Source organism: Thamnophis sirtalis, unplaced genomic scaffold (assembly GCF_051295495.1).
Source record: "Thamnophis sirtalis isolate CommonGarterSnake01/CBP01778 unplaced genomic scaffold, rThaSir2_p1.2 scaffold_7, whole genome shotgun sequence".
In the NCBI taxonomy this organism is placed as follows: domain Eukaryota; kingdom Metazoa; phylum Chordata; class Lepidosauria; order Squamata; family Natricidae; genus Thamnophis; species Thamnophis sirtalis.
This window is the reverse complement of record NW_028261387.1, coordinates 52,988,672-53,118,907: the sequence shown is the minus strand read 5'-3', so window position 1 is coordinate 53,118,907 and position 130,236 is coordinate 52,988,672. Positions and strand designations below refer to the sequence as shown.

Here is a 130,236-nt window from a genome sequence, read left to right as displayed (position 1 = left end):
GCTCGTCACAAGAGACCATCCAGACAGAAACCCAATATATATATATATATGTGTGTGTGTGTGTGTGTGTGTGTGTGTGTGTGTGTGTTATATTTTTGCTGATAAATAAATAAAGCATACCAGGGGTTGTGACACTATATAGATAGATAGATAGATAGATAGATAGATAGATAGATAGATAGATAGATATGATAGAATATATATATATATATATATATATATATATATATATATATATATATATATATATATATATATATATATATATATATATATATATATATATATATATATATATATATGAGAGAGAGAGAGAGAGAGAGATGGTTAGATAGATGGTGTTTATATATATAAACACCATCTATCTAACCATCTCTCTATCTCTCTATCTCTCTCTCTCTCTCTCTATCTCTCATCTCTCATCTCTATCTATCTATCTATCTATCTATCTATCTATCTATCTATCTATCTATCTATCTATCTATCTATCTATCTATCTATCTATCTATCTATCTCTCATCTCTCATCTCTATCTATCTATCTATCTATCTATCTATCTATCTATCTATCTATCTATCTATCTATCTATCTATCTATCTATCTATCTATCTATCTATCTCTTTTCATTATGGTGCTGTTTTGCTTCTTTTCCATAATACCGGCTACATAGACTATGTCATATACTGTCATTATGGGTGGTTATTTTTCTAAAAAAAAATGAAACCCCACAAATTTGGAAAGATTTCTATAGAATTCTTTAGCCTTGATATAACCACTAAATATTTTTCTTTTATTTATATGTTTCTGATATGACCAGGTGGAATATAGGGTAGATACAACAGAGTCACTAGGTTAAATGGGTTAATGTGCATTGAATAACTTAAAATGGTTTATAAAAGGCTCCCTTGATTCTGCAATGTTCTTAGAGTCAGTAGTTGCCTCTCTGATCCTAAATACTGTATATTCCTAACTAAGGTGGAGATTTTTCTAGGCTAGGAATCTGATCCTCAAACCTGTCTTTCAATCTATATCTCCCCAGTTCCTCTATTAGCATTTGGTTAGTAGAGGATGTCAGTGGCTAATCCTTTCATCACTGAAACACCTCGATGCTTCTGACATGGAAGTAGTAGTACTACCAGTTCCCTCCTCGTGCTCCTATAAACAGGGAAAAGATATCCTGCTTTGGCTGGTATTTCTGACATCCATCATTCAGAAAATTATATTGGGATCTTTTTGCTGGCTTCAGGTTACCCTTCTTTGGTTTCAACTTTGTGGAGTTCAAACATTATGCTGAGTCACCTGTGATTTGTATGGTTTTGGGTTAGTATATTGGGTAAACCCTGGCCCCTGTAATTAGCAAAATATACGAGTGAAGGAATAAGTAAGAATTGGAAGAAACATGGCCAAATAGATTTGGAAAGATAATCTGTGACATGCTGTCATCATCTAGAGTTACTGGAAGAATCCTGTGATTTCACCTCAGAGTAGGGCCTAAGAAGACTGGATCAACTTACATGAGTTACAATGATTTATTGCATCTCCAACAGCAATTACATTCCTGTAGTCAGTTTCATATTTTATTCTGCAGTGTTCTCACAGTTCCCATGCGACATTCTGCCCTTTCAAGTCTTCTCAACCAAAGGGCAAAATAGTACAGAGTGTACATGGAAGCTGAAGGAAAAGGAGGCAAAACAACGTTTAGAATTGGAAAATGTACTGAAAGGTGGGAGGGAGATGCAGCTGTGGCTGGTTAGATTGGAAAAGACACACAAGTTACCCTGCCTGCTTAGCTCCCTCAGTGATAACTAGTCCCAGTGATTTTAGAAGTGGGCAAGAATTTCTCCCCAATTCATCTCCAATGTAATAAATTCTATTTATTACAGTATTTCTCCCCTCTCTGACAATTGTGTCAACTGGAGACAGGATGATTTTAGAGTGCCCTTCCCTCAAGAGACCCTTGGTGTTGCAGTTTCTTATTCTGTGGCTGTTTACATTAAGCAGCCTAGAGTAATATAACAGAACCACCTTCTCTTTGGGTATGCTTCATTCCCAGGGCTGCTTCCTGAACCTTTAGAAACAGTTGGTGTCTTTAATTTACTTTTCCTTTCTGTTTTGTTCTTGCACCTTATCTTCAGAAATGTAGCTTTTTAGTGAACAATCAACAAGATTAGAAGACACAGAGAATCCAAAACTTTTTGGACTCTTACTGACAGGACAAAGTGAGCAATTGTATTTTCCTTCCATTCTTCTTGCTCCAGCATTTGGGGCAGATTTCCAATGGAAGCAATTCATTTGATTCTAAATTCTATCACTCCTTGTGCAAATTAGAGTATTCCCCATCTACTGTGTTATATTTGTGATGTTTCTTGTTTACACCGCAGAGAGAAAATGCCTGCAGATATTTTGCTCTTTATGGAGTACAATTTGGAGGTACTTTTCCTCACCCCATTATTCTTAACGCTCCTTTTTGACCTTGACCCCTAAAGAAATAACTCCCTAAAATCCTCATTTCTAAACCAGGAACCATCAGACTGAATATTGTATTAAATGGCAAACAGCTTGTAGACGTGTTAAACAAATAGAATAAATAAATAAAGTGTTGGATGTTTCATCCACTTGCGTGCTCATTAAGAGGTGCAGCAAAAATATATTTCATTGCTCAAAGAAGGTTTATTGTTTCCACTATGCTAGTAAACTAGAAAGCATGTGATTGGTTTTGGCAATGGTGCAAGGAAGTGGTGAAATATTTCATAATGTTAATTAGTTCAAATAGCAGAGGTGGTAAGTGGGGCAACTTGATGAATGCCTTTAAGTGTACCAATCAGATATTAGCAAACAATCAAGAAAATAGCTCAAGACTATTGGAATAATAGGTCAAATCCTTGCCATATTTGATGGTGGAATGAAAAGGAAGAAGGACTTATCCAAGAGCAGATTATACGTCAGTTATGATACAATCAAAAAGGCAAGACTTGTTTTGATGTTTATCCATGACCTTGCTGTCATTCAAATCCTAGCACAATGTTCTCAAAGACAAAGGGATTCATTGAATTCCTGAAATCAGGAAGTGTCTGGTGGCATCTTGTTCCACCAAAACATTTATTAAAATGCATTAGCTTCTGTCAGCTATTGCTTACTTAAATTCATTTAAGTAAGCAATATGGCTGCCTATCTTGACCAGTATAACTCTGGGCAGCATGCAACAACCAACTAAAAATCTGGTTAGGCACCCCGAAAACTTTCTAAGAGCTTGAGATCAAAAAGTCTCCAACAACATAAAGCAACACATGTATATGTGCTTGGCTTCCATTCCATTCCCAAGATTTTTTTTTGGGGGGGGGGGAAATCAAGTCTTCAAGGCTTTCTGGAAAGCCAGCCGTATCAGGGCCATCCAGCATTTCAGGGGAGAGGCTGTTCTAGAAGCCAGCTGTCACAAAAAAGAAGATAAGCTGCTTGGATCCTGGCAGGTGACATTGCTTCTTGCCATTTGACTGGGATTGTATTTTATTGAGAGAGGCCATAGCAGAGTTTCTCAATAAGAAACGTGGACCTCAACTTCCAGAATTCCCCAGCTGGGCTATACAATTTCTCTGAAATCTTTCAATAAGAGATTAGACTGCCATTTGTCAGAAATGGTGTAGGCAGGCCTGTCAAACTCCAGGCGCTGGGCTGGATGCTTCATGCGCTGCTTCATGCCAGTGAAGGGGAAAAAAGTCCTGATACATCACGTGACGCTGCTGTGAAGACCTGAGTTTATCACAGGTGATATATCACAGGAATAGACATTAAAAAAATCTATGCAACATTAAAAAAAGACAACCCAATATATAACTTTCTTATTTCCCATTCAAAATATTCATGGCTCAAAAAGCTACAGTATAGATCTGTGGTGCACTATTGTTATTGCAGCATTACTTGTTATATCTGGGTTTTCAAATTTGGCAATTTTAATGTGATCCAGACATCTTAAAATTGTTCAAGTTTGAAAAACACTGATATGTATGTCATTCGTTATTTATATGCCTGATTTTTCTCCTTTTGGTGAGCAAGTAAGGATCAGAAGTGATGTGTTCCCTCGTGGTTCTTGCCTATATTGGCTCCTCCTTTCTCTGGTTGCCTTCCAAGCTTCTTGAAATAGTTGTTTAACTTTCCCTTATGTCTTCAACATATTGTCACTCAATGTGGGCAATTTCATGCAGCTTCAGAGATTCACCAGCTTAGCATAAGGCAGCCGAGGTTCCTCTGAATTTGCTGAATTCCCCTGTGGTTAGGAATTCTGGAGCAGAAATTCTATAGAGGGAGTCAACCTCCCAAATCTCATAGAAGTTCAAATGCCGTCTGCTGCTTTAAATCTTCAGTATTGCAAATGCTAACCAAAGAACTGCTGTTCTGTCCCCCCCCCCCTCTCTGCCTCCATCATTTTTAAAAGCATAGTTTAGTATACTCTGCGGTACAGCTTGAAAATAGAATTTTCTTTGCAGACAACACAAAGAGACAATAGCTCAGCATGAATCTTTTATGGCGGATTTAAAAAAGCCCATCAATGATATAAGAATTTGGGAAGCAATTAGCATTGGTGTTTTTTTTCATGATCGACTGAAATATAGGAGAGGTGAGTCTATAGGAGAATTGTCATTTAGTGCAAATTTAACTGGCCAACATATACAGTATATGAAAAAGCAAAGTGCTTTGTAATACCAGAAGTAGTAGCACATTGATGTGTATAGATAGGCAGATGAAGTTAGAATGTAGCTGTTCACTTCTGATATCTCCTGACTGCATAGATATTGATCAATCTATGTAGTCCAGAGATATCAGAAGTCTGCAGAAACTCAGCAGCATATAGTCCTTTGCTTGCAGCCAAACTCTTAGAAATTGTTAGCTCTTGACTGACTTCAAAAAGCTAAGACTGGACTTTTAGTATTTGGACAAGAAGCCACTAGGAAATACCTGGTCAGAGGAAGATAGAAGTAAATTGGTTACATATCTTTGCCACGAAAACCACAATAATGTGTCCATGAAGTCATCAAGAGTCCAACTGGATTCAAAAAAGGCTTTAGGAATAAATGACGATTAGTATTTTGTAGTATAGTTGGTCTGCTTGCTTTAAACAATACTGTATTAACAATTCCATTTTAAATGTCACAGAGAAAAGGTGTCACATTAGCATATGGCTGATATTTTTAAAATAACCCAGCCTGTTCCAGTTTCTTTAGTATGTGTCATATGGTTGGGTACATGTCTTATAATGTTCCAGATTTGGTTTTAGAAAAGCCACAATTGTGCCTACAATGAGGTGGGGTTTTAAGTAGGTACAGTAATGGCCAAAATTGTGGAAACCTTTTGGGAAAAGTGTACAGTATTTTTGAGGTTCGATGGCTAATAACACCACTTTTTTTTAATAGTACCATAACATTATATATCCTCTGTCCAGGTAACATGGGTTTTAGCCCAGTTTAGTCTTTCAATTTTTGTTTGAGAGATAAAAGTGGCTTTTCTGGTGGAATTCTAGATTTTAGTCCAAATTCCTGAAGTCTGCACTGAACAGTCCTTGCACTCAACTTCACATTGCATTGCACCATTTCATCTTGTATACTACCCAGATGATTTTCTTCTGTCAGGTAGGCACAGTTTCTTAATTCTGCTATCATCATTTGCTGTTGTGCACTTTTTCCTACCTTTACCAGTGTGGTTTTGTAGTGACTGAATCTCCTTATACCTCTTCAAAAACTTAGAACTACCACTTTGGTTAAGTTTCTACCAATTTTTTCTTCTAATTTCTTTATAACTGTAGCCTTGTTCACTTAATAATATTATTTTATATCACTTTCTGGGTGATCAGTCAACTCTTTGCACCATTACTTTAATTTTATTACAAGCTCACTAAATGAAAGAACACAAAAAAACCCAACCAACTTGATAGCCATCACATAAGAAAGTAATAAATGTCCTCCTCTCAGCTTCAGTACATGACATCAGTAACTGAATCCTACTGTGATCTGATTGGTTCATTGCCAAAACAAGATGACACCTGATTGACTCTCTAAACACTCATGTTCATTGGCTATAATCAGATGAAGGAAAGCTTGAATGAACCAATCAACCTAAGCAAATTGTGTCTCCTTTTTTGGTAATTTGGCTATATTTTTTCATAGAATACAGATAATTGAAGAAACTTTGTTGCATTACATTCTTGATTAAATTTTCTATAATTTTATGGTACTACTTCAAACAAAAGTGGTGTTATTAGCCATCAAACCTGAAAAATACACTTTTCCCAAAAGCTTTCCATAATTTTGGCCACTACTGTAACCAAAGCCATGGTGTATCTGCAGAAATGGCTTAGAAAAGGCTAAAGCAGATGTCTCTAAGGCTGGTACATCAAAGGAGAGATGGAGACACTTCACTGATATTTCACTCTCCTGCAGATGAAGGAGAACCCTATGCAGGATCCAGTTGGTGGAACTGGGGCTTTAAAGTTAAAGTTAATGGTTGCACGAATTGGGTATGTCTAGATTAATGAAGAGAAGAACTAGGGTGATATTATAGCAGTCTTTCAATTTTTGAGGGGCTGTCAGACAAAAGGATCATCTTATTCTCCAAAGCATCTGAAGCAACAGGTAGAAACTGTTATTAGGGAGAGATCCAGCCTAGGATTAAGGAGAAATTTCCTGACAATGAGAACAATTAATCAGTGGAAGTTGTGGAATCAGCCTCCAGAAGTTGTGTGTGTTTTATCATTGGAGGTTTTAAAGAAGAGATTGGACAGCCATTTGTTTGACATGGTATATGGTTTCCTGCCCAAGCAGGGGGTTGGGACTATAAAACCTCCAAGGTACCTTCCAACTCTGTTATTCTGTATTCCCTACAGATGGACAGAAGGACAGAGTCAAATTCCTGTATTAATTCATTTTGTGAGGCATTTCCTTCACTGGAAAGTCAAAACCATAGCTGGAAGAAAATATGATTGAAAGAACAGGTTTGGGTGGGAAAAGGTGCCTGGGAAGGAGGACTTAGCTTGCTTCTACTGTGTTTTCATTTCAAAATTTAAACCACTGAATCCCATTGCATAGGAACCTAGATTGGATCCCCTCCCACCATCCCATCTGCTTGAAACATCTGGATGGGTACTGAACTTACATTTCCTGCTTCTTAGAACTGATTCATTTATTTTTCAAGGGCACGTGTGCATGGTGTGAGTGTGTGTGAGTGTATGTATGGAAGAGAGAGATGTCTGTTTAATATAATGGGATTTGACTGCATTTAATAGAGATCTCAGCAGAAAGCCAGATGCTTATGTGCAATATAACTTGATTATGTTTCTGTAGCTATTTTTTTTCACAGGTAATACAGAAAAAGCAACATGAAAAGAAGGAAGGAAGGACAGATGAAAGGAAGGAATAAAGGAAGGAAGGAAGGAGGGAGGGAGGGAGGAATGAATCTGAAGAGTCCTGGACACAGTTCCCAGCACTGGGACAGTCTCTGATGAAAAGAAATGTGGTATCCCAGGAGGATGTCATTTATTATTATTGTATCAAGTTAATTGGTGATATTATTATCTTACAGATTATATTGTTTTTTGTTATGTGTTATAGGTAAACTGCTTAGATTTGCCTAATTATAATAAAGCAACATAAATATTTCAGCAACAAACATCTAAACAATTAAATACGTTCATAAGGGGACAGAATTTGAAAAATATTTTCAGAGAATAGAATGGCTTATGGTATTTTAATCCAATAAAATATACTGTATTGTATTTCAAATTGCAATCAGTGCTAGAAAGATACAATGATATTTTTAGTATCTTTTCTGAACGCAGTCTGAATAATGACCTGGATTATACTGATTGCAATTGCTGAGGTTTAACAACTTGATTTGACTTTCTTTTATTTTAAGAAGTCATCAATCTATTTTGGGAGACATATCCTTAACCACCAAAGCTGTTGGTCTATGCAAATTTCTTTTGTCTGTCACCTAGACGACAATAACTGACAACCTTTTCCATCTTGTTCATTAAGAGATGATAAAGCATTTAATTATCCTATAGCATTTCCAGAAAAGTTCCCAGCTCCTATCAATATCAGCTCAAGGAAATAAAGATATATGTTGTTCTTACAGTAGCTGATTTATTTTTAAAAATATGATCAATCATCAGCAAGTTTTCACATACTATCCTTTACTGGATTTTTACCTCTTGCAATTTCTATAACATGCATATTGATTGCATTTAGTAATAAGATGTTACTGCTGCTATTTAGACCCTTTTTAATGCTAATTATAGGATTCATAATTCATAGGATATCCAAATGAATTTTGAGGCTTTTTAAAATGTTCTTTATTGCCATATTACTTCCATGACTCTGAATCAGTGTTGAATTCTGGCAACAGCTCTGGCAAGTTTTCTTGGCACAGTTTTTCAGAAGTGGCGTTTACTCATAGGATGTGAGGGAGTGACTGGCCCAAGGTCACTCAACTGGTTTTGTGCTTAAGGCAGGACTAGAACTCACCACCACCTGGCTTTTTATCACTGTACAAAGAAGTATAATTTATTGCTATAGAGAAAAGAACATTGTGAGTCCTTCATGCTCTCCGAGTTTTGTTATTCACCTGCAGACTTTTCATTACCTGATTAGGTAAAATCATCAGTACTAGTGAGTGAGGGTTTATTGCTTGTTTATATACAATAGCTTGCCCTGTCATTCTTTGGGTGTGTCTTTTTGTGTGTGGTTTTCTCCTTGCAAGCTTAATTTTCTGCTTATTTATCCAGTGTTAATTCCTGCTTACCTGGTTGCTGGTTGCTGGAAACAATGTGAATTGTTTTTTTTATTAAATACATTTAATAATAAAATTTAATTTAGGTTATGAAACTCATCGCAGTTGGGCAAAAAAGTCCTTAGCAAGTTAGGATGGTCCTTATACAAAACACTTTCAAAACCTGGTCAGGTCTTTGAATTACATACTAGGAACTTCCCAATTATAAAATCAAAATTAGTACCAGATTTTAAAGGTAAAGAAAAAAAGTAATACCCCAATAGCAATAGCACTTAGACTTATATACCACTTTACAGTGCTTTACAGCCCTCTCTAAGCAATTTACAGAGTCAGCATATTGCCAAACAATCTGGGTCCTCATTTTACCAACCTCAGAAGGTTGGAAGGCTGAGTCAACCTTGAGCCTGGTGAGGTTCGATCTGCCAAATTGCAAGCAGCTAGCAGAAGTAGCCTCCAGTACTGCATTCTAATCACTGTGCCACCATGGCTCCAATATTTGTAGTCCCTTTTTTTATTCCCAGTATTTGTCCAGGTGAAATCTAGAAGGAAGTCTTGATTATTTGGATAGCTCAGAAGCTTTTATTGACTTGAGAATTTGGGTGTTGACCGGGAAGGGTTACACTGAGGTTTCTATTTTCCTCAAATCTCTTATGTAATTGTGACCAAAAAGGAGCCTCCTCATGAATCACTGCAAAGTATTCATATGACTATATTCTGTGGTAGGTGTAATTCAGAGTCTAAGCTGAAGTGCTAAGCTATCTACATGCAGGGAAAATTATGATAAAAGGGCTTTTCTAAACAATGAAAGTTTTATACCCTTTGGAGTTGGAACATGTTATTTCTGAGGTAATCTCTAACCACCTTATCCATCGGCTGCAACCCATTTTAGGCCAGTGTTTCACAACCTGGTGTGAACCAGACCTACACATATAAAGTTCAAATTAGGTATTTTATTGTTCATTGGCAATAACACAGGAATCTCCCAGACTGGCAGCTCTTGGCTGGAAAAGACTAGATAAGGCTCAAAGGCATTGGGGTGGGGGCAGATCAGACCTTGCCCTCTTGTGTTTACACAGAAAGTCCGACTATTTCCCCTCTTCAGCCTTCCTCTCACTGAGACAGTTGCTCTCCAACAGCCGGAGAATTTTAAGTTGTGTGGTATTTTGCCTCTCAGAATTCCTCAACCAACATGGCCACTGCTAGGAATTCTAATAGTTGAAATCCATGCATCTCAAACTGGTTGGGGTTGAGAAACATTGTTTTAGGAGTGTCATTTCCTTTTCAAAATGTCATTGAATGGAAGTTCAGTAATTCCATACACATCAGTGGTGGGTTTCAAATTTTTTTAGAACCTCTTCTGTAGGTGTGGCCTGCTTTGTGGGAGTGGCTTGCTGGCCATGTGACTGGGTGGGAGTGGCTTGCCAGCCATATGACTGAGTGGGAATGGGCTTGGAAGTAATGTGACTGGGTGGGCATGGCCAACTTGTAAAATGTGGTGAAACTCACTTAACAATGCTCTTGCTTAGCAACCAAAATGTTGGCTCAGAAACTTCTGCATTTAAAGCATGCAAGTCTTAAAGCTGTCAAGTTACAAGTCCCTTGCACTCCTAACCTTTTAGAAAAAAAACCGCAGGGGTGTTCAAACTTGACAGCTTTAAGACTTGTGGACTTCAACTCCCAGAATTCCTCCTCCAGTCATGTTGGCTCAGGAATGCTGGCATTGAAATGTGCAAGTCTTAAAGCTGTCAAGTTACAAGACCCTTGCACCCCTAACCCTTTAGAAAAAAAAACCCAAGGATGTTCAAACTTGACAACTTTAAGACTTTAAAGTTTATATAGGACTCTTAGAGGCAGGCGGGGCGATTGGTGAGCCAGCCAATCAGTGAGCAGTGGGTGGGGCAAGTGTGGTGTGGGCGGGCGGGGTGATTGGTGAACCAGCCAATCAGTGATCAGCGGGCGGGGCAAGCGTGGTGTGGACAGGTGGGGTAGGGAGCTGGTTCTAAACGGCACAGTAGATTTGTGGAACCTCTTCTATAGAAGAAGTTAGAACTGGCAGGAACCCACCCCTGATATACACCTATAAAGAATGTAGAGCTTACCTTGGGAAAAGAAGAAATGACCCCCCAGGGAGAAAATTGGAGAAGAGAAAATACAGAGATTGAAGAAAGTGTGAGGAAAAATTACAAAATTTTTTTTTAATTTTATTTCGTATAAGGTGGAATACTGTATAAAGAAAGTTTGACAGGCTTTCAAGAGTTTGTTAATAATAAATCAAAAAATAAAGTAACTTTCATGGAATCCCTGCAGTGTCTGTTTCTTGACCTGGTCTACCTCAAAGGGCTGGACCTTCTACTCAATCTCAGTTTAAAACAGCCCAACTGACAAGAAACACCACATAACCCCCACATTTTGGTTAGTTTGCTCATTTAATCAACTGCACACTGCTCAATCCCATAGTACTCTTAGAGGTTGACAATGTTATATAGCATACAAATCGAATAAACCAATAAACCAGATATTGTTCATGGTAGGTAAAAAATGAAAATCCAATAAAAGATAAATTTGTTTTGCAAATTTACAAAACAAACAAAACCTCCTGCCAGTTCTATTCCTGAATCTATTTTATCTATTCTATCAACTCTATTGTAAATCGTTCGTAATATGTCTGAGGTTAATTTTTTTCATCTTGTGATATATTTTTAACAATATCTTTCTGTGTTTTGTATGGGGAAAAAGGGCATTTCTGAGAAAAACAATGGATAATATTTCAGTTTCCTAAGATTCTTCTAGAGCAGAGTTCTCACCTTTCAACTATTCTTTTGATAATCATTCAGTTACAACAACACTGAAAAAGTGACTTACAGCCAGTCCTCACAATTATGCTGTTGCAGCAACTTCAAAATCATGTACCATATTTTTCGGCATATAAGACGCACCTTTTTCCCACAAAAAAGAGGGTGAAAATCTGGGTGTGTCTTATACACTGAATACAGCATTTTTGGCCTCCTGAAACCCCACCCCCTTTGCAAAAATGGTTGTGCATAGCCTTTAGGAGGCTTCCAGAGTGCTCCTGAAATTGAAATTTAATGAATTTATATGCCGCCCAATCCCAAAGGACTCCGGGCAGCTTACAGAATACAATTCTAAAAAAAAAAAAAAAAAAAAAAAAAAATAGAGAAAAGAAACAGATTAAAAAGCTCCTGGGGGCTAGGGAGCGCAAAATTGAGTAAAAAATGGGTCGTTTTTTGCTCATTTTTTTCCCCCACAACCCCCAGGAGCACTCTAGAAGCCTCCTAAAGGCTATGCATGCCCTTTTTTTGACAAAAAAACCGGGCCTGTTTTCATGAAAAATGGGGCATTTTGGGGAGGTCTGCAGAGTGCAAAACCTTTTTTTTTTTAAAATTGCCTCTTCAAAATCTTGGTGCATCTTATACTCCTGTGTGTCTTGGACTCTGAAAAATACTGTAATCAAAATGTGGGTGCTTGGCAATTGGCACATATGTACAATGGTTACAGCAGCTTAGGGTCATTTGCAGCCATCCCAGCCAGCTTCTGACAAGCAAATGGGGGAAATTGTATTCACTTAAAGACCACATGATTCACTTAACAACTGCAACCATTTGCTTAACTATAGCAAAAAGGTCATAAAATCAGGTGTGAGTCACTTAACTGTTTTGCTTAGCAGTAGAAATTCTGGCCTAATTTTAAGTCAAGAACTACCTGTGTTGAAAATGATCATTCTTGATTAACAACGCATCAAAGGGAACCTACAGTGAGAAAGTGTTGAGATAATTCATCAAAAGTTTCAGTTCTACCTGTGATTTAGTTGAGGATAAAGGAAAATCATACATATATTAATTAGTTTAATTAATTAGCCAAGATATATTGAGTATGCAATTGGGGACACTTGGTGAATGGGTAATGTTAAAATTGTAATAATCATTGTTAGTTCATTTTGCATCTTTTTCCTCTCATTTACTGTTATCTTTCTTCTTCCCAGGCCATAATATGTCCAGCTTAGGGTAACAGAGGATGCAGCAGATAATGCAAATTCTTGGCCAGAATTTATTTTGCTATAATAAATGTAGCAGAAGATTCCCTCCCCCCCTTTTCCTGCATCAGATTACCAAAGGCATCCCTCTGGGAAATGTAGCAATAATATTAGAAGTGTTAATTAACAGGCACAAAGACTTCTCTTTTTATAAAATGAAGTGTACATGCATACATATGCATTAGGTTTGTGGGAGGCACTTCAATTCAATGAAGAGCTTCAATTAAACCTGTCAAGATATTTCACCTCACTGAAGCATTGAAGGGAAGCTGATGCAACTCAGTCAGTCATCTTGCTGTACAATTGGAGATACTATACAAAGGAGCAAATGCTCCCATGTTTCAAATACTGATCATGAATTTTCTAACAATGTTGTACAATCTATAATTCTGTCCTTCTAGTTGCAGAAAATTAAGCAAGTCTGAAAGTTATATCAAAACGTTAGGTGGTTGATTCCTGTATACAACCCTTAATATTGCAGATTGCAGATTAACAGAGTTGGGAGGGACCTTGTAGGTCATCTAGTCCAACTCCCACCCAAGCAGGAAACCCTACACCAGAGATGGCTAACCTTTTTGCTGCTGCGTGCTAAAAGCGTGCATGCACACCCACCCACCCACAATGCAATGCATGTGTGAGCCCCCTACCCCTGTGCATGTGTGTACGACCTTCTGCACTCCCCCCGCACCCATGCATGCATGCACAAGCCCCTGCATGCACCCCCACATGTGCTCGTGACCCCCATGCATGCATGTATGACACGCCCATGCACCCTGCCCCTGTTCTCACTGTCAGAAAATTTCTCCTTATTTCCAAGTTGAATCTCTCCTTGTTCAGTTTCCATCCATTATTCCTTGCCTGGCCTTCAGGTGCTTTGGAAAATAGCTTGACCCCCTGCTCAAGGGCTGAGGTGGCGCAGTGGTTAAAGTGCAGCACTGCAGTTCAGCAGTTTGGCTGTTCAAATCCCACCAGGCTCAAGGTTGACTCAGCCTTCCATCCTTCTGAGGTGGGTAAAATGAGGACCCAGATTGTTGTTGGGGGCAATATGCTGACTCTGTAAACCGCTTAGAGAGGGCTGAAAGCCCTATGAAGCGGTATATAAGCCTAACTATTGCTAACTATTGCTATTGCTCTCTGTGGCAGCCCCTCAAATATTGGAACACTGCTATCATGTCTCCCCTGGTCCTTCTCTTCACTAGACTAGCCATGTAACCGTTCTTCATATGTTTTATCTTTCTTTCTTTCTGCCTAATTTGTCTTTCTGTTACAATGATGAAAAGCAGGTAGGTTTTTCAACATATCAGATGGCATTAGAAGGAGACTGGGGAATGTGATTGGTGCTGTGAAACAGAAGATTGTTTTAGCAGAGAACATGCTGCTAAGAAGCAAACAGCTGTTGCTTATCTCCATATTAACATGTCAAGTATCATCTGTGCTAACTCCGTATTAACTATGTCAAACTGATATGTTTGTAAGTAGAGTCCATGTGGATAAAGATGGCATATCCTTAAAGGAACTGAGGAAATATAATCTGGTTTGGTTCAGAAAAGTTAGTTCCACATGAAAATTTTGGCTATTTTTTTTTAAAAAACCTAAAAAATTAAGGTAGAAATGAGGCAACACAAAGCTACCTTGAATATACACCGGCATTTTATTTCCAGACCTCTACTGGGTCAGTATATATTTCACATGTAATTGCCACCTGTAGAGCCAGTTTTGGCTAATGATTAAGACACCAGACTAGAAACTAGGAGATGTGAGTTTTAGTCTCACCTTAACCACAGAACAACACTTACTCAGCTCCAAGAAGCAGGCAATAGTAAACCATTTCTAAAAAATCTTGTCAATAAAACTGCAAGGATTTGTCCAATCAATCACCAGAACTCAACATTGACTTGAAGGAAGCAAACAAACAAATGCAAACAAAACAAAAGTTCCAAATGCTTTAGTTATAGAGGGAGTACACAGGTCATAAGGTGTATTTCAGATTCCTTAAATAAAGTTTTGTGACTGCATATATAGATGTAGAGGCTTTAATATAAAAAGATTGGGGTGAGGTAAAAATACTGTTATGAGTATAAATTTTGATAAAGATTTACACTGTTGAAATGATACTCCTATTATCTGGATAAGCTTTGCTGAAAATGATTATTTGCCTAAGAAGCAAGCAAGGAAATTATGAATCTAACCTCTTCATGCTATCATCTTTTTTTTTTGCTCTAAAATAAAATTCACTTGCAATTATTTCACCAGATACTTGGATAGATATTGTATACAGAATTAACTGCAAGATGCATGCCTGGACTGTTGTAGATAGCTGGCAGCCATTCACCAACCTCTAGTTGAAGTTCAAAAATAGTATATTTTGGGTGGCTCTAGATCTGTTTTGAATCTCCTTTGGCCAATCCCTATGATAACTAGGTATTTTAAGTTTAAATAGCTTCCTGGGCCATGTGTACAGGACACTATTATTAAAATAACTTAATTATAAATCATCTTCCTGTGTGCTCAGCTCAGTTATGCAATCAAGATCAATTAGTTTGTCCTGCTGATCAAATGACCATGTCACACTGTACAGCTTTTTCCGATTTAGCTCTTACTTCCTAGAATTGACTCTGTGTTCAATTGCATCTAGAGTCTAATCTCCTAAAAGTTAAAAAGGCCCTTTGCTCAGGATCTTATGAAGCTGGAAGAATTTTATCGTTACTCAATATAGTTGTATGTTACTATTTGTGCTGGTTAGGAATGTCTTATATAGATTATTATATTATATTATAGTTTATAGTATAGATTATATTATAATCTTTATATTATAATACAGAGATTACTATGTTTCAGGAGGACGTGGTGGCTAAGATGCTGAGCTTGTTGATCAGTAAGGTTGGCACTTTGGTGGTGTGAAACTCTAGTGCCGTGTAACTGAGTGAGCTCCCATTACTTGTTCCAGCTTCTACCAACCTAGCAATTTGAAAGCATGTAAAAATGCAAGTAGAAAAATGGGAACCGCCTTTGGTGGGAAAGTAACAGCGTTCTGTGCACCTTCAGTGTTTAGTTATGCCAGCCACATGACCACGGAGACATCTTCGGACAGCGCTGGCTCTTCGGCTTTGAAATGGAGATGAGCACTGTCCCTAGTCGGGAACGACTAGCACATATGTGGGAGGGGAACCTTTACCTTATGTTGCTTTATTGCAGTTATTACTTTACATTGTGTTTCATAAAATTGTTTTGCCTATTCTATGCTTAGATATAAGTGCACATTAAGTAAAAATCACAACTACCATATTTTTCAGAGTATAAGACGCACCTTTTTCCCTCAAAAAAGAAGCTGAAAATCTGGGTGCATCTTATACACTGAAAACAGCATTTTTTTGTCTCCTGAAACCCCACCTCCTTCACCAAAATGGTCGTGCATAGCCTTTAGGAGCCTTGCAGAGTGCTCCTGGGGACTGGGGAAGGTAGAAATGAGTGAAAACAGGCCACTTTTTGCTCAATTTCCCCCCCCCCCCCCAGCTCCCAGGAACACTCTATAAACCTCCTAAAAACTATGCATGCAGAAAACGGGCTTTTTTTTTGCTTGTTTTGCCCCCTCCAGCCCCAAGAGCATTCTACAAGCCTTCTAAAGGCTATGCATGCCCCCCCTTTCTTTTTACAAAAATGGGCCATTTTGGGGAGGTCTGCAGAGTGGAAAAACTATTTAAAAATTTACCTCTTCAAAATCTTGGTGCGTCTTCTACTCCAGCGCATCTTATACTCCAAAAAATACGGTACTGTTAGCTTATCTCCAGAAAGCTTGTTCTTGAAGATTTTGTTCATTAACATAACATTTTCATCTGAATTAAAGTGCTGGTGGTACAGGTAGTCTTCAAGTTACAACCAGTTGCTGAATGATTGTGTCAGCCTCATCGTCCGTGATGTCCAAGGCTGCCACATGGGTATGCTGGGTTCCTATCATCATCTGGCTAATCTGGCTAATCTTCGTTGCCCCTGGACTGCTGGCCCCTCACTGGAGCCTCACCTGTCTCTCGGTTTGGGTTGGCATTGGATCTCAGCCAAACAGCTGAGGCGATGGCTGCTATTATCACTTAGTACCGGTGTGATAAAGAAGCATTTAAACCAGGATTAGTGTTTTGTTTTTTTTATTGTTTCATTGGAACCCTGACAGATTGTTCCAAGTTACGACAGATCTCCAAAAGGAGCTGATGATCATGTTCTGAAGGGCACCTCCCCTCTGGTCATGTGACTGCATTTTGGTTACTTGGTAACTGGCCTGCATTTATGGCCATTGGAATTGGCCCATGGTTGTGTCACAGTAATTAATGCTTTTACTAGATCACCATGTTATTCCCTTAATGAGAAAGGTTATAAAATTGGACATGGTCAAGTGTTGACTCACTTAACAACTGGCATGACCTAAACCCATAATTTCACGCTAAATTACCATCATAAATCAAGGACTACCCTTCTGACTTCCTGTTTTAATAGATGCTACGTTGTTTTGAATAACTCTCAGTTATAGATATAAGTAAACATATTTATACTTCCCAAAACTTTACACAAAGATTAATTCTTCCTGAGTTTGGGGTGTGCTGCTCTGAGTTAAGTGGGGGTAAGCATTATACCAAGCAGTACCTTATAAATGTTCTCTTTGAAATAGAGATCATAATGGTCCCTTGACAATCGATAATATTGTCTTAATACTGTTTTTCCAGAGTTAATATGGTTGTGTACAACAAGTGCAATAAAAGCTGAAATGTAGAAAACATAAAACTATGTAAATTTAGAACTTTTTGTATAAGATTATATTAAAACACATTAAGATTTTATGCAATTTCAAGAAAATTCCAAGGGGAGCTATTTTCCACACAGGTGATTCCAATTAAAAACAAACAAAGAAACTCTTTTTCATATCCTACTAAGGAAGCCACTATGTATTGGCATGCATTTTTCATATTTATTGGTGTACTGTAAGGAAACTAGTTCTTTGGCTTGTATTCTAAGGTAGAAGTATGAATCTCAGTGGCCTGAGTAGTGAAAATTCTCATGGGTTTAGATACTATTGAATATAATACAAACCAATAACAACCCCCACCCACATTCAAATTATTGTAAGATAATCAAGCATATGAAAGTTGAGCTAAAATTGTCCTTGGAATGCTTACCAAAGCTTGTGGACTGCCTGGCCAAATCTCTCTCACACACACATCACAGCATTAAGATCAGGAAGAGAGCACTACTGAAGATGTCCCTGCTACCATGGATTAATTTATTTGCCACATGAGAACTGGTCTTATCCTGGATTTGCATGAAGTGCATTTGCTTGGAAGTTGTGAGTAACCAAGTTTATGGCCAAGATGCATCTCTTTAACAGGACCACAATTTAATTTTAAAAAGTCCTGATGGCACAGTGGCTAAAATGCAGTATTGCAGGCAAACTCTGCCCACAGCCTGGAGTTCAATCCTGATGGGGCTCAAGCCTTCCATGCTTCCGAGGTCAGTAAAATGAGGACAAAGACAATAAACAAATAATGCTTACATTGTAAACAGCCCAAACAGTGCTGTAAAGCACTATGGGGCAGTATATAAGCCTAAATGCTATTATTAATGCATATTTTAATTTATCCTTTTTTAATATACGTAGCTCACACTGAATTTATTGTCGTATTTGTGTTTTAACTGTGAGCCACCTTGAGTGTTCTTTATATTCGCAAAGAATATAGATGGGCTTGCAGCATCTTTGATTCAGTCTGAAAAATACTTTAAATAGTGCAGTAGCATGAAGGTAATGTGCCTCTGTAATTCCTTAAAAGCAAACATATCTTTCCCAAGGATTGTGTTATTGCCCTTCAGAGCTATTGTGCAATCTCAAAAGACAATTCAGTTGGTTCAGAAGGAATGAAAGTACTCCAGAGCAGGTGGAATTGGAAGGCAGCATCTGGACTTCACACATAGCCCTGATGTGGATCTATCGAACTACATTCTGGGACAATCCTCTCTGAATCCTTCAAGCAGGTAAGCAAGAACCATCTTACAACCAACAGGTTCTGGGTTTAGAAATGCCCCTGGAAAATTAAAACATATTTAAGGAATTGAAGGCACATTCCTCTCACGGCTGTAAAAAGGCCATCATGGACTTTGTCCATTTTAGAGGGAAAACATGTTGTTTTGTTCTCCATTATTCTCTTCAAGGTTAAACCTTTATTTTACCAGTAGACTTCTGCCTGCCACCTCCCCCCATATCTATGTCACAAGCTCAGCTCGAGCTTTAACACAAGAACTGTTCTGGCTTTGAGGTTCTGGTCACAGATCTCCCAAGCAGAATCCTTCCAGCTCCTTTAAAATTTAAACAAACCTGCTGCCAAGTTTCCAACCAGCAGGGATTCTCTAAGGGGCAAATTCTCCTCCCAGGCATCCAATAAGAAATAATATAAAGCTTTACATGCAAACAGACCACAGCAATTTATTTTACTGCTTGCACTAGGAAAACGATCATCATACAGATAGTATTACCCAGGTAGAAGAATAACCTTAAAACAACACTAAGGAATTGAACTCAATGGAACGTATCTTCTAGTGTCCTGTGGTGGAGGTTGCTCAGAGCTAGCAGCTCAGTCCTTTGGTACACAGAATAAAAGCCTCTGCAGCATTTATGTAAATTCCTGCCTCAGTAAAGTAGGCTTGTCACTCGTCAATTTTTGTGAATGCACAGTCACTTGCTGTTTCTTCAGCAACAATTCTGTCTGCTGCACCTTCTGGCTTTAGCCTTTGGTTTCTGAAATGGAAGTTACTGGATAATATAGGACCTTTGTGAGATTGGAAAAGATGGGGGCGAAGAGTAAAAAAAAATCAATGTGAGATCCCCAATTTCTCCCTTCTCATTGCATACCAGTGAATTATATTTTCCTTCTGTTTTCCCCCCTCCCATTCAATGGTCCCTCAATAGCCCAAAGTAGGGGATTCTACAGGAAAGCACAAAACATTGGGCCAGAAGCTCCCCTGAATTCAGCAAAAGGTGTGTTACTTTTTGAGTTGAAAGTTGTGGGTTTCAAGATTTCTTAATCAAAATAGAATACCCTACATTTGACAGCATTACATTTGGCAATATGCATGGCTGCAGGGCCTTCTGATTCAGGGTTGGCTGGATGGGATGGTGGTGAACATTTATAATGCATGGAACTGCTTTTTCTCCAGCCTAGGCTTGAAACAGGAAAACTAATCACAGTCTTGAAAGTGACCTGCACTACTTTCTATGAGGGGAGCAATACTATTGACTGTGATGCTCATTGTAAAAAGTAGTTGGAGATGGGCAGCAGTTTCCCTATCAATTACATTCCTTTGTCCTGCCTTGATGGAAGGAAAGCATGTGGATGGATGCTGTTTAGCATTAGACTGTATGTTTTCATTCACATCTCTATACATTTTAACAGTTTCCTTTCAGAGTTTTCATTGCTCTCTTTCCTCCATGCGTCCTAATTTTCTTTATTTATATCAAGCTGTCTAATACACATTCTTGTCATTTCCTTTAATCTATATATTTAATGTCTCCAAGGATCTTATTTATTCTGTGTCTAACTTATTCTGGTTATGGCCAATGCAACCACAACCCCACTCCTCGAATTTAAGTTCCTTGCCATTTTGTACCAAACTTTAATCTTATTTCTCAACTCTAATTCAATCTTCTGGTTGCAGAAGGATCATAAAATGCAATAATATATTAGTTTGAAATTCATTCTCAGATACAGCCACCACAGGGAGTTTGCCTTTTGGAAAAGTTGGCTGAAGATACAAAGTAGATCCCTTCAAAAGTTAAGAGATAGCACAATCCAGACAATCAATTAACATGAAAAAGTAAACATGTGCCCTCTAGATAGGATTTGCATCTGTAAGGTGAGAGAATTCTGCTCAGATGATTAAAATCTCTGAATGACTGAATTTTGGATGGTGACTCCCATCTGACAATATAAGCAAGACTACAACTCAGTGAAAAAATTTAGTGCGGGTATGTTGAAGCATAGCAAAAGATTACTCTGAACATCTCTCTGTCCTGATCATGCTTGAGGTTTTGCTTGCAATAGTGTTATTCCCTTTGATTCTCTATTGGAAAGCTGTTGATACTAAACCATTGGGTCAAACTTGAAGCCAAACCTGTTTTGCAAACAATTATTTGTCACATTTCATTTTCTATGTATGATTCATACTGTGAAAGCTGCATCCTTGTTACAACATGTATAGCTCATGAATATATTTTTTTCTAATAGAAGTGTAAACTTGGCATCTAGAACAATGATCCTTGCTTTAAATTGTAATCTGCTTCAGATTTTTATAAATTGTTGCAAACCATGTTTTACTTAGTAAAACATTACTGGGGTTCACATCAGAGGTGGTATTCAGCAGGTTCTGACCACTTCTGGAGAACGGGTAAATACCACCTCTGACTGGTCCTGCCCATCTATTCTCTGCCTCCCAAGTCCCAGCTGATTGGGAGGAAATGGGGATTTTGCAGTAACCTTCCCCTGGAGTAGGATGGGAATGGAAATTTTACAGTATCCTTCTCCTGCCATGTCCACCAAGCCTTGCCCACCAAGTCATACCACATCCACCAAGCCACGCCCACAGAACCTGTAGTAAATTTTTTTGAATCCCACCATTGGTTCACACAATTTGCTAAACCCCAAATGAACCAACCACTGACTTAATGTGACACTCTGTATCAAACACTCCCACTGAATTTGTCTTCAATGTAAAAGATATTTCAGTGAGAGGAATGTAAAGGGGTGGTTTAAGAGATTTATTATAAAACATAAGAGGTAACTAAAATTTAATGGGTTTCCTAAGATTTGGCTGAATTCTGTCCTACATTTCAATAAAACCTTGAATTAAATCTGAATGAGTCTTAAAAGGAATGAATAAGCTGTCTTATATGGAATCAGGTCATTAAGTTATTGCATGGATTAACAATAACTCAGCATTATTTCAATCAAGAGTTTTTCCCAGCCATTTTTGAAGTTCTGAGAATCTGAGACCTTTCAAATGTAACACATGCATTTTATCATGAACAGTAGCCTTCCCCAAATGAGATCAAGCACTTTATCAAGAAGACAGAAATTGGATTAAACAGTTGTAGAAAACTGTATGAATTAAATTTATCCGTGTGCCCATGCCTGATTATCTGATTCCTGTATTTAAAAGGTTGTGCTATTTACTCAGTCTAAGCCTCCCAAAGTTGCCATATTATGGAGATGGGCAGCATATAAATTTATTAAACAAACACATAATAAATAAAGGAACTAAATGATCACTGCAATGCTGCAGTTTCTTACTAGAACACTTATTAGATCACTAGTTATACTGAACTCAGTAAAACTCCAGGATATGCTTTCTTGCCGAAAACCAAGTATTTTTAGACGATTGTGTCTATGGAATACTGCAATGATTTTTATAAAACATAAAATTGAACTTTGTGATATTTTTGGAAAGCTCCTATTCCTCCAATTTTTTTATGTACCTATTTTATTTGTTACTCTATAGCAGTGATGGTGAACCTTTTTCTTATGTTGTGCCAAAATTGCCAGCGGCTTTCCTGAAGCCTGGGGAGGATAAAAAATGGCCCAAGAGGAAGTTCGGGAATGAACTACCGGTTGGCCCCCTGGTGCCATTTTTTCACCCTCCCCAGCCTCCAAAGCCTTGGAAGGACAAAAATGGCCTCCCCTGGGCCTCCAAAAAATCAGCTGGCATGCCACCAAATATGGCTCCCTATGCCACCATAGGTTGGCCATCATGGCTGTATAGATCATCACTTGTGCTCTGTAGAATTCCACTGATCAATGTGTTGTTTTCAAAAGCTGATTCAATGTTGTTTACATATACAATTAGCAAACTTAAGTACTGTTGCCACAATTATTCTTGAATTTTCTAATTTTAACCATTCAGACCAATCATACAAAAATCATTTTGTAGCAACTTTGCTCTGTTAGTTGTCACTCTGCTTCTGTGACTGCAGTATTTAGCTCTAAAATATTAAAAAGCAGGCTTTAATATTTAATAGCGATCTGGCTGACTTTCTAAATCATACATCAAGCAACCCAGCTTACAAATATCAATTCTAAAATGAATACTAGAAAGAAAAAAAATGTCAGGCACTTCAACCAGCAGAAAATGCTGTTTCATTCTTTTTCTAAGTTTTGTTTTACATTTGGTAAGTTTTCATTAACCAAAACAATATAATAATAATAATAATAATAATAATAATAATAATAATAATAATAATAAACATTCTGATAATATAAATATTCTGATTCTACAAAAAAACCACCCTACTTGAAACAGCTTATATCTTCCGACATTCACTTAACAGTTCCTAGGTCCTTAGTTAGGACTCGAGCTATTGAGCTACCAACCAGCCCCAAAGGCTGTAAATCTCACCGAAGATTAACCAAATAATAACAATAACAATAACAATAATAATAATAATAATAATAATAATTTATTTAAGAGAGAGAGAGAAAGAGAGGGAGAGATCACTATCACTTTATTGATGAAGTATTTTCCATAACTATACAAAGGTTTGAACAACATTGGAGTTACATAAAGCGATTATCTTAAAAGGAGTTTCATCCCACGAAAAAGGGAATCAAGCTTTCTAAATGAAAATCAAAACACACTAGCAACTGATATTGTATCTTTCTATCTTTCAAAACAAAATCTCTGTTCTTAATAGCCCCTTATTTTGCAAACTTCATTTTCAGTAGTACTTTTGCAAGGTAAGCTTGAATAAAGTAATAAACACAACAATCCATGCTGTAGGCAAAGAAGCTCTCAAACTACCAGTTATAAAACATTGTTTGGAGGCACACATTCAGGCAAGCATGAATGCTACCTTTATCCTTGTCACCCTTTCAGTTTATTTAAAAACTTTCTCTTAGAAAATCAGTACTGCTTTACCTGGCAAAAGTTTGATAAAATAATCACCTTTACACTTGTCTTTTATTTGTACAATAATATCAAGTTTCCATATATTATCAGTATTTTCAAGATGAGTCATGCCCAAACCTTTTTATAGGAATGTATACATTGCCGAGTTGAATACATGAACTTGACAACCACTACGTTTAGAAATGGGCAATAAATAATATGGATTTTTTTTTTACTGCAAGATGACATCAAGCAGGAGACAAGCTTAGGTTTGGGGTACATTCCACACATTGCCTAGAACACAGGATGCAAGGCTGATACAGATGCAGCCACTCAGGTTTTGATTTTCCATTAGCAGACTCCATTAGGTTTTTTTAATCCTGTTTTCATCAAAAGGACCACAGTATGATACACAAATTTTGCCTGGGTTAGTAGAGTCACACTCTAACCCCATTGTACCTGAAAAAGAAATAGTTTTAGGCTAGGGAGCTGAAATGACCCAATGGAGGCCAATTACTTTGCCCTGGGCAATCAGACTGTTTTAGGACAGGACCTTGAAAACTCCACATGGCTTTGAATCTGGTGTCAGCTGATAAGGAATTACCTTGCTGAAATCATGTACTGCACCTCAGCCTGCTTGCACGCTCTCCCCTTGTGTTAGATTTTCAGTAAATAAGTGAGCAGGTTTTTTTTTTAAAGAACCACCAACAAGCTTCAAGGTCACATTTTAATTTTGTTTTTTAAAGTGAGGGCAAGAATCTGACCAAGGAAAGGAAGAATATCAGATATTTCAGAAAAATATGGAGAAGGCAACTTTTTACTTGCTGAAGTCTCCTCAAGTTTCATGATTTAGGAATACAGGGTCAACACTCACAGAATTAGATAATTTTAAATACTGGATTTAGTGATATAAAAAAGAGTTCTGGCTATTGCTTAATTACTGGTAGATGTAATAAAGCAGTCTTGCTACACTTGAGGGCTTTTCTGGTCATGCTGAGTGGGAGCTGAGCATCTCTCCCAGAGACGGTAGCAGGTTCTGACCAGTTCTGGAGAATGGGTAGTGGAAATTTTGAGTAGTTCAGAGAACCAGTAAATAACTCCTCTGACTGGCTCTGCCCCCATCTATTCTCTGCCTCCCGAGTCCCAGCTGATCGGGAAGAAATTGAGATTTTGCAGTATCCTTCCCTTGCCACGCCCACCAAGCCATACCCACAGAACCAGTAGTAAAAAAATTTGAATCCCACCACTGATCTCTCCCCAAATCCATCACTGGATGTTACAGACAGTAATCAAAAATGAAAAAAGCAAAAGTTATTGCTTGAAGATACTGGGGTTGCCTTGCAAACTCAGTTTCATATTTGGGGTAATGCCTGTGATATTGGTACTACTTAGGTGGCAGTACCAATACCATAATGAAAGAGCAACTTTTTAAAAAGAGCAGACTGGATATTGCTTCCCTTGAACCAGTACAAGATAAGCAGGACAGCCCTTTGATTTCTGGAAGCCTTATGAAAAAGAACAGAAACATGGACTAAATTTAAGAAGTGTGATTGGATTTGAAAATGAAAGGGATATTGGAAAAGAAATGTTGCAATTGTAAACATTAAATGTACAAGTTAGACATTTAAAATCAAATAAATGGGCAGGTATCTGCAAAGCCTACCAGTTTGTGGATGAAGATAAAAGATGGAATTGGAATTACAATGGTATCTTGGTACTCATCGTGAATTGGTTCCAGAGGTGTGATGAGTACCAAAAACGACGAGTACCAAATATTTTTTTCCATGTAGCCATGTATGTAGCCAACACCAACAAGTTCTAGCTTGTGCATTGAGTACCAAAGAAACAATGAATACTGAACAAAATTTTCATGTTAAGACTGCATCAAGTAGAAAATTTGATAGGTTTGAAAGCAGTTGGATGACTCATTTGGTTGGCAATCAACTACCTAATTAGTTAGGATTTATTTCCACAAGACATGCCCAGAATGATTCTCTAGATTTACTTTCTGTATCTATTTCCTCTTTAGCATTAAAATATGACTAAAAATGTGTGTAAGAAAGGTGTGTTTTCTATTTTTATGTATGAAAAGGCAAATGTTGTCTTGGAAACAGACTTATCTGAAGTTTATTGCAAACAGAGAATGTGCTAGTGCAATTTTCCTCAAATTGGGGAATTCCATATGTTAAGCTTCGATTCTCATCCTTGTGTTGACTAGAAATACTGGGTGTTGTAGACCAACACATCTGGAAGGAATAATCTGGGGGAATAATCATACAATGATGAAGACAGGTAATTGTACAGGTCAGATCCCAAGTACATTATAAAAGCATTATCATTCTGATACTAGTTCATATTTCAAACCCATGTCCATCCAATTCAAAATTACTCTAATTTAAATGGGATGTACTTGCTGATCAGGGACTACAGAAATATAGCCTAAATCATTTATATGTTGTTTTCTGCAACACGGGAATGGACAATGTAAAACATAGTTCCGTGTATAACCATATGTTGGATTTTGGTCTGCAGAATATTACAAGTGCATGGGATGATTCTGATGGGCCAATTCCCAAGTAAACAGGTGCATAGAAGGGGTAGGGGATTGATGGCACTCTAGATGTTGCTAAGCAAATTCTTTTTACTGCCCTTGTGGTCAAGGATGGTACAAATCATGTTTCAGCAACTTCTGGTAGGTAGCTGATTTCTCACTCCATTATCAAATTACATGAGAATGTAAAAAATGTTTTGAGTAATAATAACAGGATCTGTCTATTTGGAAGATTTATTTCTTTGTAAGGAAGAATTCAATAGGAAAATTACTAGTGGAAACAATATTGTCTTGATGTACATCATGAACAAGGTAGGGCAATTGTGCAACAACAAATCAACCAAACAATTCTAATTAAAGTTTCACTGTGTTTAGTGACTGGCTAATTGGATTAATTTGTATACCACATTTTTTAAGAATAATTAGAGCAGCCAAGGTAGAAGGACTCCAATCATAGGCAAAACTGAAAATGTGAATCTTAAAATAGGCAAAACTGAAAATGTGAGCCTCTTTCCCCCCTGAAGTCTTTCTGGTTTGCAAGTTTGCAAGACCTAAAGGAAAGGGCAGTGTGCATGTGGTCCAGCAGAAAGACATCATCAGAAATTCCATCTGCCAAGTCACATGAGTGAGCAGATACAGGGGAATAATTATTTAAACTGCATAAATCAGAACACCAAATATTTGCTGATAGTATCACTTGGCTGAATAGAAAATATATGTACTGAAATTTGCTAGAACAAAAGGGTAATCTCAAGCAGACATTAGTAACTAGGAAAGGTCTAATAAACTGCCAGGTCATTCTGGTAATTTCTTCATGAAACCACCAAGGCTGCTCAATGAAAGAACAAGGAACAAAGGAACAAAGGAACAAATTTCAGCTTCTGAGAAACTTTGGATAATGCCTCACTCTAAGACCCATAGGAAAAATCTTTTCAGGAGGAATGAAGTACTTCAAGCCCAACTAGCTTTGGAAGAAAAATGACCACATTCTTTGCTAGATGGTGCACTATTATAGATCCAGGTTTGCTTTCCAGGAGTTGCTTCAGCAGATCCTGCAGAACTGTCAAATGGTTTTTTAAACTGTTTTTCATTAACAACACCCGCCCCCAACTCTTTAAAAGAGAATTGCTGAAGCAACAAATACAGAAACATATTTCTTTCTATTTAAAACAGACTCTATACTACAAGCAAAACTGAGCTCAGTCTATTGATTGTGTTCTTCCATTTGTTTTTGCCAATAAAATGATTATCTAATGTTTCTAAAATGAAAAGAAAAAAATGGTACAAGGCCTAAACAATGTTTCCTCTACACTGTTTAAACAAGATGTGTAATTGTCACGTTTGCAGAAATATGTCACAAGCATTCCTGTTTTAAGTTAGGCTGCTAGCTTTTTGGATAGCAGGGCCTATATGTTTTAAAACAAGTGACAAGGTGAACCTTTCTCCACATGTGATCCAAATAAGGAATATATTTGGTTCATGTGTTTAGTGAGATGGTAACTATAACTTTGTATTTCTCAATTGAATATAAAGTCTTGCTGAAGATTTTTGCCCTGGGATTATGTAGATTCTACAGTGTCTTCAGTGAGCAAGGTTAGGAATTTAAACAGCATAGGTCACTGGGGTTTTTTGTTCATTTGAAAGTCCTAGTGAAGGAGAATGATGGAAAGTTCAGTGAATTTGCTGGTGTGCATGGATAAAGAATTCCATGGGTCAAGGTTAAGTTTGCTTTCACAGCTTCAACTAAGCAAACACTGGTGCTTTGACCAAGTCCCAACAATCCTGTTCCCAAAAGCATTTAACTAGAACTTTTAAAAAGCATTTAACTAGAACTTTTAGCATATTGTGATCACACAAAAAGGGAGTTAATTAACACAATCAAGTAACCTCATGGAGATTACATTTAATCAAAAACAGATCTAGATTTATATAGAGTAAACTAATTCCACCCTGTCAGTTGGATCAGGAAAACACCAACATTCTCTTAATTATTTTATTTTGCCAATCTAGTTTTCCAAAAACAAAGGAGAACAAAACAAAACGATCTGGTGAGGAAGAGTAGTTGATCAAGGAAGCCTCTCCATTACAGAACCCATTGCTCCAACTGGCAGTCCAGAATACACTTCACAAGTGGATTGACTCTAGAGCCTCAGCCACCACTACTGTTGTGCTTTTGATCATTGGGAAGAAGTCAGTGATGGGTGAAATCATGATCAGAGAATCTCTCTCTACTCTGAATAAGTTTAAACTGCCAGCACTAGATGAACTGTATCCTAGGTCACTGATGAAACTAGGATGTGTTCTGGCCATATTCTAATAGTCTAACTTTGAGAAATCTGGAAAACTGGTGAAATGCCACCTGACTAGAGAGCAAATGTTGCCTTTACCCTAACTTCAAGAAGGGCAAAGAGAAAGAAATGATATACTTGTCTATCATTGATATCTGGGTCAAATCCGGAACAGATCATACATGTTACTCTCTAAACTTCTTACACATGCTAGGATTATGAGACATCACCATGAATTTGAATCTTCATCAGAATGAAAAAGTATGAATCTTTATCATCTTAATTTTACCTCATTTTAAAAAATTGTGTACCCTCTTTAATGAATTGTGGGAAAGCTGCTGAAATACCTTTACAAAACACCTGATGTGAATAACAACAAGTAAAGTGTGGCAGAATATCAATTAACTGTTGATAGCCGGAGTGAAAATTGTACTTAAGGAGTATTCCAATTTGATAGAACTATCAAGTGGGTTAGGCTGCCACAACTATAAGCCTTGAAATATTCAAGATTTTCATCAATGGCTTAGATAAAACAGACAGGCTTCTAATACCTTACAAGACAGAAATAATGGATGAAATGGCCTAAAATGTCTTTCCCAATTTTATAATTCTTCACGTTAGATGTTTTGGCTCAGGGGATCATGGGATACTAGACACTTTCTGAAGGAATTGGACTCCTCATTGCCTCATGCATTGTGAATACCAGGAAACAGCAGTGCAAAACTCTGCAAACCCTGCAATCATGCAGGATAATTGCTAACAAAAACTATCCTTGATTTATGCATACATGCAGCTCTAATTTAATGCCTTAATTCACATCACAGCTCAGTTGTATGTTTCTGCAATTACATGCATCCAGAAAGGAGATGAATGGAAAGCCTGCAGTTCCCCCCCCCCCCCAAAGATGTATTTTTCTGGACATGTTATTAGATTCTGATCATGCAATTCTCTTCACCATAGTGACTATTAGCAAAAGCTAAATCTGTTCCCAAGTAATTTTGATGTAATTGACTGCAATTTTTTGTTAAACCCTCAGGTGAAAAGAGGTATAAAATTAAATTCAATAAGATTCACAACTGTGTTAAATCTGAGAATATATTGACCGAATGCTATAACAGTGGAAGGATAAGGAAATATATGAGTTTAAATAACTATAGTACAATGCCATTGTGTACTGAAGGAAGTCCTGTTGTCTTCAAAATTGTTATAAGTGTGTTAATAGAGGAAGCAAATGTTAAAATGTACACTAAGAAAACATTTGGCACTGTAATCTATTTTAAGTAATCTTAATGCCAAGGAAGGGGAAACATGCACCAATAGAATCTGACACAAAGATAGAGCCATTTGATCAAAACAGGAAGGAATGGGAAATAAATACTCCATTGGATGCCACCTCATATAATTGTTTTAATCTGGCCTTTGTAAGAATTTTATAATTTTAATAACTGAGTATGAATCTCCTTCCTCTCTTATCCTTCCCAACCCATTTTCTATGCTGTGATTACCGTACAAGGTTGCAGCAAGCCCTGTCTTGTTTTACTGTGCTGCTGGCAGCTTTTCTGGCTAACAAGCAGGGCAAAAAAAGCTATGAATAAATAATGATTGTAAACAGGCAATGATTATCTAATGTTTCATCCTAGGAATAGTAACACACCAAACTGCTATGGTATTTAGGCATAGTAATTTCCATATGTCAGTCTAGGTGCAAAATATTAGCATGTGATTAAATGCTTTACTGAATCCATTTCTTATGCAAACGTTTTGTCTAAAAAAAAAAAGCTCCAGGTAAATGTCTTAACTTTTGCCAGCAAAATCCAGTACTCAAATTACTGCTTTCCTCTCAATACTTATCAAACATTCTTTTGTATGGAACTCTAAAAAGTGAATGTGACACTGGGTAAACAGTTATAGTTATGGTTTTAATTGGTCAAAGTATTTATTCCAGGATATATCAAATAACTGTTAATATACTCTAATATGCTGGCTCAGAAAAAAAAACATTAAGTTCTACTTCATTTGTATAATGCGAAGGAAAAAGCTGGTAAAGATGTATTTCATGATTCATTTAACAATTAATTGCAGAATTACATGCAAGAGAGATTTCTGAAGAATGTGAAAGAAAAAAAAAAGACATTTCTTTCCTTGCTGATTTCTGAAATTTTATCATATAAAATGGAAAGCTTTCTAACTTCATGATGCTCATCCCAATAACCCGGCTCCTTCATTCAAGATGAAATTAGGCTTATTCCAGTGGTGGGTTGCAGGCGGTATGCCCTGCTACGGGCATACCCGACCCTGCCTGGAGCACCGGGTACCGTTCCGGTATGGTGCGCCGGAGGGCCCACCCGCCCGCTCTAGCTCCCTGTCATTTAAACCCTCTGGTGCTTCCGTGCATGCACATGGCGCATACAGCACCTGTGTGATGCTCCGTCGAGCAGCTGGAGTGTTGCGGAAGCTTGCGGAGGTGTTGCTGGCAGGTATGACACATGCATGCACTGCACGTGTGTGCACATGCACCGTACGCATCCATGTGGGCAACGCTGGGCCCGTTCCAACCATACTGATTGGAATGGGATCCGGAACCCACCACTGGTTTATTCCACAACCACACAGTTGTTTATGGTGTTCCTATTCCCTCTCAAAGCTGACAGGAAATATGCCATCTAAATCTTGCTGCCCACACAGAATACCTTCATCACATGTCCAAAATGTATTTATGCTGCCTCTCCAGTTTAAAGGCATCTCATTCTAAGATTCATGAATGGTGGTTTCTTTGGCTGAAATTCCAGTCCAGTTGGGGATATCTCCAGTTGACATGTACTATGTTGCCCCCTCTTCCTCCCTCTCTCCACCCCTTCCCATTCTTCTGCTGACTGACTGTACTTTGCTATTTTTATTCTTTGAAAGTGGGGGTCATCTAGTCAGCCTAATAACCTTTATATAGCAGAGGTGGATTCCTACCGGTTCGCACCAGTTCGGTAGAACCGGTTCGTCAAATCTACCGAACTGGTTAGAAGAGGTTCCACCAGTGGACCTGGAAAGCAGGCCACACCTACAGAAGAGGTTCCAAAATTTTTGAAACCCACCACTGGTATATAGCAACAAAGAACCATAGTCTGATTTCCAGATCTGGTAGCTGAGATTCAACCGGTGGGTAAGAGTGGCATCTGAGGAAGGACTTAGTCATTCCAAATGGTGTGACAGCTGAAACTTATCCTAAGAATAGATGTAAACAGAGGGAGAAAAGCCCCAGGACTTCCTTGGAACAGCCGCCATTGGGAAAAGAATTGTCAATCATACAGGCTACAGAAGCACAAGAAACCAGTCTATTTTCACCTCCATTTTAAGTGAAAAGATGAGATGATCAGAGATGGGCTAGTCAATTTCAGGGTCTTTCACTCCCAAGATTAACCAGCTGACCAAACCATTAAAAAAAACCAACCTGGCAGTGAAAGCCAGAGATCTGTGTTTCCTTCGTGCCCAGATAGGACTGAAGAAACAGGCAGAATCCACTGGGGCCTTGAGAATGCTGGCATAGTACAGGCAACTGCTGTGGCATAGACTGTAGAAGCTGTGGCCTAGAGGTGGAGCGCTTGCCTCACAATCAGGAGGTTGTGAGTTCAATCGTAGGTAGAGGCAGATGTAGGGTCTGCTGTTTCGGCAGGGGGTTGGACTACATGACCCACAAAGTCCCTTCCAAGTCTGTTTGGATGCAGCATCTATATTAGCAAAAATAGCCTTGCGGAATATAGCTGTCAGCTGTGGAAAACCACTGAGATAACACGAGAGGGAATGATTACTGGGCAGGGAGGCTGGGTGGATTTGCTCTTAAGTCCCAAGCAAGCTCTTCAGCTTGACAGTTTTCTTTTGGTTTTTAGTAACATAATTGGCATGCCAGAGCACAACTACCTTGCTGCTCTGTAGATCCTGGGGAGGGAGACCTTGTCTGTTGATATGATGTTTCAAATATTTTTTCTAGGAGCCGAGGTGGCGCAGTGGTTAGGGTGCAGTACTGCAGGCCACTTCAGCTGACTGTTATCTGCAGTTCAGCGGTTCTAATCTCACCGGCTCAAGGTTGACTCAGCCTTCCATCCTTCCGAGGTGGGTGAAATGAGGACCCAGATTGTGGGGGCGATATGCTGACTCTGTAAACCGCTTAGAGAGGGCTGAAAGCCCTATGAAGCGGTATATAAGTCTAACTGCTATTGCTATTGCTATTTTCTTTTAATTTTAATTATATGCAAGATATTTCCTGAAACTTCCAAAATCATGTAACCAGGCGTGGGCTTCAAAACTTTTAGCAAGAGGTTCTCTGCCCATCCAGTTGCTGGATGGGCGTGGCTGTGGTGGGCGTGGCCTAGCTGGCCTCCTGCATCATGGCAGGGGGACGGGAGTTTTTGCCCTCCATGGGCTCCGAGCCTTCATGAGAGTGAAAATGGCCTCCCCATGATCCGAAGGCTCTTCCCAAACTTCCGGTAGGCCCATTTTTTGCCTTCCCGAACCTCTGTGCGTGCCCTGCACTTACCTGCATCCAAAACAGGCTGCATGGGGACTCCTGAAAGGGGTAGGGTGGGCGGGGCCAGCCAGGAGTGGGATTTGGGGGGATTCCCTGAATTGCACAGAATCTTAGCTAGAGGTTCTCCCAAACCTGAGAACCCCCAGCAACCTACTCCTCCATGTAACTGAGCGATAATGAGACTATCTAATTTATCTTAGAATAGCCAAACGGAGAAAAATTGGGCCATTAAAGCCTAGTATTGGAAGGAATTAAAATAATACTGACTGGTTCAGCGACAGCAATGAATGAAACAGAACCCACGTGATCAAATATTGTCAGCTTCTTCTGTGATGGAATGGGAAGAAATTTCTTTCAGGAATTAAGACTCCCTGAGGACTTAGTGTTAGGAAATAGCCCTGCAGGGAAACAAGAGCTAGAGCCATGATGGCTAAAAATAAGCAGTGGATTAAGGGGAATCAAAAAGAAAACCTGATGAACAGATTTGTGATAAATTGATAGAAGATATAAACAAGATATTATCCATAAAATGCATTTCCTAGTGTTGAGAAACTGAATAGAAAAGGAATGCTGCATACATAAGTTAAGAGCTGATGAAGCGAAAGGAATAAAGTGAGAAGTGGCCTGGGAAGCAGAGACCTGATTTTAAAAATGGGCATTTTGGAAGCAGTACCCAAGTGGGGAATTATGGGGGAGAAAGTGGTAAAACACAAAACAACATTTAAGAGAAATGATTGTGTGTTATTGGCAGGAAGGAAATAGACAAGGGAGCTTTGATGGCTAAAGCCTGGGGTTGCAAGGGATCTGCTGGCATTATAGGTTCTCAGTGGATTAGATGTATAGAAATTGCAAAGAAAGGGAAGTGGGTCAGTTATAGTTTCTTTTGTCACCAGGGTATTATGGCTGAGTGAGGAAGCAAGCACACTAATGATAAGAGAAGAAAGGCTGAAAGTCACATAATAGTTTAAGTAGCTAGGCAGTTCTTTACTACAAGTATTCAGACCATTGCGAATTCATTGCTGATTAGATCAATCTATTTCTGTGCAACACCTTTTCTTAAGAAAATCTAGATATATTTTATCTTTGATTTACAAAAGGGAATCATTGATCATCAAAACATTTTCAAAGTGAAAGATCAATGTCTTTTCCTTCATTCCCATCAGAATTGGATCTCATACAGAGCAGAGGTGGTATTCAGCAGGTTCTGACCAGTTTTGGAGAACCGGTAGCGGAAATTCTGAGTAGTTCAGTGAACCAGTAAATACTACCTCTGACTTCCCCTGCCCCATATATTCTCTGCCTACTGAGTTCTGGCTGATTGGGAGGAAATGGGGATTTTGCAGTAACCTTCCCCTGGAGTGGGGAGGGAATGGAGATTTTACAGTATCTTTCCCCTGCCATGCCCATCAAGCCATGCCACACCCACCAAGCTTCATGTTCACAGTAAAATTTTTGAATCCCACCACTGATACAGAGGTTGGTGGCTCTAATTTGGTGCTTCTTCTGGAATCTGTTACCCAAGTGGATTCTTCCTTACTTTTTCCTTCAAAATGAAGAAACAAAAAACAAAAAGAGAACAACAAATTTTGAATGATTACTGCACAAATGGCAAATGGCCACTCAATTAAACCTTTTCATTGAACAGCTGTTAAAACTAAAGCATTGAAGAATAATTTTCTAGAGGAGAGATGGGAAATCATGATGGGCATACTGCAATCTCAGGAGCATGTAGCAACAAAATATCTATCTTGTCAGTGTGGAAATCATAAACAATAGATTTATCAAAAGGTAATTTTATTTCGACACCACTTTTTGACCCCTCCATCATTGCTTGTTTCCATTCTGGATTCTTCTGAGCCGATGGGCACAAGTTCAAATAAAGCATTGTGCTGAAGGCAATGAGAGCTGCTATTTTCTAAAAATGCTTGTGGGGCCCTGAGGCTAATATTCATTTTGCCATATGCCCATTTTCAGCTGAACTCAGTTTTAATTAAAATATTATAAAACGCAAAGATAAGGAACTTGCTGGGGAGGGGGAAGTATCGGGGAGAGGTCTTGCGCACAATGGTATTAATAGGAACCAGGTTACCCACTGCTTTTCTTTAGGCTATGCAGAAGAAATACTATAATCTTGAGGCGCATCACACAGATACCTGAACTGATTACACAATCTGCTACTTTGGGTGCTTTGAAACAAGGCTTTTATTGTGCAATTGCCCTGGCTCATTCATGAGGAGGAATATACCTAGAAAATGTTGTATTCCACTTGGAAACACTTGGTGTTTATTCACAAATTCTTTCATCCTTTTTCTATTAGGAAAAAAAAAGAAAAAGAAAGGTTTTGGTAATGCTAGCTACTCTCAGTCTCAAAGCACTCTGATTTACTCATAAAAATGTTTCTAGTTAGGTTTTATTGCACATTCACTTTGCATCTTCACTTATAACTTAGGTTTTTGCATGTGTTTGACCAAAAATTAATGTCCTTGTATCACATCCTTTCCCATCATTTCTTACAACTTTTGTTTTAACATATAACATTCATTAAGAAAGTGGAACAGTTGCATAACATCTTTTGAGTGGTAGGAGAAATTGGTTTCAAGCTTTTTCATTCCAGTTCTACCATCCCTCTAGTGAATTGGCTGACCTCAGGAATAAAAATAGATCAGCAGCCCTTACTTCCCATAGATTTAAGGGGATTCATCTGAAGTGCTACACATACTTACTAGGGAATAGGTTTGCTAGCATAATAATATTGAGAAAAGCATAAATGCACATAGGAGTGTAGAATTTTTTTGTTTGCACTAGGGTCACAAAGGACATGGCAAGTTTACCAAGGATGCTTTGTAACTTTAAAGCATGTTTCTGTAGTGACAGGAACAAATAATAAAGAACATCTGTATCTTCATATAGCAACCATACTGAGACGATTCAGTACAGGAATACAGAAATATAAAGGGCAAAAAAAAATCAAGGTTTTTTTTTCAGTTTTAGAGTCAACCTAGTTAAAGATTCAAGTACTGTCTAATCCTTTTTATGAATTGATTTCAGCTTTTGTATATGCTTCTTTCAAACTGATGCTCACTACCTATGCTGAAATACAATTTTCATATGTACCTGGCTTCTGGAAACATATCTAGAGAACATGACTGATTTAAGTCAGGGTCTGCTAGTTGAAATCTTGTGAGTAAACTTAAACTTAGTATATGCTTTGTTATGTCTAAATAATAAGGGCCTAAGAAAATCTATCAACACACATTCCTTCCTTATGCCATCCTTTCTCCTGAATGTTGTTACCTTTTAGAATTCAGAACATTTCTTTAAAAAAAAAATATAGCAAAGGTAACTCAAAGAAAACTGATTTTTAAATTGTTATTGTAGTTGCCCTTGTTAAACCTTCATGTTTCTTTTTTTCAGTGCAAAGGCAGAGGGAGAGGGATTTGCATAAAAACCAGTGCTTTCCACTGTTACTTCATACTGATCATATACGAAAGACATCATAGAAATCATCTCATGATGTGGAAAATAATGGAATTCAAAACATTGGTTATGATAAGACATTGGAGAAGCAAAGCTGATGTGGATTCCACGACTGGATTGCTTCCATGTAGAACAGCAGCCTCACTGTTTCAGAGGCCACTCACCATCTGATTCAGATTCTTGCCCAGGTGGTATATTCCAATTGCTGTATGAGGAATGGGAGCTTGTCAAGGCTTTACAATGTCTCTCTTTTCCTTTCTCACTGGAGAAAGAGGTGGGATTTTGAGAAACAGCTACACTGCATGCCTGAGATTGCAAGACAGCTCTTATACAGTAGATGCCACCCCTTATTTTTCTGGGATGGACTATCTGGGATCCAGTGGTCCTCTCTCTTCTCAGTGCTTCCATCTTCTCAGTGTTTGGATGAATGAACAAAGAGGCTTAAAATATGCTTTGCCGCCTATTCTTTCCTCGAGCTGTAGAAGTAGGGAAGGAGAAAAATTAGATGATCGAAGGACCATGGACAAAATCTGTGACTTGGAAGATGAGATTAAAAGGAGATTTCATCCTGATTCCTTCCTCTACTTTATACATGTAATATATTATAACATACATTTTATCATTGATATTATTGATGTATCCATAGTACCAATCATAAAATCATCACAAAAGTTTGCTTTCTTATTTGAGGCCTTGTTTGACTGCAGCTCAAACTTCAAAATTTTGTGGAAATCCTTTAAAAAGTGTCACTTTCAAATGCAAAGAATACTACAAGGCATATAAAGTACTTATGCTGGATATGATTAGAAAAAACACCACTAGTTTGTTTGTTTGTGTCCCCAAAAGTATGTGGGAAGAATGTTTAGTTCCTGTCTCTGGCTCCTGAAAATAGGCATGGCTTCTGGCAAAATATTGTCAAATCTTACCTTCCAGTTAGGGATGGATTCCGGCTGCTGCTACTGCCGGTTTGCTCAGGGATGCACTGGGTGTGCGCTTGATGCATGCTATGCACACATGCAAAGTGCTAAAAAATTGATGCGCACACGCAGAAGCAAAAAACAAGATGGTGCCACCTATGGCGCTGCCGAGAGAACCAGTTCGGGGGTGTCACAGGCCGAGTTACTACTTACTCGGCTGAACCAGTCTGAACTGGTAGGACCCCACCTCCAGTTTGATTTATCTTGCTATGGCAGCTGAGTCTGCTGAAAGTTAAACTACAGCAATATTTGGAGGGCCAGAAATTTCTCACTTTCACATACACCACCTTCTGGGATTGCTTATATTCATTTACCTGGGTTTTATGAGCTATCATGTGCTATGACTATCTCACCTGTGAATCATCATATATAACTAGCAAGGTATATAGATGGGAAACACATGCTCTTTTTTTTTTTTTTAGAACAACAGTACAGACCACCATCTCTATGTCATGAGACCTGATCCTTAGAACATATTTGGATAGCTGACTGCTATGAACTAGTGCTTTCCACTGTTCCAATCAGAAAAATATAGAAAACAAGAGATTTCTGCAGAACCTTTCGTCAAACTGTTTTCCAGAAGAAGTTGGTACCTACCAACATGCTGGAAACTTGAGCCTCGGCAGCCAGGGTCCTTTTGAAGTTGTATTTCCTTCAAAGAAAAGATGGAGGCAGCTAGAAAAGGGAAGGAAATGGAAACAGAAGTCACGGATTGGATCTCTCAGAGGTCACTTGCCATTCTGTGTGCGCGACCCAATTGATTGCAGTGGATGGATGTCTATAAGTAAGGACAGCTGTAGAAAATTTATTAGTGTTCCTGGTATCCACTGGATGCTATTTATGTTTTCAAAGATCTGCTAGTACCATTTTACTCACTCTTGAAAAATGGAATTTTTATTTTATTTTATTTCTCCCACTTCTGCCTTTTAAAATATTTTACACATTTATTTTAAATGCTTGGATTCTGGCTTTGTGAGACTAAAATTCAGATCTATTCTCAGTGACAGTGAGAAGCAGAACATCTACAGACAATAAAATGCAGCTGTGCTGCACAGGAAGCCATATCTTAGTTCCTGTTAGGGAAGTATAGGTAGTCCTTGACTTACAACCACCATTGAGCCCAAATTTGTGTTAAGCGAGACATTTGTTAAGTGAGTTTTGCCCCATTTTACAACCTTTCTTGCCACAGTTGTTAAGTGAATCATTGCAGCTGATAAACTAGTAACCCGGTTGTTAAGTGAATCTGGCCTCTGCATTGACTTTGTTTGTGACAAGGTCACAAAAGAGGATCCATGACCCCTGGGACACAGCAATGGCCATAAATATGAATCCGTTGCCAAGCATCTGAATTTTGATCATATGATAATGGAGATGCTGCAAAGGTTATAACTGTGAAAAATGGCCTTAGGATGCTTTTTTCCAATGCTGTTGTAACTTTGAACAGTCACCAAATGAACTGCTGTAAGTTGGGGACTTCCTGTATGATACTTTTAAAACTTTACTGTGACTAATGGCTTGAAATAAAAGGTGCTTTGAAAGGATCAGGGAAAGGGCTTACATTTAATACAAAACAATTGTCTTCATTCATACTTTGGAACTATCATTAAGTCATTTTATGTCACAATGTTCCCATTGTATGCTTACTCTCAGGAAGGAGGTGGACTCGTTCATCTAAGATCATAAAGTAGGGATGTCGCAGAGCTGATTCAGCAGAAATACGTTGTTTGGCTTCATACTTGAGGGGGAAAAAAAGACTTGAGTCCACATTTGTACAGTGATTTTAAACATTGTTCCCAGATGCTGATTCATTGTTAGTAGTTTTTTAAATAATTGAATCATAAATGATTGGTTGAACAGCCCGCTGTCAGATGCAAACTATTACTAGAAAACATAAAACGAAGCGTTATTTTGCAAACAATACAATTTTTCCTAATGTCCTTTGGATATTAGTGGAGGTGTTGTACAAGTTGGACCATTTGTTTTAAGTCTGTCAAACCTATGACTCCCAAATTCTTCCGGAAAATTGCATCCTGTCTGGTTTCTTCAGTCTGCAGTCATGCAAAACAACTGTACCTTAGAAAATGTATGTTTTTATTTTAGTTTTGGCTCAGTACAGGGAAGTCAAGCAATTACTGCAGAGCCAAACAACATTGCCTACAAAAGCCAGAACAGGACAAAAGAATCTTGGCAGCAGACACAGAATAGAACAACACAATAATCAACAAATCTGAAACTTGGTAGCATCATAGATCAGACTTACCATGGAGAGACATTTATGCCTGTTCACTGGAATGATTAGACATTTTATGTTTCTTTGAAGAAATCTTTTTTATTTAAAATAAACCAGCTATTTCTGTTTTTCTGAAACTGCCAATCTTATCGCTTGAGTTGTTTGTTTCCTGACCAATTATAGTGGCATTAGTGGTTCTGATGGGAGCTCCAAACTGTATCCCCCAGTTCCACTGGGATTATTAAACTCATTTCATCTCTTATAATATCTGTGAAACAGGGCTAGTTGACTAGGATCCAGAAGTGCTGTGGAGTGCAACCTTGAAACTTGATGGTTAAAGTAGCATCATTCTGGATAAACCTCATTCTACCCCATCTTTGCCACAGCATGTAGTAATAGCAATTATTTTGATCTGAACTTGCCAGCCGTGTCATTTTTACTCACGCTGTATCTGCCTGAAAGCTAAAGTAAAACTACTATACCCACATGGCAAAGTGGATAAATGAATTATGTTCCCAATGGACTCAGCCCAAATATCGGTCTTATAATGCTGTATGCCAGGCCTGTTCTGAGTTGCATACTGTGGTACTTGTGCATTTGAGAGTCACTACTATGAATAAATGATTCAATTCAAAGTAGTTTATGGCTGTTGGATTACTCAAATGTACCATTTCCAAGCTGAAACAGATGTATGCTCCACTTGAGAATTGAAATATCTTCTGAGCACTAGGCAATGCTAGCTTGGTTTCAAATGGCTTTGTAGCCTAATATACCTATTGATTTTTTAAAAAAACATAGGATACCTCTTTAACAGTTCAGATTAAATTCCTCCAGGACAGTTTGCCATCTGTCAATAGATATCTACCCAGTCTTGTAATACTGACTCTGATAGTTACTCATGAAGGGGATCACAATCTCTCTGAAAGAGTTGATTCATGAGTTCTCCAGGACTCTCAGATCCTGCTTAAACAGCAGGCAGGAGATGTGGGCAGGGGAGCTGTTGCCCAACTTTGGCTGGTGTGCTAGTTAGTCATTGATGATGATCACTCACACCATGACCACCATTGTAGTAGTAGTAGGAGTATGGCTACACGCGCCATGTAGAGTTGCCTTTGGAGATGATCCAAAGCTGCAGCTCACTGGTATGAAATGTAGTGGTTTTTGATGGGACAATCCTGTCAGGCCAGAATAATGCCTCTTTTGAAGTGGCTGCATTAGCTGACAGCTGGCTTTCAGGTGCAATTGATGCACTGGTCAATATTTTAAAGCCCCTCATGATGCAGCATTGGGATAAATCAGGCAATGCTTTACTGCACGGGTGTCAAATTTGCCACGTCACATTGCCATCATATGACATTTTGTGACTTTTTTCCCTTCGTGGAGCTAGGGTGGCATGGCCTACACATGAGACATGGCCCACCAGTTTGACACCCCTGAGAATCAAATCTGCCCATCTATTTGGTCACAGTGTTGCAGGTTTCTCCCTTGTAAATTTCATAGGGCATGAGCTAGATGCCAGGCTTTCTCAGTGATGGTCTTCCTTCTTGAAATACCCTTTTTTCATACAGATAAAAGAGGACTCTAACCAGACGTGGTATTCTACCAGTTTGGACTGTTCGCTGCCCACCCTGGCTGTATTTCATCCTATTTAGGGATGCTTTTTGAGCAAAGCGCATGCACGAAAGGCTGGGCGCATATGTGGACACACGGGGGCACACATATTTGCAAACCGGTAGGGAAGGTCAGTGAAAATCACCCATGACTCCAACCTTGTTGGAACTCCATAAACAGATCAAAGCAATTTTATTTCAAGGCAAGTTTGGCCCTTAGATTAATCTGCTTGCCTCTGTGATGTAACATATTTTTTACTAGTATTTTTATTTCAGTTCAGTTCAGTTCAGTTTATTATATTTATATGCTGCCCTTTCCCCCCGAAGGGGACTCAGGGCGGCTCACAACTCAAACCAGGGAAGGGGGATACAGACAAAAAATTTAAAAAACAAAGCATAACAATGCATAATTTAAAACACACAACAGTCATACCATTCGAGACGGAGGCAACAGCTCTTTAGCCCCAGGCCTGTCGGAACAGCCAGGTTTTAAGGGCTTTGCGGAAGGCCTGGAGGGTGGTGAGGGTTCGAATCTCCACGGGGAGTTCGTTCCAGAGGGTCGGAGCAGCCACAGAGAAGGCTCTCCTCCGGGTAGTCGCCAGTCAACACTGGCCGGCGGATGGAATTCAGAGGAGGCCTAATCTGTGGGATCTAATCGGTCTAGTGGAGGTAATTGGCAGCAGGCGGTCTCTCAAGTACCCAGGTCCAATAACATGAAGGGCTTTATAAGTGACGACTAGCGCCTTGAAGCGTATCCGGAGACCAATAGGCAGCCAGTGCAGCTCGCGGAGAATAGGTGTTACGTGGGTGGATATATTTTTCCTTTTTTTGTATCCCACACAAGCTACATTAGAAATGGGATGGACTATAAATATTGTAATAAATATTTATCAAGTGGGAACTAGCCATCAGCTGTTTTTCTCTTTTAACACTTTTAGGTGCAACTTTAAACCTCCATAAAGATCTAGAAACCAATCAAACTGAACTGGCCACAGCTTCCTACAATTCAGTTTAAAACTGCCTAAATTCAGAATTTGGAGTTTAGCACTCTATGGTTCTTTCTCAACCCTTTCCCCCTTTCTACACATGCATTCCCATACCCCCAAATACACTCTGATTAATATTTAGCCTGAGAGAATTTTTCAACTGATATTTATAAAATATTTTCTTTAATTGCTCAACATGGCTTCCTTTGCATAAATAATGAAATATAAAGACCTAGATATGGAATCATTACCATACCCAGTGCATTTTAAATGGATGTTTTTGTCTTCTTCAATGTGAAACAAGAACATTTAGAAACAGTGATTCAGAGAAGATCATTCAAATGTCAGGAAGAAGGAAAGGCTGAGAATGCAGCAAGAAGATGCAGTTTTGTGAAAATTACTCAGGAAAATCAAGGAAATGTTTAGAATTCACTAGAAAAATCAAGCAAATAAATTTCTTAAATGATCGGTAACCTGATTTAGGATTTGAAATAGCGCTGTTATTGTTTACTTTGAAACAAAACTGTCATCAATTTGCCTTGTGCAACATGCGTTCTTCCTTTAAACAATGGTACTTACTCATACTTCAGAAACAAGATGATAAAATAAAATCATATTGAGACAAAGGTTATTTGGTCAAAGTGAGGCGAGGCCAACACTATCCATACTATTTTCAGCACCAATTTATAGAACTTAGCACTAAGAATCTTAGCGTCTTTCACTTACAGCAGTGATGGATAATCTTTTCCCCATTGCCTGCCAAATGCGGGAGGGGGAGGAGCGCAGGGGGTTGTGCGTTTGTGTGCCCACACCCATAATGCTATGCGCCCAACCCCCATCATGCACATGCGTGATTGCTTCCCTCCCCTATATTTTTGGTGCATTTTGCGCCCTCCCCAGGCTCTAGAGGCTTTCTAGGAGCCTCGGGAGGGTGAAAACAGCATCCCCCGCTGCCCCGGAGGCCCTCTGGAGACTTCAGGAGGCTTTCCTAAAACCTCTGGAGGGCGGAAAATGGCCCTAGGGGCAATCTGGAAGTTCGGGAACAGACTTCCGGGTTTCCCTTAGAGTTGTTTTTCACCCTCCTGAAGGCTTTAGAAGGTTAAAAACAACAGAAAAAGAAGGCCGAAGTCAGCTGGCCAGTGCGTGCATGTGCCCTGGAGCTGACAGGGCAACGCTTCACGTGCCCTAACAAATGGCTCCGCCCTAACAAATTCCCAGGGAGGAAACCAAAGATACTGACTCCCTTCAGCACATGGGAAGTAGGGGTGAAGTATCTGAGGGTTGGGATGTGGCATTTCTGATATTAGGCTTAGCAGGCAAAGTCACCTACCAGGAGAAAATTTGTCAAAAGATCAATTCCTTCTGTGTCCAGCCTGCAAGAGAAGAAAGCATTGTTACATTTGAGAGACTCTTCAAGCAGCTGGCTCTTACTGCAGGACAAACACCTGAACAGGTGACTCCAGCTCGTGATTAAAAGGGCCAGTTTCAAAGAAAAATGACCCAGATCAATTTCTCCAAAGTTTGGATTCTGGATGGCCCCGTTAGGTGCTGATGGTGGAAACCGTAGTCCAATATGCCAGGAGGATAGCAGACTGCAGAAGCTACTTAAAAATATTATTATTTTTTTTGGCAATTTGAGTTCTTTCTTAAGTTAGAGATGACACAGTGCAGTAAAAAAGCCTAGCCTTTACCTTTGCAGTTTGAAATTCAAAGCACTACTGCCATCTAGTGGCAGCTCCAGAAAAGAAAGTCCCTCATTTCCCCAATCTTGGGGACAATAAGAATGAAATATGTTGCATTGGGACAGAGAAAAATCATCTGTGTTTACTGAGGGCAGTGCAGAAAATCAACCACATTTTACAAGAGTTCTTTATATCATCATTTATTCTCGGTGTTGCTTTCTTTTGTTATTTCTAAGAGGACTGCTGATATTTTGCCCCTCGCAGTACTTGCAAACAACAGCTTTGATCCATAATAAATTGGCCCCTCCTTGATTCTGCCTCTACCTGGGTGCATGATTGATCAAGGGTTGGGCTCGATATTGTGTGAACTGGTAAGCTTTGAACTCTTCATTGGATGTGATGCCTGGCCAAGATTCTTCTGTAGGAGTTCCTGCAAGTAAAAAAAAAAAGGATCGGATTAACATTTTTTCTAGATTTACATGCAGATTGGCATGAGATGTTCTATATCTACCTATCATGGGATTTAGATCCCTGAAAATTTCAAATAATAAAACCAAAACTAAGAAATTCCTATGTAGGGTAGGGCAATGTAGAAATTCAGGGAAAGCAGAACACAATGTTTATTCAACCTTGGCACTTGAAGATGTGCTGGATTCCACACACCTTCATGTAACCAAGGTTGAAAAATACTGCATTCAATTGGCAACACTAAATATGTGCTAGATTAGCACAGGTTGATAATGACTAATGGTTAACATTTAATAGTAATGGTTATGGATATGGATTTACCATTTCTACCATCCTGAGATCCTTTCAGTAAGAAATACCACACAATGAGTCTGACAAATTGTGCCCCCACTCCAAATTTATCCATCATTTTGCTATGGCACCTGCCTTCTTTGAAAAGAAGAATAGAACTCGTTTCCTATAACTCCTGCAGTCCATGTTTTCTTATTCCAATACTTACAGTTTTTATCTCTGTTTTATTTCTGTGGCAACAATTGCTTATATAATAATATTATGCAATAATATTCATGATTTTCTGAGAACACAAAGCATGAATATGGAGTTAATTACACAAGTGTACCTCTTTGGTAAAATAAAACCTGAAGGCAATCATTTGGGTTGTCTTGCTATAGCACTGTTTCTTGGGCAGAGTTCCATATGCTCTATCCTTCCCCTGCTCTTTTATATATTGTCATTTAAAAAAAAACATATTGCATTATCTTCTGTTCAATTCAGAAACATAATGAAGAAGACTCACCCAACATTCTGAATATTAAATTAAGTTCTTCTTTCACAGTGGATCCTGGGAACATTGGACGTCCTGTGACCATTTCATAGTGTATGCAACCCACGCCCCTAAAAGGAGAAGTCTTATGAAGTCGAATGGAGCAATGTGCTGCCTCTTAGGTTGCCTTGTCTACCTCTGATTAATTCAGACTCTGAAAAGGATGCTGAATCCTGAATGACCCCAGAAGATCAGGCAAGAGTGATTGCTTTTCATATTGAATTGCTAACCAGACAAGAAAGGTTTCAAGGAGCATGAAGGAATGAGTTGCAAAAATCTAATTTCTTCCACCCTCTGTAACATCCTTCCCCTGAGAGTTTCATTCTGCTAAGTGGGTACTTGCAAACTGCACTGCCATCTTATTTAGAAGATGGTCTGTAACATTATAAAAGCTTTGCTTTCAGCATGCTGTGGAATTTGGAAAAAGCGTGTATTGAGGTTAGCCAAACTACAATTTCCTAATTTTAAAAGGAACTCTAGGAAGAACAATCATTTCTACCCATGCACAGACATTAGGGCTTACCACATGTCTATGGGAGTGGAATATTCTGTAGATCCTAGTAGGACATCAGGAGGTCGGTACCATAATGTGACCACTTCATTGGAATATGTCTTCGTTGGGACAGACTTGGCTCTGGCTAGACCTGAGGATAAAATAAATGCCAGTGAGATTCAGCTACAGCTATTAATTAAGACTTATATTAAACCCATATTTGTTTTAGATAAAACAAACCTGTTTTTACAAAGAAACTCAATGCTTAGAACAGTGGTGGACATCACAGTTCTGCATGAGCCATTTAGTTTGATTGATTCACTTAGAGAACTAAGTTCATTAAATTCAATGGCACTTGTTCTCAGTAATAAAACAACTACAAGATGCTTCTGAAAAAAAAAAAGGTTCGTACAATCTCATAACTTGGATAAAAGTCCAGTTCACTTGTAAATGATATACAGGAAAATATTAGAGAAAAATGGGGGAAGTTTCTTGAGATGTGTGACCCTAATATTAAAAGTATCCATCAAAACATCATGGCTTGGGACCAAGTTATCTGAGGGACCGTCTCTTGCCGGCCACATCTACCCGACCCATCAGAACAGGGAGGGCAGGCAATGTTGCGGGTCCCATCCCTGAGGGAGATACACCTGGTGGGACCCAGAAGGAGGACCTTCTCTGTGGTGGCTCCCTCTTTCTGGAACATCATCCCCCCCCCCGAGATTAGAATGGCCCCACTCTAATACTCCTTGAAGACCTGGTTCTGCCAGCAGGCCTGGGGAACCCAGTGTGAGATGGAGCCCATTAAATGACTTGTGTGATCTGCTGTCGCCAGGGCAGGGGGTGGGTGGGAGGTGGTTTTGTTATATTGTACTATATTAATTTATTTGATTCTTTTGCTTAGTTTTTATTGTTTTAAATGTGGTTTTATATTCTGTAAGCTGCCTTGAGTCGCCATGGGCGAATATGCAGCAATATAAATAAAATAAAATAAATATAAATAAATAAATAAATCTGTTCTGAAGGCCAACACATAAAATCCCCCCCCAAAAAACCTTAGGGAACCCATGGGGATCCTGCTAGGTGGTAGTGTGATATTAGCTAATTATTATTTCCTATGTTCTTTGCTTTTCCATGCTTTTTTGGGGGGGTTGTGTTCAGTATTTTAAGATTGGCTATGTTGTTTTAATTGTCGCTGCGTTTGTATGCTGCCCAGAGTCACATTATGTGAGATGGATGGTCATATTAATTTGCCAAATAAATAAATGTCATTACTCTGAAAGCCAAGGACATGGTCTCGTTCACCAACTTACCAAAGTCGGCAAGTTTTAGTTCTCCTTTTCCATTAATAAGCAGATTCTGTGGCTTGAGATCTCTGTGTAGGATCTTATGCTGATGGCAGTAGGACAAACCACGAAGCAGCTGGAACATGAAAATCTTGAAGCAAGAGAAGATCAGAGAAGAAATAATTGGTAACATTCACAGTTTGTTTTTAGGAAACACAGATTTCTGAACCAGATGCCTTCCAGATATGCTAATGACCAAGTGTTGGGAATTATGGAAAGAATAATCCAATATATTTCCAGGACATTAAATAGAGAAAGCATGCACAATTCTCTCATATGTTTATTTTCCAAGAGAAGCCTTTGCAAAGGCCAATCTTTCTATCCATCTGTCTGTCTACTCACCTTCACATTGTACATGCTCATCAGATTCCCACAGTTATCTAGGTACTGTTTCAGGTCGCTGTCCTGCAAAGATAAGCATATCCCGAGGGCATAACTTGCTATGAGGAATGAGATGCCCACAATTTCTTCAGTATTAGAAAATCAAATTATGTTTCCCAGGACTTCAGAAGAACAAGATATGTTTACAATTAATTATTACCTCCAACAAAACATAGATTATATTAAGGCTTATTATACAACTCTGAACAATGCAATCTTTTCAGATATTTTTGCATCGTGTAAAATGAATATGCAGGCACAAGTAACTGTTACAGGAGATACAAAGCTAGCAAACATACGCAATACAGATGCTATTTAAATGTTTCCTGATAAGCACATCTGTTTCAGAAAATTCAAGTTTTCCCAAATGTTTTGGTTTTTTTTATAAAAGGTTTTTTATTTTTCAACATACAAACATTTCATCTTAAACAGTGTGTCATCTGGATACAAATATCTCTGCACAACAGCTCTACAAATCATTCACATAAATATTAATTCTCTAATCTCAAAACCTAATCTTAAAACCTCCACCCCAACAACCCAAACTAGGCATGCAGGCCCCTTACTTTTCTCAACTTCCTCCAGATCCACTACTACAGACCTTAAATGCAAACTACTTAACGCAAGAAGCCTCACAAACAAAATGCCTGAAATCCTCCTTTTACTAAAATTGTAGTATATTAAACAATTGAACATTATTAACCTATTCATTTTCCTCTTAACAAAAAAATTTTTCCCAACCCTAAACCATATTTTGCTAATGCTAAGAAAATGTCATTTCTTTCTGCTTTCTCTTATGAACACATAATTTGCAATTACTATTTAGGGCAACTCTATTCACCTTTTCTAAAAGGCTTGGCAAATGCAATAGGACTGAGTATATACTACAGTTGCAAGAAAAAGTATGTGAACCCCTTGGGATTATGTGGAGTTTTGCATGAATTGGTCATAAAATGTGCTCTGAACTTCATCTAAGTCACAATAATAGAAAAACACAGTCTGCTGAACGTAATACTACATAAACATTAGATGTTGCCATGGTTTAATTGAACATAACATGTAAACATTCACAGTGCAGGGAGGAAAAAGTATGTGAACCATTGGACTTAATAACTGGTTGACCCTCCTTTGGTAGCAATAACCTCAACCAAATGTTTCCTGCAGACCTGCACAACGATCTGGAGTAATTTTGGACCACTCCTCTTCACAAAACTGTTCCAGTGTAGCAATATTCTTGGGATGTCTGGTGTGAATCGCTCTCTTAAGGTCATGCCACAGCATTTCAATCGGGTTGAGATCAGGACTCTGCCTGGGCCACTCCAGAAAGCATATTCTGTGCTGTTGAAGCCATTTTTTTGTTGAATTACTTGTATGTTTTGGGTCATTGTCCTGTTGCATCACCCATCCTCTGCGGAGCTTCAGTTGGCAGACAGATAGTTGTACGTTTTCCTGCAAAATGTCTTGATAAACCCTGGAATTCATTGTCCTATCAATGACAACAATCCGTCCAGGCCCTGAGGCAGCAAAGCAGCCCCAAACCATGATGCTCCTTCTGCCATGTTTTAATGTGGGGATGAGGTTTTGATGTTGGTGTGCTGTGCCTTTTTTTCCTCCAGACATAGTGTTGTGTGTTTTTCCCAAACAACTCAATTTTGGTTACATCTGTCCACAGTATATTTTGCCAGTAGTGCTGTGGAACATCCAGGTGCTCTTTTGCAAACTTCAAATGTGCTGCAATATTTTTTTGGGACAGCAATGGTTTCCTCCGTGGTGTCCTCCCATGTACTCCATTCTTGTTTAATGTTTTCCTTATTGTAGATATGTCAACAAAAATGTTAGCATGTGCCAGAGATTTCTGTAGGTCTTTAGCTGACACTCTAGGATTCTTCTTTACCTCATGAAGTATTCTGTGCTGTGCTCTTGCAGTCATTTTTACAGGACAACCACGCCTAGGGAGAGTAGCAACAGTGCTAAACTTTCTCTATTTGTACACAGTCTGTCTTACCATGGACACATAAACATCAAGGCTTTTGGAGATACTTTTGTAACCCTTTCCAGCTTCATGCAAGTCATCAATTCTTGATCGTAGGTCATCTGAGAGCTCTTTTCTGCAAGGCATGGTTCACATTAGACAGTGCTTCTTGCAACCAGTAAACCCAAAACAGGTGTGTTTTTTTAAAGGGCAGGACAGCTGTCAGCAACATATCCAATATCATCACACTGATTGGAGTCAAGGTTGGCTTACTCCTGGCTCCAATTAGCTCTTGGAGAAGTCATTAGGCTAGGGGCTCACATACATTTTCCTCCCTGCACTGTGAATGTTTACATGTTATGTTCAATTAAACCATGGCAACATCTAATGTTTGTGTAGTATTATTTTCAGCAGACTGTGTTTTTCTATTGTTGTGACTTAGATGAAGTTCAGAGCACATTTTATGCCCAATTCATGCAAAACTCCACGCAATCCCAAGGGATTCACATACTTTTTCTTGCAACTGTATGACTGTTGCTATCTGTGCTACCTGGAGTACAATTAAACAATGTCTGAGAACAATAAGTGAACATTCTCCAGAGAACATTTTCTAATGGATGCTATTGATTAAAAGAAAACCAAGAACCTCATTATCACTCAGAACGTTACTGATGTACTCCAGGCAAGCTATCATGCAAGGTGCCTTAGCCAGGTATTATTTCTCTTAGAATGAGATCTGTAGACTTACCAGATATTCAAAAACAAGAGTGAGGGAGCATTTTGTGTGAATGATATCGTGGAGAGTCACAATGTTGGCATGCTTTAGATTCTTCAGTAAGGAAACTGTAAGACAAAGCATAGCCATATCAATCACACATCATCTGAAGGAGCTGTGAGTTGGAATCACAGGCTCATCCAGACAGATCGGTTGGACTACCAGTTACATAATTCCCAGGAAACTTGAGGACAAAGTATGGGACATGTAAACTAAGGCACCTGGAAGAAAAATGTTAGTGAAAATTGACAACATATGAATTCTTAGGAATGGATCTAGAAAAATAGTTGGTATATATTGCTAACAGGGGTCTGGAAACCCCAAGCCTGCATCTTACCTTCCCGTATAGCAGTGCAAGGTGCCCCTTCTTCATGTTCCAACCTGATCTCCTTCAGCGCTACGAGATTCTTGGTGAGTTTGCTGCGTCCTTTAAATACAGTAGCGTAAGTGCCCTGGGAAACAAAAGTAGCAAAAAGTGCAATATATTTTACATCTTTCTCTTTCTCATTCTGGGCCTCCTTAACTTAATTCACTCCTTAAACTTTTAAAAATTTGGATTAAAAAAAATTCTCCACTGTCACCATTTGCCAAACAAATTCCACAGAAAGGCTGGATCTAATTTATTATTGTTGGATTCCCCCCCCCCCACACATTTAAAAAAAAATATTTGGTCAACTCAAAGTGGCAAACATATCTAATACTCCTTCCTGTCTTATTTTCCCACAACAAAGATCCTGTGAAGTAGGATGGGCTGAGAGGAAGTGACTGGCCCAAGTTCACTCAGCCATCTTTCTTTTTTAAAGGGGGCCTAGAACTCACAGGCTCCTAGTTTCTAGACCAGACCACAAAACCAATTTTGCTATTTTTTTCGTCCTGTCCATTCTAATATAGAAAGTACACTTAATTTAGGAAGCATACTCTGAATGGACACGATGAGTGGCAGAGGTCAAAATCTTTGTGTCATCTGGTGATAAGCATGCCATGTGAACTGCAACTTGGACTATAAAAGGAATAAATGCCAAAAGGCATGAATAAAACGAAAAATATGTTATATAAAATATAACGGAATGGATGTAATAAATTCTAATGATATGCTCTAAGGCCGGGGTCTCCAACTTTAGCCACTTGAAGACTAGTGGACTTCAATTCCCAGAATTCCTCAGCCAGCAAAGCTGGCTGAGGAATTCTGGGAGCTGAAGTCCACAAGTCTTCAAGTAGCCAAGGTTGGAGACCCCTGCTCTAAGGCACCCAACAGTATTTTTTTTAGTGCACATAAATTCTATAGTGTTTAAATTCAGCTCAGAATTAGAGAGATTTTAAACATTTGAGCTCCTATATTTCAAATGCCAGTCTCCCAAAGAAGATTGCAAAAGTGAAAATTATCACAAAAATACAATAGGAGCTTGAAAAAGATGATGCATGGGACTGATCGTTCTTTGAGATTATTCTTACCTCTCCCAACTTTTCCAGTTTAACGTAGGTTTCCATTTTGCCAAACCCAATGTCTGACTACCGTAAAAAAAAAAAGGGGGAGAGAAGTATCAGTACAAAATGCAATATTAAGAAACTCACAACACAGGTCAACACATATCTATTAAGAAGTCTAGCCCATCGGATTGATTTCCAGGAGAAGCTTACCCACATAACCATTCTGTAACAATATACTGCTTAAAATGAATTCTCTGGGAAATAAATGAAGGCAGGTCCTTGAACGTGCAGCTCAGCATCAGTTACCATGCAGAGTCCCCAGTCAATTGCTGGTAAGAACCAGTTCTTTGACTTTCAATAATCTTGCTTCTTTCCCACTGCGGAGCTGAAAACAAGACTGCTCACGTTCTTGTATTTACTTGGGGTGTTTTGCAGCAAGCAATATTTCTCATATTTACTTCTCAAATGGTCTTTGGTCAGCACATGCATCAATTAAAAGTGAGGATTGCGTGGGTGATTCTCTCCTTTGCTTTTGAAATATAAACATATTGATCCAGGAGTCAAGGCAACCAGACTAATTCGCCAGATATTCCCCATACCCTTTGTGTGGCACTAGAAGGCACAAATGGCTTTGCCCATTCACAGATTCTATTCCCATAAAATATTATAATGCTTGAAAAATGAACATTATCCACTGGGTTTAGGTTGAATTTTATTCAGCAAATATGGTGTATGTTTGCAAAACAATATATAGCAGTCAGGGATGGGTTCTGGCAGTCACTACTGGTGGTTCGCTTGTGTGTGCGTCATGGGCTTCGCACACATGCGCAGTACAATAAAAATTGTTCTGCGCATGCACAGTAGCAGAAAACAAGATGGTGGTGCCTATAGCGCCACCTGGACAACAGGTTTGGGGACGTGGCAAGTCTGGGTCGCTGGCAGTTCCAGCAACCTAGGCTGCCAAATCACTACCGGTTCGGCTGAACTGCTAGGAACTCACCAGTGATAGCAGTAATGAAGATGAGATATGGATAAATCCTTCCAGGCTACTAAAAGGTTTTCTATGTGGAAGCATTAAAGATGCTTGGTTCATATTTCCCATTTTACTATTCAACAGCAGGTGGTGGTAAAGACACAATTTTTAAATAACAACAACAATAACAACAAGATTTTAAGAAGTATCTCATTCTCAATTCAATAAAAAAAGTGTTACTAGCTGGATTAGAACTAGAATTTTTCATCTCTTGGTGAAACTGATACTCTATTTCAGGCAGTTTTTGTTTAGCAACCACAATTGGAACTGGCAACTTGATCATTAAGTGAAATGTTCACTAAGAAACTGTGACTGTGTTTCTGTCCTTCAGCCTTCCTTGGCTTTACAAACCTGCAAAGATCATAAATTCAAGGGCTGATTGCAAAGTTACTTTTTCATCATTGTCATTACTATGAATGATAGTTAAATGAGTCAGTTGCACATAAGAACTACCTGTATCAGAAAGGAAAACTATTAACATCATTATCCTACATTACTGTGAAAACATTTAAATCTTTTTTGTTAAGCTGAAACTGTAAGAATTGAGAGAAACTCTAAGCCAAGGGTGTTAAATTCGCGGCCTTTGGGTCAGATGCATCATACACTGGCCACCCAGTTTAGCAAAGAGGAAAAAGTCATGATACGTCACCAGGGCGATGCGGGTTTGACTCCCTTGCTCTAAGCAAATCTCTAGCCAGTGTTTGCAGTGATGATGTACCATCTGATGACATTACAACTGAACCGCAAAACTCTGGGCCAAACTGTGAAACCTCTTAAGAGTTCTTGAGACTCACCAGTGATGCCCGCCGTGACGTCCTGCTGAGAGGCTTAGAAATCTCTGGATTTTCCATTTCTAGTTTTTGGAGGAATTCTGGGGGCAGGTTAATATCCATGGGCAGAGAGAGACGCTTGCTGACATCCTGGGAAGAAAAATAACACATCACACCAGGGGTAGGTTGCTGCCGGTGTTACTGTCGGTTCAGTGCACACACGCTTTGCTCGCACGCACACCTGCAGGCATTCGCAGTTGTCTGTAAATAGGTCTGTGCATGCGCAGAACATTAAAAACGCCAAAAAAACCCAAACCATGCTGCAGCGACCGGGGAACCAGTTCAGAGCCGTGGCCAGCCTGGATTGCTGGTGGTTCTGCGACCCAGGCAAACATTCTGCTACCGGTTCGCCCAAACCAGTGCGAACTGGTAGCAACCCACCTCTGCATCACACATATGATAAGATCTTCCAAACTGGATAGTGGGATCCAACTATGAAATGATACAATACAGCTTTAATAAATCCCAGGTTAAATCTAGCATTAGCTGTTGTGAGAGCAGCTTCTAGACTTGAACATATACACAATTATTATCTAACAAAATATACCTCAGGTTAAGAGAAAACTAGATAGGCCACTGATATTTGAGGTCAGCTCCCTTCGGTGTCAAGCTTGCAAGTTTATCTTGCTATGTTTAAAGGGAGGAGCCATCTCCCAGAACTCCATCAGCATCATTTCTGCCACTGGGCAAAGCTTGTCTATTAGTTTGTGGGTTACCTCCATAGAAAAGCGGCGCTGGTTGCCATTTCGATAATGCACAGAAGTCGGGGACCGACCTTCCAAAGGTGAGGCAGAACTGGACTGCATTCGGATATCCCTATTCAGGTGAGTTAGATGTAAATGTCCTTGTGCCATATCTGATCAGAAATGAAGAATAAATAGCAATTTACTAGGTGACCATAGAGACTGGCAATACCAGGGACAGTGTGTGGCTGACATAAATGCAAAGCAACCGAGAGCAAGTTTAAAAATTTAAATCAGCAGGTAAAGTATATATCATAAAGAAGGAGAGACAAACAAACAAAATCCCCCAACTTTGTTTAAAAACCCTTAGAGGCCAAACAACATTACACATTATACAAAATGTTCCACATTTGCAGACCTCTATCTCAATTTGATTTTGGCATATGTGCACATGTCTGTATGCACACATGTATACATACAATTAGAATATTAAACTGTCATTTTGAAAGCGAAGATCCCAATTTCTGACTGCAATCCTTCAGTGCTCTTGGTACACAGATGACTTACTCTCTGGAGAAAAATACTGTGGAAGTATTTTACATCCCTCGGGGTGTGTGTTCTGTTAAGATATAGCCTGTTGTGCCGTACTGCCGTACTGGCTTCTATTGTACAGCGCAGTGGAGTCACCATGGTAACGGCTTCACAATACTCCACAAGGGGGCTCCCTCTGATAAGGTGGAAAATCCAACATTAGAAATTACATTTGGTTTGGGCATTTTCTCTCTATAAATAAATACCCGGGCAACACTGGGTTATTGGCTAGTATGCTATATAAATGTCTTCATGGTTTCGGGTAGTTTGGAACTGCTTTAACTGTGGGGATTATGTACAAAGAAAAAGTACATTCATATCCCCTATTTCAGTATTTAGGGGGGTGTTTTTGAGAATCAGATATCAGAGATCCCATGTGAAACACAATGAAATTGCCTAAGGTTCATGATGTAAAGGACAGGCAGGGATCATTCCATACTGAATCCCGGCCTTTTCTCTAGGAGAAGATGGAAAAGCCACCTGTAAATTAATGTAGCAATTTCCAAGCTGCTGAGACACCCATCCCATATCCAAACTTTTCAATTCTAGTTGAGGACCTGAGTCAAATAGGATCATTGTCATGTAATTTGTTAAAATGTAAGGGATTAAATTAAATATTAGCTGTGGACGCTTGTCATTAGAAGTCCCCTTTTCAGACTTCTGCTGCTTTAAGTGACTTGAATGACTATTTCCTTGTATTTGTGAGAGGTTCAAAGGTTTTTTTTCAAATGGTTTTTCAAGTGTATGCACTGGTTCCATATCTACCTCTTCACTTGATAACTGGTTATGGTATTGAGGGGAAAAAAATGAGCGTCTCTGAGAAATATAAGTGATCTCTTGAGAAAGTAGTTCTGAAGTGTTGTTGAGCCACAAATGTAAAATGAGATCTGAAAGAAAGGAGCCTTCCATGTGTAACTACTTCTCCACGGTTCAGTTTGATGGCTGTTGTTAGGAGACGGGAGATACAAAGGGGAGTTCAGCAAAACTCCTCATCTTTTTACTGAAGGACTCCATTAAATAAAATCTTCAGAATTGGCAGAGGCATTTCTATGAAAAGTATTCAACTAAAAGAAGGTTTCATAATTATAACTCTCCTAACAGAGCTGTACCACTTGCTTATTCCAAACCCTTATTCAAGATAGTATCAGACTCTTTTACAACGGACAGAAAAGATAAATGCAGGTATTCAACCGAATCACCTGAACTGGTAGCGGAAATCGAGGGTGACTCCGCCCACCCACGCCTGGCTCTATGGCACCCCATTTAGGCCATTTTTTTCAACAAAAGCGCATGCGTGGAAGGATTACATATGTGAACCGGTAGCGAAGGTAAGTGTATACCACCCCTGATCTACTTCTATAGCATCTCTGAGAGATGATTATTCACCCTCTGAAGAACTAAGGGTATTCTTCCTGGTTTCTAGGCTGGATTTACTTCCTTTTAGTTTAAACCAAGGCTCTCCAAATTTGGCAACTGTAAGATTTGTGCACTTCAACTCCCAGAATTCCCCAGCCAGCATGGAATCTACAAGTATTAAAGTTTGGACCCGCCTAGTTTAAAGCATTGATTCTGGTTCTGCTCTCTTGCACAGAATATAGCCACCCCCTCTTCAAGGTGAGAATCCTTCAAATATTAAAAGATTGCAATCACATCTCCCATCATCCATCTCTTTTGTACATTAAACGTATTCTAATCTTTTAACTTTTGCTCATATATTTTGGTTTATAGATCCCTTTGTCAGGCCTGCAGTCATATTCCTTTTAGGATCTTTGGCCTGCCACACTCTCTCTTTCTTTCCCATGCTGTTTCATTAGTGGGGAATTGGGAGGAGATAGGAGTAGAATGTGTTTGTTTTCAAAATAAAAAAATCCTTTCTAGAAATCAAGATCATTCTTTCTCTCTGCCCCTCTACATCTGACCCAAACTAGATGGATGGAAATGCCAATGTGGCAGAGGAAGATTGGACCAAGTGATGGACTTGTAGGTGTGGGGACAAGTTCATGAACTTTCAACAGGGTGGAAACCCAGGAAGCCTTCAGATTTGGGTTTCCACAGATGTACCAACATGTCTGTCTTATTAAATTGGAACTTTGATGAAAGTAATGTCTTGAACTCTAATTTAATTCTGGTTGATATTTGGAATGCTGACATCCTTATTATCTTGGTAACATATTTATATAAGCTCTTTGCATAGATATATAATGCTATTAATGGTGGGAAAATGATCAGAAAACAAAAACAAAACCCCTAATTTTTCTAGATATTTTTAAAGAAAGATTTCAAATACAGGTTAAATTTTCTTTTTAAAAATCAAATAAGCCACCCAGACTCTTATGCAGCTGGGTAGCCACTAAATTGAGTAAATGAATGGATGCCAACCTAGCAGACAAACAGTTTAGTCTAATCCAGCACAGTGCTTTTTATAATTTTATGCTTCATGTGAAATGTTTTTACTTAATCCAGTATATAATTTGATTGTACAAATCTACTTTAATAATTTTAGTGCATGTGAAAAAGTATTTCAGTGTAAACACTAATTTAAACAACAGGCAACTGAAAAGTATCAGTAGAGAACCAAAGGAGGGCTGATGAAGGTCTCAGCTGAGTAAAGTATACATCTGTAACTCTTGTTTTTTACACAAAGATGGAAGAAAAACACGGGGGGGGGTGTGTTATCCTTTGTGCTTGTTTTTTTCTTAGAATTACTTCTTGCCTTTCCTTCAAGACTTCAAGGTTTTACAAGGGATCTTCCTTCATTTTATTTCCATGTCAGCAGCACTGTGATAGTGCTGGTTGGAGAAACCAAGGTAGCTCAGGTACTTTTCATGGTCCCCTGGTTGAGGATGAATTAGAACCTGGGTCTCCTAAGTCGTACCTAGGCTAATACCATAAACATTACATCATATGCATTCATTGTACTGCTCTTGCTCTTCTGCCCAAAGGATGTGACTTTGTCAGAACTCTAGTAAGAAGCAGAAAAGGTTCAGATAAAAAAGTAATAATAGTACAGGTAGTTTTTCGATAGCAACCACTTGTTTAGTAATTATCTGAAGTTGTGATGGAGTGGAATGAATGGTACTTGCTTAACAACCCATGATTTTTGTCCAACAATGGCCAAAATTGGACAATGGTCATGTGATGTCCATTTTATGATTGCATTGCTTAGTGATGGAAATTCCTGTCCCAATCACCAACATTATGTGAGGACCACCTGTATCGTGCAAACTCCTGAAACAGTAAATAAATGTAGAATGGAAATGCTGTGATGAGCATGAAGTGGAATGCATATGATATCCTGAAGCAGGAAGGCCATTGATTTATGTTCTATGAAATAAATATTTGGCTCAGCTGAACAGAAATGAGCTCAAGAGCTGAAATGAATTCTTGTGGGCAAATCTTATTTGTTTCATGTTGTGCAAAAGCATCATAGCAATAGTTCCTAGGGAAAAAAAAGATTTTTCTGGAGTACATGTTTGCATTAAAGTAGTCCCAAGAAATGTCATTAGTGGCAAAAATATACATTACTTGTACTAGTTTTCCCAACTGCAGTATTTATAAATACATTCTGGGGATCCAGGGTCTTAAATTCTAGGCCATTTCTAAGAAATATCAAAGCATTGGTCCATTGTTCTTAAAATATACTGGAAGATGTTTTCCAGAATTTTGTAACAGAAATATTTTTGAGTCCCCTACCTGGAGATGCCAAGGACTGAATATTGTTTTTTTAAAAAACAAATATGGCTCTTTATGCACGGCTTTGGAGGGTTTAGTGCACAATTATCTGATTCATTCAAAGAATGGGGAGATAAAGTCCAGAATTGTATTCCTTGTTCACCTATGACTTTTTCTACTCCTTCTTCATGAAGGAGGAAAAGATGAAATAAGTGCACAAAATGTAGATTATGGTAACAATACTAAAAATCATTTTGAGTAGCCACTGAAGGTTGGCCTATCAAGTTCTCTTAGCTTCAAATGATGACAGTGTGATTTTAATACTAATGTAAGAGTTGACTTTCCAAGTCTTCTTGGAATGTTCTTCTTTGTCTGAAATGGTATAGGGCAGTGATGGTGAACCTTTTAGACACCGACTGCCCAAACTCCATGGCCCTGCATGCCCAAACTGTATGTGCGCATGCGCAGACATGCACATATGCACAGCAGAGACCTGAAGATCAGTTGGCCAGTGGCAGCGCAGCGAGAAATAAGATCTTTTTCTTCTGTTTCATCATTTGCAGGGAAGCAGAAGCTCATGAAAGAAACACCATGGAGAACTTACCTAGAGCAATGGCGTGCATGCCAGCACAGAGGGCTCTGGGTGCCACTTCTGGCACACATGCCACAGGTTAGCCATCCCAGGTATAGGGCTTCCTGCCTGAGCAGGGGGTTGGACTAGAAGACCTCCAAGGTACCTGGAAACCCTGTTATTCTGTTATATTGTTAATTACAGTTTTTAATGTGATGAATACAGCCAACCATATTTTTACATTTTCCCTCTCTCTAATGGTTCTGTTTGATTTTTCCATTGCCATACTGTTTTAGACAGCAAAGTGCTGCCACTTCCATTTTTATCTGAAACTTTTATGAAAAGAGAATTCCAGTTACATTGATTTCTTTGAAGGATATCAACTTCTAAAATTTATTTATTTATTAGCCTTCTTTGTCTAGAAGTAACCTAGGATGGGCAGAAGAACAATGCTGTCTATGTACTGACAATACAATATTAGTTTAAGAGGTACATCATAAAGTCAACAGATTAAACGAGAAGGGGGAAAAACTGCTGGATCAAAGAAACACGTTTGAACTCAGCTCTAAATAAAGTTTCTCTCTCTCCATCCCTCCTCCCAATTCCTACAGCTGCCTTTGGCTCTGCCTGCTTTATTTATCACGGAAATGTAAGGCATAGTATGAAAAGGCCAAATATCAGCATGTGGATTTCTAAGCAAACAAAAATGCAATGTTTAATTTGTCTAAAACATGCCCCCCTCCTAGGCTTGGCTTGCGGCTTACAATTCCACCAGCTGAGAGTTACCTCCCATGGCAAGCATGATTTTCATTCTACAACTTGGAGAGTTGTCCAAATTCTAATAAATCTGCAACTATTGCATAGCTTAAAACAATAGTCTGCCTTGATTAACCCATCTCATAAGACTAAAAAAAATCTGCAAACTAACTTAAAAGTAACTTGTTCTCCAATGTTGGTTTGTTCCATCTATTTGAAGAAGCAAAACCATTCCTGAAATGTTCGATGTAAGAACAGCATACAGAAAATATATAATCTGCATTTTAGAATGACAAATTTGGGGAAGCCATTTCAGCCATAATCTAAAAACTGATGAGTTTCTAGATTCCATGGATGTATGAGGGGCAGGCAGAGCAGTGAAAAGGTTAATACCAGCATCAGATGTGTGGCACAGAGTTTCTACTAGTATGCAAAAACAAAGGGAAAAATCCTGTTGACCTAGGTTTCCTGAATATAGTGTATGTCTCAGGAATGTATTGCAACAGATTCAGAACAAAATCTGAATACACATATATGGTCAAATCTAGAAGGCAATTGATCTGGAGGAGTTGTATATCTAGCTGTCTTATGAAGTAGTACAGGTAGCCCTTATTTAATGACTGCAATTTTTTCTATCTCTTTGCACTTCCCTTTTTCTTTACTTTTAATATTTTTATTAGTTTGTATTAGTATGTTATCTTTGCATCTGGAATCTTGAATAAAATTACTTTAAAAAGGAGAGAGAGAGAGAAAGTGAGACATCACATGACAGCAACTTATAGTTTCACCACCAGCTTCTCCACTGACTACTTGTCCAGAACCTGGCAGTGAAATTTGCAAAAGGCAATCATGTGACTGTAAGGACATTGCGACAGTGAGGATCAGTCGTAAGCCTATTTTTTTTGCTTCACTTTAAACAGTTGGTGAACGAGGCAGTTGACAAGGGAGGACTATCTGAATAAACAAGAAAGGAGAGAGTACAGAATAAGAGAAACAACATTATCTTCTGCTAAAATCCATAGATGATGTAACAAACTTGGGATGTGTTTGCATCTTAACCATTTTGGCCAAAGGATTAAGTGGACTTGAAGGCAGCCGCTGGGAGTACATTGCAGAGACCTGTTCCATTCTGTTTCACTTTTAATGTGAACCACAGAAGGCCTATGACTCAGCGTATAATGAGGGCACATAAGGTATCAAAGTAAATTAAAAGGGAAATCACAAACATTCCTTTGCCTTTGATGAGCCTCCCTCTTTTATCAATATATTTAAATACTGCCTCTGCAAAAAGTGAGCTTTGATCTCCTGGGGAACTAGGCCAGAGACTCCTTGCTTTGCTTGAATCAGAAGTCTTAATTACTTGGTTAAGCATTAACATTTCTGCTCAATTCTAAAGATGAAACGCCACAAAAATATCCTTTAAATATGGCCTATTCAATTTTCTACCCATTTCTGCTTGTACTCCGAAAAGCGGACCCTGCACTTGTGGGAATACGCTAGGAAGAAGAAGAAGACGACTTCTTGTTCTCCAATAACTTTATCAATGAGAAAATTTGAACTGATAGCAATATCTTCCTTTATGGCTCATCTGCAGAGAACAGAGGGTGGGGCGAGGGACAAAAACAAAGAGAGGCCTAAACAATCTTTACAACTTGTCCAAGTTGATTCTGAGATTTTACAGAAAAGAGATTGCTGTTCCAGTCGTAAAATTGCTGTTCCGGTCGCCAAGCTTTGTTTTATGGATCTCAAAGTTCTCTAACTGTGTGTGAATCATGAGCAGCCAGATGACAAGTAGCTTTTCCATATGGGATTAAGACAGCAGAAGGTCCATTGAAAGGAAAAACCGAAGGCATAGCTTTCATAAATGATTGGCAATTCTGGAAAAAAAACCTACATCACCAGAATTACACCAGCAGGCTGTGCCAAATCCAAGGTGACACTGCCTGGAACTCCTTGTGCCCAGTTAGAAAATTATTTGATTTTCCTTTTGTATGTTCTCGGCTTTTTCTGTGCACATTATCTTAGTCAAATGAGATTATCTGAAAGAATAAAGGTAAAGATAAAGGTTCCCCTTGCACATATGTGCTAGTCGTTCCCAACTCTAGGGGGTGCTACTCATCTCTGTTTCAAAGCCAAAGAGCCAGCGCTGTTCGAAGACGTCTCTGTGGTCATGTGGCCAGCTTGACCAAATGCTGAAGGCGCACAGAACGCTGTTACCTTCTCACCAAAGGCGGTCCCTATTTTCCTACTTGCATTTTTATATGCTTCTGAATTGCTAGGTTGGCAATTGCTAGGTTAACTGATTTAAACATACTGTATATATCCTATTCTTCAAAACAATCCAAGAGGGAATTACAAAATATAAAAACTAGAATAAAAATTATATATATATATATATATATATATATATATATATATATATATATATATATATATATATATATATATATATATATATATATATATATATATATATATATATATATATATATATATATATATATATATATATATATATATATATATATATATATATATATATATATATATATATATATATATATATATATATATACTTAAAGTCACAACCCCTGGTATGCCCAAGTATGGGAGGAAGGTCACACTTCCACTCTCTGTCATTAGGCTCGTCACAAGAGACCATACAGACAGAAACCCTGTAATATAATATAATATAATATAATATAATATAATATAATATAATATAATATAATATAATATAATATAATATAATATAATATAATATAATATAATATAATATAATAATATAATATAATATAATATAATATAATATAATATAATATAATATAATATAATATAATATAATATAATATAATATAATATAATATAATATAATATAATATAATATAATATATATAATTAAAACAACTTAACATGCAATTACCGGCTGGCAGAGAAACAATTTTGTTTTACACTTTTTGTATAGAGTCTGAAGGAATTCCTCTGTAACATTGCATTATTATAGAAGCTTAGTGATAATTATTTGTACAAATTTTCTTCTTTTTAGTTTATTAAAAGTGCTGCTGGCACAAACGTGAATAACAGAGAGGTAACATTTAAGGCAATTTTCTCCTGTGGAAGAACATAGCTAAGAAAGCAAACAAATGAATTATTGAACAATTAAACAGCACTCTTACTTAACACACAAATGACCAGGCTAAAATTATCATACTCTGGAGATATCATATGAAAGCTTAATTTTGTGGAGAAGTTTATCATTCTGGGAAATATGGAAAGAAAGAGAAGGACAATGAACAGCAATGTGAATTGCCTCAATTATAGTTTCAAGGAAGATCTGAAGGAGTAATGTTGGGAATAAATCCTCCTGGAGAAAATCTAGGTAGGTGGGCACTAAGAGTTGACATTGAATTGAGGGCATAATCAACCAACCAATCCTTAATGGGAAGATTAGAGTTCAATGAAAGAATGAATTTAAAGGTTTACTGAAATGTCTAAATATAACCAAACCTATATATTCAATTAATAAATATTTAACACAAAACTTGAAAAAGGTACAAGATTGTCCTCTCAACAACAGATGTATTATGTATAAACCACAAAACTTGTCATATTAGATCTTGACTGCAGATTGCTTTTTCCAATATTACAATATTATGTAGATACTGAATAGCTTTGAACTATCCGTTTCTTCTATTCTCACATTCAAATATAACTCATGAATTTATACAAATAAATTTATATAAACAAAATGGGAGAGAACTATTGTAGAATCTCAGCTATACCTTGAACTGTATCTTACCATTGAGGTGCTTCCCAGGCACATCCATGAGTCTTCTCATATGAAAGGAAACTACTTGGAGAGGTTATTCCATAATTCCCCCCTCTTTAAAAACTGATCTTTAACTTTCTGCTTTAACTTTGTTATTTTCTAAATTAGTTATATGGTATTTCATTTTGTGAACTGTCTTGTAGGGCCACAAGATGCCACAGAAATGTGTCTTCGAACAAGTAAATCAGCCATGGTGTCCTGGTTCACTACCTCAGAATAGAGAGGTGTGCACAAAACAGGAAATGTGCCGTGTTTCCCAACTGGAACAAATAGTCTTATTTGAAATAATTGGTCAGTTGAAACAGCCTAAATCAGTGATGGCTAACCTTATTGTCCTCATGTGCTGAAAGGTGTGCGTGTGCCCACACCCATAGTGCAATGTGTGCCCCTGTGCACCCCTCCCCCTGCATATGTATATGCTCCTCCACCTTTCCCACATGCATGCGTGTGCACCCCCCCTGCAACCCATTTTGGGCTAGCAGGCCTCCCTGAAGCCTCCTGGGATCAAAAATAGGTTGCGGGGGGGGCATACCTCCCCTGCACTCCATCAACCCGCCCACACATGCATATGCGTCTCCCGCATGTGTGACAGAGAACTGAAGATCAGTTCGCTGGTGGGAGGTGCACATGCATGCGCGGTGGTGCTAAGCTGGTCAACGGCTTACATGCCCACAGAGAAGGCTCTGCGTTCCACCTGTGGCATGTGTGCCATAGATTCGCCATCACAGTCCTAAATGCTTGGTTCAAACTCAAAACAAAACTGTCAGACACAGATGTGTTGTTGAGCTAAGACCACTTCAAGGTTGTTTCTTATGGCTAAAACATTCAACTTGAAATTACCTCAGAACAGAATGCTTTCTTTCCAACACTGAAACAACATTTTCTGAACAGTCAAAATGGCTATTTCAAGCTCAAGATGTTTTGAATTTCAAACATCTTGCACTTCATAGATTGTGATGACTAACAACAAGGCTCTGCTCCCATGAGGTGATCTGTAATCTGAGGACTTCAGCTGTTTAGTTTTTGAAATGGCTTTAGACACCCTAGATTACCCACTTTACATTCCAATTCTGTTGTCCTCCCCTCTCAACTTGTTACCTTCATTTTTTCTGTTGTTGAGCTGATTGAACTGCTCTGTAAATTCTGCCAGGGATTCCTCAATAGTCTCTGTCCTGGGAACTGAGAGGGAAAAGCGGCGCTTGAACGTTTTCATTTTGTTCATTTTATTTCGTAGAGCAAGTCAACAGCAGGATCTAATAGGAAACAAAAGCAAAATGATGGCTCCCAGTTTATTCACAGAAGTGCAACCAGAGATATAGAAAATGAAATTCTGATTTCCCCTGAAATCACACTCACAGCAAATGGAATAATTCCCTCTTGCATTTCAATCAGCAGGGATTCACACATTAAAAGATGGATTCAGTTTACTGTGTCGAAACAGACACAATGGTAGTGTCAGGGTCCCAAGTAACAGACCCAATGCAATCAAAACTCCAAGGTCAAGAGGTTCTTCAAAGTCCAAATTTATTAGGCATGCCATATTTGCACATCTGATGAAAACCCAACTCTGAAGGTCTTGAAGTTTTCCCCACCCAAATTAAAAATCAAAGTTCTTTCCACATGTTCACATGTCCATCACATGGTCCAACCAGGTCACAGTCCCAACTCCCGTTGGTTTCAGTCCATGCCTCGCCAGCACTTGGTGAGAATGTCCTTGGTTCCCAGAAGAAATAATTTTATTTTGGCTACAAGTCCCCTGCTATCTCTACTCTCCTCTCCCATTCCCATAGCTCCAACCAACTTTGCTGTGGCAGCCCTGAAGATGCTCCAAAATGGCTTCAGGGTTGACAAGTAGCATATACTCAGAATTTGATCTGATCATTGAAAAAAGGATGAGCTTATGCTTTACATCAGTTTTCTTAAACTTTAAGTAATATTTTTTTAAAGAAGGACTATCCATGACTTCTTATAATGGGGGACAAAAAATACCATTGGAATACATTTTTTAAAATTATAATCATTATTTTTCCTTAAATATAAATACTTTGATAAGTCCTAATGGGATCTGTTAATGTAGTTCATCAATATCTGGAGAAATATATCAGTCATTTTTGATATTTGGTAGAGGCTACCATAAGTGTGAAAAGCCACTTTTAGAAAGATCCACCAAAGCAACATGTAGTAGGATTTTCTATGCATTTTTATTTAAAAACTTGTACTCTTTGTGACCTTTCATTTACTTATTTACTTATAAGATGTATAACGCTGCCCAACCCACATAATCATGACTCTGGGCAGCATGCATAAAATAAAGCCCCCCAAAGAATATTGCATATAAAAACTATAACACAAAAGCCAACATAACAACCACATAGAGATGAGGATCACCAATCATACATTCCGTTTCTCGGATGTTGGGCTCATCTATTATCCTGGGCCAATACCCTGGGAAAAGTTGATTTTGTAAAGCTTTCCTGAAGGCTAACAGGGTCAGGGCTATCCAAGTCTCAGGGGGGAAATTGTTTGAAAGGGCAGGCACTGCATCAGAAAAGGCTTGTTTCCCAGGTCCCATCAGATAACATTGCTGCAATATTGAGCCTAGAATATGCCCATCCCGTGAGACCATATAGAATGAGCAGAAATAGTTAGGCAGTCCTGCAAATATTATAGTCCTGGGCCACGACGGGCTTTGTAAGCAATAACCAGCATCTTTAATTATATCTCAAAGCATACTGGGAGCCATACATTTAAAGACTTCCAGTAATTCCTTGCCCATCCACAATTCTTTCAGTGTAATAGCCCCTCTTTATTCAGGAATAATTACTTGTTGAATAGAAGTACTGAATGGATCAAAATTCATAAATAAACTTTTCTTGAATCTTGGTTTACAGGAAACTATTTTGCAAATTGGATTGGCAACATTTTCAAACATTAATGATAATTAGTTTAAATGAAGAAATACTTTAGCATAATAGTATGCTATATATATAAATTCTGACAAGACAGTGAACATATCAAAATTGTTGTTTGCAATTATTTTTGGTATCTTAAAGACAAGGGAGGAGGTAGGTTTACAAAGTGTCTTCCAGCTTTTCAGGAAAGACTAAGTGCTCCACCTGCTTTATACCATGAAAAATAAATTTTAGTATTGAATGCTGTGTCCTTCCTCGGCTTCTGCTTGGTTTTTCAAAATCTATCTTACCAATTTTTCATTTAACTCAAAGTTACCATAATAAGGTTATTAGTAAATCCACTGGTAAAAAGTCTTTCCCACGTAGAAGAATAAATACATTATATTCAGGGTTTGGAATTTATTCTGCCTTATTCTGATTCATCTAACCTAATTTTGTCAGTATAGTGAGGGTTTTCTGAAGATGCAAGAGAACAAAAGTAGATTTTTTTTGCATGCAAAGCAGATATAATGGCATTAATAGATCACATTCTCAAAAAGACAAAGATTCTTGAATTCTACCCATAGTATGTAAGTAAAATAAATTCTGTAAGACAAGACACTGCTAAAACGTAATAAAACTGCTAGTTCTAGTTTTAATGTAACAAAGATAAATCTCTTCACCAGTCTTGCCCATTTCCTCTAGTCCAAGTTTGCAAAGATAATGTTTTTGAATATAGGTAGTTACAACATCAGATAGCTGTCCTATAAATTTCTTTGTATTTATAATCTAGCTTTAGGTAAATAAATTTTAGGAGAAATTAATTTGACTACTAATAAATGATAAATAATTCAGAATTTTTATTATGCCCATAAAAATTGTTTGGGACTAATTTTGTAGTCTATGGAAGTTTAATAAATATTAAGAGGCATTATCTTTTTTTTTAAACCATGTAAAGCCAAATAAATAAATAAATCCACTCATTTTTATTCAGATTACCTAGATTCTAAAAAAAAAAACAATTTTCTAGGCTTTTTCTGAAGAAAGACACCCTAAAAACAACAGTACAGTACATGACTAAAAGGATTACAGAAATCTAGAACTGGATTCATGGATAAGCAGGGATAAATACACCCCCAAAGTGTATTATCTGGGCAATTTTGTTTCAGCTCAGAAATAACTACGGTAACTGTGAGTAGAAAATGGCAAAAACAACAACAACACCCCACCCAATCCTTCAGTGAAGAAATATTATTAGACTTAATAGCAACCACAACTATGTATTTTGTGTTTCTGTTAATTAACTTTGGTTTCACAAAAGGAATGGTTCAGGTGTTAATAAGGTCAACTGCATTTAAGAAAGGTTTTCTGCAATCTTTTGCAGGCTCAGCACCATTACTTAAACCACTTTCTCTCTATCCTTACATTTTATTATGCAGGGAATAAATACTGTACATTTTTCTTCAGTGAAAACAAAATGCTTACTTCATGCAACCTGTCATAAAGAAAAAATGCACACACATCCAATTCCTAGGTGTGGAATATTTTCATGTGGTGGCTTAGATGCACATTTAAAAACTGGATATATGTTATTTGTTCCAGCTGCAGTCCAGATGCTAAAGTTTTGTGTGTCATTACTATCCCTTCTAAAATCTGGACTTGGAGTGGATATTGTTAGAGAGTTGTTCTTCACAGGTTGTCTACATGGACGTCTTCATTGCAAATGCTGATCTGCTGAAATAGCGTATAACAGTGCTGAAATATTTGAAGAACAATAATATACCAATGTTTTCTTGTGGTTGTTTTCTGCAAGCTGAACTATGTCAGGAAAAAAATCATACAGATGAATAGATCAATTAACCTTATGGTGGCTAGGTAAGTGAATGAGTTGTGTCCCAAACGTATAATAAAAGGCTGGGTCACAGAATAGGTAGTCATGGAACTAAAAAGGGGAAGGTATCCTGCACCTGACTGAGAATGCAAGCAATGTTAGGCACTTGGATCCATATTAAGAGGAAAAATTCTCAACTGCATACACATTTAATTTCATACTAAATTTCCAAGGCATGGGGGAACCAGTTAGAGGGAAAGGGTCAAAATGTTCAATTTTTTCAAGGCATTTTAAGGAAACCAAGACCACAATAACAAGCACTCAGCTGGAAAAAACATTCTAGGTTAGAAAATATATGACGAAGTCCAACAGATGCCAGAATGGTTAATTAGCAGAATCAGAACAGCTATAAAAAGCAAAGATACATTTCAAATGTGAAGCTCTTATTCTCAAAAGAACAAATTCTGGCAATACTAAGGTAAAGCAATAATATAACAAACAAGAAAAACTAATAAAACGGAGCAATACACTTCTAAAAATATAAACACAATACACAAAATGACTATAAATACATTAAATTAGGAAGACAGCCAGTGATTTACCCAATGAAGCTGGCAAAATTTTTAAGACTCAGAAAAGAAAGTAGCTTTTAAAAAAAATACATAATACACTTACGGAATTTACTGCCAAGTAACTTCAATGGATTTAAAAGGGAGTTAAATATATCAATGAAGTAAAACCATGTTAATGTAAGGCTTTAGGACTGTTATAAGTTTATAAGACATGTGTTGCTTCATACAGCATGGCAGTAGTAGAAGAAAAAATATATCTTCAAATGGTCAACTACTTTGAAAAACAGGATGCTGGACCTTTGATCGGATCCAGGAGGTTCTTATTATATTCTTATTGTTTATGTAACCTGCATCTAAGTTTATTTTGATAGACTTTAAAAGGACAAACACATTAAAACTGCTTAGTGTGCTTTATGGGAATGGCAAATAGAACAACAGCTAAACCAAGAAGAAAAAAAGATCAAGGATCTGTTGGGAGAATGTATTATGAAACTAAGAGCACTCAGACCAGGGTGTGCAAGATTTTTGGATCATGGACACAATTACAGTTCTGAGACCTTGTGAATTAATTCACAAAAGAATTCCTATGGGAGATCAACCTTCAGATAACATCTTCCATGATGGGCTTGGTCAGCCAACACCCTCTTTGCTCTTGACACTCCCAGGTGCGCTCAAGGGCATGGCAAAAAAAGACAATGCTGGGAGCTTCTTCATAGAAGCCTGTGTTCCATTTAATTTAATAGTTTATTTTAAGAAGCACAGCAGTTTTTAAATAAGTGGTAATAAATGAAATCTACTGCACACTATTGGGGATGGGGTGGAGCCTATTGCTTATCTTAACCATATGAATATATTGCCTATCTTAACCATACCTTAACGATTGAATGTTTTGGGACATTTGTTAAAAACTGACAATAAGCTTTCTCTAGCCTGATTGCATGAAAGCTACAGTATCATGTAGTATGTTGGTTTACTGTTCAGGTGCACACATATTGTACTTAATCCAAACCACACAGAAGAACCAAATGCTGGGAACGATTGAGGGCAAAAGAAGAAGGGGACGGCAGAGAATGAGGTGGCTGGATGGAGTCACCAAAGCAGTAGGCGTGAGCTTAATTGGACTCCAGAAGATAGTAGAAGACAGGAAGGTCTGGAGGAACATTGTCCATGGGGTTGCGATGGGTTGGACATGACTTCGCAACTAACAATATTAATAAAATAATAATATTTGAATTGCTTAGATGTATCAGCTGATTATAATCCTTGTCACTAGTAATTATTTGTGTTCTATCCTTTGAGTAGCAGAGCTCATCTGCCTGAGATCTCTTAATTTTTCCTTAATAGCTATTTATTGGTATTCACTTTAGGGCATTATTTGCTCTTTTCTCTTTTTCAGTATTGTAATTCTTTATTTACAAGCAAAGTTCTAGGAATCTTATCTATCACACATGCCAAGGTAAAAGGAAGGTTGCCAGATAAAGCTATCCTTCCTAGGTAAAGAAAGAACTAAATTTCTCCAGTGACTCTTTCCTTCTCATTAGGTGGCCAAAGTATTTGAGTTTCATCTTCAGGATCTGGCCTTCTAAAGAGCAGTCAGGGTTGATCTCCTCTATGACTGACCGGTTTGATCGCCTTGCAGTCCAAGGGACTTGCAAGAGTCTTCTCCATCACCATAGTTCAATGGTCTCAATTCTTTGGTATGCAGCCTTTCTTAAGGTCCAACTTTCACAGCCATACATTGCAACTGGGAAAACCATAACCTTGACTATACGCACTTTTGTCAGCAGGCAACTCAAATATTACCTATAACTTAAAGACGAAGGATCTCTTCAACGTCTCTTTTCCACCATGGGCCCCACCCTCTGGAACATCACTTCCCCTGAGATAAGGTTAGCCTCATCCCTGCCATCCTTCTGGAAAGCCCTTTACATGAATAGTTTGGGAGACCTTTTGTGTGCATGTGTCAAAGCATGCCATTTAGATTTAAACACAGAAGAGTGAATTTTGGATTCCCTGACTGGGCTGCATCTGTCCTGAGTGCCATCAAAACTCCCCTCCCCACTCCCTACTTTAAAAAGCTAGGAGCTGTATCTATTTTGGTAGCACTCTTGGGATAGGCAGGCAGGCAGACAAAGACTTGATAATTAGCAGATTTTACACCAAACATATTTACAATATAAGAAGTAGACCTAATAACTCCTGTGCTTACTTCCCACAGTCTTTCACAGAACAGATACTGATCTGAATCCAGTATTTTAATAAGATCTCTACTGACTGTGCAAAAGATCATTTCCCCCAAAGCTTGGGAGAACAGGATGACTGGAGAGTAATCCATATGCCCTTACAGACTTGGACCAGCCCTATTTGCCTGCAAGTCTTCAATTTTCTAACTGAATACACTAAACCAGCTTTCAGTTTCAGGAATTATTTTTTTACTCCAACTCCCATCGTCCACAAAAGCTGTGTTAAATCTGACATCATATAACAAGCAATCCATGTTATCGTATTTTGTTGCACTGGTGTTTTTACTGTAATCCTTGCAGCCTTTGATTAAAATACACCCACCATTATTCTGCAAATTGTACCAAGCATGAGCTTTTGAAACCTTCACAGTGTAAGAAATGTCATATGGCCTTTGATGGAAAAAATGATAAGCTGCCCTGGCTGTGTTTAATGATAAGGCCACTCGTCCAGAACAGATTTGTTGAATGTGTCGCCTATGGAGCCATTCCAATTCTGTCCTGAGCTAAAAATTCTCAGGGTGATCCTTTTCTTTTTTTTTGCCTTTATGGGGTTTATGAGATGTTCTCTTTCTTTTTATTTTATATATATTTGTGTGTATACGTGGACCTTTATTGGTTTGTTAAGCATGTATCCAACTTTCTTTGAGGAGCTTACAACTCAGCTTACAAAAGAATTTCCTTTCAATTTAACATCAGTACAACAGCCCTGTGAGTTAAATTGGGCAAAGGAGAGTGACTACCCCTTGGTCACCAATGGGTTTTCAGGGCTAAAGGTGATTTTACCTAATATCCACTTCTCCAATCTAATACTCCACACCATATATCACACAATAGGAAGATATCTGAGTGCAACCCTCTGCTCATTCCAAGATCCACTACAGCCATGAAGGTGAACTTAAAAGGTTTGTACTACAGCATTTCTGCCTGAGGTCCATCCAGCCTCTGTTTGAAATTTGCAGTACAGAGACATACCATTTAACAGCCTGCAGACTGTTTCCAGGACATAACAATGCTAAAAACTCCTTGGCCTCGGCCTCAAAGAGTAGCTCTATTTGGCCAGTTGCTAAAATGAGCATAACTGCACTGAGCACACAGCACTGTTTATTTCCATTGTAATTACATTCTTTCTTTCTGCTGGTTCTTGCGGACGTTCAGCGATGCAGCTGCAAACAGACAGAACTACCCCTTAGGGGACTGTTGATGGAAACAGATTTTGTTGGGAACAGACTATTTTGCTAGGCTTTTCTTGGCGTGTACATCACCCTTTTTCTTTATTTCTCTGGATATATGGCACCTTCTTTAAATTCTGTGGTGTTTCATTGTTATTCAATTATTCCTGTAATTTCCCATTCACATATTTTCAGGTGGAAATAGTTTTGTCATGGCCCTTTCAACTTATAAAAACCAGATCTATTTGTATAGAATAAGCTGTATTACATGAGGAATTTAAAGCAGACTAAAATATAAAAAGTAATAATGGAAGCAATTCAGTACCTAGAAATTTATTTTTGCTTGCTTTGTGGATAGATGAACTTCAGTGTGCAGGTATGATATTAAATAACTGAAAAGGGGTTGAGCAGAATTTCCAAAATATCAAGGAAGCTGTACCACATGCAATTGTCTTATATGGTACTCAAAAATGCAAAGACCACAGAAAACATGTAAAGAAGGCATATATTTATGCTGAATAAGTTAATTCTCTTTAGCTACAGTGTTCTGTCTATTTTCCTTTTTGTGTGTTCTATTTTACCTGTTAAAAACCCACTTGTATATCAATTACTATATTTTTGTTCACTCCAAGGAAACTGGGAAGTATCAACAGTGATATTTCCAGTCATGAAGGGTTGCAGGAACTGGGTGTGTCTAGTCTAATGATAGCAATCTTCCAATATTTGAGAGGCTACCACTGAGAGGAAGGAGCTGACATAGTCTCCAAAGCATTTTAGGGCATGACAAGAAGTAACATATGAAAGCTTAATAAAGAGAGATTCAACCTAGAATTAAGGAGAAATTTCCTGGCAGTGAAAACAATCAATCACTGGAATAGCTTTCCTCCAGAACTTTGGGTGCTCCATCACTGGAGGTTTTTAAGAAGAGAGTGGACAGGCTTCTGGACAGGCCAGAATGATATAAGGAAGTGATGGTTAACCTTTTCGGCACTGAGTGTAGAAACAGGAGTATGGGTGCCGGAGCACTGAAACTCAGAAGAGAGTAGCTGGCCGGTGTGCATGCGTACAGCTGGCCAGCTGATCTTTGCACATGTGTGCAATGGAAGCCGGAAGAGAGCAATTGGCTGTGTGTGCATGTGCACCAGATCAGGCTGGCTAGTGCACAGAAGTACAGCTAGCGACAGTGCATGTGCCCACACAGAGGGGTCTGCATGCCACCTCTGGCACACCTGCCATAGGGTCGCCATCTTGGGTATAAAGTCTCCTGCTCAAGCAGGTAGTAATAGTAAAAGACCTCCAAAGACCTCTCTTACAACATTGTTACTCTCTATTCTATTCTGTATTCTGTCCAATAATGGATCTAATGGTATATAACTCACTCCCAGAAGTCAGTAATATGCTTATTTATTTTACAATATTTGTATACTGCCCCCAATCTACAAGTCTCAAAATAAATTCTACGCTACATGATCTTGCTATGGATAGATTTCACATTGGTGAAAAATGTGCCACCTTTCTTGATATAATTTCTAATTAAGGAGTAGGTGTAATTTATCACCCTTGCTGATATTCTGCTTTCTCCCAGAGGCATAATTATATAAAGCCGAACTTAAACAGTTTCTGCAATGAGCTAAACTGAATTCCAAAGTTTTCTTATATTAATTTCTTTATATAAATTCACTGCATCCATATATATCAACATACAGGAAATCATCCCCTTCCCTATTCCAGAAGTGTCTCTCAGCATCAAGTATTTAGTATTCTGCCTTGCAATCTTGACTTACAAACCAAGAAAGTCTTGCTACTAGAGGAATAAATTGAGCAGACAAGCAGAGTATAAACTAGCTCAATAGGTATAACAATTCAGAGGAGCTATGTGAAAAGTAGAATTTCTTATTCCAAGCAAACCTTTCTTTTAATGATCAAATCACTGTCTTGTAAACTAGAAGAGTGAGCCTACCAGCTGCAGCTAAATGAGAGCCCAGATTGAATCTTCCTTTTTACCAATTAGAACAGGACTCTCAGTATAATAAATATAACAAGAAAAGTCTCTGAAGTCCAGTTTGACACCTGTTGACCTAAAATTTTCATACCACCTAAATAGAGAGGTTTGTCACTGCCTTCTTCAGCAATATTGCTTCAAATTTCCGCCTTGGGATTTTGTGGTAGTCTCCCATTAATAAAGCAATTACCAGTCCTGGATCAACCATGGACAGCAAGTTCCTTGACTTATTCTAACACAGAGCAAATCTGAATTCCTACCCTTTAAAGCCACTGCATCCTGCACACACTGCAGCATCCATATTATCTTCAAGGCCAATCTATCTTAAGTGCAAATACGCAAAAGCTGATACCATTAAGGTTGAATTTGAATTTGAATTTTGAATTTATTAAAATTTATAGGCCGCCCTTTTCCCTGAGGGGACTCAGGGCGGCTTACAATCACAAGGGAGGGAAGTGCAACATCAAAAACCAAACAAAATGTGAACAAAGAAAAAAAATAGTAAAACACAACTTTCGTTCAACAATCAAACACTCGGGCGGGTGAATTAGGAACCTATCCCCAGGCCTGCTGGGAGAGCCAGATCTTGAGGGCTGCGCGGAAGGTCTGGACGGTGGTGAGGGTACGGATCTCAGCGGGGAGATCGTTCCACAGGGTCGGAGCTGCAACAGAAAAGGCTCTCCTCCGTGTGGTCGCCAGTCGGCATTGACTGGCAGATGGGATTCGGAGGAGGCCCAGTCTGTGCGATCTAGTTGGTCGAAGGGAGGTAATCGGCAGGAGGCGGTCTCTCAAGTACCCAGATCCACTACCATGGAGTGCTTTAAAGGTGGTCATCAGTACCCTGAAGCGCACCTGGAGACCAACAGGTAGCCAGTGCAGCTCGCGGAGGACAGGTGTAACGTGGGCGAACCGCAGTGCGCCCACTATCACTCGCGCGGCTGCATTCTGGACTAACTGTAGTCGCCGGATGCACTTCAAGGGCAACCCCATGTAGAGCCCATTGCAGTATTCCAGCCTAGAGATCACAAGGGCTCGAGTGACTGTTGTGAGAGCCTCCCGGTCTAGGTAGGGCCGCAACTGGCGGACCAGGCGAACCTGGGCAAATGCCCCCCTGGTCACAGCTGACAGTTGGACGTAACCAGGGTGTTGGTTATTGAAATTAGGTTCATAGCTGTAAAATCAACCAAAGCTGAGGTAAAAAAAAGGTGCTTGTATTCAGAGGAATGCTCAAAGTGCACTCAGAGCTTTTTGAAGGAAACATAATATCATTTATTCAGACACATGTATGTAGTTTTTCTTTCAAGGATTCTTCGGTATACAAAATACTTCTTTCTGGTCTTTCTCCTCACCCATTCCATAACCTTTGAATACTTTGTCCAGCATTCTACTAAATCTTTCTCAGTAAGAAGATAATCTGCATACAAAATTTGCCTTGAGACAACCTCACCTACACTGCAATGAACAAAATGGGTCCTTATGCTTTCCCATCAGTATGAGCAGGGACAGAAGATAGCAATAGCAATAGCAATAGCAGTAGACTTATATACCGCTTCATAGGCCTTTCAGGCCTCTCTAAGCGGTTTACAGAGAGTCAGCATATTGCCCCCAACAATCTGGGTCCTCATTTTACCCACCTCGGAAGGATGGAAGGCTGAGTCAACCCTGAGCCGGTGAGATTTGAACCGCTGACCTGCTGATCTAGCAGTAGCCTGCAGTGCTGCATTTAACCACTGCGCCACATTAATTTTCTCCTGCTTTAAGAGTTTTGACCAATAACTATCAGGCTTCAACAGAGAGAGAGAGGGAGAGGGAGAGAGAGAGGGAGAGAGCGAGAGAGAGGGAGGGAGGGAGGGAGGGAGGGAGAGAGAGAGTCCAGAAGTACAACTGACTTACTTTTTACCATTAGTAAAAAAATGTTATGTTCAACGGACATTTATCCTTTAAACATGCAACAGACGTCCACTGAAGTTTCTTAATCAGACTAATTCCACTTTCTAAAGGATGGAGGTTCTCTAAGATGCTAACAATTGTTCTCCCCACTCTTATTATGATGCACAAAGGACATTAAGTGTTGGGCAAAGCTGCAATTTGTTCTCCAGTATGATCCCATGATGGGATATGTGCACAAATGAAGATCACATTCCAGATTGTTGAGGTCAGATTCAGCATTCATTGTTCACCATGGCAACAGAACATTTGGGTTAAAATGTTTGCACTGAAAAAGCTTAAAAGATTATCTGTCAGTGTCACCAACATGCTGTAGGCTTGTGTGTGTATATTGGTGTTTTTGTGTGTGCTATTTTTCCAGCTCTTGTGGTACTCCAAAATGTAGGCATTTGCTAAGGGATCCAAAATGCATTTTCTAATTTCTCTTTTTTATTAGACACACCACTATCTAAGGACTCGAACAGCCCTTTGTTTCTTAGAAACCCTAGAATTCAATTGTGCAAAAACTGGTACTGCATGGTTATTTCCACCATATGGCAATTTTTTAGATGGGAAATAATTAAAACCCTGGTGGTAAGGCTGCCAGTGGCACAGGAAACAACTACAAAATGTTATGAAGCGGGGGGGGGGGGGAGCCTATGTTCTAAAACACATAATTCTCTTAAACGTTCACTCCAGAAAAATATCTCTCATCCCTCAGTATGAATTAACCATTAAGTGGAATAAAATATTTTATTTGACCATCTACAGGAACATATTTTTAGGCTTTTCTGACTACTTCTTTATTCAACATAAGTGGAAACTATTTTAGGCAAAAAAAAACAAAAAAAAAACCCAACCCCTTCGAGATTTGTGTAACTCACAGACTAATAATGTTCCAGAAGGCCTTGAAGATTTGGCTGTTGTCCCAAGCTTTGGGGTAGCATGAATGGAGCCCCTATGGCAGGGGTGTCAAACTCACTTCATCACAGTGTCATCATGTGACATATCAGGACCCCCCCCCAGGCAAGGGCGTGGCCCGTGCGTGATACATGCAGCTTGTGGGCCAGGAGCCCTGTCCTATGGCATACCTTTTGCAGGTCTTTTTGGTGAATGGCTGGATATACATCTTGTACTGTGTTAATTTTATTTTGTTTTGTTATATTGTGAGCCATCCATAGCCATTTGGGTATCAGGTAGCACCTTTGCTGTATAAATAAATAAGTGTTATTTATAGTTATTTTAATATCATGTTTTAATTTGCAGATTGCTTACAAACCTGACTATATTTACCCTAAAAATACTCTCATAATATAGGAATATTATGTAATTTGATGCTGAGGGCAGTAGTTATATTACTAGCAAAAACAGAAATAAAAATGCATATATTTACAACAGAAATTCACGTATTCTCTTCTACTGGAAGTTCATGTGCGTATATTGTACTCCATATATTCCTATCCAACTATGCCATAAGGGATGATCTCCTTTGAAATCAAACATTTAACTCTCCTGACTAGGCTCATTTCTGAATTGTCTGCTCCTGAATCTTAAATATTTCAGATTGCTAGGTAATTAACAGGAACTTTTTACATAACTCAGCTTGCTCTGTAGGCAATACCCTGTCCCAATCTTGCTCAGAAAAGTGGCACTAATATCCACAGAACAGCACATCAAGTAGTTCCACATATCAAAATATATATGAACAAGAGATGGACCAGTAATCCACTATTAATACATTTAGTATATACATTAGTGCTATTAGCACATTTCCAGTCTTAGGACACACTTTATTATATTGCTTTAAATCATCTGAACCATATCATCCTGATAAGAATCTGGTTGGTCTAGAAGAAAACCAGCTATCATAAATCAAAATTGAACTAATGTAGTGATTTTTCTTAGATAGTTCCTGAGAAAATATACTGGCAATTCCTCACTTCTGAGGATCAGGCCAGGAGGAAGGATTTCTCTGGCATAACGCCTCTCCAAGTCAGATAGATGGTCTCTAGAGGTCAGTTGAAATTGAATTCTGAATACTTTTAGCTTAATTATGGTTATTACATTTTCATAAAAATGTTTTCTATATTGCTCTGGTTTTAGATTAAAATTTGATTATTTTATTATCATATTCTACTGGCAATATTTCATTGTTTGTTGGTTGACATTTAATCGATGAATCAAGTCCCTTGATATTATCTTACCAGGGAGCCTGAAATTTATCCGGAAAGAAATTGGCAGACCGTTTCTGCTTCATCCCCTACATCCTTTTTCTTTGGCATCTGAGAATTCAAAGAAAGTACATCTTTGCTGCAGCCCTAGAACCTATTGTATGTGTTCCAAATACCAAGGCTCCCCCCACACCATAACAAAGATGCAAGATGTAGTTCCATATTAGTTCTGCTTTACTGCTCATCACTGCTTATTCCTGTACCCACTCCACAGAAGACTGGAGGTAAGCCAAGTTAGTACTCAGATCAAGTTCTGCATGGCTGTGCAGAGCACAAGCTTATTTGATCTAACACAACAATAAGCTCAAGTTGACACTCATGAAAAGAATGCCTTTCTGAAGCAATGTCACATGGATTAACATTGTATAAACAGCCAGGAAAAATAATAAATTCCTTCGCCTGGTTGATGATATAATCACTGTGCAATTAAGGCAATCCAGAAAGTGGCCAGAGCCTGAAAACATGCACCTGTGCAACAAAAAGCTGTCAACTTTTTGACCGAAAGTTCAGAATACTTTTGATTAGCAAACATTGCTGTGTAAGGAACAAATTTAATATATTATAGCTTTCATGGACTAACATGCCGATATCCATTAATTAATTCACACTTCATTACTTTTTTTACTTACCAAAATCTGGTAAGTATCTTACTACCAACAATAGTATTTTAGTATATTTTACAAATGGGTGTTATCAACTTATATATTCATCTGAATCCACAGTGAAAGCTTATTACTTATTTATTATTCATATAACCAACTCTTCTTCCATGAAATTCAAAATGTTGTGGTTTCCCGGTTGATTTATTTAGCACTGACCAACATGACATCTTCTGTTCCTCTAATATAGAAAAGTTTGTGTTCTCCTGCACAGACTGTATTTTTTCAAGTGGATCAAATGAAGCAAAATTTTGAAGATAAATCCACACTCTTAAAAGTGGCATGATGGAATTTGGTAATTCTGTGCAATCCAATCCAGTGTAATATAGCTAATGAGTTGTTTTAGAGATAGAAGAATCAGTAAATTTGGGGTTTTACTCCATTTCTTATTCTCCCATCTCTTCTGTCTGAAGAGATTCTGCCTCTTTCAAGTCCAAAGATTCTTGACTTGACCCAATGGCTTCTATTAAGGGTAATATGGAAATTGCAGGTGACAAAAGATTTCTCTTCCTATGACCAATTTGTTATATTTTACTAAATATAACAATTTGGAGAGGAAGTGAGACAAGATAAAAAGATCTGTGAAATCGCAGGATATTATTAGCTCTTGTTGCTGTTATTGCTTGACAATTCTGCATTCATTATCTTTATGACTTTTTGACTCTCAAAAACACAATCAATTTCTTTTAACTACACTGGGACCATCTGATTATTTTCATAGGAAACTCCAATTAAAATGTCCACAATTTTAAATGGATGTTGCCGTTCCTGCCCATTCGTTTCCCACAAGAATAAGCATTTATCCTGCTCCAAGCTGTGTTCCAAGAACTGTAATAAATTGCAGCTAGCTTCTAGCTTTTTACTAGATGTGCTGTCTGGTTGTTAAAACACTTGTCTAATGAGGTCAAGGTCAGATTTCATTGTGCACAATTATATGCAAGGTTGTGTCTGCTTTGGATCTTTAGCTGAAAGGTCACAAAACAGCTGTTTGCCTGGGACTCAATAGTTGCCCCTCATGCACATTTAACTCAATTTCCAGGAGGTTCATTAGTACCATGTTGTTCAGCTTTGCCAATCTGTACACAGATGCTGAAATTAGAAGGTGGAGGAGAAGACATAGTTACTGATATTGAGAAAAAAAGAGGATATCTGTCCTCTTGCTGTTGGGCACCATTCTTTTAAAACTATCTGGATCAGGACAGGAAATCCTATTCTCGGCAAATTTATCTTCATGATGATACCACAGACCAGAGTTGGCACTATGATGACTGAAGCTAAATATGACAAAACCAGCATTCCTAAACATACTGCCTGATGCGGAACAGATATGGCACCCAACAGCAATATTAGACATGGTTGTGCCAACCAGGAGACAAATGTGAATGACCTCTGTTGGCCCTTTAATAATTCATTTTTTTTTCTGCTGGAAAAGTCCATTGGCTTCATCTTAAAAATAACTAGCAAGGTTGCTTGGAACTTAAAACTCTTTCAAGAAAGAGAATAAAAAAATGGAAAATATCTGAGCTCATGAGAAACATTTCAGAGGGCTTGACTTGAAGTGATCAGAAAAGTTACCCCTCGCTTAGGAGTCAGAGCCATTTATGCTTGCCTGCCTGCCTGCCTGCCTGCCTGCCTGCCTGCCTGCCTGCCTGCCTACCTACCTACCTACCTACCTACCTACCTACCTACCTACCTACCATCCATCTATCATCTATCTCAGTGGTAGTCAACCTTTTTATATCTACCGCCCACTTTTGTACCTCTGTTAGTAGTAAAATTTTCCACAGTAATGGTGATTTATAAAGTAGGGAAGTAACTTTACTTTATAAAATTTATAAAGCAGAGTTACAGCAAGTTAAAGCATATAATAATTACTTACCAAATACTTTATGTCGGACTTTTGTTAAGTTTGGCAGAATAAATCTTTATAAAACAACTTACTGTAGTTAAATCTATCTTTTTATTTATACTTTGCATACATAGAAGCATGAAGTCTGATGAAATTACATTTAATTAATTAAATTATTAATGAGATCCCTGAGGCTGATGCTGCAAAACTAAATACTGGATAACTGGCTCAATTTTTGTAAGGAACAAATGAAGGTCTTCTCTTTCAGAAATATTCAGACGGTTTCTTTCTTTGGTAATAATATGATTAAAAGCACTAAAGCCTGATTCCACAAGATATGAGGTAGGGAAAGGTATCAATAAACTGAATATTATTTTCCACATAATTGGATATAAGACATGCATTTTTTAATTTTGCCATAGGTTTTCATATACACCACTTTCGAATTTATGTTTACTTTCTTCATCATATCTAATTTCTAACAGTTCTTCTTGGCAAGTTGTATCAGCCTCTTCAATATTTGCGGTAAAGGATTTTTCATCCAGTCATACACCTTCAATTTCAAAATATCTTCAAATCATTTTTCCATGTCCAATTTAAGTTCGTTGAGGTGGCTACTGAATCTGTCAATATCCTCTGGAGTTACATTATCATCTCTTATAGATGATAATTCAGGAAACTGATGAAATGCTCTCTTCAATAGATTATAATGAAGTAGTTCAAGTTTGTCAATAAATAATGACACAATACTTTGGCAACCTATAAGAGTTTTATTAGCTCCTTGAAGCTGCAAATTGACATCATTAAATCTCTTGAAAATATCTGCAAAATAAAAGGCATCATTCTTTACTGTTTTTAACTGTTGACACAGATTGGTCTCATTATTACTTTCAAAAAATTGTATGACACTATCATATAATGCTACAAAACGAGTGAAAGATGTAGCCTTTGAGAGCCACCAAACTTCTGTGTGCAAAAGTAATGTAATAAAATCTTCATTATTGTCCTGGCAAAGCTGTCGAAACTGTATCATTTTTTGCATTGGATTTGATCTTGTTTACGGCTCGAATTATTATAGTTAATGATAAATGGAGACTTGTACTTAGATGTTTTCCTACAAGATGTTGTCTGTGTACCACACAATGAATACATAAAACATTTCGCACTGCTTCCTTCAAATAAGCAAAAAATCCACGATAGCGACCTACCATTGATGGTGCTCCATCAGTAGTGCATGCAATAATATTATTCAAATGAATATTATTATTTTTTGTAAAGTATGATTTCACAGTATTAAATATAGATAACCCTCTTGTATCTGTAATGAGATTTATTGCGAATAGCATTTCTTCTCGTAATGTATTGTTTTCATCAAAATAACGTACATACACCATCAATAAAGCATTATTATCTGCAATGGTAGACTCGTCCAATTGCATGGAAAATGAAGAGTTTTGGAGAATACTTATAAGTTGTTTTTCAACATTAACTGCCATTTCTTCAATTCGTTGCTTTACTGTGCTATCGCTTAGGGGCAATGTTTTTAAAATTTCAGGTATATCCTGATGCATTATTGTTGTGATAAGTTCTTTTATAGAGAGTATTATTACAGTTTCTCCAATATTATAGCTTTTACCACTTTTTGCAATTAATTGTGAAATGCGATAAGTGGCAATTAATCCATCTTCGTTCGCTGCATGTTGTTTCTTAAATGATGCAATGATTGTTGAACGATTTTGAAATTTTTTATATATTTCCTGAAAATATTCAATGGGCTTGTCCTTATCATTTGAATGCTTTGTAGAAAGATGTCCTCGTAATCGACTTGGCTTCATTGCCTCATTGGATAATGTTTTGTGACACAATAATCACATTGGATGCTGTTTATTTACAACAGATTCTATGAAACCTATCTTCAGATACTCTGGCAAATAGCCATGAGCGTATTTCTCTTTTTGAGACATGGGCTCACAATATTTCACAATATTTTGTTTGAAACTGTAGGCACGTGCTCACTCTCACAAATCTAACTGCATACTGACCAGTGCGACCACAAACAAAAGACCCTGTGCCATGTATCGTTGTCTGCGCATGCCTCTCGCGCATCGTGGATTGGGTTTGTGGAAGGGGGCGCCGGCTACCAGCTCTGCTTGTCTGTTACAATGGGGTGGGGTGGAGGGAAATGTGCAAGCGATTCTGGGATGAGGCTCTTTTGTTTGCGGTCGCACTATAGCGCCATTTAGTTTCACTTACATAACATGAACTAAACTTATGCACCGGCAATACAAATAGTATATTTTCAGAAATTTAAATTGTCACAGGGAATTTTATGAAAACCTAATGAAAATGTTTTTGAATAATGCTATGAATTTTTTTTAAAAAGTCAATTAAATTTTAAAAAAGGAAAGTGCTTCAGTATCGGACAAAATCCCTACCGCCCACCATGAAAGCTGGAACGGCCACTAGTGGGCGGTAGGGAACCGGTTGATTACCACTGATCTATCTCTTTGTATCCCCTTTACTATTTTTACAATTAACTCAAGGCAGTGAACATATCCGACATACTTGTGGCTTCCTATTTTCCCTACAGTGATAACCCTGTGAGATGAGTTAGATTGAGAGAGAATTAACCCAAGGTCACCCAGCTGGCTTTCATGGTTAAGGCAGAGCTAGATCTCATGGTCTCCCACTATTTAGACTGGTGCCTTAGATTCAGATTCAGATTCAGATTTAGTTTATTTGTATGCCGCCCTTCTCCGGGAGGGACTCAGCGGCGAACAATTCAAAGGGGAAAAAGGGGAACATAGAACACAATACACGTGATTTAAAATAAACAAGAATCATACAGCCACACAGGTCGAGAGGGGAGGGGAACTCATTAACCCCAGGCCTGCCGGCACAACCAGGTTTTGACGGCTTTCTGGAAGGCCTGGAGAGAGGTAAGGGTCCGAATCTCCGCGGGGAGTTCATTCCAACAATTAGACCAAACTGACAAAATCTATTTTCCACCCACCCATCTAACCACCCATTCAACCACTCACCCATCAGTGGTGGGTTTCAAAATTTTTTAGAACCTATTCTGTAGGTGTGGTGTGTTTTGTGGGAGTGGCTCAGCAGCCATGTGACAGGGTAGGAGTGGCTTGGGGGTCATGTGACCGGGTGGGCACGGCCAAGTTGGAAATTTGGTGAAACTCACTTAACAACACTCTTGCTTAGAAACCAAAATTTGGGCTCAATTGTGATCATAAGCTTTCTTTCTTTCTTTCTTTCTTTCTTTCTTTCTTTCTTTCTTTCTTTCTTTCTTTCTTTCTTTCTTTCTTTCTTTCTTTCTTTCTTACTTACTTACTTACTTACTTACTTACTTACTTACTGTGTCTCACTCCCCCACTTATTTTCTTTCTTTCTTTCCCTTCCTTCCTTCCTTCCTTGTCTCTCTCTCCAACTCTCTCTTTCCTTCTTTCTCTTTCTCATTCTTTCTTTCTTTCTTTCTTTCTCTCTCTCTCTCTCTCTCTCTCTCTCTCTCTCACACACACACACACACACACACACACACACTATTTCCCTCATGTCTGCCACTGACAGCTCTCAAAGAGAAAAAAGTGTAAGGACTCCTGCCTTGGGAAGGGGTTGGACTAGATTACCTCCCTGTTCCCTTGCATCCTTCTCTGCCCCATTTAGTCACAAACAGCCCCATTCATTTTAAAGTTGGTTGCAAACTCCACTCACCCTGCACGCGCCCTGGTCCCACTCAAGGAGGAGAGCTGTGGGGTGGGGGAAAGGGGGGAGTCTGTGGCTCCACGTCTCTCAATCTTCTTCCCCATCTCGGTTCTGTGGGCAGGAGGTGCTGCTGCTGAGGTGGCATGGTGGCAGCATGGGAGTCAGGGAACTGCCCGCTGAGCAGCGCAACCCACAGCCAGCCCGGGAGCTAAGATGCCTCCGCCAGCCACCCCGCATCACCATCACTTGCTCCCCTTCAGGCTGGCAGCCAGACACGCAGAGGGGGCGTGGTGGCAGTGAGGGCAGCTTAGCGGGGGCAGCGCTTTGGTATGTGCTGAGGGAAGGAAGGAAAGAATGAAAAAGAGCCGTGCTGAGGGGGAAAAAAGCTTTGCCGGATGGGGGAGCAGGGTGAGTCACTCCATGATGGGCCAGTCCTGCCGCCACTGACCCTTTTATTATTTTTTTCTCTTCCCCTCATGAGAGTTGCGCCGACCGCAGCAGCGGCAGGAGGAGCAACACAACCTGGCACGCGCTCCCGATCCAGCCTGCCTGAGGAACAGGAGGGGAGTTCGGCTGTTTGAAAAGCCCCTTGTGGAACTCCTCCCCATTCCTTCATCTGCTGTTTGAAGAAGCCACACGAGGCACACTACCTTGTCTTTGACAGCTGCCTCATTTCAAATTGGGGGAGGGGAAATGAAATCCATCTTTTTCCTCTCTCTCCATGGATCCCCCCAATTGGGAATGAGGCAGCTGTGAAAGACAAGGGAGCACCCCCCCCCCGTGGCTTCTTCAAACAGCAGAAGAAGGAACAGGAGGGGAGTTCAGCTGTTTGAAAAGCTCTATGTGGAACTTCCCTCCTGTTCCTTCTTCTGCTGTTTGAAGAAGCCTCATGGGGCACACTCCCTTGTCTTTCACAGCTGCCTCGTTTCCAATTGGGGGAGGGGAAAAGGGCGTTACCTGATATGCCTCTTCTCATAGTGGGGGGGGGGGAGTATCCAGGATGGGTTGACTTTATCCTCTCGTTGATTGAACTGAGTCATCAGAGCTCTTGGTATAAGCCTCTGGTCCACCAGGCTCCACCCAGTTTGTAGACGAAGAACTCTATCCGATTCGTTGAACCATCCACTCCAGACCTTGTTAAGGTTTCTACTTTTTATTGAGTCCTACTTTGATCATGTTATTACAACCTACAACATAGTAAATGTTACCTTATCATGACAGGGGGGGGGTCTGGATACGCCGCCCCCACTATGAGAAGAGGCGTATCAGGTAAGTACCAACGCCCTTTCTCCATAGTGAGGGGGAGGAGTATCCAGGATGAGACATACCAAAGCCAAATGTCCCTAGGGTGGGTAATAAGTTGAAGACCCCTGGCCAAACTAAGCCTGGTGAGATGTCTCCCCTGCCCTGTGGACAGTCTGTAGTACCCTGCGCTCAAACAAAGCCTCCACCGAGGCAAAGGTGTCCAGCTTGTAGTTCCTCATGAAGGGTGAGGAAGAAGACCCTGCGGCTGCCCTACATGTCTCTGTCAATGAGGCCTGTGTAGCCCAGTATGCCAAGGTGGCTGCACTTCATGTGGAATGTGCTGTGATGGGGCTTGGTGCCTGCATGCCCTGGGATTGGTAGGCTATAGCAATGCAGATCCTCACCATCTGCCTATTGTGGTGGAAGTCACCTTTTTACTCAGAGACCCCGGTTGGTAGGAGACCAACCGGGCCTCGGACTTTCTCTTTGGTAAGGTTCTGTCTAGGGTGTGCCACTTCTTCTCTAGGGGGTAAGCAGGGTCCAGACAGAAATTGGGCACACCCAGGTCCTGTAATTTGTGGAAACATGAACCCACCTTAGGAATGAAGGAAGGGTCCAACTGCGGCACCTCTCTGTCCTGGTGAAAGATGCAGAGGTTGTCCTCCACGGACAGGGCCTGCAGCTGTGATGTCCGCCTGGCAGATTTGATGGCCACTAGGAACACCACCTTGAGGGTTAAAAACTTTAGAGACATTGTTCGCAATGGTTCAAATGGAGCCCCCTTAATGCGTCCAGCACTTTATGCAAAACCCAGGAAGGGCACCTGTGGGTGGTGTGAGGTTGGATGCCCCCTTCAGAAACTGCCTTGCCAAAGGTTGTTGACTGAGTGCCTGGGCTCTACTGCATAGAAGCACTGAGAAAATGGCCGAGACTTGTCTCCTAAACGTGTTAGGGTCTAACCCCTTGTCCAGGCCTGCCTGAAGAAATCTGAGCACTAAGGGCTCTATCCCCTTGATGGAAAGTCTTTCCTCCTTCAGGATGCTCCACTCAACCGCCAAGTGGTCAATTGGAGCCATTGGGGTTCCGGGTGTTCCAGTGACCCCTGCTGAGGGAGAGCCTATCCTGAGGAATCCTCTGCGCTCTGTCCCCCAATAGCGACTGAAGGTCTGCCAACCATGGCCTCCTGGGCCAGTAGGGGGCAACCAGTACCACCTCCGCCCCCTCCCAAGAATTTTTGGATGACCCTGGGAATCAGGGGCAAGGGTGAGTAAGCGTAGAGCAGTCCCCGAGGCCAGGGGAGGAGGGCGTCCGCCCCTTCTGACTCCTGGCTTTGGTACCTGGCGTAAACCTTGGGAGCTGGGTGTTGTGGGGGGTGGCAAATAGCTCGACTTCCAGGTGGCTGAAGTGGTCCATCACCTCTCTGAAGATCACTGGGTGCAATCTCCACTCCGAGTTGTCCACTTCTGCCCGGCTGAGCCAATTGGCTCTGATGTTGTCCACCCCTGCTATATGTTCTGCCCTTAAGGAGAGAACATTCCTTTCGGCCCTCTGACCCGGCCTTTTGGCCTCCCGCATGAGGGCCTTCGACTTGGTCTCCCCCTGTCTGTTTAAGTAGGCCTTGGATGCAATATTGTCTGTGGGGGGCTGGAATGTGTCTGTCCTTGACAGAGTGGTGAAATTTTTCTAGAGTCAAGCGAACTGCCCTGCGTTCCAACCAGTTGATATTGTGAGTCATTTCTGTCTGGTTCCACTGTCCCTGCGCTATCTGGTCTTGTAGGTGGGAGTAGCTCCTGTGCCTTTGCTGGAACGGCAAGGGAACCCTTGTATGTCTCTGATGTAGAGACGGGCCCAAGGAATAATGCCAAAGGCTGAGACCATGGTGTCTAACCATCTAGACCATGTGGCTAAAGGCACCCCGTCTCCCTTGATTACCTGGATGACTAGTCATCTTAGTGAGCACTGTCTTTCGGGTGACAGGAATACTTTACCTGCCACTGAGTCTATCAGAGCCCCTAGGTGAATGAACCTAGTGGAAGAGTAGAGTTGGCTTTTAACCGGATTCCCCAAGAACCCGTGCTCCCTCAGGAATGGCAAGGTGATATCTAGATCCCCTAATGTCCCTTGAAAGGAGGATGACTGTATGAGCAGGTCATCTAGGTGGCCTGGAATCCTAACTGGAATCTGCCTCCAGCTCGCTGCTAAGGCAGCCATTACCTTGGTGAATTCTTGCGGGGAGGAATACTGGCCGAAGGGCAAGGCCTGGTTGTGGAAGTGCTGCCCCAGGTAGCAGAACCTGAGAAACCTCCTGTAATCCCTAATGATAGGAATGTGTAAATAGGCCTCTGTGGGGTCTATAAAAGTGAGGAAGTCTCCCTGTCTGATTCCCTCCAAGATGGAATGGAGGGAATGCATTTTGAACCTCCTGTAATGATTGAAGCGGTCCCACCGCTTCAGATCCAGAATTGCCCTCCAACCCCCTGATGCCTTGGGGATTACGAAAGGGATGGTGTAATGCCCTTGGCCCTGCTGTCTAGAGGCACTGGCTGGATGACTCCATGTCCAGCAGGAGTTGTATAGCCTCCTGCATCAGTAATCTCCGTGCTGGGTTATTTGAAACCGGGCAGCTCCGGAAAAACCCTGGGGGTTTAGACAGGAGTTCCAGAGCCAGGCTGTGCCTCATGGTGTTCTGAACCTATTTATCTGATGAGGCATGGTCGCAACAGTCGGCAAAGTATGCCAACCACCCCCCCATGGGGGGCGGTGACTTGGTTCTGGCCTTAGTTTTTGTGGGAGGGGCATCCCCCCGACACATCCTCTGCCCCCTCGGGAGAGCCGCTTCCGCTGCCTGCCCCTCTGCTGCCTATCTTGGCATCTCTGCCTGCCGGAAGAGCCTCCTGGTAATGCCTGGCACCTGTGTACCCCGCCTCTGAACCCCTGAAGGGATCCTGACCCCAGAAGGAGGTCCCGAAGTCTTGTCCCTGGGAACAGGGCCGTCTGGAGAAAGGCACCATCCTGAACTGTCCCCTCTTAGGGGCTGTGGGGAGTCCCTTTCTCTAGTCCTTATTTTCGACCAGATAGGGGTCCAGAGCGGGTCCGAAAAGGACATCTCCTGTGAAAGGAGTGGATGCCAGGCGCCACCTGTGGTGAACCTCCGCCTGCCACTGTCTCAGCCACAGGAGCCTGCGAGATGCAACCATGGAGCAATTGCCCTGGAGGCAAACCTGGCTGCAGACAATGAGGCATCCGCCGCAGATTGGATGACTGCCCCCAGCTTATTGATGTCCTGGTGCGCTCTGACCTTGGTAATCGGGATGCGTTGTTGCAGCTCCTGCAGCCAGAGCAGAGGAGACCTGTTGAACAATGAGGCGGTGGTGGCAGCCTTCACCGCCCAGGCGGCTGCCTGGTGCCTCTTCGGAGGGTGAGGTCTGCCTTCCTGTCTTCCAACGTCAGAGCCTGCTCAGGTTCCCCTGGCAAAATCGGGGGTGTATGCAGTGCCAATGCCGGGGCGCCCCTGGTGGGTGGGATAGCACCCCCTCCATGTCTTGATCCACATTGAAGAAAGCCTTGTCTGTGGATGTGAGCGTGGGCCCCGACGTGGGAGTGGCCCCTTGGAACTTGACCGATTCAAGAAAGGCCCTGGGAGTTGGCACTGTGTCGGTCTCAATGGCCTGCTCCTCAAACCTGGTTTCCGCAGAAAACCCCTGCTGCTGGGATGATGCCTCTGCTGCTCTGTTCCCAAGCCTGGCAGCTGCTTAACCCTTAAAAAGGAGTGATTTATATATACAAAGGCTGGAACAACCCGGTGAACGTCAGCTTAGGAGGGGGCAAGCCTATGTCATCGGATAGTTCGTCGTCCCTGACTTCCCCCTCCTCACAATCCAGGTCACTCTCCTCCCGTGATAAGGCTGAGGAGCTAAAGCAGTCCTCCCCCTGGGTTTCCAGCCCTTCTGGTATCCTAGGTGAGGATGCCACTGAGGCAGCATTTGTGGCTGCTGCAGCAATGTCAGGCGTTGCTGGAATGCCTGCATCATTATGTCTGAAAATTGGGGGCCCCTGTGGGAGCTTGCTGGCTGGGGGCCCCTGCCTGCCTGGGGGGGGGCAGAGGCTGATCTCAGGGAGGCAGCATGGGGGAGGGGGATTGCAACCTCTGAGGGAGACCCCAAGGACTAGTGGTGTCAAAGGGGATTCTTGCCTGCAAATGGTTGTCTCCCCTGCAGTCCCACCTGCTGTAGGGCCTCCAGGAGCCTTTCTTTTCTTTCCCTGGCGTGGGATGGATTTGAGGCCAATTGCCCTCTTGCAAATCTGTTCCAGGCTTTAATGCCTCCTCCTTTCCTATTTAAATGGCTTGGGAGGCTTGTGACCCCCCCCTGCTTCCAGCTCTGCCCTGGGGGAGAGGTGCTTCTTTTTGCCTCTGCCTTTCCTCCCCTCCCCCTGCTTCCAGCTCTGCCCTGGGGGAGAGGTGGTTCTTTTTGTCTCTGCTTTTCCTCCCCCCTTCTCTGGGCCGCCTGAGGGGTGGTCACTAACCTGGTGGGATTGCCGGCTGTTCTTGCCAGTACCTGTGTCCTGCCAGTCTCCTGTTGCCTCTGGGTGCTGCCATCTTGGAATACGTGGTCCCTTATGGCTTCAAGATGGTGCCTTTGCCAGGAGATGAAGGCGCCCCTTTTGAATCTTCTGGCTGGGCGGCTTGTGCTCCGAAGAGCTGCGGGCGTCTCCGCTGCCGTTTTCTTCACTTCCCATGCCGCTGGAGTCCTTGCTCTGCCCATGAGCCCCCTCCAATGAGGTGGGTCACGAACCAATGGGGCGGGCACTCTGCGTTTGCAAGGCTCCCTTCCAGGGGGCGGGGGGGCTCCGCGCCATCCTCGCTTGTCCCTTCTCTCGATCTGCGGCTCTTGGGGAAGTCTCTGGTGCCGCTGGCGTCCTTGCAGCCGGGCGTGCCTGCCAGAGGCTTCTGCCCTCCATCTCCTGCTCGCCCGGCAAATTCCTTTCTGAGTGTTGCTTGTGTCACTCAGAAGCTTGGGTGGCGGGCCGCCCCCTGGGGGGCTTTTGGCTGATCCTTACAGTCCAGGGAGTTGCCAGCTCTCCTGGGATGCTGTAGGAGGGAGACACTGGGATTTTCCTTCCTTCTCTTTCTTGAATATCTTCAACCTGTTGGAGATCCAGGATGGTCAACCATCCATTTGAGTGGACTGAGTCTAAAAACTGGGTGGAGCCTGGTGGACCAGAGGCTTATACCAAGAGCTCTGATGACTCAGTCCAATCAATGAGAGGATAAAGTCAACCCATCCTGGATACTCCTTCCCCTCACTATGGAGAAAGAAATCCATCTTTTTCCTCTCTCTCCATGAATCCCCCAATTGGAAACGAGGCCACAGGGGAGTGCGCCCCGCATGACTTCTTCAAACAGGCAAAGAAGGAACAGGAGGCGAGGATTTGTTGGACAAGCCCACAGGCACACACTGCTATTTTCTCTGACAGCTGCCTCATATCCAATGAATGGGGTGGGGAATCCATGTGATTTCCTCCCTTTGCATGAATTCCCCGCCACCTTCGTTGGAAACGAGGCAGCTATCAAAAAGAGGGCAGTGCATGCCATGTGGGCTTGTCGGGGCCGGACGAATGGGTACGCTAAGGCACGCTAAATTTCACCAACCGGTACGCCTGTACCAGTTCATACCAGCTGAAACCCACCTCTGCCACCCACCTATCCCTCCACACTTCAATACAATCCATACTGTGGGGATCTACAATGCTTAGTCATATGTGTTTAAGGATAAAACTTTATCATTTTTCCCTCTGTGTATTTTCCTCCTAGCCTCCTGTTCCTAATTGCATTACTTCATTTGAGTTTCCTTCTTTTCTCTCAGTCTGCACACTATTGGATTTTATTGTTATTTGTCTGTAGAACAGGTTACCAATAAAGTACAGAAAACCTTTATCTTCCTCTGGATTAATTTCAAACAACTGTCAATCATCTCTATTCTCTCATTAAAACAATCATTATAACTTGAAAAGAAAGCCTTGCACTGAGTTTTCCCCCCTAAGCAACCTAAGCTCTGCCTCCGCATTACAGGAGGAGGTAAATAATGTAACTTTCATGCATTATCTTTCTGCCCATAAATCCCAAAATGAAATTTTATACTCTGCCAACGATGAATCTCAGAAAAAAAAACCAGGTTCTTCTGTAAACCTCACTTTGTCAATGTGTCTTGATTCTCAATGCCCCTAATGTCTACTTGCCAGGCCTGGTGAGTTCCTTTGATTCATCATCAGCTGAACAAAATCTGTTCTTGTTCTGCTCTCTTGTACATCATTTTCAATCTTAAATTGGCTTGCTGAAAAAAAAAACCTAATTCATCTCAGAGGACAATTTAGTTTCTGAAATGCTGTGACTGAGAAACTGTTTTCCAAATAGTAGTTTGGCATTCTGAATAGCAAAACATACAAGCAGCATTAAGAAATTATAATAGAAGAAAATAAAATTCCAGCGTTGTGTAGTTATGCTAACTAACAAAGTAGTTGATGCCACTTTTAGGATAGTCAGGCTAAGGACTATCATAATTAATTGAAGTTTCCTATTGTATAATAATCATTAAAAAGCCAAGTAATAATACTGACATTCCCATGGAATATATTAGAATGCTTGTTGCACTGGACAAAGAAAAAAGAATAGCACACATGACACAAACATGTACCATGGAAGACTAAGTCTAAAAAATTGTTTGCTATCAGTCACTGCTGCAATTGTCCTCTACCCCCCCTACCCCCTGCGCAATGTGCCCATCTGAGATTTACTTATCTAGATGACCAGGCACTATTTTAACTCACTAAATGTTTAAATATACATACTTTCAAAACTTCTGGACATGCTGAATCTGCCACCTCATCAATAGCCACATACAACTTCAGGTAACCACTCCTAACTCTAACCTTAACCCTAACTCGGTATATGATGAAGTGAGTTGCAGTTCCTTAATGTTTTATGCCTTTTAATAAAATGTATTAGTCTGAAAAGATGGTGACAGACTACTTCTGATCTTTAAATGGGAACTTTTCTTGTCAACACCTCTTCTTGGGCTGCAGTAGATTTTCTTAAAACTGCCAAATATAATTTAGGAAAATTGCTTACAGAATGATTACATCCCTCCTCCCACCCTTTTCCTCTAAGCTTTATATTACAAATTGACTGAATGGATTTCCTATACTAATGATTGTGCATATCATCACAAAGAAATGCCAAGCATGATAAATACATTTTAGAATCCCGCAACAGGTGGCAAGAGGAAATAATCAGGTAAAAACTGTTGGCCATGTACACCCCTCCTCATTCTATAGTTCTGTGACACCTCAAAAATTTAAGAACAATATTGTGGCACAAACCTCATAAGCATTCTATCAGATACATAGCAAATATAAAATTTCATTCTTAAGCAAGCATTAAAAGGTGTTGTATGTATGTATGTACACACTTTGTTCTTCTATTTTAGATTCCCGGCTCTTCAATCTTCAACTTCCATGAGATTTATTATTTGTGCCAATTATTCACTATCGGCAAATTACAACCTTTCTCACCTGTTCAAAAGAGAAATAAAAAAACGAGCAGATGTTTTATGGCTCTCCTCCCTTATGAGCTGATTGGCAAATAAAATGAGGAAGGCATTTGCTTTACACGGCAATGATAAAGACTTGCACGATTCCCAGAAATGAGTCTACAGAAGTGTTCATAGATAGCCCCAAACAAGAGTCAGTAATTAGTAACAGAATAACAGAATATGTGTTTATATCTGGGAACAGCAAAGGAAGTGCTTTTTTCTAAGACAACACAACTTTATTTTGATTTCTTTAAAGTCCTAGGAACACAAATACAGTAAGAGTTACCAGGAACATGAAGCCACAGAGTTAGAAATGACTATTTACTTTATCAAGCCCAGCTATTCATTTAGTGTGGAAGTCCACAGATGGTTGTTTAGGTTTTATTGAGATAGGTGCAATGAAGCGCAGCTCACCATATCATTAGGCGATCACTTCTACTGTTCAACCTATCTCCTCCGCCTTGCCCTCCTGCAACATTCACCTGGAATCTACATTCCTGTATTTTGAGAACTTTATTATAGTTGGAGCAACTGAAAGGAAAAGCATTAAAATGACATTCCTACACTTTTTGCCAATTCTGCTTCAATCCCCTCCCCACTGTAACCCGGGTTATAAGTAGTGAAAAACAGAAATGAAAAAAATAAATGGCATATTGTGTTATCTCTGGCTGGATACAGTACAATGAATTACCACTTTGTCAAGTCATAATCTGATAGTTCAATAGCAATATTGTATGCTTTTCAGAGAGGGTCTTGTCAAGCTGAAAAGAAGTTGGTTGTGTCAGCATTTTGTATGGCTCACATGCCTTCAGCTATAATCAGTATATCGCCACCAAGCTACGCAATATAGCAGTTTCTATCAGAAGATTTAACCAGAGGAATAATTTTTTATTCAACTGAATAAATTCAAACAAATTATTTGTTTTATATTACACATCTTATGGTTCCTCATGTTACAGGATTATTTATATTTTTGTAGCCTGCAACATTTAACTCATTTTCCTAATAGGAACAGCTAAAAATATTTTTTCACAATTTTAAGCAAAACCAAACAAATAAAGCAAAACTGAACAAAACCCAAACTAAAAAGTAATAAAGTATCACCAGTGTATCAATGCCACCCAATCATCCCCAGTGTTCCTGCTGTTACTGATATTGTTATTATGTAAATACAATGATATTCTTGATTTAAATCTCTGGCTTCTGGATTATTCTCATTCTGGTAAAGTGGAAGGAATGAAAAGGTGGGTGTCAGACCTGAAGTCATGTTTGAGAACATCTTCAGGGCTGCCACAGCCAAGCCGGTTGAAGCTGTGGGAACGTGGGATGGGGGTGGGGGAGAGATAGAGATAGCTGGGGGGATGTGTAGCCAAAATAACATTCTTCCCCTGGGAGCCAAGGACACTCTACCAGGTGTTGGAGGGGAGTGGACAAGAGCCAGCCAGAGCTGGGACTACGACTTGATTGGGCCATGTGATGGACTTTGATAGATTTGATTTGGGTGGGGAAAACTCCGGGTCCTTCAGAGTTGGGTTTTCACCAGCTGTGCCAATATGACATTCCTAATAAATCCATACTTTGAGGAGATCCTCCTCAGAGTTTTGATTGCTTTGGGTCTGTTACTTGGAACCCTGACAGTGGGATGCAGACAGCTTTGAATCGACTGGATTGAAAGTTTCTTTGGAGGAGAAGCCCAAGATCACTCTTCCCAGCAGCCTATTCTGGAGGTTTAGCATACTTAAATGTCTCACTGAAAGTAATATGGTTGAGTATGGAAAAATTCAAGTTTGGTAAACTCTAACTTCCAAACTTGACATCCACTGACATTTGGAATATGGCTGAATGCAGCCATCCCACCCCCTTTATTTTTAATTAAAGCTTCCATGATCTTGACATCTCTGTCATGCACCATCCCACGCACAGCTAAGAGAATCCCTAGTGTCACAAAAATTAACAATTAAGAGAAAAGAATGATACTTCTTTTGTGAAACAGTTTCTAGCATTTTCAACAATGGCTTTCAGGCTGTTACTTATTTTATTTTATCATGTGGAAACAAGCAATTAAGGTACAGACAGCAAGATTTAAAACATAAGAAGAAACTGCAATTAACAATTAAGACAAGCAGGTTATCTAAGCTGAGTTCATGCCCCCCCCCAAAGCAAAAAATACAAGAAGAAAATGAGGAATGCTCAGAGCTCTGCTTGTTTTGTAATGTAAATTCCTAAGATAAATTCTAATTCTATGCCCTGAATGAACTATCCAACTTTCTTTATAAAGGTCAAGTTATTTTACATACTGTTCAACAGCTAATTTTAGAAGGGGTTATTTGATGCTTGCGCAATTCTTTTGTCTAGTTTCTGCAGAGATACGGTATATACATTTAGGAGTTTGTAGAATTTCCAAAACTGAAAAGGTAGAATTCTAAATACATTTTATACTCTTGTACATTTTGCTGAAGAAAGGAGCACAAAACAGAGGAGAAATTGACAGCAATTTAATGATTCAAGAAAGAGGGACCCTAAAAAATGGAAAACCAAGGATTTTTACAGAAGTGGAAAGTTACAATGTGAGAAATCCTATGGATCTGATTTGTTGGTCAATTAGGGGAAGTTAGGTAGGTCCCTGTTATTTTACCTGGGGTTTGTTCTATTGTTAGACAAAATAGGCAGCATGTCTGAGGAATCTGATAAAGAAGATGGAATGCTGAAGTAATCAATTGATGGACGAAGTAACTTAGGGGTTTCTCTATTTTGCAGTTCTCTTGGCAGGGCTGTCCTTGGGCTGACTGAGCTGGTGAGGAGGCTTATATTCCTTGGTTTACATAGGTTAGCAGGGGTGAGTTGACAGCAGTGTTCCAGTAGTGGGTTACGACCAGTACACCCCGATACACACGTACCGGTGCCTGCCGGGAGCAATGGGTACCATTCCGGTATGGTGCTCCAGAGGGCCCACCCGCTGTCCTTAGCTGCATTTGAGTTCTTTGGGGCTTCCATGCAGCTGGAGAGTCATGGAGGCGTCATGGAGCATCGCAGATGGTAAATATGCATGTACGTGCTCTGCGCATGTGTGTGCACATGTTCATGTGGTGGACACAGGGCCCCATTGCACCGTACCAGTTGCACCAGGATCCGGAACCCACCACTGCAGTGTTCTAATATTTGAGGGGCTGCCACAAAGAAAAGGGGGTCAACCTATTCTCCAAAGCACCTGCATCTCCAAAGCAGGACAAGAAACGATGAATGGAAATTAATCAAGAAAAGAACCAACTTAGAAACAAGGAGACATTTCCTGACAGAACAATTAACAGGGGAACAGCTTGCCTTCAGTTGTGGGTGCTCCAACACTGGTGGTTTTTTAAGAAGAGATTGGACAGCCATTTGTTCCAAATGGTTTAGGGTGACCAAGGGGTTGAACTAGAAAACCTCCAAGGTCCCTGCCACCTCTGTTATTCTCTCCAAGATCAAACATTCTGCATATCATTTGAACAAAACTAGGGGAATGGGACTAAGAATGGTTGCTTCTTGTTCTTCATCTTCCTCCCTCCCTCCCTCTTTCTTTCTCTCTTTCTTTCTTTTTTTCCTATATTATCTGGATACCCAAAGTTCAGATTACAAGCCACTTTGTCTCCACACATATATTAAACAAGTTGCAAAGCATTTTCTAACATTTCTCCTGTTATATCATCTATGGTCATACTATATTTCAATCTTCCCACATTTCCAACTTTGTTTAACAATGATTTCTCCAGTACAATTATAGCATTCTTTTTCATTCTATTCTTCTACTATCATTCCAATAGAAGTCTTCAACATTATTTTTTCAGCATTCCCACACTTCATTTTCATCCCAAATCATTCATTGCTTTCATTTGAATCACATTCATTCTGCTAGATGTTTTATTTTAAGCCCTCTTCATTCACTTCCAAAACAATTATGATTTCTAACTAAATTATTCTGCATTATCTCTACCCCTTTTAATTTTAACTATTCCTTGTTCTCTTTGTTTATGTAATTTGCAACTATTTTTCCTCTGTATACATATTATATAGTACTTCTTTCTTCTCATTATTTTGCTGCAATCATATTATTTTTTGTATTAATTTATATTAATTTTTCTTATATATATATATAACCTTTCATGATATCATTCTAAAAATCATCCTTTTTTGATACTTTACATCAGTAAAACTCTACATATTTGTGTTGCATTTAATACATAACTGTTTTCTCCCCCCCCAAGCAACTTCCATATTCCTATCCTTTATATTCACTCTCCATGCATTCTGTTGAGATTATTCTATTTTCTAATACTTATTAACAGATGACTCAGATTTCCTCTTCCTGCTATTCTACTTTCACTTTAGTTTCTTTCATTATTCTTCTATTTCCATTTTCACTTATATCAATATTAACAATAGGAAAGAATAGGTCAATCATCTTTTGTTTTATAAACATATATTTAAACCATGTACACACCTACAGTATTTCTAAGCAATGCCTATTCCACTATCCCTATTACAATAGCAGAGTTGAAAGGGACCTTGGAGGTCTTCTAGTCCAACCCCCTGCCTAGGCAGGAACCTCTGTACCATCTTCTTAAAGACTTCCAGTGTTGGGGCATTCACAACTTCTGGAGGCAAGTTGTTCCACTGATTAATTGTTCTAACTGTCAGGAAATTTCTCCTCAGTTCTAAGTTGCTTCTCTCCTTGATTAGTTTCACCCATTGCTTCTTGTTCTGCCCTTAGGTGCTTAGGTTTGACTCCCTCTTCTTTGTGGCAACCCCTGAGATATTGGAACACTGCTATGATGTCTCTCCTAGTCCTTCTTTTCATTAAACTAGATATACCCAGTTCCTGCAACCGTTCTTCATATGTTTTAGCCTCCAATCCCTTAATCATCTTTGTTGCTCTTCTCTGTACTCTTTCTAGAGTCTCCACATCTTTTCTACATCGTAGCAACCAAAACTGAAGGCAGTATTCCAAGTGTGGCCTTACCAAGGCATCATAAAATGGTATTAACACTTCACATGATCTTGATTCTATCTCTCTGTTTATGGGGTTCACCGACAAATGCGCAAACGACAAAAGCGCACCAACAAAACTGCAGCGAGAAAACCACGTTGTCAAAATCGCACCCACATAGGTGCGCCGACAAAAGAGCGCCGACAGAAGCGCGTCATCAACAAACAATGCGAAAACAACGTAAGAACCCTAAACCTAACCTAACCCCAACTCCAACCCCAACCCCTACCTTAACCCTAATCGTACTTGTCGGTGGTCTTTTGTGGGCGCGCCTTTGTGGGCGCGGTGTTGATGTCACGGTTTTATCGCCGCGGTTTTGTCGGCGAGCTGTTGTCGAGCGCGCATTTGTCGGGTCACGTGTTTATGCAGCCTAGAACTGTGTTGGCTTTTTTGGCAGCTGCTGCTGGCTCATATTTAAATGGTTGTCCACTAGGACTCCAAGATCCCTCTCACAGTTACTACTATTGAACAAGGTACCACCTATAGTGTACCTGTGCATTTCGTTTTTCTTGCCTAAATGTAGAACCTTACTCTTTTCACCAATGAATTTTATTTTATTAGATAGTGCCCAAACTAGATTGTTCTAGTTTGTCAAAAACCTTCTGTATCTTAAGCCTATCTTCTAGAGTGTTGTCTATTCCTGCCAGCTTGGTGTCATCTGCAAATTTGATGAGTTTCCCATTTATTCCCTCATCCAAATCATTGATGAAGATGTTGAAGAGTGCTGAGCCTAAAACAGAGCCTTGGGGTAGTCCCCTGCATACTTCCCTCCATGTAGATGCAGTTCCATTGAGGACTACACGTTGAGTGTGGTTGGTCAGCCAGTTACGAATCCATCTGGTGGTGATGCTGTCTATCCCACATTTTTCTACTTTATTATTTGGTCTCCACTCAATCACTTTTTCTGGTCTTGTTCGCATTTATCCAATCATGTAAAATAAAATACTTTCTTCCAGATCACATTTATTCAAAAAATTACAGAATACTTGACATAATCATTATGCAACTATCATTAACATATTGAATCCAACTTACATGCGAAGTTACAGCAACCTAAATGACATCTATTCAACTTTTTTGGCATTCACATCTATTAGATTTTTCCTTTGTCTTACTTCCTCAGACATATAGCAGCATGCCTAGTTTTCTTTCATTCTTATCATTTGTAAATTATGCTCTTTACATTTCACTTCTCCTACAATCTTACATACACTATGGTCATTATCAGATGGGCCAACAGTTATTGATCTCTATTATTCATCACAGCTTTGACAAATCTTTTGCGATGATAAATAGCAGCAGACCAGAAACAACAATTGCTTTGCTTATTATATGCTAGCTAGAATTTAGGGCTGTTCCCTCTTCTAACTTGGATTGTGCATATACATACATGCACATACAGAATTATGAAACACATTTTGACACAAATCAGTCCCTATATTTCCAGTTCCCAAATGCTGTTAGGGAGATTACACACCTCCTTCTTCATATATATGCATTTCTACCTCCATCACAGAAACAGGAATTCCTCACCAAATACTTATTATGACCATTTCAGCCTGAGTGCATTGTTAGCCAGATGATATAATTCACAAAACAGAAATGGAAACAGCATAAGCACTTACAACACAGTGAGCCTCTTGATGCTCTTAGCTGTCTTGAGATTTCAAGAGTGCTCAATATCTAGTATAGGAAGTGGTTCAGCCTTCACTTGGCATTTATGACTAGACTGCCACTTGGCTGTATTTTTTGTTTAATACTTAAGTATTACTTTTAATAGAGAAAGAAACAAAATAAAATCATTGGTAACTATCCTTATGTTAAAAATACATTGTACTGTATTTCCTGCAACTTAATGATCCTCTCCTGGCTCTGCTCTTTGTGGAAGAAAACAGGAAATGCGTGGAAGTAGAAGGTAGCAAGATTCTTTATCTAAAAAGCCTTTTCTCCTGTTTAAAGGTCAGGAGACAAAACCTACTAGTATAACCTTGTTTCCCCTCTCACACATATCCATTGAAACAATATCATACCATATATTGTATATTAAATGAGGCTGTGAGAATCTCCCGTTTGTACAGATGGATTCTATTATGTTCAAAGTTTAAAAGAAAGAAAAATGGCTGGATTCCTTAGTGTATTTTGAAAGAAAAGAAGATGATCAATAAATTACTGGAAGCAAAGGAGTCATTTGTAAGTATTTCTGCCCCCTGGAAAAATGCTGCAGTCATTGAGCTGGGCAAGGAATAGACATTTAAGGAAGATATCCCAGATTTTCAATATTTATATTCTTGTCTGCAATGTGGCATTTTGCTCAGTGCTTCCAGGAAAGACGGGAGTAGTCTCACCTGCAAGCAAGGAATCATTAAGCCTGATCTTCCATTAAAGGCCAAAGGTTGAAAACTCATTGTGATGTTAGTGTAGTGGTTCTCAACCTGTGAGTCGACACCCCTTTGGGGGGGTGTCGAACAACCCTTTCACAGGGGTTGCCTAAGACCATCGGAAAACACATATATTTGGGGAAAATACAGAAAACATAAAATAATGTTATGGTTGGGGGTCACCACAACATGAGGAACTGTATTAAAGGGTCGCGGCATTAGGAAGGTTGAGACCCACTGTGTTAGTGTAAACCAAACTGCAAGAATTGAAGTAAAATATTGTTTGTCATGGGTAAATTAACCAGATTTGCAACCAAGGAAGAAATAATACATTTTTTTCATAGGCTGGTGCAGTAACCAAAAGGACAGCCATCTAAATCCCATTGTGGTGAAGCTCTGTCTGTGTTATTTCAAACTGCAGTGGAATCAAATGATGTAAAGCAAGCAAATAAAAGAAATTAAGACTCAGATACTCTTTCATTTAACCTTTACTGAGTATACTTAGCATACCCTGAGATACCCTGCATCTATGTCTGTATTTTCAGATAGTTTCTCAAATAGAGGAAATCTGTTTAAGTAACATCTGGACAATGGTTGTTATATTATGAGATGTTTGAAGAGTCAGATGATCACTGACATATGCGATAACAATAATGCTATTGTTTATGTTAAAGTTTATGGGAAATTTTAAAACAAGCAAATATCTGTGGGTACATATTTATACATATGCAATTTAAATATATCTCATTTTAGTAGAGACAATATTGATGAAAAATGTTTAAGTCCTCTGCTTGTCTGGTTTCTTACATTTCTTAGCATGACTTAGATTATACAGCTCCTCAAATGGACCATTTAAAAAGAAGGCACAGAGTTTTGAAAACAGGATGCATAACACAGCCAACAAGCAGCAAAGAATTTTTATTTGTATGATTTTTTAAAATAAACTTTACAATTGTAGAAAGATAAACAATGTAGGATTTACCATTTAGGGCCAAACTGATTTTTAATAACCTGATAATATTGCAAAAGCTTTTGCAGAATATAAGAGAGAAAGAATATTTGAGCACTAAGAATATTCTTGAAAAGCAATACGGGAAGAAGCATGACATAATCTCCAGATAAATAACTTGGTTCCTTGTGCACAGCTTACTTTTTGCTCCCCTAAAAAGTAAGTATAGTACCACCACCAGGAAGCATCACAACATTGAACTCTCCAATTATTATACAATTGAAACAGGAATGTTCTGATGTACTTACTCACCTTTTCCTCACTCCAAGATTATGGCATGAATATTACTTTTCCTATGAGCACACTGCATTTCCACCACCTTCTTTGTACTCTATTGGATTTTGTAATAACAATAGTGGCATTATTTATGTTAAAGTTTATGGAATACGTTTTACCGATGAGAAATTCCAACCAAGCATATTCTACATTTGTCATAAGAATGCAGAATATCCTGTTGTATTGACTATAAGAAGGAAGTATATATAAACTGTCTAGAGCGGGGGTCTCCAACCTTGGCAAGTTTAAGATTTGTGGACTTCAACTCCCACAATTCCTCAGCCAGCAAAGCTTGGAGTTGAAGCTTTGGGAGTTGAAGTCCACAAGTCTTAAACTTGACAAGGTTGGCGATCCCTACTCTAGAGACCATCTGGAATGAGGTGGGGATAAACTGCATAAAGGGAAACGAAAGGAAAGCTAGCATATTTAAAATGATTTGAATTTATCTCAAAGGCTGTTAATAGAACAAAATATGGATCACAACAGACCACAAAGCATCCATCTCAATGAAGCTAAAAGCAAATTTGACCCTAGACTTCTGATACTGATAATTTTCAGTTTCATGAAGGAAGAAAGGTAAAAGATAACTATACTAAGCAAATAAATAAAAATATAGTGCCCTAATCGAAAGACAGATGGTACTGAAAGATCAAAGGTCTTTTAACACTAGAGCAAATATAACTTTACAAATGCTAATTGCCATAATAAAATAGTGTCTAAGGAAACTAATGTGCTGATTATGTAGAGATTAGGTGTGACTGATGTTCTGTCTGTTTCAAATCCCTGGCATGGTTTATATCCTTTTAAAGTGTAGATTCAAATTATTATACAGAACTTGCTTAATAATAGGACCACAAGTGCAATTTTACTCTCTTCAATATACACAGATAATGCCTGATTAATGTCCTCTGTTTGTCTGCTTTTGTGCTATTTGACATGCAGTGAGATATTAAGGAAGTACTATTCCTTAAAGGAATAGGGACATGGTGGCTCAGTGGCTAAGACGCTGACCTTGTCGATCTGAAAGGTCTACAGTTCGACAGTTCAAATCCCTAGCACCAGGTAGCGGAGTTAGCTTCCATTACTAGTCCCAGCTTCTGCCAACCTAGCAGTTTGAAAGCACATAAAAATGCAAGTAGAAAAATAGGAATCACCTTTGGTGGGAAGGTAACAGTGTTCCATGCACCTTCGCCATTTAGTGATGCTGGCCACATGACCATGGAGACGTCTTTGGACAGTGCTCACTCTTTGGGTTTGAAACAGAGATGAGCATTGCCTCCCAGAATCAGGAACAACTAGCACATATGTGTTAGGGGAACCTTTACCTTTACCTTTATTCCTTAAGGTTGTAATCATCAAGTAGCAAATATAGGTGCTGACTTAGAAACTAGGAGATGGTGAGTTCTAAACTTCCTTTAGGTATGAAAACCAATTGGATGACTTTGGGCCAGTCACTCCACGTACTTCACAGGGCTGTTATTGTGGGAAAAATCAGAGGCAGGAATATTATGCATTTTTGCTGTCTTGAGTTGGCCAAAATAATTTTTTAAAAAGTGGGATAAAAATATAGTGATAATAACAATATATGAAATATTTCCACCACTGAGCAGCATAAAAAACTATAGCTTATCAAATATGGGCCACATCATAAATTAAAGCTCTTTCTATCTAATTCAATTTACAATAGTTGTTCCATTAGTTTTGGCTAATAATTCCATGGAGACACAGCTACACTGTGCTGGATGGACAATCTAGGAGGATCATTTTTAATTATCCCTGGAGAAACTTTTATTCCTGATTGACTGCATTAACCTCCTGAAGAGGAAGTAAATGATCTGTTCTTTTGTCAGCTGGAAAATAACTGCCATAGCTGCTTTCAAAATCAGACTTCTAGCATCGGTTACATTGAGAGCAAACAAGGTAGCTAGGTAAATAACAACTATATAAACTAGAAGAAACAAAGTTCAAGCATCTCTCACATTGCTGTTGCCTGATTGAAACTTAAAACCATTTTAAGGCTGATTAAAAAAGTTATCATGGCAGAATAAATCGTTTCTTCAAATGAACTCTTCTAGTATTTCCATTTACCTGCAATTCTTGAATACTCCTGAAATCTGATTAATCTTGGCATGACCAACACTATTTTGTGTGAAAGAATAGACACTGTATGCTGTTACAATCCATATTCCAAAAACTGATGTTAAATGAGTTTTTGTGTTCAGATGACACTGCATTCAGCTGATCACTTTCTCTGTACTACTGTATTATTCTAATACTCTCTTAGGGCCTGGGCCATGTACATTTAATACCAGGATTTGAATCTAAAGATGTGATGGTACACTCTTATTCATATTTTGGTACTAATTTTTCATATTACAAGAGCCACGGTGGTGCAGTGGTTGGAATGCAGTACTGCAGGCTACTTCTGCTGCCTGCTGCTTGCTGGCTGCCTGCAAAGGCTCAGCCTTCCACCCTTCCAAGGTGGGTAAAATGAGGATCCAGATTGTTGTTGGGGACAATATGCTGGCTCTGTAAACTGCTCAGAGAGAGTTGTAAAAACACTGTGAAGTGGTGTATAAATGCTGTTGCTATATGCCAGTGATGGCAAACCTTTCCACTTCGGGTGCCAAAAGCATGCACACATGCTGACCCCCATAATTTAATACATGCATGTGTGACCCTCCCTGCTGCCCTGTGCATGCGTGCATGGCTTTCTTGGAGCCTGGGGAGGGCAAAATTTAATGTGAATAAAGGCAAAGTTCTTCATGTAGGGGGGGAAAATAAAATGTGTGGGCATATGATATACAGGCAAATGAGTGATACCTATCTTGATATTAAAATCTAAGAAAAGAGAACTGAAGGAAGAGATGAGGGCAGTTTCCAAGCACCTTAATAAATGTCACATAGAAGAAAGTCAATACCTGTCCTTTATCATCCCAGAGAACAGGACACAGTATAATGGATTTCAGTTACATGAATGTAATGCTAGAAAAAAAATAAGAACAATTTGATAGTGGAACCAATTATTGGAGGTGACCTTCTCTGAATGAGTTGTGTCAGCAATACTTTAATTGCATTCAGCACAGGGTTCTCCACAATAGCCTAAGAGTAGGTCAATAATGACTTCAAATAATCTGTCAGTTCATGTTTCTTTAAGAGCTGGATTACAATGCATTTAATTCATATATTGTGATGGTGTTATTACAAGTACACTAATACTGTATATATTCCAATATATATATTTATTTCCTAGGTTATGTCTCCTTCTTATAGTCTATGTGAAGTTTTATTGTATAAGTCTTATTCTATTGTATAGAATACAATAACACAATACAGATAATTAATATGCGTATAGGTGAGGCTGACAATAACTATGACAAATCCCAATTTAGAAACCCTGGACAGAATATGGTGAAACATACTGATACTTGGTTGGCAAAAGAATGAGGCAAAGCTGAAGACTCTCCCCTTATTTGTATATAGATTCCCTATATCTTGAATCTATAGTGAGAGAAGCTGGCTTGGAAAAGACGGTCTTGTTTTTTAAAACTGGAGGAATAAGATCAATAATGAATCCTAGCATGCTGATGATACTACTGTTATAACTGAAAATATAAACTATCTGCAAACTGTAGTAGTAAAGGCAAGGGTCACAATGAAAAAGGTGAGTAAGATTAAATATACAGAAGAACAATGTAATGACAGAAGTTCTAGCAACCAGTGTTAAAACTGATGATGAAGACACTGAAGTGGTGGATAGCTTCTGCCTTTTAGGATTCACTAAAACACTAAAACAATTAGTAGTCAAGAAAGATGCTGCAGTCTAGCATCTTTCTTGGTAAAATAGTAATAAAGGTCTTGCAAAATATTTGGATGTCTGATGTGTCCATGGCCACAAAGATCAGGATGAAGCTAGGAGTGGTTTTTGCTATGGATGTGAAAATTAGATTTTGAAAAGCAGGATAGAAAAGGTATTTATGGTTTTGAGAAGAGTCCTGAAAATATCATAGCTAGCAAACCAACCAACAAACAAAAAACAAATGGATAACCGAAACCGATCAACCCAGAGTTCTCAAGTGAGGTCCAAATGAACAGGATCAAATTATCTCATTATGCAAAGGCCTAACTCCTTTGGGATATCTCTAATATTAGGAAAGGGAAAAAGAAAATAACCAGCAGCAAGATGTTGAAGTCAACTCAGAAATTATGGGTGCACTATTAGAAGACCTGAAAGACCAGTCTGAGGAAGGTTCATCCCAGAAAAAAAATTGTATTAATAGGTGATATCAATTTAATGACACATAATCAATTGAAATGAAGATGGATTGAACAGTTAGTTAGTTAGTTTTTAGTTTTATTGAGTTTGTATGCCGCCCTATTCCCGAGAGACTCAGGGCGGCTCACAATAAAAAAGGGAGGGGATACAAAAAATAAAATAAAAACAACAATTTTAAAATTCTACAATAGCCATAACCTTGAATGGGGCTGGATAGTTCAACAGCCCCAGGCCTGCCGGAACAGCCAGGTCTTAACCGCTTTTCGGAAGGCCGGAAGGGTGGTAAGGGTCCGGATCTCCACGGGGAGATCGTTCCAGAGGGCCGGAGCAGCCACAGAGAAGGCCCTCCCCCGAGGGGTCGCCAGCTGACATTGGCCGGCAGATGGAATTCGGAGGAGGCCTAATCTGTGGGATTTAATAGGTCTTTGGGAGGTAACTGGCAGGAGGCGGTCTCTCAAGTACCCAGGTACATTACCATGTAGGGCTTTAAAAGTAACGACTAACACCTTGAAGCGTGTCCGGAGACCAATAGGCAGCCAGTGCAGCTCGCGGAGGATAGGTGTAACGTGGGTGTACCGAGGTGCACCCACAATCGCTCGCGTGGCTGCGTTCTGGACAAGCTGAAGTCTTTGAACACTCTTCAAGGGCAGCCCCATGTAGAGCGTGTTACAGTAATCCAGTCTTGAGGTGATGAGGGCGTGAGTGACTATCCGAAGGGCCTCCCAGTCCAGGTAGGGCCGCAATTGGTGCACCAGGTGAACCTGGGCAAAGGTCCCCCTGGTCACAGCCAACAGATGATGTTCTAAAGTCAGCTGTGGATCCAGGAGGACCTCCAAATTGCGAGCCCTCTGTGAGGGGCGTATAATTTCACCCCCCAGGCTGAGGGATGGAATAGCTGGACCATCTTTGGGAGGGAGCATCAATAGCCACTCGGTCTTGTCGGGGTTAATATCAGAGGTGGTATTTTATCAGTTCGGACCGATTTGCCTGAACCAGCAGTGGAAATCGTTGGTGGCCGCGCCCACCTAGGTTCTATGACATCCCATTTAGGCCCTTTTTAAGCTAAAAGCACATGCGTAGAAGGCTGAGCGCATGCGTAGAGACGGTTTGCGAACCGGTAGGAAAGGTAAGTGAATACCATCCCTGGTTAATATAGATAGTTACACATAAAGATGTCTTGATGATTAGTAAATATTAATAAAACACCCAAAAAGAAAAAGAAAATATTAGGATATTTGCAAGGCAGCTGTGTTTCACCTCAAGATCTTTTTGGCAGTCACAGCAGCCAGAGATTTCTGTATATTCTGCAAGCACAGCAAGAAATATAGGAAGAAGGGGAAGAGAGGAAAAGAATAGTGAAAGGCAGTGTCATGCATAGCCTTGTCCATTCTCTGCAGAAATGAAATTGACAAGAGTTCTGTCTGCTTTGTCCTTCTCTCTGCCAAAGAAGGAGCATATGCTAAACACTAGAGGGCTTGCAGTTTGTAGTTCTTTTTTCCTTTGTTGTGCAGTTTGAAGGTTTTGAATTTTGGTTACATCTCCAGAGTGGAAAGAAAGCTGGCATGGAAGTGCCTTTATGATGAAATTTTAGTTCATACACTTCAAAAGTATGCACTTTGTTTAGACCAGGGGTTGGCAACCTTAAACACTGAAAGAACCACAAAGGTCCTAATCAGAAGCTCCCCACTGTTCAATTCTTGAGCCGACCGGAAGTCTGGTTCCCCGATCATAGTCTCCTCCTGGCACAGCATCCTTTTTCCTCTGCTGACCGGAAGTCTGGTTCTCCTACCATAGAGTCTCCTCCTAGCGTGGCATCCTTCCTGTCCTAACCGAAAGCCCTATCAATTATGGAGCCGACCAGCGGCAAGGAGCCACAGCAGAGGGATCGAAGAGCCACATGTGGCTCCAGAGCCACAGGTTGCTGACTCCTGGTTAGACTATAATGCCCTCTTTCCAGATTTAAGCTACTACCCCAGCTATGATAAGCATACTTAGAAGCTTTGGAAAAAGCATCAGATTGTAACCTTGGTACCAAAATTCCAATCTACCTTCACTGCTGCCAATGGGATTTTTAATGCAGAAGGAATTCAACTTGGCCAGGTAGATTCACCCATAACATATACTTTTTTGTGAACAACCATATAATCACTGACTTTTCTGTGATATCTATACAAACACATACAACATCTTTGAGAATACAAGTAGGAAAGCAGAAGCTACATATTCATTTTTCTTTTCATGTGGAGATAAATTGAAGGGCTTTTTTGAGGAGGCTGCTCCATCTCTTTTGTGGCTTCCTTTGGTCAAAGGTGGCTTGAATGAAAATAATGAGCAGATATACTTTAATTTGTTCTTCTTGAATTCCAGAGAGGAAGTAACGTACTATGGAAGCGTTCAATAATATCTGCGGTCATTAAACACACTTCTTTGGTTGTTGTATGTTCTAGTTTTTAGTGTGTCAGTGATGCACATATTGCTGAAAAGCAATTATTACTGGCAGATTTTCACTGGTAATATTCAACATAAGTTATAAAGTTGGTTGTGATTTTATACATTTTAAAGTGGGTTGAAAACTATCCTTATAAAGCAACACAGTCTCTCAGACTGCCAGAGAAATAGCCCTGGAGAACTTTAGTAATTAATATGTAAGACTAATCTGTGAATTCATGAGACAAAAATGAATTTTTAAAATCATTGCTTGTCCGAAAATTAAGAGGCTGATGAATGCGTTTGTAAACTGATATATGGCAGTTTGTAAGGGTTTTCGGTTCCTAAATTGTATCCTTCTACATCTCTCTTCAATTCTACTACCGTGTTTTCCCGAAATAAGACAGGATCTTATTTTCTTTTTACCCACAAAATATGCCTTGGGCCTTATTATGAGGGGAGGATTTATTGTTTTGGGGTTGCCGGGCAGCTGTTCTCTTCCGAGTGGGCTCCCAAAGAGCCGGGCACAGTCTCATGGGAGAATGGCTGTGTTGCGCTGTCGCAGCAGCTATGAAGCGACCACGCTCACAAGCAGCCACCCGGCAAACCCCCTTCCCAGCCAGGCACAGCACCATTCACTGACCTAGGGGTATCGCCAAGCCGCGTGAGCATCTGTTCGCTACTGCCCACCTCACACAGCTTGACACCTTCGAAATGCCAGTGAATGGCGCTCTGCATGGCTAGAGAGGGGGGTTGCATGAATGGCTGTTCCACTCTCGCTCACGGGCCTCCCAGCCTCACGATGCCCTGGCCCAGCTCTCCCTGCAGAGCCAGGGCACCTCTGCTGCCACCGCCACCACCATCCCAGCATGGCTTTTTTGGCGGCTTCCAAACTGAGTCTTCCAGCAGTGGCCACTCTGGCCGTATGCTGTATGGTTGTACACTCTGCCAGCAGCTGGCCCACAATCATAGAGCATACGCCCAGATCGGCCACTGCTGCAAGACTATGTTTGGAAGCCTCCAAAAAAGCCATGCTGGGGTGGCAGTGGTAGAGGTGCCCTGGCTCTGCAGGGAGAGCTGGGCCAGGACATCGTGAGCCTGGGAGGCATGTGAGTGAGAGCGGAACAGCCGCTTGCGTAACCCTCCTCTCCATCTGTGAAAAGCGCCATTCACTGGCATTTCGAAGGCACCAAACCACAGGAGCTGGGCGGCCGCGAACAGGCGCTCATGCGGCTTGGCAATACCCCTAGGTCAGTGAATGGCGCTGTTCCCGGCTGGAAAGGGGGTTTGCCGGGTGGCTGCTCATGAGCGTGGTTGCTTCATGGCTGTTGTGTTGCACTGCTGTGACAGCGCAACACAGCCATTCGCCCATGAGGCTGTGCCCTGCTCTTTGGGAGCCCACTCACAAGAGAGCAGCCACTTGGCAACCGCTCCCTTCAGCTGGGCACAGTGCTGCTCACCAACCTAGCGGGATCCTGAAGGCGCCAAGCAATGCGATCACCTTTGCCTCCCTCCCGGTTCCCACGGCTTGGCACCTTCGAGATGCCGCTAGGTTGGTGAGCAGTGCTCTGCCTGGCCGGAAGTGGGGGGGTTGTCCAGGGGGCTTATTTGCGGGGGAGGACTTGGGCTCCCTACTCTCAGTCTCCTTGCTCTGCCCCCCCCTTGCAACTATTCTACTACGCCAGTGGAATAAACCTGAGCATGGCCTCTAAGGAACTCTTTGGGTCATGCAGTGGATGCAAATTGTCTGGAAGGAGCATGAAGACGGCACATTTTTCCTCAAGAAAATCCTGTGTTACTCCGCGGCAGTTCAAAAGAGTTTTTCAAGGCATCTGGACTTGTTACCCTATACATGTTTAGCTTAAATTAAGCTCATCTATGCTTGTTTGGATCTACTTTTAGGTAGGTAATTCTTAAATAGGTGGTATGCAGGATTAAAGGGTATCACATTGCTCTTTAATGTGACTGACGACATCTACTTCTGGAATGTTCTTAGTGTTGTACTACAGATGCTCTATGACAGTGGTTCCCAAACTTGGCAACTTTAAGACTTGCGGACTTCAACTCCCAGAATTCTCCAGCCAGCAGAGCTGGGAGTTGAAGTCCACAGGTCTTAAAGTTGCCAAGTTTGGGAACCACTGCTCTATGATGAGCTATGAAGAAAGATGATTCTTCCCCCCCTTTGGTTATTTTATACTTGTCCGTTCATGTTTTTTCATATTTTATTCATTAATACTTTATTTTAAAGAATAATTTAGAAGTTACATTGTAACTAATGTAATAGGTCTCCCCAAGGTGACGTCTACCTGATTTTCCATCAATTTAGTGCTGGCTGAACATTATGTTATTTTAATCCAACCCATCTTGAAATCCCGTTTGTGAAATCCAGCCTAGGATATTTAAATTGAACCGGGATGTTAGGGATTTCAATATATCTGTGTTTGTTTTTAACGAATTATTATCTTTGCTTCCATTGTATTACTCCCATTGATTTATAAGGGTGTTTTAACATTCTTTTTGTATGGATTGTTTGTTGCTCAGAGTTAGAGGTGTCTATAGGTAGTCCTTGGCTAACGACCACAATTGAGCCCAACACTTCTGTTGCTAAGCGAGATATCTGCTAAGTGAGTTTTGCCCCATTTTATGACCTTTCTTGACAGTTTTTAAGTTTCTCACTGCAGTTATTAAGTTAGTAACATAGTTATAAAATGAAACTCACTTCCCATTGACTTTGCTTGTCAGAAGGTCGCAAAAAATGATCACATATCCCCCGAACACTGCAATTGTCATAAATATAAATCAGTTGCCAAATGTCCAAATTTTGATCTTGTGACCACAGAGATGCTGCAATAGCGTGAAAAATGGTTAACTTTGAACAGTCACTAAACACACTGTTGTAAGTCAAGGACTGCTTGTATATACATTTTCTAAATAAACAAATTAAGTACTGAAAGATCACTATATATTGTTTTCCTTATTTATATGATAAGAATGCACCGTGCTTCTGACTAACCTAAGATTCAATCTGTTCCCATGATTTTATTAAAGTTTATTTGTGCTTTATATACTGAAATGAGTATCACTTTTATTTTTTATGCTTTATATCGTTGAGTTCTAATTTTACGATTGCATTCTCAAAAGCATTTTTAGTACCTTGAGATTCTTGGAAGAAAGTCAGAAAAAAGTACATTTTTAAAAATCTCCCTAGGTCTTTAAGAAAGAAAAGCCTAATTAACATTATTTGTTCTGCCCCTGCTGAGTTGATTTCCTCACAAGACTTCAAAGGAGGAGGCATGAAATAAACTCAACTTCTCAGTAATCTGTATAATCCTTGACAGAGATTGTGGTGATAGTAGGGCAGAACCTTGACTGGCCTGTGATGAAAACTGAAATGTTTGTTTTAATCCTAGGCTTTTTTAGCCAAAGGGAAGTGCAAAGGCACAGCAAACAGAAAGCTGCAGGACTGGAAAGTCGTGTTTAAATAACTGAGGACAAGAGCTTCCTTTTTGTGGAACAAAATTAAGCTATTTATTCTATACAACCTCAAGTCCCAAAGTTTGACCAATCTTGTGAATGAGAGTCAGAAAGGATGGTCTGTCTTTTTTAAAAATAATTTTGGATTTAAAAAAAAAGGAAATGCTTTTATCCAAACCATTTTTTATCTTTAGGGAAAGAAAACGATTCCTATCAGAAAATACCATTTTCCCCAGTTTGAAATGAAATTTCTTTTGGGGGCCTTTGGGCAAGAGCATTACTGCACCTTTCCTACTACTGTCCGCAGCCGTTGTTGCAGAGGTGACATTCTGTCAGTTCTTACCGGTTTGTCTGAACCAGTAGTGGAAATTACGGGTGGCCCCGCCCACTTACCCTGGCTCTAAGGCATCCCATTTAGGCCCCCTTTTTAGGCAAAATGCATGTGCATGTGCATGCGTGACACATGCGAGCTAAGTGAGCCTTCCAGCGTTTGTGCTCGCATTTGCGAACAGGTAGGGAAGGTAAATTAATACCTCCCCTGTGTTCTTGCCTCAGTCCTTGGTTTGTAAAGCTGGTGACTAGAGAAGCCACTGGATCCATCAAATAATGGTGCTGTAGGAGGAGAGACAGTATTTGAAAATAGATGCCTTTTCTCAATTTGGAAATGTTGGAAGATCTCTTGGGAGCATTTTCAGCCTTATGAAAACATACACGAGGAAAACCAATTTGAAGAACTTACAATGCAGCCAGTATTGATTTTGTGTTAAATTCTTAATCCGCCCTACCCCCTATTATGAGTGATTAATTTATATAATTAGTGGTGTTGTGATAATGTGTTAAGATCTTAGTTGCTATCTTCATGTAGACTAGATAATTGCATACTGCTCAGTTATTCCCAAAGGCTTTATACAGGAGGAGAGTGACTTCTAATGAGTATAATATAAGCAGTATTATTACTGAATTGTAGGATGTTTTTTTCATACCTACTGGGTACATGGAAATTACTGCCTTCCAAAAAGTGGTGATCCATGGTTTCCAGAGGTGGTGATTCATGGTGATTCCAGACCCCATATGGCTCCTAAGCACATCTCTGCATTCTCAAGATCCTCAAGATCCCCAGATCATGCCACCAACATTTCATATTGATATCATTTTACTTCCAAGAGATGACAAAGCACCTATTCATATGAGAAACTTCCCTCACGCTGCCAGAGGGAATAGCTGAATGGGTTTGCCCTTGCACATAGCATCAGAAATGTCCTGCATGACTTATTGGAGGCTGACAATGTTTTAAAATATGGACCTTTATCAGAAAATGTATATGACCAAAAGTTATTTAAAGTAGTCTACAGATAAAAAGGTTGCTGCAGTGTAGTTTTCTTCAATTTCCTCAAAAATGTTGGGACTGCAACCTTTACAATTTGTAGAAAATATCAGTAGAAGAGAATATATGTAGCTCAGAGTTGAACTGTGGAGTTGAACTGATTGGGTAATATCTTCAGCACTAGAAGGGAGTGGGGATTGCACTCTGCTTATAGACCGTAGTTTGCCCTGTCAGTACCAGTGGAGATATTGTTTTCTCTTTGGTAGTTTCTTGATTAGGGTATTGTTTTCTGCTTATTATCTGCAAGCAAATAATCAAGCTTAGAGGGTACCAAGGACTCCGCAGTTCAACCCTACATTACATATATTCTCTTCTAATGGTATTTCTACGGCGCTAGTCGTCACTTATAAAGCCCTTCATGGTATTGGACCTGGGTACTTGAGAGACCACCTGCTGCCAATTACCTCCAATAGACCGATTAGATCCCACAGATTAGGCCTCCTCCGAATTCCATCCGCCGGCCAATGCCGACTGGCGACTACCCGGAGGAGAGCCTTCTCTGTGGCTGCTCCGACCCTCTGGAACGAGCTCCCCGTGGAGATTCGAACCCTCACCACCTTCCAGGCCTTCCGCAAAGCCCTTAAAACCTGGCTGTTCCGACAGGCCTGGGGCTAAAGAGCTGTTGCCCCCCGTCTCGAATGGTATGACTGCTGTGTGTTTTTAAATTATGTATTGTTATGTTCCGTCTTTTATTTTTTGTCTGTACCCCCTTCCCCCTGATTTGAATTGTGAGCCACCCTGAGTCCCCTTGGGGAAAAGGGCGGCATATAAATGTAATAAAATCCAAAAATCCAAATACAATACCAGCCAGCATGGTTATGGTATCTTCTCTGGGTTATATTTCTAGTACAACTAGAAAATGTCAGCTGGGGAAGCCTGCTCTCGATGTATTGCATGTTTTTTTCATTGGGTTTGTACATTTGTGACAGACTTCAAAACAACAAAAATGCTACTTATGGGCCTAAAGACAATCTTAGAAATTAAAGGCTAGATTGCTGGAGGACCAATCAGTGCAACTTCACTGCTTTCCATGACCATGTAAATTATCTGAAGAGACAGTATCTTAATAGCACTATTAGTACTTAATAACATGATATGATGACACAGCTCCTTCTTTCCTCCCACTGAGAATTCTGAGAACTTATTAAATTTATCCAGAGAATTACAAGTGTGTTTTCCCTTCCTTTACCCTTTGATAAAGGGTAGCAAGTCCGACCAGTTGTCTTGCTGATAGTCCACGTAACACTGGATGTATTGTTCCACCATCACATTGGCCTTCTGCGCTGCACCGTTGGTGCTGGGATGAAACATTGAGCTGAGTCCTTGTGTGGACCCGATGGATCTCAGGAACTCTCTCCAGAACTTGGGGGTGAACTGAACTCCGTGGTCTGAAATGATCCTCTTAGGCACCCCGTGCAGGCGATAAATGTGTTTCACAAACATTTTCGCTAATTTCTTTGCGGACGGCAGCCCTGAGCAAGCAATGAAATGTGCCTGCTTGGAAAACAAATCATTAACTGCCCAGATTACTCTATTTCCACTGCTGTCTGGGAGTTCGACGATGAGGTCCATTGCAATATCTTCCCATGGTCGGCTAGGACTGGCCACTCGTTGTAGTAGTGCAGGTGGCTTCCCCGGTCGTGTTTTCATCATTGCGCAAGTAGCACAGCTTTTTACATAATCTTCACCTCTGATTTCATCCTTGGCCACTAAAATTGACGCCTGGCAAGGTGGAGCATTTTTAGGAATCCAAAGTGGTCACCTAGTTTCGCATCATGGCTTTGCTGTAGAACTTCCAGCCTCAATCCTGCGGGGACGTACAGTTTTGACCCCTTCCAGGCTAATGCATTTCCCATCGTTAGGATATCCTGGTTAGTGCTGAGCCACTGGTCTGTTGGGAGTGCCAAGTTTCTGTTGGGAGCGCCACATTTCTCTTTTCAGAAAACGTGGTTAGTGCACCCATCCGCCCCTTCGCCTTCCAAGTCAACCTCCAAGTATCCGAAATGGGGATGAAAGGGGAAGTTGAAGCAATTGTGGACACCGGTTGCACTCGATGCTTAATCAGCATGTTGATTATAAAGCAACTGGGCATATGGACAAGACCTCTAGCTTGTCCCAGTGCATGTTCACTTTCTACTCATCCATTCAGCGATCTCTTTGGAGAGAAAAGCAACAGGTCAGTGTGCCAACCCTGAAGCTGACCTGGCTGAAGCCACCTTGGACTTTCAGTGTTGCCACACTGGAGTGAGGAATAGGGTGGGGGATTAGAAATAGTTGGGGCTGTGTAGTCAAAATAAAATACTTTCCCCTGGCAACCAAGGATGTTCTCACACCTGGCCGGAGGAAGGAGGAGTGATGTCACCAGACCTGCGGATGCTGCCATTGGGTCATGTGACTGATCATTTGGGTTTGGAATTCAAGGAGGTGAAATCCACACAGGTTAAAGTTGCTGAGGTTCAGAAACATTGTTATAGGGCAGTAATGGCTAACCTTTTTCTAAAGGCATTCCAAAATTGTGTGTATGCGCACTATTGCACGTGTGCATGTGCCCCATCATGCACATGCATGGCTCATTCATCTGCACATGTGTATGCAACCCCCCGTGCATGCGCGCATAACCCCCTTGGATGGGTTGGGAGTTTTTGCCCTACCCAGGCTCTAGAGGGCAAAAATAGCCCCTCCCCGGAGGCCCTCCAGAAGGCCAAAAATTAGCTGGCTGGCGCACAGGTCGGAGCTGAGGGCTGCCGTGCTGGCAAATATGGCTCTGCGTGCCACCTGTGGCACACGTGCCATAGGTTCGCCATCATGGTTATAGGGTATAAAATGTTGAAAACCAGGCAGAATGTTCCTTTGTCCCCCTCTTATAAAATACAGAATCAAGACATGGTTATTTTGAGTCTCTTTCTCATGCTTCCTCATTTCCCGGGACTGAGTTGCCTTTTACTTTCTCATTTATAATCTCTTAACAGTTCTGCTATAGTTCATGTATACCTTTGCCTACATTATTTCTTCATTCCTCTATAACAAGTGAAGACAATTATAACTGTTCCTGCACAATGAAACAAAGGAATAACAACATTGGGAAAATTCAAAATGAAAAAATTGACAAATTTATAAACAAAATAATTATGTTCCAATAAAGGAGTTTATAAATAAACATGCAATCTGTTATATATCAAGGTAAACTTTGGAAAAATAAATACTGTAATGATGCTTCTGAGAGTAATTTTCACTGTTACAACTGTCAAATGTTTTTTTTAATAAAATAATGTCTAGAGATTTGTGTAAAATATATTATAGTTAAATTTGCTTAATTATTTTAACATCACTCCCCCCCCTCCCGCTTTTCAAACCATGTGAAAGTACAGGGCCTTTTCCCTTAATGCTTGAGAACTGAGGCAATGTTGCATTAGAATCTTCTATGTATTGGGATAATAATTAAAATAAAGGAATCTGATGTGAAGGGTAGCTGGTTTGTGTGTGTTGGGTGGCAAATAAAGCCATGGGGCAGATTGTAAATAGAGCAGATAAACTCATCCTGCATTTAGCACAACCTTACTGATAAGAAATCTCTGGCTGCATTTCACTGAGCAACATCTTATTCTTCTTTTAATCGCAGATTTAACTTGACTATATAATTAATCAACCTTCCCATTTCTGCTGAATCAGTGGCTTGATCTTAAAACTTCATTGCACTGTCCTTCCTATATCCTCCTTGACTATGAAAACAACACCACTCCTTTGCTTTTTGTGTGTGTCCTAAACAGTGCAAGGTATGATCTTTTAACTGAATGTGTCCAATTCCAGTCTATTTCAATTTGCTGATACCTAGGATATCAATGTGCATTGATTCACCTCATCTTTTACCATGCTGAGTTGTCCTGTGTTCATGCTCATGTTCCATATCCCCTATCCACTTATTTCTAAAAATAATTTTCTTAAGAACTGCAAATAGAAAAAAAAATAAAACTGTACAAACTGCAAAAATAAAGGACTAAAAAAAAGCAAAAAGCAAAAAAGCAAAAAGTATAGAAAAGAGAAAAAAGAAAAAGAAAAAAGTAGCAATTTCCCCTTCGTCTCAGCAAGTAAAAGCAATTTTAATATCTTATCACATCTCCTAACACAAATAATCTCCTCACCCCTAGACACCAGCAAATTGATAGCTTATCTCTTAACAAAAACAAAAGCCAAAAACCTCAGCATTTGTTTTTTATCTGCAAAAGTCCAGCAAGAGAAAAAAGATTTTCTATTTTGACGTTGATCAAATAAGCCAACTCTGTATTCTTTTCTGAACTTTTAACAATCTTACTTTTAAACTCCATCATGTTAGTCCCAGAGCTTGTTTTCTAGTCATTGTTTTTTCTACTTAAGGATCTTTCAAAACTTTAACAGCCAACCATTTTCACTTCTTTCCACATACATTATTTCATTACAAGAGACCACAGATTATCCACTACTTTCTTCTAGCATTTGCATGATAAAACTTTCCATTTGTTTTCCTATCTCTATTAAACATTTCCCAAAAGTGCATTAATTTATCTGCTTGCTCTACCTTTTTAGCATTTATTTTCAGTTTGCATCTGTTACTCCATAATAAAGTCTAACTCGGACTGGGATTTCCATGGTTGTAAAGCACAATGTTACATGGCTATTTCACTTAGCGATGGAAATTCTGGCACTTCCAGTTGGCATTAAGGAAATAACCACTGACCATTAAACAAAGATATAATGTGGTTGCCATTTGGAACCTCCTGATGGCTTCCTCATCACCTTTGCTCATAGGAAACCAGCAAAGAAGGTTGCAAATGATTATCCCATGACCTCAAGAATATTGCAACAGCCAGAATTCTGAGGACTGTTCATAAGTACTACTTAATCTGTGCCATTGTAAGTTTGAATGGTTATTGAAGGAGTGGTCATTTAGTGAGGACCATCTTACCCAAAAGACTTGATTTATATTATGGCTGCTTCCTAACACACTTCTTTAAATACACGTTGTGGAATGAGAAATCTAAACCATTTTCTTCATTATAGATTTTCATGACTATAGCCACAGAAACCAGTTCTAAAATATATATAATTATGGTAATATACATAAGGCTAACCCCAAAATTCATACCTCTTTCATACCAAAATTTCACGATACACTGAATGGAAAACACAAGGAGTTAGGACAGTATGAAAATAATTTTCCTCTTATAGTAAGTGGAACTTCTGCAGTGTAAAATGTAAGCTTTGAAATCCTTTCTATAAATGAAATGAATGAATTGAGCAGTTCATGGGATATTGAGCACATTTTCCTCAATCCTGTGGAATCTTTGAAATAAATTATGTAATTGCTGCTCTTGTCTATGGAGATTCTCAGTCATCCAGGTCATGGTTGTCCCAAAAGTGTTTTTTCAAAAGGCAATTTGGACTTTTGTTTTTTTTCTTGAAGATGTTTCACTTTTCATCCAAGAACAACTTCAGTTCTAAGAACTGAGTAACAGGACCAAGCCAAACCACAATAATAAGAGGTTTAAAAAAAAACCACCCAAACACCATCTTCTTCCCTTCTCACATCCTCAGAGTTCTATCCAGTGCCATTTATCTTGCATCCTCCTGAGGTTGAATATGTAAGGTTTTTTTTAATTTATGGATCATATTTATACTCTGTCCATATCATCTAAGCAATTCTGGATGGCATTTCTGCAGGTTAGTTCTCAGTGATGAGGATTTTGTTCTAATTGTTGTTATGGAGTTATTTTATATTGTTTTAATCTTACTACTGATTGTATGTCTGTAAGTTGCTCAGATTTGGTTATGATTAGACTAGCAAAATAAATAAGCAATTCAAGTCTGAATTGTCTCTTCCTGTTTGTCACCGTGATAACTTTCTGAAAACAGAACAGAGTGGAACCAACTTTGATACCATGGGAGATCTGACAAGAGAAACATCATTCTGAAAATGGGTCACCTCTGGCCAGAGGCTGCAAAGAAAGAAGCTCGGGGGTGGGGGGGGGGGAGAAATCCCCCAATGCATCCCTTTCAAGGAAGTTTGATAGTAGCTCTGCAATGCTACTCGTGGCCCTTTCTTATGTCTGCCTTCTATCTGGCCATGAGATTCAGAAAAGAGCTTTTAGGAATGTACTAACAAGAATTCCAGAAGCAGAGACTGCAGGCTTTCCCAGCTTCACTTATTTGGATAAGGAGGTTATTCATCTATATATATAAATGCTAGCCCTAATTTAAAAAAAAAATCAGTGTCTAATCTTTTCAGAAATTATTCTGAATTATTATGTTAAAAGATGGTGTTAGAACAGTCTTCCCTGACACGGTCCTCTTCAGATAGTCCAGAATTACAATTGGGCCATTCTAACTGGAAATTCTAGAGTTGTAATTTCAATAGATCTGTTAGAATATGTTTTTAACCATGTCATGATCATAGCTTTTTTTATTTCAGACTTTCATGAATATTTTAAGCTGGATTAAAAAAACAATAAACCTTAAACCATTTAGCACAATGTAATGCCTCACACAATGCCTCAAATAAGAGTTATTATAATTGTACATAATGATGAAAATTCTTAGTGCCTGACAACAGCAATTACATAAAGATCAAGATAGTCCACTAAAATGAAATTGAAAGCAGTGAAATATCTACTGTCTACAATATGACAAATGCTAAAAGCTAAGATGCTCCACCAACCACATCAAAACCCAGAGAAAAATATGCACTTTTTTAAAAAAAAGAAGCACAAGTTAGGGTTATAAAATAACTCTTGAAGAGGAAAAATTTAGTGCTATCCACAGTGATCTACTATTAGCTATATTGCTATAGCAGACTGTGGTGAGTACTTTATTTAAATTGTACTCCTGAAATAATTTTCTTTCTCTATCCCTTCTTTGGACCACTAGAGAATTGCCCCTGGATTTGCCATCCTTATGGTATTAGTTTACTGTGAAGGCTAGCAGTTTACTGTATCTGAAACAATAACATTAGACTTTTCTCCATGCAGTTTTGGGTATTGTGGGCAGTCTCTTTTTCCATTGGCTTTGCTCTTGCTTTGTTACCTCCTAGTTCCTGGCTAAGAGGAAATAATTATGCTGTGGAAATAATATAGGCAATCTTATTAACAAATCCAATCTCTAATCAATTTCATATTTTTTGCAGGGAAAAAAGCTGTCTTGAATTTTCACTTAACCCGGTCTGAGATGCTGCATCTCAGCTCATGCAAGCTACAGAATTATATTCCCATACTCAACACCCACACAAACACAGTCTTCACCACAAACTACAGTCATGGTTAGAGCTACTGTGAAAAGCACCTTCTTGCAAAAATGTTATTGCATTATCTTTCCTGCATCGTAGACAAAGATAATTATCTTTCCTGTATCATAGACAGTAGAAAGAGAACAAACAGAGCCTTTGCACAGTGTTGCTTTCCTTCACCAATGATATAACGTGCAGCATGTGCTGAACATTTGGATAGGAACAAGGGATGAGATCTTTATTTTCTTGTATGTGTGTGAAGTGGGGACAAAGATCTTTTTTGTAACTCCAGCTCAGCAGCTCAGGTGCGAGATTACTGTTCCAGTTCCATTTTTTGGGAAGTCTCCTCCTGCTCATTTGGAGGAAGGACAGATGGTCTCCTAGTGTTCCTGGCCTGTTCTCAGTGTTCTAAAGCTGGCAGAAGCTTCATGCTGATTTTTGACGAAAGGGAGAGGGAACAGTTTGAGTGAAAATACATTGTGCTGAAGTATCTCCCTTGAGTGACCATAGTACAGCACTGGAAATTCTGCTGAGTTTGTATTTCTAGGCTGTGAAATGCAAGTTTTAGGACAGTTAGCAATACACAGCTCAAACAAGGGTACCCTAAGATAATTTGCTCTTTGATGTGAAGGACAAGATGGCACTTTCAGTCAATCCACCTGTCAACCCTGAAGCTGATCTGGCTGAAGCCGCCTTGAGGCTTCAGGGCTGCTACACTGGAGCGAGGGATAGGGAGGAGGGATTAGAGATAGTTGGAGTTTGTAGTCAAAATAAAATGCTTTCTCTTGGGAACCAAGGACGTTCTCACACCTGACCGGAAGAAGGAGGAGTGATGTCACCAGATGAGCAGATGCTGCCTTGATTAGACCATGTGAGTGATTGTTTGGGATTGAGGGAAAAACTTTTACTTTTAATTAGGTAAAAACTAAGGCACCCTCAGAGTTGGTTTTCATCAGATATGTGCCAATGATATTTCCAGTAAAGCTATTATTTGAGGAATGCATCTGTCTTGGATTTTTTTGCTTATGGTGGATCTATTACTTGGAACTCTGACACCACCTTTTGAAACAGATTGGACTAATTTACTAAAACACTTGCATCACAGAGGATACAAGGAAGGCATGGCACAACAACCTCTATCCTCCAATGTAATCACTGTTGCCCTCTCCATCATCATTGTAATAATGGCCCTGCATAGAATTCCTGCAGATCCATCAGAAGCAAATGAGATATGCTCAAACAGATGATAGTGGTTGCTCTTATTCAAACAGAGGTTGAATCTGTTTTAGACCAAAATGGACCCACTTGTTAGATACTGAACCCTTCTCTAATTCTGAAATATAGGGCTTTCTGGCATTTCTCTTTCCAAACTTTGTCTTCCTTTTATTGGTACAAGTAGGCTTCAACCTATGACCAAATTTAAGCCCAAAATTTCTGTTGTTTGGTGAGACAGTTGTTAATTGAATTTTTCCCACAATTGTTAAGTAATAACTGCAGTTTTGATGTTAGTTACACCGTTGTTAAGTGAATCTGGCTTCCCCACTGACTTAGCTTGTAAGAACGTCACAAAAAAGATCACATGACCTGGGACTCTGCAACTGTCATAAATATGAATCAGTTGGCTAAGCATCTGAATTTTGATCAAATGACCATGGGTCATCCATTGGGATGCTGCACACAAAAGTGTGAAAAATGGTCATAACTCACTTTTTAGGTGCCCTTCTAACTTCAAACTGTCACTAATGAACTGTTGTTAGTTGAGAACTATCTGTGCAAGGAAGGAGAAAGGAGTGTTAGGTGCTCCCCTTAAACATTTTGGTCCTCTGAAGTTATTTATTTTAATTATCTTTCTTTCCTGTACACATAAACAGGGAACATGTGAATAACAAACACAGCCTTCTCATATCTTGATAGATTGTAGCCTGGTGCCATGTCAATGGTGTAGATATTCTACTATGGCTACTGACAGATAGACAGTAACAGTCATTTTTTTCTAAGTGGTTCTTTTTATGCAGGTATCCCCATTCATTCTGTTTTCTTTTGTCTAATACCTTATATTTTTTGCTTAAGAATATTCTAAATTGTGTTTTAGTTGATACATTTCATGGCTTTCACCCTACTGAACCACATGCTCATTCCTCCTTCTATTTTATTTAAAACATTAAATCAAAGTCTTCCCTTTGATCTTTTGTTCATGATTTCTTTACAGTGCTTTTTAATTAATGTCAGTCTTACTGAAGGAAAGTGGGTGCTTCAAGATGTGCAGAAATGGGAATTTAACTATAAAAACGATCTATTTCCTTTGCTTCGTACTCATTTTATAACTCCACACAATTTTTTCTCCTCGGGCCATTGGAACACTAACTGTCACAATTTGGCCTCACCGAGCATGGCTACTTCCAGTGATGTTCTATAAATAATTGGCATTTGTAAAGTGAGGCAGGTGGCATAGAGACAAGTAAACTGCATCACTTTTAAAGACCTTAATTACTGTCCCATTCCTGAAAAAAATAAAGCATCTGTGATCATTATAAATATCAATTTTTATCGTTCACAGAAACCCAGATAACAGTATAACCATATTGGTTTAATAGCCCTTATCATTCTGGATTGCACTCTTTGATTTTGGTAGATGATGGCAGTCTTTGGACTAACAAGCTTTAGCATCATGAGATCTATGACAGTGTTTGCGATATAGGAAGATCAGCCCTTTATGCCATGGCTCCAGGATATCTGTGGAACCAGTCTTTCTCCAATGGTAGTGGACCATCCCACTTGTGTTGCCAGAAGGGATCTACTGTGATCCCACCAACTAAGGAATTCTAGATGGTGAGCTCCATGAGAAGGGCTTTTCTACCTCAAACAATCCTCAAAATGTTATCTTCCATTTGTTCCCCAAAATGCGACAACTGATGAAGGCACCCAATATTGAGATTAACCTTCTTATGCTAGACGTATTCATATTGATTGTATTTAATATACATTATTATGAAACCATGTTACAAGAAATAGATCCAAACATTACACCCCAACCCAAATTAGTTCTTAATGAGCGGTCCTTCAACAAAATCTTTTAATATGGAGGTGGGTTTTTCCCCATTTACTAATTGACCAGCCATGCTACCTTCTAGGATATTCCATTCAATCTCATTCTTCTAAAATTTAGTCTTTTATAAGTAGTAAACCATGTTCAGCTTCTCTTCTGGTTTCCAAGTGCCTTGGAACAGAGTCTGTAAGATTTGCACCAGTAACAAGAATTAGAGAAAGGCTACCTTAAAAGGAATTTTGCTTGGAATTTTTTGAAAAATACTGCATCTGATTAGTGAACTGATAGCTCTGCAAAACCTAATTGTTTGCAGGACTAAAATCAACATACTGTGCAACATCAAGAGCAGACATTCTGTTTTTCATTTCCTTTTGCAAAAGAAAGGGTAGAGCATTGTAAGGAAATCTGAGGAAGCAGATTCACTGAGTATATGGACAGATTATCTATCACTTGGTTCTCTCCCTTTCTAACATCTCTGCCTCCCTCCCTTCCCCTCTCTTTTCATATATCTACCAAATAAATATTAAATAAAATGTGGATTCAAGAAAGTGTTAGAGGGTACCCAGCCTTATGAGGCATGAAAGGAAGATTCCTTTTTTTTGCTATAGATTTTTATGATACCCTTGTGGATTAACAACAGACACAACATGTGTTCTATTGTTCACTGAAAGTATTGTATGTTAGGGATGAAGGCTGAGACAGAAATGAATTTGGGGGAAAACTTTATTTTTAATTCTTTTCCCCCCTTCAATAAAAGAGAAGGCCAAAATGAACTCAATCTTCCCAAAGGGGAAGAAAGAAATCCCTCTCAATTTTTTCTTTGCTTCCTGGGTCTTTAAATATGTTGATAGAGATTCAGGAATTTCTAACCTGTAGTAACTGGGCCTCCCTGATAATTATCGATTTATTACGTTTATATCCTACCTTCTGTTCAGGAGCTGAAACTTGTTTATAGAGTGTTTTCTTCTCCAGTGCTTTGCTAACAGTTCTGTGAAGTAGGCTGGGCTGAGAGAAAACAGCTGACTCAAAGTCATTTAATGACTTTCTGTCACAGAGGGAGGATTTGAACCCAGGTGTCCCCGGTGACAATCCAATACAACATGGAATATTTTACGGATTGAAACATTTTTAAATTAATGACTGACTGGATCTACTTATAGTGGTGAGTGGACTTTTGTACTATTTGGAAGGACAATTTGGGCCGGAAAATAATTGGAACAATAAAGTCTTCCTGTTGCTGATATATTTTTTATGTAGTCCCCTATTTGCATTCTTAGCTGACCAAAGCCCAGCTTCTTATAGCATAGCCTTGACAAAGCTAAAGGCAATGACAAGGCCGCAGTAGTATTTTCAATGGGATCTTTCATTGTCAAGAAAAATAAGCCATTTATCATAGACAGGTTGTAAATTAACACCATTTTTTTTTACTGCAAAAGGGGCTATAGCAGAGGGTAAACATCCTTGATGAGCAAGAGCTGCACTAAACTTTGGCTATGAAGTTCAATGTAGGGGAATTATCCTTTTTTTTAAAAAAAATTAACAGCTATGAATTATTTATGGTAGGATTAGCACTGCAGTTTTGTTTGTTTCCTACTTTAAAAACGGTGGGAAATGTGGCTTTCAGCAGACACTCTGAAACGGATATAAGGATCGGAGGCTTTTGAATTTCAGTTGTTAGATGCCTGGATAAGAAGCCTTCTCTTATAGAGGATGCATATTTTTGTCATTCTGATGTTTTTTCCCCAAAGACTGTAATGGGTAACAAAGCCTTTGACCGCTCACTGGTAAAATAAAATAAAATAAAATAAAGTAAGAATTGAATGAAGATAGATCTGATTCCTAAGCATCAACTTCTATTTTAAAACTCTGCTTGGAACCTCTGGCAAATCCTTATATTTCTGAACCTTCCTTTTAAACTGCATGTTTAAAAACTGCATGCACCTTGTTTTGTTATTTACAGCATATGAATGACTTTGCTAACTACTATAACGGGACTCTGAATGAGCTGTGGGACCTCCAACTGCAATCCTTAAACCATTTGCATCCAAGTAAATAAAATGCAAAAAATGAAGTCAAACAGATTCCAATATGAAAGGGAAAAAAAGCCCAAATAGCTGATGTGTATACTCATATGGATTTGTAAAGCATAATGCTATAAATATAGAACAAATGACTTTAACTGGCTGTAACACAGGCAGCATAGTGGCCCCCCGAGTGAATGTTCAATGTATTTTGCACAGAAGATATGCCAGTACAAAGCTGCCTGCTGATATATTATGCATTTCAGCCTGGTTGTGAATTTGTTCAGGATAGCAACTTTCTCTTGGGGCTCTGAAACTAATATTGGCTAAGAAACACAAACACTTTACAAGTATTTGAGAATAACTACAGGGATAACTCACGAGTTCATTGAAGCAGAAAGTGTATGTAAGGCAAACAGGTCGTTAACAAAAAGATAGCTTAAACGTTTAAATGTATGCTAAAGAAAGCATCAAGTAATAGTAATCTGTAGCAGATATAAGCAGCTTATAGCATAACAAATGTGAACTGAACTATAATTCCCAGCAGCCCAACAGTCAGCATGGCTGACGATTTGAGATCCTATTTGTAGTTCAGCAACATCTGAAGCCTCAAAAGTTGCCTAGACGGTAGAATTAATTATCCTAGGCCCAGGCCAAGAATAACAAGCCTCTAATTTAGTTATTTTCACTTCTGTAAATAAGTTTAGGAAATGAATGAAAGATTGAAATGAGTTGGAAAAGAATCCATCTTCCCTGGCAAAATCTTTTCTTTCGCCCAATGATTATGTAAGCAAGACTATGATTGCATGTAGAATTCAAAGTCCCAAACAGGAACACAAAAGCCTGTGAATTAGTCAAGTAAGTCAGAAGGATGATATGCTGGATCAACAGGAATTATCTTTTTATGCAGACGGGGGCTATTTTGTCAGAACACCAACCCCAGAATAACAATTCTACAGTAACAACCTTTCATATTAAAATACACAAATAAGCCTTTATTTATCAGCATATGTCCAAGATCTAATGCTAATAATTCTGCTTTTCTTTTTATGTTGGACACACTCAGGATCTTTCAAGTACCGGTATCCTGCTCACAGATACAAAGTACAACTGTGGCTGCTGCTACTTATCAATACATTATACAATTATGTAAAAATGTTACGTAGTTTTCCATTAATTGGACTCAAGGAGAGATTAAATGCATTCAGAATATCGGATCCAATGCGCTCTAGTCTAGAGTGAAAAGTGAGACAGGATACGAGTCAAACCATCATGAAATACTTGAGCAAATGGAACAAGCTTCTTTTCATGCACTGAACACTTCCTGTTCAGCATTTGCTACCATGTGTAAGAGGGCTTCAACAAAAGAAGGGAGGGCTTTCTTTTTTGAAGTACAATTCTATACATGTCTAGATTTGAGCAATCACTACTGGTTTCAAAGAACTTACTTCCAAATGGTATACACAAAGTTGCAGCCTATGACTATTTCTGCAAAGCATAAAGAGGGATAGCAGAGTCTTAAAAGGAACATTATGATCTAGTTAATACATTATACTACACTATTTGTTTAAAAAGTCCAGTTAACTGGATTCTTAAATAAACTCATTATGGCTTATAAACCATAAACCATGGCCTATAAGCCATAATGGCTAGACTAACAGAACCAAACAAACATACGAGCAAGCACGTCTTTATTTGGATTTACATTTTTATTGAAATAAAGGCAAAGTTTAAAGCCAAATTATATCAGATCATCATCTCTGAATAGTAGAATTGCTTCTTTGATCTCCAAAGAAGGCAGAGAACACTATATAACATCTTGGTTTTTGAAAAATCACCAAGCAAAATGTTTAGGAAAAAAAGGTTTGCTGTCTAATTTATAAATAATAATAAAAAACACTGCTGTTCAGGACATTACAAATGTGACTAGAAAATATGTAGCATGTTTGATGGCAAAGGACACAGTGAATGTTTAACTCTTTGCTGCCATCTAGTTGTTGTTCTGATTTTTGTGCCTAGATGTATAGTAGTCCTATATACCTTCTGAATTAATTGTGTGTAACTATATGTTTTAGTATCTTACAGGGCCCCTAAAATTGCCTTCTAAGCTTCACACCAAATATGGTTGCTGATATATTTCTCTCCTCCACTGTCTTCTCTATACCAAATATGGTTCCTGATATATTTCTCTTCAACTTTATTAGAGCCTCAAATCCTCATAGTAGCTACTTCATCACTCTCAGAGCGACATGCCAGTTGTTCCAATTCACTTCACTGGTAGAAACCACAAATAAAAATCGATGCCCATAGTCTGGAGGATACTCTGCATTGCTTTTCACAATTAATGCCACCATTGTCCTCATATATGTGCAACATTCACACTCTCTTTTGTTTCTGGGAGTAAGGAGATGCTTTAAACATCCTTGGCTGGCTTCAGTTTTAGTCTGACAGCTCAGGACTTTCTAATATGCAGGAGCTCATCCAATTTGGGGAGCCTGTCAAATATGACGAAGAACAACTGTGTCAAATAAATATTTTAAACACAGATTTTTCATTTAGGAAAAATAATAATTCTGGCACTGTTGATGCTAGAGCCATGCCAATTGTTTACATGATCAAAACCTTATACTAAAATCCAGCGGATTATCCCCTGCTAGGATATGACAGGTAGCAGGTAAAAAAGGGAAATAACGTCTGAATTAATTACATTCCCAAAGATTTTCTCCCTTCCCCTTCCTTGCTAGCTTCCTCTATAGAAGGTCAAAGTACAAAACTGATAAAAGTCCAGGGGGGGGGTGTTAAAGGAATCAGAGGCCAGGTAATATATCAGAGGGGGGGGGAAGAGGGGTGGTGCAAGGTGAAAATGAGATCTAGTGCTACACAAAGTTCATCTTCATAGTCTGAAGGCCCATTGGCTTCTTTCTATGGCAGAAATGATTTGAACAAAGCAGAACATCTAAGGATAAACCCAGCAGTGCTATCTTGTTCTCATAAGGGATGCAGTGATTAAACGTTGAAGTTTTTAATAAGTGGATTTCTTGAAGGATTCTGATGCACACAGAAAACAAGCTGCCTGGGTGAAGTTTCCAGTACAATCTCCCTGACGCACTAGCTTTCTGCACGCGGGGATCTTTCCCTCTCTTTCACAGAAAATCACGCCCAGGTCCTCTTACCTAGCTCTGGGGCGCAACAACAGGGGCACGGAATTACCATTCATCAGAACGAGAGGGGTTCGTCCGGGCTACGCGGATGTCGTCGAGCCGCAAGAGTTGTTGTTGGGTTTTTTTGGTCGCCACGCTTTTTCTAAAGCCGCCCGTTTGGCCGAACTTTCCTTTGCAAGAACGGCTGAGGAGCAAAGGGGAAGCCGGGGGGACGACGAGGGCCCCGGAGAAAACGGAGTCCCTTCCTCTCTCCCTCTTCTCCCTCCCTCTCTTCCCCTACATTCACGCTGCGTTTCGCCTTACCTTCGCTCGGTTTACACCGAAACCCCGTGGAAAGGAAAGGAAAGAGCCCCGCGGAAGCAGCCGCGGCTGTGCTCGCTTTACTGGACGAGAGGGGCTCTCAGTCGCCTCGCCGGCTTTTTGCCCCCCTCCTCGCCCCTTTGGCGTTAAAAAGAAGAAGCGAAGTCCCACGTTCACGCCTCCCGGCAGAAATTCATGACGCTCCCTGGCCAGGTCCCATCCGGGCAGAAAGAAGAACTGGAGGCTTCTGGTTTCCAAGCACAACCTGAGCCTGGCGCTTCGGAAGGGAGGAGCGACCCTGCCGCCACCTCCCGCAGAGGGCCAGAGGGCTTCACGCGGCGCTGGTTCCTCCTCTCCGCCGTGGCCTGAGGTGGGAGGCAGGGAGGGCGGAAGGGCCTGGGGGCGTGGATGGCGCGGGATTTGTCCTCCGGTGTCAACGGTGCCATGTTTTGCTGTGGGAAGAAAAGTCAGGAATTCAACAGATGCAGCCTTCCAAGGGCTGTAGCCGTGGAAAGCAATGCCATGGCACCCAGTGGTGTAAAACGAATTAGAGAAAAGGGGGCGGTAATTTAATCAGCGA

The 130,236-nt window shown here is 39.7% G+C and overlaps 2 protein-coding genes across 2 annotated transcripts; both read right to left on the bottom strand.

Moving 5' to 3' along the window:
* Nucleotides 1-34,869: 34,869 nt before the first annotated feature.
* CDK18 (cyclin dependent kinase 18) lies at nt 34,870-129,961 on the bottom strand. Its single transcript, XM_087720065.1, has 16 exons — nt 129,660-129,961; nt 64,804-64,958; nt 54,320-54,459; nt 53,568-53,693; nt 51,765-51,821; nt 50,650-50,764; nt 50,286-50,380; nt 47,527-47,589; nt 47,152-47,275; nt 45,869-45,989; nt 45,319-45,416; nt 44,379-44,484; nt 43,703-43,745; nt 39,191-39,281; nt 38,144-38,221; nt 34,870-37,045 (listed from the first exon to the last, which is right to left on the bottom strand). The coding sequence occupies exons 2-16, from the start codon at nt 64,925-64,927 to the stop codon at nt 37,011-37,013; spliced, it is 1,416 nt and encodes a 471-aa protein (XP_087576191.1). The 5' UTR covers nt 64,928-64,958; nt 129,660-129,961; the 3' UTR covers nt 34,870-37,010.
* LOC148044661 (zinc finger MYM-type protein 6-like) lies at nt 82,077-82,913 on the bottom strand. The gene has a single exon (XM_087720849.1). The coding sequence runs from the start codon at nt 82,911-82,913 to the stop codon at nt 82,077-82,079; it is 837 nt and encodes a 278-aa protein (XP_087576975.1).
* Nucleotides 129,962-130,236: the final 275 nt, after the last annotated feature.

Coding starts and splice junctions, on each gene's coding strand:
- CDK18 (XM_087720065.1), bottom strand. CDS start 64,927: ATGAACAAAATGAAAACGTTCAAGCGCCGCTTTTCCCTCTCAGTTCCC. Junction 45,417..45,868: donor TCCACTCCCATAGACATGTG/GTAAGCCCTAAT, acceptor TTCTCCTTTTAG/GGGCGTGGGTTGCATACACT. Junction 39,282..43,702: donor TTTTGACAAATTTTCTCCTG/GTAGGTGACTTT, acceptor TTCCCCCTCAAG/TATGAAGCCAAACAACGTAT.
- LOC148044661 (XM_087720849.1), bottom strand. CDS start 82,913: ATGAAGCCAAGTCGATTACGAGGACATCTTTCTACAAAGCATTCAAAT.